We start from the raw sequence: 144179 nt of genomic DNA, 5'->3' as shown, positions 1-144179 counted from the left end.
CAATTAACTTGTCCCCCAAAAAGCTTTACAATGCTTATTTCATTAACCCAATATAGATCCAGCCATACACCCCCAATTCACCAAACTGGAAAAAGAATTCCTAGATTCTATGCTTCATAATCCATGTTTACAGTCTTATGGTTGTGTGCCTCTACTGTAATTTTAAATCGTACTCAGGGGGCGGTCCTAAGATGGTGGAGGAATAGGACGGGGAGACCACTTTCTCCCCCACAAATTCATCAAAAGAACATTTAAACGCTGAGTAAATTCCACAAAACAACTTCTGAATGCCAGCAGAGGACATCAGGCATCCAGAAAAGCAGCCCATTGTCTTCAAAAGGAGGTAGGAAAAAATATAAAAGACAAAAAAAAAGAGAAAAAAGAGGTATGGATGGAGCTCCATCCCGGGAAGGGAGTCTTAAAAAGAGAGAAGTTTCCAAACACCAGAAAACACTCTCACTGCCAAGTCTGTGGCGAGCCTTGCAAGCACAGAGGGCAACATAACAGGGAGGAAAAATAAATAAATAATTAAAACCCACAGATTACGAGCCCAAAGGTAACTCCCCCAGCGGAGAAGCAGTGCAGACGCTTGCACCCACCACTAGCAAGTGGAGGCTGGGCAGGGAGGCATGGGCTGCATTGCTTAGGGTAAGGACCGGGCCTGACTGCCCCGAGGGCAATCTGAGGGAGCTAACTTGGGCTAGCAAACCAGACTGCGGGATAGCTACCATGAGAAAAGCCCTAACCTAAGAAACCACCAGGTCTGCACACAGAACAAAGGACTAAACAGAACCAGCCGCTGCAGACCATCCCCTTCCTGTGACGCAGCCAGAGCCGGAAGGGGGCAATCGCAGCCCCAGAGAGACATTATCTACCAAACTGCAAGCAGGCTTCTTTGCTAACTAAGACTTCTTAGGGTTCTGGACAGTCAACATCTGCCTGAGAAGGTGCGCTGGTTGTACACCCAGAAAACCCAGTGGCAGGGATGGGGGAGGCGATAAGCCGCAGCGACTGTGCTCGCCAAACACCTCATCACCTGAGCTGCTTGGACCTGGGAAGGGCACAAAATGCAGGCGCAATCGAGTCAGCGCTTCTGAGGACTATCCAAGTGCCTGAACCTGAGCGGCTTAGACCTGGGAGGTGCATGCAGCCCAGGGCAGGCCTCCAACAGTTCCTGCAGGAGCAGCCTAGAGCCTGAGCAGTGTGGGCAGGGAAGCCGCACGCGCTGTGAGCAGGGGCAGGCCCAGTGTGGCTGAGACACTGAGAGCACCCGCCAGTGTTATTTGTTTGCAGCGTCCCTCCCTCCCCACAGCACATCTGAACAAGTGAGCCTAAAAAAAGTGTCCACCACCACCCCCCTTGTGTCAGGGCGGAAATCAGACACTGAAGAGACCATCAAACAGAAGAAGCTAAAACAGAGGGAACTGCCTTGGAAGTGACAGGTGCAATAGGTTAAAACCCTGTGGTTAGTACCGACTACATAGGAAGGGGCCTATAGATCTTGAGAAATATAAGTCAGAACAAGGAACTATCCGAAAATGAACTGACCCCACACTGCCCACAACAACACCAGAGAAAGTCCTAGATATATTTTTACTATTTTTATGATCATTCTTTTTTTTTTAATTTTTTAAAAATTTTAAGTCCTCTATTACTCCTTTAATTTTCATTTTTATAACCTACTATTACTTTGCAAAAAAAAAAAAAAAAAAGACCCTATTTTTCAAAGCAAACTTCATATTATATATTTTTAAATAATTTTTGTGACTTTTTTTTTCTTCTTCTTCTTTTCTTCAATATTGTATTTTTGAAAATCCAACCTCTACTCTGAATTTTTAATTTTCACTTTTTGGTAATTGTTATCAATTTTGTACCTTTAAGAATCCAATCTTCACTACCCACTTTTACTTGGGAGCGAGATTACTGGCTTGACTGCTCTCTCCCCCTTTGGACTCTCCTTTTTCTCCACCAGGTCGCCTCTGTCTCCTCCTCCCCCTTCTCTTCTCTACCCAACTCTGTGAATCTCTGTGTGTTCCAGACGGTGGAGAACACTTAGGGAACTGATTACTGGCTGGATCAGTTTCTTTCCTTTTGATTTCCCCCTTTTATCCTCCTGGCCACCTCTGTCTCCTTCCTCCCTCTTCTCTTCTCTGTATAACTCTGTAAACATCTCTGAGCAGTCCAGACTGTGGAGCAAACATAAGGAAGTGATAACTGTCTAGCTTGCTCTCTCCTCTTTTGATTCCACCTCATCTCATTCGGGTCACCTCTAACTCGCTCCTCCCTCTTCTCTTCTCCATGTAACGCTGTGAACCTCTCTGGGTGTCCCTCACTGTGGAGAAACTTCATCTTTAACCTAGATGTTTTATCAATGGTGCTGTATAGAAGGAGAAGTTTTGAAACTACTGTAAAAATAAGACCGATAACTGGAAGCAGGAGGCTTAAGTCCAAACCCTGACTCCAGGGAACTCCTGACTCCAAAGAACATTAATTGACAGGAGCTCATCAAACGCCTCCATACCTACACTAAAACCAAGCACCAACCAGGGGCCAACAAGTTCCAGAGCAAGACATAACACGCAAATTCTCCAGCAACACAGGAACACAGACTTGAGCTTCAAAATACAGGCTGCCCAAAGTTACTCCAAAACCATTGACATCTCATAACTCATTACTGGACACTTCATTGCACTCCAGAAAGAAGAAATCCAGCTCCACCCACCAGAACACTGACACAAGCTTCCCTAACCAAGAAACCTTGACAAGCCTCCTGTACAACCTCACCCACAGCGAGGAAACTCCACAATAAAGAAAACTCCACAAATTGCCAGAATACAGAAAGGCCACCCCAAACACAGCAATACAAACAAGATGAAGAGACAGAGGAATACCCATCAGGTAAAGGAACAGGATAAATGCCCACCAAACCAAACAAAAGAGGAAGAGATAGGGAATCTACCTGATAAAGAATTCCGAATAATGATAGTGAAAATGATCCAAAACCTTGAAATCAAAATGGAAACACAGATAAATAGCCTGGAGACAAGGATTGATAAGATGCAAGAATGGTTTAACAAGGCCCCAGAAGAAATAAAAAAGAGTCAATATATAATGAAAAATGCAATAAATGAGATCAAAAACACTCTGGGAGCAACAAATAGTAGAATAAGGGAGGCAGAAGATAGGATTAGTGAAGTAGAAGGTAGAATGGTAGAAATTAATGAATCAGAGAGGAAAAAAGAAAAACGAATTAAAAGAAATGAGGACAATCTCAGAGACCTCCAGGACAATATTAAACGCCACAACATTCAAACCATAGGAGTCCCAGAAGAAGAAGACAAAAAGAAAGACCATGAGAAAATACTTGAGGAGATAATAGTTGAAAACTTCCCTAAAATGGGGAAGGAAATAATCACCCAAGTCCAAGAAACCCAGAGAGTCCCAAACAGGATAAACCCAAGGCAAAACACCCCAAGACACATATTAATCAATTTAACAAAGATCAAACACAAGGAACAAATATTAAAAAGCAGCAAGGGAAAAACAACAAATAAAACACAAGGGGATTCTCATAAGGATAACAGCTCATCTTTCAATAGAAATGAAACATGTAAAATATCATGTATGAAACGAGATGCCAGCCCAGGTTCAATGCACGATACTGGATGCTTGGGGCTAGTGCACTGGGACGACCCAGATGGATGGTATGGGGAGGGAGGAGGGAGCAGGGTTCAGGATGCGGAGCACATGTATACCTGTGATGGATTCATTGTGATATTTGGCAAAACTAATACAATTATGTAAAGTTTAAAAATAAAATAAAATTTAAAAAAAAAAAAGAAAGAAAGAAACTCTTCAGGCCCAGAGGGAATGGCAAGACATACTTAAAGTGATGAAAGAAAATAACGTACAGCCCAGATTACTAACCCAGCAAGGACCTCATTCAAATATGAAGGAGAAATCAAAAGCTTTCAGATCAGATCAGATCAGTCGCTCATTCATGTCCGACTCTTTGCGACCCCATGAATCGCAGCACGCCAGGCCTCCCTGTCCATCAACGACTCCCGGAGTTCACCCAGACTCACGTCCATCAAGTCAGTGATGCCATCCAGCCATCTCATCCTCTGGCGTCCCCTTCTCCTCTGGTCCCCAGTCCCTCCCAGCATCAGAGTCTTTTCTAATGAGTCAACTCTTCGAATGAGGTGGCCAAAGTATTGGAGTTCCAGCTCTAGCATTATTCCTTCCAAAGAAATCCCAGGGCTGATCTCCTTCACAATGGACTGGTTGGATCTCCTTGCAGTCCAAGGGACTCTCAAGAGTCTTCTCCAACACCACACTTCAAAAGCATCAATTCTTCGGCGCTCAGCCATCTTCACAGTCCAACTCTCGCATCCATACATGACCACAGGAAAAACCATAGCCTTGACTAGACGAACCTTTGTTGGCAAAGTAATGTCTCTGCTTTTGAATATGTTATCTAGGTTGGTCATAACTTTCCTTCCAAGGAGTAAGTGTCTTTTAATTTCATGGCTGCAGTCACCATCTGTAGTGATTTTGGAGCCCAGAAAAATAAAGTCTGACACTGTTTCCACTGTTTCCCCATCTATTTCCCATGAAGTGGTGGGACCGGATGCCATTATCTTTGTTTTCTGAATGTTGAGCTTTAAGCCAACTTTTTCACTCTCCACTTTCATTTTCCTCAAGAGGCTTTTGACTTCCTCTTCACTTTCTGCCATAAGGGTGGTGTCATCTGCATATCTGAGGTTATTGATATTTCTCCCGGCAATCTTGATTCCAGCTTGTGTTTCTTCCAGTCCAGCGTTTCTCATGATGTACTTTGCATATAAGTTAAATAAACAGGGTGACACTATACAGCCTTGACTAACTCCTTTTCCTATTTAGAACCAGTCTGTTGTCCCATGTCCAGTTGTAATTGTTGCTTCCTGACCTACAGACAAATTTCTCAAGAGGCAGATCAGGTGTTCTGGTATTCCCATCTCTTTCAGAATTTTCCACAGTTTATTGTGATCCACACAGTCAAAGGCTTTGGCATAGTCAATAAAGCAGAAATAGATGTTTTTCTGGAACTCTCTTGCTTTTTCCGTGATCCAGTGGATGTTGGCAATTTGATCTCTGGTTTCTCTTCCTTTTCTAAAACCAGCTTGAACATCAGGAAGTTCACGGTTCACTATCGCTGAAGCCTGGCTTGGAGAATTTTGAGCATTACTTTACTAGCGTGTGAGATGAGTGCAATTGTGCAGTAGTTTGAGCATTCTTTGCCATTGCCTTTCTTTGGGATTGGAATGAAAACTGACCTTTTCCAGTCCTGTGGCCACTGCTGAGTGTTCCAAATTTGCTGGCATATTGAGTGCAGCACTTTCACAGCATCATCTTTCAGGATTTGGAATAGCTCAACTGGAATTTCATCGCCTCCACTAGCTTTGCTCGTAGTGCAGTTTTCTAAGGCCCACTTGACTTACAGACAAGCAAAAGCTGAGAGAATTCAGCACCACCAAACCAGCTCTCCAACAAATGTGAAAGGATCTTCTCCAGATAGGAAATACACAAAAAAAGGTGTATAAACTCGAATCCAAAACAATAAAGTAAATAGAAACGGGATCATCAGATCATATCAGATCAGTCGCTCAGTCGTGTCCGACTCTTTGCAATCCCATGAATCGCAGCACCCCAGGCCTCCCTGTCCAACACCAACTCCCGGAATTCACTGAGACTCACGTCCATCGAGTCAGTGATACCATCCAGCCATCTTATCCTCTGTCGTCCCCTTCTCCTCCTGCCCCCAATTCCTCCCAGCATCAGAGTCTTTTCCAATGAGTCAGCTCTCCACATGAGGTGGCCAAAGTACTGGAGTTTCACCTTAGCATCATTCCTTCCAAAGAAATCCCAGCGCTGATCTCCTTTTTATCAATAATTACCTTAAACATAAATGGGTTGAATGCCCCAACCAAAAGATAAAGACTGGCTGAATGGATACAAAAACAAGACCCCTATATATGTTGTCTACAAGAGACCACCTCAAAACAGGGGACACATACAGACTGAAAGTGAAGGGCTGGAAAAAGATATTCCATGCAAATAGATACCAAAAGAAAGCAGGAGTAGCAATACTCATATCAGATAAAATAGACTTTAAAACAAAGGCTGTGAAAAGAGACAAAGAAGCACACTACATAATGATCAAAGGATCAATCCAAGAAGTGATAACAATTATAAATATATATGCACCCAACATAGGAGCACCGCAATATGTAAGACAAATGCTAACAAGTATGAAAGGGGAAATTAACAATAACACAGTAATAGAGGGAGACTTTAATACCTGACTCATACCTATGGATAGACCAACTAAACAAAAAATTAACAAGGAAACACAAACTTTAAATTATACAATAGACCAGTTAGACCTAATTGATATCTATAGGACATTTCATCCCAAAACAATGAATTTCATCTTTTTCTCAAGTACACATGGAACCTTCTCCAGGATAGATCACATCCTGGGCCATAAAGCTAGCCCTGGTAAATTCAAAAAAATTGAAATAATTCCAAGCATCTTTTCTGACTACAATGTAGTAAGATTAGATCTCAATTACAGGAGAAAAACTATTAAAAACTCCAACATATGGAGGCTGAACAACACGCTGCTGAATAACCAACAAATCACAGAAGAAATAAAAAAAGAAATCAAAATTTGCATAGAAACGAATGAAAATGAAAACACAACAACCCAAAACCTGTGGGATACTATAAAAGCAGTGCTAAGGGGAAAGTTCATAGCAATACAGGCATACCTCAAGAAACAAGAAAAAAAGTCAAATAAATAACCTAACTCTACACCTAAAGCAACTAGAAAAGGAAGAAATGAAGAATCCCAGGTTTAGTAGAAGGAAAGAAATCTTAAAAATTAGGGCAGAAATAAATGCAAAAGAAACAAAAGAAACCATAGCAAAAATCAACAAAGCCAAAAGCTGGTTCTTTGAAAGGATAAATAAAATTGACAAACCACTAGCCAAACTCATCAAGAAACAAAGGGAGAAAAATCAAATCAATAAAATTAGAAATGAAAATGGAGAGATCACAACAGACAACACAGAAATACAAAGGATCTTAAGAGACTACTATCAGCAATTATGTGCCAATAAAATGGACAACATGGAAAAAATTGACAAATTCTTAGAAAAGTATAACTTTCCAAAACTGAACCTGGAAGAAATAGAAAATCTTAACAGACCCATCACAAGCATGGATATTGAAACTGTAATCAGAAATCTTCCAGCAAACAAAAGCCCAGGTCCAGATGGCTTCACAGCTGAATTCTACCAAAAATTTAGAGAAGAGCTAACATCTATCCTACTCAAACTCTTCCAGAAAATTGCAGAAGAAGGTAAACTTCCAAATTCATTCTATGAGGCCACCATCACCCTAATACCAAAACCTGACAAAGATCCCACAAAAAAAGAAAACTACAGGCCAATATTAACTGATGAACATAGATGCAAAAATCCTTAACAAAATTCTAGCAATCAAAATCCAACAACACATTAAAAAGATCATACACCATGACCAAGTGGGCTTTATCCCAGGGATGCAAGGATTCTTCAATATCCACAAATCAATCAATATAATATACCACATTAACAAATTGAAAAATAAATTTGATTTATTTTTCAATTAATGATTATTTATTTATTGAAAATAAATAAATATGATTTATTTATTACATGATTATCTCAATAGATGCAGAGAAAGCCTTTGACAAAATTCAACACCCATTTATTATAAAAACTCTCCAGAAAGCAGGAATAGAAAGAACATACCTCAACATAATAAAAGCCATATATGACAAACCCACAGCAAACATTATCCTCAATGGTGAAAAATTGAAAGCATTTCCCCTAATATCAGGAACAAGACAAGGGTGCCCACTTTCACCACTACTATTCAACATAGTTTTGGAAGTTTTGGCCACAGCAATCAGAGCAGAAAAAGAAATAAAAGGTATCCAAATTAGAAAAGAAGTAAAACCCTCACTGTTTGCAGATGACATGATCCTCTACATAGAAAACCCTAAAGATTCCACCAGAAAATTAGTAGAGCTAATCAATGAATATAGTAAAGTTGCAGGACATAAAATCAACACACAGAAATCCCTTGCATTCCTATACACTAATAATGAGAAAACAGAAAGAGAAATTAAGGAAACAATTCCATTCACCATTGCAACAAAAAGAATAAAATACTTAGGAATGTATCTACCTAAAGAAACTAAAGACCTATACATATAAAACTATAAGACACTGATGAAAGAAATCAAAGAGGACACTAATAGATGGAGAAATATACCATGTTCATGGATCGGAAGAATCAATATAGTGAAAATAAGGATACTACCCAAAGCAATCTATAGATTCAATGCAATTCCTTTCAAGCTACCAATGGTATTTTTCACAGAGCTAGAACAAATAATTTCACAATTTGTATGGAAATACAAAAAACCTCAAATAGCCAAAGCAATCTTGAGAAAGAAAAATGGAACTGGAGGAATCAAAGTGCCTGGCTTCAGGCTCTACTACAAAGCCACAGTCATCAAGACAGTATGGTACTGGCACAAAGACAGAAATATAGATCAATGGAAAAAAATAGAAAGCCCAGAGATAAATCCACGCACCTATGGACACCTTATCTTTGACAAAGGAGGCAAGAATATACAGTGGATTAAAGACAATCTCTTTAACAAGTGGTGCTGGGAAAACTGGTCAACCACTTGTAAAAGAATGAAACTAGAACAGTTTCTAACACCATTCACCAAAATACTCTCAAAATGGATTAAATATCTAAATGTAAGACCAGAAACTATAAAACTCCTAGAAGAGAACATAGGCAAAACACTCTTCTACATAAATCACAGCAGGATCCTCTATGACCCACCTCCCAGAATATTAGAAATAAAAGCAAAAATAAACAAATGGGACCTAATTAAACTTAAAAGCTTCTGCACAACAAAGGAAACTATAAGCAAGGTGAAAAGACAGCCTTCAGAATGGGAGAAAATAATAGCAAATTAAGCAACTGACAAACAACTAATCTCAAAAATATACAAGCAACTCCTACAGCTCAATTCCAGAAAAATAAACTACCCAATCAAAAAATAGGCCAAAGAACTAAACAGACATTTCTCCAAAGAAGACATACAGATGGCTAACACACACATGAAAAGATGCTCAACATCACTCATTATCAGAGAAATGCAAATCAAAACCACTATGAGGTACCATTTCACGCCAGTCACGATGGCTGCGATTCAAAAGTCTACAAGCAATAAATGCTGGAGAGGGAGTGGAGAAAAGGGAACCTTCTTACACCGTTGGTGGGAATGCAAACTAGTACAGCCACTATGGAGAACAGTGTGGAGATTCCTTAAAATACTGGAAATAGAACTGCTTTATGACCCAGCAATCCCACTGTTGGGCATACACACCAAGGAAACCAGAATGGAAAGAGACACATGTATATCGCAGCACTGTTTATAATAGCCAGGACATGGAAGCAACCTAGATGTGCATCAGCAGATGAATGGATAAGAAAGCTGTGGTACATATACACAATGGAGTATTACTCAGCCATTAAAAAGAATACATTTGAATCAGTTCTAATGAGGTGGATGAAACTGGAGCCTATTATACAGAGTGAAGTAAGCCAGAAAGAAAAACACCAATACATTATACTAACGCATACATATGGAATTTAGAAAGATGGTAATGATAGCCCTGCATGCGAGACAGCAAAAGAGACACAGACGTATAGAACAGTCTTTTGGACTCTGTGGGAAAGGGAGGTGGGGCATGATTTGGGAGAATGGCATTTAAACATGTATAATATCATACAAGAAACGAATCGCCAGTCCAGGTTTGATGCAGGATTACAGGATGCTTGGGGCTGGTGCACTGGGATGACCCAGAGGGATGGTACTGGGAGGGAGGTGGGAGCGGTGTTTAGGATGGGGAGCACGTGTACACCCATGGTGGATTCATGTTGATGTATGGCAAAACCAATACAATATTATAAAGTAATTAGCCTCCAATTAAAATAAATTTAAATAAAATAAATAAATCGTACTCGGCACTATGTACATATAAATTTAAATGTAAACAGAAAAGTTGGATCTTTGAGGTAGAGAACAAAAGGGAACATGAACAGTACCTTTTTCACAACCCATCCATTCAGTTCAGTTCAGTTCAGTCGCTCAGTCGTGTCTGACCCCATGAATCGTAGGACGCCAGGCCTCCCTGTTCATCACCAACTGCCAGAGTTCACTCAAACTCACATCCATCGAGTCGGTGATGCCATCCAGCCATCTCATCCTCTGTCGTCCCCTTCTCCTCCTGCCCCCAATCCCTCCCAGCATCAGAGTCTTTTCCAATGAGTCAACTCTTCACGTGAGGTGGCCAGAGTACTGGAGTTTCAGCTTTAGCATCATTCCTTCCAAAGAAATCCCAGGGCTGATCTCCTTTAGAATGGAGTGGTTGGATCTCCTTGCAGTCCAAGGGACTCTCAAGAGTCTTCTCCAACACCACACTTCAAAAGCATCAATTCTTTGGCGCTCAGCTTTCTTCACAGTCCAACTCTCACATCCATACATGACCACAGGAAAAACCATAGCCTTGACTAGATGGACCTTTGTTGGCAAAGTAATGTCTCTGCTTTTCAATATGCTATCTAAGTTGGTCATAATTTCCCTTCCAAGGAGTAAGCGTCTTTTAATTTCATGGCTGCAATCACCATCTGCAGTGATTTTGGAGCTCCCAAAAATAAAGTCTGACACTGTTTCCACTGTTTCCCCATCTATTTCCCATAAAGTGATAGGACCGGATGCCATTATCTTAGTTTTCTGAATGTTGAGCTTTAGGCCAATTTTTTCACTTTCCTCTTACACTTTCCTCAAGAGGCTTTTTAGTTCCTCTTCACTTTCTGCCATAAGGGTGGTGTCATCTGCATATCTGAGGTTATTGATATTTCTCCCGGCAATCTGGATTCCAGCTTGTGCTTCTTCCATCCCAGCATTTCTCATGATGTACTCTGCATAGAAGTTAAATAAGCAGGGTGACAATATACAGCCTTGACGTACTCCTTTTCCTATTTGGAACCAGTCTGTTGTTCCATGTCCAGTTCTAACTGTTGCTTCCTGACCTGCATATAGGTTTCTCAAGATGCAGGTCAGGTGGTCTGATATTCCCATCTCTTTCAGAATTTTCCAGTTTATTTTGACCCATCCATGGTTACCTCCAAAACTCTTCCATCCATAACCCCTGAGAAGAGGATTCATACACATAGAAGTGCTCATTCTAAAGTGATTTTGCCTGCTCAGAGGGGGGAAAAAATGTATAAAGAAAAAGGAAGAGAGATATTTACAATACTATTTTATATGCAACAAGCTTCACCAAAAGCCAAGAATAAAAAAATAAAGGGTACCTGGAGATAACTTCTTAGAAACCTATAATTAATTTACTGTGTTTATTCTCAAACTCCTACTTTCTCCCTAAAATATTTACATCTTTAAAATTGAATAGTCAAACATATATGTAGATTTTATCTAAAGTAAATTAAATTTAGATGAGTTTGCATTTGTTTATTAATCCACTTATGTATTGATTGTTTGGTCATCAAAACATTAGCTAATGATTTCCAAGGATTGGACTGCCCAAATAGGCTTTTTATGAATCCCTTGAAGTTTTCTGCTTTTTTTTTTTTTTTTTACTATCTTATTTGAATGTTACTCATTTCAATCAAATCACTTTAATTGCCAAATAAACCATTTTAAAGAAACAGCTGAAATATATTTAAAGGAAACCACAATAAACTTAAGAATTGTTCTCATTGGTCTTAATATGGAAACAATTTAAAGCTAATTAGGTGTTGGTTTAGATATCTTTCAATCAGCAGGATAAACTAAATTATTCAACAACAAATACCCTGAAAGTTTTCTGTGTAATTACCCAAGTTAAGCAATCAAGGCACACAGTCCAAGAGATCTATCCAATCTACACTAAGATTTGGTTTCAGAAAATCTGCTTCCTTTCACACTTTTTCTCTCAAAAGCCCATAACATATTTTTCAAGGATTTTCATTGCCAACTATCTGTCCTTATTCTTAAAGTACACTTCTTCACGGAGCACTTACTAGTATTTTTCCTGTTATCTTTCCCTATTTCAGGTTTACCTACACGGGTTTACTACCAGGTATCCTTCTTCCTAGACAAGAACAACAGAATCCTAACAGCTGTCCCAGTAGTCTCAAAAAAGCCCAAGATATTTGAAGCACTTTGTGCACTCAGTATAATATGAGTTTCAACTTTTGACTGTGATTCTACACTCTCTACACAGCACCAAATAAAAAGAGACAGGTAGAAAGTCTCTCTTTAAGCTAACCTTCTCTATGTAATTTCACTCAAATTATTTCAAATTGGATTTCTATTTTAGCATGCATCTACATACTTATTATTGGGCTCAGAAGTAAACTATTGCTAACTGCCTCTGAGCTCTCTTTATTCATCAGCAAGGAAAGAGTAAAATACAATTAGATTTTTACACAGATGAATTTATTTGTGCTTATTAAAGCATAACCTGAAATGGATGCAAAAGATTCCCCAAATTAGGAATCATATCTTGAGTATAAAGCCTAACTCCTGTTTACACATATGCACCATGTGCCAGTTTAACTCTCACTCAGCCTGTTCTGTTCCCAGCCTAACACGTGCACACCCTTGTCAGTAGTGTCCAAGACAGGAAATGCAATTGCCCCTCATTTTCTCTACTGTATTCATGGTAAAAGATGGGACATGGACACCCTGCAGGAGGCATGGTCCAAGAGATGTGCAGTGTCCAAGGAGACCAATGGATAAACCATATGAGACCATATTATAATAGTACCTACTGTGCCTTGAACTTAATGGAGATGCTCATTAATGCCAAATTATCAAGATAAGAAGTCAGGTAAAAGCAGAATCACTCATAAGCCCAGGTCAACTTTAAAAATGCCACGCTCAACACGGGTCTCACTCGGGCTGCCCTTGAGCTGCATCTTTCCTCTTGGGTCAAAGTACAGGCCTACCAGGAGCCTGTACCCATCCCCACACCTACCATGCTCTGGGAGTGGAAGACCTTAAAATTGCCTGCCTAAATAACTCTGAGCAAGTACATAAACCTGCCCTCCTAAAGGCTGACCAAACTGGTGTCAGTTCAGTTCAGTCGCTCAGTCATGTTCGACTCTTTGAGACCCCATGGACTGCAGAACGCCAGGCTTCCCTGTCCATCACCAGCTCCTGGAGCCTACTCAAACTCAATCGTGTCCGTGTTGCCATCCAAACATCTCATCCTCTGTTGTCCCCTTCTCCTCCTGCCTTCAATCTTTCCCAGCATCAGGGTCTTTTCCAATTAGTCAGTTCTTCGCCTCAGGTGGCCAAAGCATGAGTTTCAGCTTCACATCAGTCCTTCCAATGAATAGTCAGGACTGATTTCCTTAGGATTGACTGATTTGATCTTGAAGTCCAGGGACTCTCAAGAGTCTTCTCCAACACCATAGCTCAAAAGCATCAATTCTTCGGAGCTCAGCTTCTTTTGTAGTCCAACTATCACATGCATACATGACTACTGGAAAACCATAGCTTTGACTAGGTAGATCTTTGTAGGTAAAGTAATGTTTCTGCTTTTTAATATGCTATCTAGGATGGTCATAGTTTTTCTAAGGAGTAAGCATCTTTTAACTTCATGGCTGCAGTCACCATCTGCAGTGATTTTGGAGCCAATAAATAAATAAATAAAGTCTCTCACTGTTACCATTGTTTCCCCATCTATTTGCCATGAAGTGATGGGCCGGATCCCATGATCTTAGTTTTCTGAATGTTGAGCTTTAAGTCAACCTTTTCACTTTCCTCTTTCACTTTCATCAAGAGGCTCGTTAGTTCTTCTTCACTTTCTGCCATAGGGGAGGTGTCATCTGCATATCTGAGATTATTGATATTTCTCCTGGAAATCTTGATTCCAGCTTGTGCTTCATCCAGCCTGGCATTTCATGATGTACTCTGCATGTAAGTTAAATAAGCAGGGTGACAATATACAGCATTGATGTACTCTTTTCCCGATTTGGAACCATTCTGTTGTTCCATATCCAGTTCTAAGTGTTGCTTCTTGACCTGTATACAGATTTCTCAGGAGGCAGGTAAGATGGTCTGGTATTCCCATATCATTAAGAATTTTCCACAATTTTTTTGTGATTGACACAGACAAAAGCTTTGGCATAGTCAATAAAGCAAAAGAAGATGTTTTTCTGGGACTTTCTTGCTTTGTTGATAATCCAGCAGATGTTGGCAATTTGATCTCTGGTTCCTCTGCCTTTTCTAAATCCATCTTGAACATCTGGAAGTTCTTGGTTCATGTACTGTTGAAGCCTGGCTTGGAGATTTTTGAGCATTACTTTGCTAGTGTGTGAGATGAGTGCCATTGTGCGGTAGAAGGGGACAACAGAGGACAAGATGGTTGGATGGCATCACCCACTCAATGGACATGAGTTTGAGCAAGCCCCAGGAGATGGAGAAGGACAGGGAAGCCTGGTGTGCTGCAGTCCATGGGGTCGCAAAGAGTCAGACATGACTGAGTGACTGGACAACAACCACCAGTACCACCTTGCTAATTCATATATACTGGCTTAATTATCAAAATCTTGGCTCTCTGTGCCCTGGTAATGAACAGAAATATGGAAACAGAGTTATGGAGGAGAAGGAAAGAGTGGCTTAATTTCTTTGCCTGACAAAGGGGGAACATAGTAGGCTAGCACCTCAAGAACTGGGGAATAGAGAGAGTTTATTTGTTCAGGGGTATGCAATAAGGATCAAGGCAGTAACATTCTTTCATCTTTATTCAGCAAAGTTTCAAAAGGATGGTGTTCCTGGGAAGATGAGGGTGTGTGCAGGGTCTCAGGTGGTAGTCTCCTAATCTTGATAAGCTTCTCTGGTCCCTTTAATCTTGCTGCAGTTGGTTTCATGGCTGCTCTTCCATTGATTAGCGAATGTTTGAATCTGCTCTTTCAAACTCAGGGAAGGTCATGGAGATTGGAGTCTTGCCCACAAAAAATGAGGGACAAAAAGGCCTGGATGCCTAAGAGTCCCACAGGGCCCCACTCAGCAACAGCTTAAAAACTTCTGTTTTTGTATATAGGCATAATTGAGTAAGAAAGTGTGTTTATCTTTCTCTCCTCCCACTTCCTATACCCCATCTCCATTTATATACACAGTGGTTCTCAATCCTGCTCCTTAAACCTAGAATCACTTGGAAGCATTAAAAAGAAAACAAACAACAACCAAAAAAAAAAAAAAAAAAACCAGTGTCTAGGCCCCCACTTGTGAAAATTTGGATTAAACTGAGAATAGGGCCTGAGAACTGATACTTTTTTTTTTAACTGTTTCAGAATATTCTAAACTGTAATCTAGGATGGGAACTACTGAACCTCAGAGAGTATAGCTATTTGGTTCATTAACCTGATAACAGTATTCTCCACCTGGATGCAAAAGAAAAAAAAAAAAAATTCTGGAAAGGAGTGAAGATTCTCTGAGGCGATGATATGAAAAGTACCAATCCAAAGGGATGGCTATTATTACAACATAAGAGTTTTTGTTTCCAGTTATATCTTCTTGCCTTCATCATTGAAATAACTCATTCTGTGTTTGAATGACTCCCAAATTTTTCAAAATCACTGATTTGTATTTTAATTTTCAGAATAGTAACTATCCCTTAATATTTAGACTCGACTCAGTGTTTTAATGATATTCTCAATTCTCTGAGCCATATTCATAGTAAGTATGTTTAATAGATGTTGAATAATATCATTCTCTGCAGATTAAAAACTTTAATGAGCACAAGAATCTGGAGGGTGTTTGATAAAATTCACATTCTAAGCTCCACCCAGAGTTCCCACTCAGTAAATCTGCAAAGGGACTTAGTGATGTGCATTTTCAACAAGTTCTTCATATGATTATGCTATTGATGATTAGTAGGCAACCCTTTGTGCTTCCCTGGTGGTTCAGATGGTAAAGAAACTGCCTGCAATGCAGGAGACCTGGGTTTGACCCCTGGGTTGGGAAGATCTCCTGGAGGAGGGCATGGCAATCCACTCCAGTATTCTTGCCTGGAGAATCCCCATGGACAGAGGAGCCTGGCAGGCTACAGTCCATGGGGTTGCAAAGAGTCGGACACAGCTAAGCAACTTTCACCGACTTATTTAGGCAACCCTTTGGAGAAGTACTGCTCTAGGGACACCAGGGACAGTGGATAATTGCTAGATATGGAAGTTTTTGTTTTTTTTTTTTCTTACTTTCTATCACTCTCCAGCATTTTGTAAAACACTAGCAAAGACATTCCAGTTCTACCAGTCATAGGAAATGGATGACGAATAGTTCGAATTCCTTTATTCTTAACAATCAGGGAATACCACCTGTTTCAGAGTCTACGTTATATGAAAACCATCTCTTATGAAATCCTGGTAAACTTACTCAACTTTATGTGAAATCCTGGAGCTGATTCCTTACCTTATTTATTATCTTTTAATACAGGACACAATATAATTAATGACAATCACACATATGCCAAAAAGTTTTGAGCAGCTCAGCCTACAATATCTTGACAATCATGCAGAATTCTACTGTCAGTTCCTTATCTTTGGGTCTTTTCATTGATTATAGAAGGTAAATACCAAACCTAGTAAGACACCACTTGATCTTCCTAAAGCCACATGGGTTGCTTCCCCAACTCTTGGTTCTTGTAAATTGTTGGAATTAGTTGCTTAATGATTTTTTCCACTCCTTTCCCAGGTAGCAATGCAAACTGATTTATGCTTTCCATCTTGCAGAAACTGCCCTTCGTGATTTCACAAAAGCAGATCCAGTACAGATGATACATGACATCTGCAAGTGTTAAATATGTCTTAGGTTCAAACAGCACTTCATGATTTTTTTCATTTACTCTGTACAAGTCTTTAAGGTAGTTAATATCTCCATTTTACACGTATAGAGAGCAAGGTTCAGAGGTCTACTTTTCCCAAGATCACTTAATAAGTGAGTAGTTAAATTGAGAATAGAATCCAGGTGTTCTGAATCTTCATCCAATTCTCTTCCCACTGCATGACACTGCCAATCACTGGCCCTGCTAGTTCAACTGTACCCAGACGTTCCAGAGACTCGTCAATTACTTCTTTCCCAGGCCTAGTTGGCTGGCCAGCCTTCTCATACAGCTGAGAATCATGCCAGCCAAGTGTTCATATTTATATGAAAGGCAAAAACAAAGAATACATTAAAAGGTCCTGCCATTTCACTGTTCTCTATTATTACCTCTTCCTTTCCTAAAGGTGGTGTTTTCCTGGTCATCCTCTTTTGTGTTATAGTCATCATCTCAAAGTATTAGAATTGGCTAAAACTATGTTGTTGGCACCATGTTAGGTGGTCACACAACAAAATGACAGTCTCAGAGTGCCAAACTCACATTGGCAATGGCTGATAAACAGGAGGGAAAGTAGATGTGGGTAGAAGGAGTTGGGCCAAAATAAACTCAAATAAAAGTGTGCTTTGACAAGGACCAGGTGCAGAATGAATGACTAGGGGGGAGAGGGAGGGGATTCTGCTCTCCTAGTCCCCAGAGCCTAGCTGTTACTCTGTACCATTCCTCGGAGTAGAGACGGAGCCTCATAAATGTGATTACCACATGTGCAACAAATCAACAGACTAATGGCTGCTGAGATTGGTTCCCACTCTGGTTTCTTGGGGAAAGTCCTCTCTGGCTCACCTTGGATACCTTGGAATCAGTCTTCCCCTCATATCACCAGCTGTCTACCATGACATGTATTAATTTTAACCATTGTTGGACTGTAATCCGTGTCCAATTGTTCAAGTCATTTGTAGCAGTTCCTCAACATTTATTTATTTTTCATCAATAAATCATTATTTTTCATCAATAAAGAGTTATTATCATCCATGATATATGTGAAAGTCACTGTGCTCAGGGATAAAGGAACAGAGATAACAAGACACAGGTGATGCCTTCACTCACAGAGCTGCTATTCTAACCACTTCAGAATTCTAGTTATCTTATACAGAGAAGCTTTTGCATAATTATTTAATCAATTTCGCATCAGTGTATAGTTTGGGATCCTGTTTGGCAAAGTGGAATTTTTACTTGAATATTCCAGTGCCCACAAAGACAGAATTAACAGGTGTTGGGAGGAAGCCTGAGCACTGACATTATCTAAAAATTCCCCATATAACTGAGTGTTGCAGGAGTTGAGAACCAACTCTGCTCCAGTGTTTCCTACCTCTGCTGGGCCCTGATAATAATGTGGGGATATGATTAAACCTGGGCCCCAGACCCTGGGGGCTTCCCTGGTAGATAAGTTGGTAAAGAATTGGCATGCAATGCAGGAGACCCCAGTTTGATTCCTGGGTTGAGAAGATCTCCTGGAGAAGAGTATAGGCTACTCACTCCAGTGTTCTTGGGCTTCCCTCATGGCTCAGATGGTAAAGGATCTGCCTGCAATGCAGGAGACTTGGGTTCAATGACTGGGTTGGGAAGATCCCCTGGAGAAGGGAACAGCTACCCACTCCAATATTTTGGCCTGGAGAATTCCATGGACTGTACAGTCCATGGAGGCACAAACAACTGGACACAATGAAGTGACTTTCATTTTCACCAGACCCATTATATCCGAATAAAAGGGCAGGGAGTTTGTATTTTAACAAGCATTTCTGTACTATCTATAACTGGACCAACTTGGGAAATTTTTTTTTTTTTTTTTCAAAAATAAAATAACACCTGTCAATTGAACTGTGAATCAATCCATCATAATTCTAATTTTTAAGTTAAATTTTAACAACTTATAACAGCTTTTCACTATTAATGATCCAGGATTAGCCTTTATAATAAATATTCCATTGTTTTGGAAAATGTCAGAATGAATTGGAATTAAATATGACCCTATGCTGTTGCTGCAGAACAAGAAGCAACAGTTAGAACTGGACGAGCAACAACAGACTGCTTCCAGATGGGAAAGGAGTACGTCAAGGCTATATATTCTCATCTTGCTTATTTAATTTATATGCAGAGTACATCATGCAAAATTCCAGGCTGCATGAAGCACAAGCTGGAATCAAGATTGCCAGGAGAAACATCAATAACCTCAGACACGCAGAGGACACGACTCTTATGGCAGAAAGCGAAGAACAACTAAACAGCCTCTAATGAAAGTGAAAGAGGAAAGTGAAAAATATGGCTTAAAACTCAACATTCAGAAAACTAAGATCATGGCATCAGATCAGCCCATCAGATCAGATCAGATCATTGCTCAGTCATGTCCGACTCTTTGTGACCCCATGAATCGCAGCATGCCAGGCCTCCCTGTCCATCACCAACTCCCGGAGTTTGCTCAGACTCACGTCCATCGGGTCAGTGATGCCATCCAGCCATCTCATCCTCTGTCGTCCCCTTCTCCTCCTGCCCCCAATCCCTCCCAGCATCAGAGTCTTTTCCAATGAGTCAACTCTTCGCATGAGGTGGCCAAAGTACTGGACTTTCAGCTTTAGCATCATTCCTTCCAAAGAAATCCCAGGGCTGATCTCCTTCACAATAGACTGGTTGGATCTCCTTGCAGTCCAAGGGACTCTCAGAAGTCTATTCCAACACAGCAGTTCAAAACCATCAATTCTTTGGTGCTCAGCTTTCTTCACAGTCCAACTCTCACATCCATACATGACTATTGGAAAATCCATAGCCTTGACTAGACAGACTTTTGTTGGCAAAGTAATGTCTCTGCTTTTTAATATGCTATGTCATAACTTTCCTTGCAACTTCCAAAGCATGAGCATCTTTTAATTTCATGGCTGCTGCAGTCACCATCTGCAGTGATTTGGAGCCCCAAAAAAATAAAGTTTGACACTGTTTCCCCATCTATTTCCCATGAAGTGATGAGACCAGATGCCATGATCTTAGTTTTCTGAATGTTGAGTTTTGAGTCAACTTTTCCACTCTCCTCTTTCACTTTCATCAAGAGGCTTTTTAGTTCCTCTTCACTTTCTGCCATAATGGTGGTGTCATCTGCATATCTGAGGTTATTGATATTTCTCCTGGCAATCTTGATTCCAGCTTGTGCTTCTTCCAGCTCAGCGTTTCTCATGATGTACTCTGCATATAAGTTAAATAAGCAGGGTGACAATATACAGCCTTGATGTACTCCTTTTCCTATTTGGAACCAGTCTGTTGTTCCATGTCCCATTCTAACTGTTGCTTCCTGATCTGCATATAGGTTTCTCAAGAGGCAGGTCAGGTGGTCTGGTATTCCCATCTCTTTCAGAATTTTCCACAGTTTATTGTGATCCACACAGTCAAAGGCTTTGGCATAGTCAATAAAGCAGAAATAGATGTTTTTCTGGAACTCTCTTGCTTTTTCCCTGATCCAGAATATGTTGGCAATTTGATCTCTGGTTCCTCTGCCTTTTCTAAAACCAGCTTGAACATCTGGAAGTTCATGGTTCACGTATTGCTGAAGCCTGGCTTGGAGAATTTTGAACATTAATTTACTAGCATGTGAGATGAGTGCAATTGTGCGGTAGTTTGAGCATTCTTTGGCATTGCCTTTCTTTGGGATTGGAATGAAAAGTGACCTTTTCCAGTCCTGTGGCCACTGCTGAGTGTTCCAAATTTGCTGGCATATTGAGTGCGGCACTTTCACAGCATCATCTTTCAGGATTTGAAATAGCTCAACTGGAATTCCATCACCTCCACTAGCTTTGTTCGTAGTGATGCTGTCTAAGGCCCACTTGACTTCACATTCCAGGATGTCTGACTCTAGGTGAGTGACCACACCATTGTGAGTATCTTGGTCGTGAAGATCTTTTTTGTACAGTTCTTCTGTGTATTCTTGCCATCTCTTCTTAATATCTTCTGCTTCTGTTAGGCCCATACCATTTCTGTCCTTTATCGAGCCCATCTTTGCATGAAATGTTCCCTTGGTATCTCTAATTTTCTTGAAGAGATCTCTAGTCTTTCCCATTCTGTTGTTTTCCTCTATTTCTTTGCATTGATCGCTGAGGAAGGCTTTCTTCTCTCTCCGTGCTATTCTTTGGAACTCTGTATTTATAGACTTTTATCTTTCCTTTTCTCCTTTGCTTTTCACTTCTCTTCTTTTCACAGCTATTTGTAAGGCCTCCTCAGACAGCCATTTTGCGTTTTTGCATTTCTTTTCCACAGGGATGGTCTTGATCCCTGTCTCCTGTACAATGTCATGAACCTCATTCCATAGTTCATCAGGCACTCTATCTAACAGATCTAGTCCCTTAAATCTATTTCTCATTTCCACTGGATAATCATAAGGGATTGATTTAGGTCATACCTGAATGGTCTAATGGTTTTCCCTACTTTCTTCAATTTAAGTCTGAATTTGGTAATAAGCAGTTCATGATCTGAGCCACAGTAAGCTCCCAGTCTTGTTTTTGCTGAGTGTATAGAGCTTCTCCATCTTTGGCTGCAAAGAATATAATCAATCTGATTTTGGTGTTGACCATCTGGTGATGTCCATGTGTAGAGTCTTCTCTTGTGTTGTTGGAAGAGGGTGTTTGCTATGACCAGTGCATTCTCTTGGCAAAACTCTATTAGCCTTTGCCCTGCTTCATTCCGTATTCCAAGGCCAAATTTGCCTGTTACTCCAGGTGTTTCTTGACTTCCTACTTTTGCATTCCAGTCCCCTATAATGAAAAGGACATCTTTTTTGGGTGTTGGTTCTAAAAGGTCTTATAGGTCTTCATAGGACTGTACAACTTCAGCTTCTTCAGCATACTGGTTTGGACATAGACTTGGATTACTACGATATTGAATGATTTGCCTTGGAAATGAACAGAGATCATTCTGTCGTTTTTGAGATTGCATCCAAGTACTGCATTTCGGACTCTTTTGTTGACCATGATGGCTACTCCATTTCTTCTAAGGGATTCCTGCCCACAGTAGTAGATATAATGGTCATCTGAGTTAAATTCACCCATTGCAGTCCATTTTAGTTCGCTGATTCCTAGAATGTCGATGTTCACTCTTGCCATCCCCTGTGACCATTTCCAATTTACCTTGATTCATGGACCTAACATTCCAGGTTCTTATGCAATACTGCTCTTTGCAGCATCGGACCTTGCTTCTATCCCCATTCACATCCACAACTGGGTATTATTTTTGCTTTGGCTCCATCCCTTGCATTCTTTCTGGAGTTATTTGACCAACCTATACAGCATGTTAAAAAGCAGAAACACTACTTTACTAACAAAGGTCCATCTAGTCAAAGCTATGGTTTTTCCAGTAGTCATGTATGCATGTGAGAGTTGGACTGTAAAGAAAGCTGAGCGCCAAAGAATTGATGCTTTTAAGCTGTGGTGTTGGAGAAGACTCTTGAGAGTCCCTTGGAATGCAAGGAGATCCAACCAGTCTATCCTAAGGAAATCAGTCCTGAATATTCATTGAAAGGACTTATGCTGAAGCTGAAACTCCAATACTCTGGTCACCTGATGCGAAGAACCAACTCATTAGAAGAGACCCTGGTGCTGGGAAAGATTGAAGGCAGGAGGAGAAGGGGACAACAGAGGATGAGATGTTTAGATGACATCACTGATGCGATGGACTTGAATTTGAGTAGGTTCCAGGAGTTGGTGATGGACAGGGAAGCCTGGCATGCTGCAGTCCATGGGGTCGCAAAGAGTCAGACATGACTGAGCAACTGAACTGAACTGATGCTGTTGGCCTTTAAAGAGCCAAACAAAAAGTGGACTTTGTCCTGGCATTAACACAATTACAAATCAGTTTTTTAAAATATGTTTGGATTTAGAACATCTGATTTCTTGATCACAAACTAACCTAAACATTTCTTGTTAAATGAAATTTAGTCATGACTTGAAATATTTGAAGAAAAACACTCATCCAGAAAATTAAGGTCAACCAAAAACAGATGGCATCTATGAAATAGGGTGTTGAGTTCTCTGTTATGCCAAGTAAAAAAATAAAACAATCTGTCTTAGAATACAGTCCTTCTGAAATGTATGTCTTATCTGGGAATGCATACATATATATATATACATATATATATTTTTTTTTTTTTTTAATAGCCCAAACCTTTTAAAAAGTAGCAAGCCTTTCATGTTTCCTTCCAAGAGTTCTGTCATTTGAAAATAAAGTTCCAACAAGCACAGTTTTTGAGGAAATATATTTTCATGTCACAAATCAGCTAGGACTTCTTAGGGCCCATTACATATACTACAGTTCCATTATATCCATTAGAAAGAAAACATCTTTTTGTTTTCTTACTATAGCCTTCTAAAGAACTTTATTTTCAACCTAGGGCTACTTTTGGAGAAAAACTTTTCTCAGTTATGACACATAAGGCGGAAAAGCATGTTCTCAAGTCTCAGGTGACTAAGCCATCTAGACCCCCAGAAAAAGGTAGGGAGAATAAATGACTCTGGCAAGGAAACCAAATGGTTTGGTGATGACAAAAATAATAAATACTATTCTAGGGCAGCAAACACAATGAAGCAAATGGTTGCTGCTGTAGAGCTTTTTCATCATTCATTTCCACTACAACTTTCTATCTTTCAGATATAATGAGCAACCCAGAATTTTTCATTTATGAATGCAGAAAATCTCTTTCTAGGGCACTGGAATGTGAAAGGCATGAATAAAGATGAAGAAATGGGCATTTTCATTTTGACTGGAGCTAAGTAGTTTAAAAAATGATAATAGGATTAAAAATGTATTTAATAAAAAATTATGCTGTGAATAATAAATCAGGTATTGTAATTCTGACAGTAAATCATTTTCTAAAATATCTCACTTTTTCACTAGAATATGCATTCAAAACTAAGAACTAGAAAATACTTTAGACATTTTTCTATCCTGAATGACATTTTTTTTCTTCTTCGTAGAAAAAAATAAAAGACAAAACCATGCCCTAAATTGATATTTGTGGATAATATGTTGCATGGTTTTAAAATTAAATGCATTGTGAAATATTTTACAAATATTAAATCATTAATCATTGCTAAATCCCTTTGTAAATTATAGCAAAAGTGCTATTAAAAGAGGCCATACCCTATCCTGTCTTCCAAATGGCTTTTCCTGTACTGGGCTCTATAATGAAAGACTATGTATTTCATGATTATTCAAGTTCTTAGGAAGAATTTGGTATTTTCCTGACTAACGATACCATTTGTTCCAAACGTGATTTCCAAGTTACAGAATAAATGATTCACCGTGTGGATTTATTCCAACATAACTTGCTCTCAAAACACATTTGCTGACAACTCACTGAAGTCTAATGATGTGGAAAGTTACTCATGTTATATTATTAAATAAAATAGAAATTTATCAAATAACTACATGGTACCAGAACATAAAAATATATACCTACGGCTACAGCTGTCGATATATCTGAAAAGAATTATAGTTGCTTCATAGTTGTTTCCACAATGAATATGGCTTCCTAGTGTAATTTAAAGTATTTACAGCATATATATATATATATATATATATATATATGAGATATATATCTGGTGATATAAAAGCTAAAGAAGGAAGCAGTCAAGATTATCACACTTAATTGCATTTAAACAAATTCTTAAATAAACAAAATATCAAAACCACAAAACTGGAGTTAGATTTGTCATCAGAATTCCCAAGACCCTGATTAAGTCTTTTCCTCTTCACTCACTCAGCACCAAGGCTTCTTCATTGCACAACATTCCAGACCACCCAGGGCCCTCTGAATGTGTGCTAGTGTGCTGGACACCTGGGAATGCCCAAGGTTTACCACCTTTCCCACAACATGGGCAAAGCAAACTGGGATCCCAGCCTCAAGGGTTTAAGAAAAGAGAAGCCATGTTCACAAATAACAACTAGAAAAACAAAACAGGATAAGTTCTTTAAAGAGAAGAAAACCATGGTGGTTTGAAACCTTAACATCTTCTTCCTTTGATTCCACTGCTCACCCCATCCCCCTTGAATTATTTTCACTCTCTTCTTTCCATCTTCAGTCTCTATCAACTCCTGACCTCAACTGAGACACCCTCTCTAGTTATGTTTCACTTTTTCTCTCCTCTTTCACATCAACAAATATCTGTCTGTGCTTTCTCAAAATAAGCATGCATCGTCTTTTCCTCTTTTTTACACCTGGTGACTAGAATACTAACACAAGAACCAGATAATGCTGCCTGGGGATTGTTTTCTCTATAGGGTTTTACACTCACTCACTCCCACCAATATCTAACTACTCTGAGGGTAACTTCAGAAATATAACTCAATCATTGCTAAACCCAGGCTTCCCTTGTGGCTCAGCTAGTAAAGAACCACCTACAATGTGGCAGACCTGGGTTTGATCCCTGGGTTGGGAAGATCCCCAGGAGAAGGGAAAGGCTACCCACTCCAGTATTCTGGTCTGGAGAATTCCATGGACTTTATAGTCCATGAGGTCAAAAAGAGCCAGACAGGACTGAGTGACTTTCATCTTCACATTTAAACTGACCAGAATGTAGTCTTGTGATGTTTATATTCACAGACTCAAAATAATGAAAAACTCTGAGTCCTCTTTGCTGAGCAAGAGGTGAAGAAGAGAAATGTGAGAAATGTCTGAAGTAATGTTTTAAGAGAATAATATAAACTGACTACTGTAAAAATACTGAGCCATGAAACTTGTCTATTATTTAAGATTAATATGTAAGGTTCTATTTGTTTCTGTTTTTTACCATAAAAAACCTGTAAAGGAATGAGTTTTTAATGAACATGAGTTTGAGCAAGCTCCAGGAAACGGTGAAGGACAGGGAAGCCTGGCCTGCTGCAGTCCACCAGGTCACAGAGTCGGACACAACTGAGTGACTGAGCAACAAAAGGAATGATCAGTGTTTAGATGAAGGGTCACAGAAAGAAAAGCATTAGAAGTTGAGATATAAAGAAGGAAAAAAAAAAGAATCAACATAAAGTAATTAGAAAAATAAAGCATTGTAGCATTTCCACATTCATTTTTAATTAAAAAGAATCTTATTTTTATTTTGTTAAAGTTTCAGAAGGCAGCAGAGGAGGAGTCTTGCCCACTGGATGCCTTCTAGGTAATGTAAACAGAGGAGGGTTTATTATTTATAATTCATTATTATTTTGCTACAAAAATCACTGAAAAGGTCAGATACACAGCTCTTGACCAATTCTCTGAATAACAATGCTGAACTAGACCACTAATGTAGCTTCTGATTCTGTGATGTTTTGGCTGCAACAGAATTCAAGAGAGAGAAGACATACCTATATTTATGACTGATTCACGTTGTTGTACAGCAGAAACCAACACAACATTGTAAAGCAATTATCCTCCAATTAAAAATAAATGTTAAAATGGAAAAAAAAGAAAGAAATCCGTTTCCAGCAGGGCTTGGGTCTGCCCTCACAAATTAAGGCATCTCTACAGAGCAGTAGTCAACAGTATCCTCCTAGGCCGGGCCCCGTATCCCAGAGTCAAGCTAAGCCTCCTCCCTTTGAAGACTCAGGGCCCTGCCTCCTGAATAAACACCAGCTCTTCTCTTCTCTTTACCCCACAGAAATCGGGTCGGAGAAAGTGATGGCACCCCACTCCAGTACTCTTGCCTGGAGAATCCCAGGGACGGGGGAGCCTGGTGGGCTGCCGTCTATGGGGTCGCACAGAGTCGGACACAACGGAAGTGACTAAGCAGCAGCAGAAATCGCATATAGCAAAGTATACAAAACAGGAGATATTGAGTGGAAATTGGGAGGAAGTTACAGAGATAGGTAAGGTCGGTACCAGTATCTCCCATACAAGGTCTGAGTTCTAAATTCTTATTAGAATATGTCTATTTGACGGAGCTAAATGGACATGAGTTTGGGTAAACTCCGGGGGTTGGGGATGGACAGGGAGGCCTGGTGTGCAGTCCATGGGGTCACAAAGAGTCAGACATGACTGAGTGACTGAACTGAACTGAAATATATTGTGTTCACCACCTTTCTTGTTCTGCCAATTTCGGAAGATGACTTAATTGCTGCTTACTGCCAGGGCCTTCTTTATGCTGATATGGGGTACTTGTTGAAAAGAAAAAACCAAGAGGGTAGAGAGCTGCAGGCCAAGGAACTGAATCCATCTGGAAGGCTGAAGGAGACAGTACAGGAAGGGCAAAGGACCTGGCAACCTTGGAGAAGGTTGAGTTCTGACTATTTAGGAGAGTGAATAGAGAGTTGGGAGGGGGAGGTAATGCTGTAACCTGTGAATACTGGGAATGTTTGCCAGGTGCCCTACAACGTGGTTATTCCAGTTTGCTGTCTCTTCAAAATACTTCAGTAAATGCATCCAGGAACATTACGATTTATGTGGGTTTCTTTTAGATTTGACAGAAACAGAGCTAGATCTCATCCAGGTTCTGGTACATGTGCCATTTCAGGGTTAGTGAGGGATGTGAGGAGTGAGAGTAGGCAAAAGAAAAAGATAGAGAGAAACTAATGGTTTCAGTAAGACCCAACAGAATCCAGTCCTGTCATCTTCAAAGCTTTGAGAATACTCTATTTGGGAAATAGTCCCCTATATTTGCTAGACATTTATTGCTGCCAATTTTTCCCCACCAACAAGAAATGTTCTACAATGTCCCACTAATCTATTTAAAGACCAGAGAACCATGAAAATTCTGCACAGGAATCCCAAACCCATGACGAAACAAACAGAAATGCGTGTGCTACTGTATCTACATCCTTTAAAAGGTATCAATGTCTATTATAAAATATTAAATGACTCAGTAAATATTAGCACATATTCTATGTGGCTTTTTTTTTTTTTCCAGTGAAGTTAGGGACTAAAGAGGCAGCAGAAATTGTTTCACCACTATGAATGGCTCATTCTGTCCTAAGTACACACCTATATACGTTTAATATACTACTCTGTGTCATCTGTTTAGGGCAAAAAACTTTTAATAAACCACAAATCTAAATTCTAAAAATTAATGTATATTTTAAAAGTTATCATACTAAAAGAAATTCATTCTGGGATTAAGAAATTATTAAAATTGAAATAAACCCAAGAAAGAGAAACTGAGAGAGAAACAATTTTTTAAATAGATACCATGAATCTTGACTCATTTTACTCACCAGAGAATTTTGTCCTATTGAATTTTACCCTGATCAGAGGCAACTAGAGGTTGACTCAGGTGCAACTTACACTGTATCATCAGTCAGTAATAATACCCGGTGTTAGTAGGACGCATCATATATACATGCAGCTGAACTCTGCCTTTCTCTGATTCATTCAACTCATTTGTTACAAGATTTTAATTTCTCAAATCCAGAACTTTCAGTATCTCTTGCCAAAAGAATTCACATGGATCCCAATCTGTCCAGCATTTCCTCTGCAGGATACATCTGCATAATACCCTCTGTTCACTGGAAAGCTTTGTTCTTCTGGAAGTTGAAGATCTTCTGAATCATTATGAAGATATTTCTGCTGAACAACCTCTCCCTTAGGGATTTCTAGAAAAACTTCATAATGGCCCATCATTTCCAAAGGGGTGAGCCAAGGGAATATATACACACACACTGAGCTTCCTGAGGTTTTAACATTATAGTCCTAATCACTGCACCTAAATTCTGTCTATTCAACTGGCTTTGATTTCTCCAACAATCATCTCCATCAGTCTTTCACTATAATTTCTAATCCTCTACTAATCCTAGGAAATGGAGAAATATGGTCAGGCCATATGTTTCTTTACTGGAAAAAAATGTTTGATGAACTCAACCTATATTCATTCTACTTAGCACAGTTGGAAAAAAAATCATGATTGTATTATTTCTTTTATTTTCACATATCCTGTTTAGCCTCAAAAAGACAAAAATGAGAACTTCTTCCAAATTTTACCTATTCAGCCACTCACTTTCCAGGATCTTTCATCAGGAAATTGTAATGGGTAAAAGATTGGAATCAATGCTAGAAACAAGAAAAGGTAAAATGAGGGCCTAGATAAATAAACAGTCCTAAACAAGGTAATTAGGGAGCTAGAGAGGTGATTAGAGATGAAAAGGAGTTCAAAGCTAAAAAGTTTTGGGTACACAGAGACCATACCATGCTCCAAAGCCAGGTGAATGTGATATAACCCATTACGTTTCCTTCTTGCTTGGTTGTCCAGAAGCTGAGAATTATGTATTTATTGTTGACTCACCGTAAATACCTTTGTATACTCACCCTTCCCAGGTGGACAGGGTGTGTGGTGATAGCCATTGGTGGAAATTGTTGTGGGTCTGGGAGGCCTGAACTTATACTGGGATATGAAACTTCATGCTCATAATTGTAATTCAGGAATCAATGTCTAGGGTTGTGATCTGAGTACTAGAAACTGAAATGTGAATGTTAATAAATACGGAACTAAAAAGACCTCCTGTATTGAGCAGGGCACATCAGGCAGAAGAAATGTGAGTCCTCAAGAATTATATATGATGCCAGTAGCCTCTAGTATGAGCATTCATAGAAGCAAAGATGCTAATATGATAAAACCTCAGTTCTGAGATACTAATAATTTTCCCCTATCTTACATGGGATTTTTGATCATCTCTGCTGTGCTCTACTAGAAAGCAAGGGGAACTTCCATGCAACACCACTGAAAACTTCCATGCACACAGCTGGCAACTGGCAGCACCTGGCAGCTCCTGATGGCTCTTACATGGTGCTCCTGCAGATCTTTGCTCAGCTATTGTCGGAACAGTTCTTCCCTCCTAGTTAAGCTTCCTGAAAGTTCCAATATCTCCATTTTTCCTTTTATTTTTTTAAACATTATTCAAATTACTTAATTTTTTTTCTTTCAGGTTTCAGATATAATTAATGTACAACATTATATAAGTTTAAGGTATACAGTGCAATGTTTTGACTGACATACATCATGAAATGGTTGCCACAATGAGTTTAGTCAACATCCATCACCTCATGTATATACAAAATAAAAGAAAAATAAAAAAAAAAGTTTCTTGTGAAGAGAGCTCAGGATTTACTCTAACTTTCATATATAACATACAGCAGTATTAACAACCATTTTGTACATTATATCCAGTACTTATTTGTCTTATACCTGGAAGTGTGTACCTTTTGATCACCTTCCTGCCCAATTTCCCCTGCCCCTACTCTCTTGCCTCTTTCCATAACTTTTTAAAACTTTTGATTATGAATCTTACCTAAAAGTCAATATTTTCACATTAATAGTAGACTTGGCTCTCCCCAGATGTCTTAATTACTTTTAAGCTAAAGTCAGATGACTACTCTTGGGCTCTAGAATAAATCTTTACAGTTGATGAGGTTATGGGATGCTTCTAAATACAGAACTTGCAGACTATGAAGCCATGATCTGGGGAGCACTATTTTGGACTGAATAAGGTTATAAATTAATAATTCAATAATAATAGCAAATATCTGTATTATATTTTATATTTTATGAAATACTTTTATAATACTCAGTATGTCAAGTAAACCACAGAATTTACTAAAGTAGCAGAGCAGAAATTCTTGTTATTTCCTCTTTACAGATGGGGAAATTGAGACTCTGGGAGATTATGCGACTTGCTCAGGTAATTGTTTCAACAAGCTTTAATTGTCAGAGCAGTGACTCTGAACCAGGACATATGACTCCAAGTCAAGTATTCATTCCACCTTTATACATTGGTGGTCTTTTCCTGCCATGAGCCTACATCAGAATTAAAGTCACAAACAAAAGGGAACTATTTTCTAGCCTAACTGAGCAGCTGAATGTCACTGTTGGTGCTTTCAGTCTTACATCTTTATAGTTGTTTCACAACTACCTAGTCTTTACATCTCCTAAATGCTTTTCATATACAATAAATGTCAGAGACAGTGGTTGGTCATGGTCATTTCAGTTTTTAATGATTTGATGAAGAATGTATAAGTGGCCTGAGTATACTTGATTTAGAATTCAGCTTGACACAGTGAGTCACTACAAAAATAAGCATTTAGTCTTTATATTCATTCATTTTCGGCAAGGATGCTACTTTATCCTTTACCCTTTCTTCTTTGGAGCTGATAAAGTAATGGAAGACCCTTCTAACTACTAATCATCATGAAAGATGGAGATATTATTGCTTTTTACAGTAATCAGAGCTATGGTTATGTTGGCAGGAATGTGAATAAACTATCTACCCTAGATCCCCAAACAGGTCACCAGGACTGTCTCCTTTTATGTTTGTTTAAGTTAAGAATGATGTTGGGTCACCCTTTGAGAAGGGTAGAATGCAAATCCTTTGTTTTACATCAAGCTTGTATGCTAGGAGCTCATATTAACTCCAGCTTTTTCCAGAGCAAAACAAAATGGAATATACTAAGTATACACTGAATAGTCCTCCACTGGTTCCTCTCACTTTCATGCATGTCCTTCACTACTCCAGAACATCTTTTTTCCAGACTAGATGGGATATATTATCATTCTTTTAAAACATAATGACACCTTTTCAACATTAAAAATAAGTCCAGACTCAAATAAAATAATTTTAATTTTGTTATCTACTGAACAAGAAAATACAAAAGGTTTCAGTGAACTCAATAATAGGTTTAAAAAGAAAACTTTCTTTTATTTGCCATTATATTATGTATACATTTTTTAAAGTAGTATATATATATATGCAAGATATATATATGTGCAAGATATATATATATATATATATGTATATGCAAGACATTTATGTTTCATCACCACACATGCTCCCACTAATGCATCCCTTCCACAACTGACCTAGAATTTTTGTTTTTCAGGTTGTTCCATCATCTAAGCCATCTCCATAGCTCAACTTCTCCAGGTAGAGAGATCAATCTTTATGCAAGAGCAAGGAGCATCGGTGTGGATCACAACAAACTGTAGAATTCTTAAAGAGATGGGAATATCAGACCACCTTACCTGCCTCCTGAGAAATCTGTATGCAAGTCAAGAAGCAACAGTTAGAACCAGACATGGAACAATGGACTGATTCCAAATTGGGAAATGAGTATGTCAAGGTTGTATATTGTCACCCTGCTTATTTAACTTATATGCAGAGTACATCATGTGAAATGCCAGGCTGGATGAAGCACAAGCTGGAATCAAGATTGCTGGGAGAAATATCAATAACCTCAGATATGCAGATGACACCACCCTTATGGCAGAAAGTGAAGAAGAACTAAAGAGTCTCTTGATGAAAGTGAGAGAGTGAAAAAACTGGCTTAAAACTCAACATTCAAAAAACAAAGATCATGGCATCTGGTCCCATCACTTCATGGCAAAAAGATGGGGAAACAATGGAATCAGTGACATATGTCATTTTCTTGGGCTCCAGAATCACTGCAGATGGTGACTGCAGCCATGAAATCAAAAAGATGCTTGTTCCTTGGGAGAAAAGCTATGAGCAACGTAGACAGCATATTAAAAGGCAGAGACATTACTTTGCCAACAAAGGTCCATCTAGTCAAAGCTATAGTTTTTCCAGTAGTCATGTATACATGTGAGAGTTGGACCATAAATAAAGCTGACTGCCAAAGAACTGATGCTTTTGAACTGTGATGTTGGAGAAGAGTCTAGAGAGTCCCTTGGACTGCAAGGAGATCAAACCAGTCAATCTGAAAGGAAATCAGTCCTGACTATTCATTGGAATAGTGAGCTTCATGCTGAAGCTGAAACTCCAATACTTTGGCCACCTGATGTGAAGAACTGACTCACTGGAAAAGACCCTGATGCTTTGAAAGATTGAAGGTGGGAGGAGAAGGAGACAACAGAAGATGAGATGGTTGGATGGCATCACTGACTCGATGGACATGAGTTTGAGCAAGCTCCGGGAGTTGGTGATGGACAAGGAAGCCTGGCATGCTGCAGTCCAAGGGATCACAAAGAGTCAGACATGACTGGGTGACTGGAATTCATCCATCCCTGCAGCAAATACTTGAGTACCTCCTCTCTGAGTGCCATGCTAAAGCTAGGTTGGTGTAAATTCTGGGGACCTCCCAACCCACTGATATCTGAAATTGAGCTAGTTAGAACAGCATTCCTTTCCTTTCAAGGTTTGATTTCTCAGTATTCAACTTTTCTTGAGAAAGATAATATTTTTAAGTTGGTTGCTTCTCAATCCTAGCTACACAGTAAAACCACCTAAGAGACTTTTTTTTTTTTTTTTTTTAATTTAAACTGCCAATGTCTGGGTCCAACCCCAATCCAGTTAAATTAAATCATGTTGGGAGAAGAACCCAGACCCTGTTTTCTGTTGCATTTTTTGTTGTTGTTGTTAAGTTTCCAGATGATAGAATATATTGCCAGGTAAGAAATCCTGGTTTATTAATGTTCCTAAAACACCTAGAGGAAAAGAACAGCTACAGGGATGATGAAATGAAACATCTCTGAATGTGAACCTACTCTGGAGTCTGGATCAGCAGGCAGGGTAAACAAGGAACCAGTACTGATGACAAACTTCTTCCACCTCATAACTCTGCCCTCAACCTGTCTTGACCATTTCCGGTGGAAAAGGTCAGTTTTCATTCCAATCCCAAAGAAAGGCAATGCCAAAGGATGTTCAAACTACCACACGATTGCACTCAACTCACACGCTAGTAAAGTAATGCTCAAAATTCTCCAAGCCAGGCTTCAGCAATACGTGAACCATGAACTTCCAGATGTTCAAGCTGGTTTTAGAAAAGGCAGAGGAACCAGAGATCAAATTGTCAACACCTGCTAGATCATCGAAAAAGCAAGAGAGTTCTAGAAAAACATCTATTTCTTTACTGACTATGCCAAAACCTTTGACTGTGTGGATCACAATAAACTCTGGAAAATTGTGAAAGAGATGGGAATACCAGACCACCTGATCTGCCTCCTCAGAATCCTATATGCAGGTCAGGAAGCAACAGTTAGAACTGGATATGGAACAACAGACTGGTTCCAAATAGGAAAAGGAGTACGTCAAGGCTGCATCTTGTCACCCTGCTTATTTAACTTATATGCAGAGTACATCATGAGAAACGCTGGGCTGGAAGAAGCACAGGCTGGAATCAAGATTGCTGGGAGAAATATCAATAACCTCAGATATGCAGATGACACCACCCTTATGGCAGAAAGTGAAGAGGAACTCAAAAGCCTCTTGATGAAAGTGAAAGAGGAGAGTGAAAAAGTGGGCTTAAAACTCAACATTCAGAAAACTAAGATTCATGGCATCTGGTCCCATCACGTCATGGGAAATAGATGGGGAAACAGTGGAAACAGAGGCTGACTGTATTTTTTTGAGCTCCAAAATCACTGCAGATGGTGATTGCAGCCACGCACATATGGCCACCTTATCTTTGACAAAGGAGGCAAGAATATACAATGGAGAAAAGACAATCTCTTTAACAAGTGGTGCTGGGAAAACTGGTCAACCACTTGTAAAAGAATGAAACTAGAACACTTTCTAACACCATACACAAAAATTATATCTAAACATAAGACCAGAAACTATAAAACTCCTAGAGGAGAACATAGGCAAAACACTCTCCAACATACATCACAGCAGGATCCTCTATGACCCATCTCCCAGAATATTGGAAATAAAAGCAAAAATAAACAAATAGGACCTAATTAAACTTAAAAGCTTCTGCACATCAAAGGAAACTATAAGCAAGGTGAAAAGACAGCCTTCAGAATGGGAGAAATAATAGCAAATGAAGCAACAGACAAACAACTAATCTCAAAAACATACAAGCAACTCCTACAGCTCAATTCCAGAAAAATAAATGACCCAATCAAAAAATGGACCAAAGAACTAAATAGACATTTCTCCAAAGAAGACATACAGATGGCTAACAGACACATGAAAAGATGCTCAACATCACTCATTATCAGAGAAATGCAAATCAAAACCACTATGAGGTACCATTTCACCCCAGTCAGAATGGCTGCGATCCAAAAGTCTACAAGCAATAAATGCTGGAGAGGGTGTGGAGAAAAGGGAACCCTCTTACACCGTTGGTAGGAATGCAAACTAGTCCAGCCACTATGGAGAACAGTGTGGAGATTCCTTAAAAAACTGGAAATAGAACTGCCTTATGATCCAGCAATCCCACTGCTGGGCATACACACTGAGGAAACCAGAAGGGAAAGAGACACGTGTACCCCAATGTTCATCGCAGCACTGTTTATAATAGCCAGGACATGGGAGCAACCTCGATGTCCATCAGCAGATGAATGGATAAGAAAGCTGTGGTACATATACACAATGGAGTATTGCTCAGCCATTAAAAAGAATACATTTGAATCAGTTCTAATGAGGTGGATGAAACTGTAGCCTATTAAACAGAGTGAAGTAAGCCAGAAAGAAAAACACCAATACAGTATACTAACCCATATATATGGAATTTAGAAAGATGGTAACAATAACCCTGTATATGAGACAGCAAAAGAGACACAGACATATAGAACAGTCTTTTGGACTCTGTGGGAGAGGGAGAGGGTGGGATGATTTGGGACAGTGGCATTGAAATATGTACAATATCATATATGAAACGAGTCACCAGTCCAGGTTCGATGCATGATACTGGGTGCTTGGGGCTGGTGCACTGGGATGACCCAGAGGGATGGTATGGGGAGGGAGGAGGGAGGAGGGTTTTAATTTTTAACAGAAATTTAAAAAATTAAAAAACAAAAAAAACCCCTCAACATTCAGAAAACTAAGATCATGGCATCTGGTCCCATCACTTCATGGGAAATAGATGGGGAAACAGTGGAAACAGAGGCTGACTGTATTTTTGGGGGCTCCAAAATCACTGCAGATGGTGATTGCAGCCATGAAATTAAAAGATGCTTGCTCCTTGGAAGGAAAGTTATAACCGACCTAGACAGCATATTAAAAAGCAGAGACATTACTTTGCCAACAAAGGTCCAACCAGTCAAGGCTATGGTTTTTCCAGTGGTCATGTATGGATGTGAGAGTTGGACTATAAAGAAAGCTGAGCGCAGAAGAATTGATGCTTTTGAAGTGTGGTGTTGGAGAAGACTCTTGAGAGTCCCTTGGACTGCAAGGAGATCCAACCAGTCCATCCTAAAGGAGATCAGTCCTGGGTGTTCACTGGAAGGACTGATGCTGAGGCTGAAACTCCAATACTTTGGCCACCTGATGTGAAGAGCTGACTCATTTGAAAAGACCCTGATGCTGGGAAAGATTGAGGGCAGGAGGAGAAGGGGACGACAGAGGATGAGATGGCTGGATGGCATCACCAACTCAATGGACATGGGTTTGGGTGGACTCCAGGAGTTGGTGATGGACAGGGAGGCCTGGTGTGCTGCAATTCATGGGGTCGCAAAGAATGGGACACGACTGAGTGACTGAACTAAACTGTCTTGACCACTCTCTTATCCTGAGCATGTTACTTAGGATGTTTTCACTGAAGTCTTTTCCTTTGGCTGAGCCCTATATCTTCATTTTTTTTTAACATATACTAAGACTTATTGAGTACCTGGTGAGTGCCAGACACAAGGCAAAGTTCTACCCTCATAGAATTTACATTCTAACTGGGGAGAAAAATAGAGCAATGAATTTAGCATTCATTTTATACTTCTGGTTCCTATCTCTCTTCTTCTGTTTTCTGGTATCTTTCACGTACTTGATAATACTCTGATCAGATATAAATGGCTCTCATATTGGATTCTTTTGTATGTCATTATTCTCAGGTATCATGTGAGTATTTTAAAGAGTATTTATAATTATACTCCACTGGTCTGTGTCTGAGATGACTAACTTGCAATCCTACCCTTAGAAAATTAAAGTACTTTGGTTTTTAAATTTTTCTGTCTCCAGGTAAAATATGGAATTAGGGCAGGATTTAAAGTCAGGAGACCCTAATTCAAATTCTGAGTCTACCTTACTCACTGTGTGCCCTTAGGCCAGTTACTTAACCTCTTTAGGTCTCAATATTCTCATTCGTGAAGGATAATAATATGAAAATCAAATGGGAGATATATACCATATACAATTAACAGTTTGTTTAGTCACTAAGTCATGTCTGACTTTTACAACACTATGGACTATAGCCTGCCAGGCTCCTCTGTCCATGGGATTTCTGGGGCAAGAAAACTGGAGTGTGTTGCTATTTTCTTCTCCAGGGGATCTTTCTGGCCCAGGGATCAAAACTGCCTCTCCTAAACTGGCAGGAATTGGCAGGTGGATTCTATACTGCTGGGCCACCAAGGAATACAGTTAACAGGGATCCACAGAAAGTACTCACATTAGACCAGTGGCCAAGAGTGAACTGTCCCTGGGACCAAGATCACTTTTCATCAAAGGTGAAGATAGATCTCCAGAAACTCCCTCTTTCTTCACCACCAAACACGTGTTCTCACCACCATTATCTGTCTTCACAATGATCTCATTTTTTTTCATTTATCCTGATTTATGTCAGCCACCAAAAACCCTCCCAGACTCCCTCTTATCTCCACACTCTAATCCTTTTAAAACTCTACAGAAAGAGACTCACAGACTTAGAAAACAAATTCATGGTTGCCAGGGTGAAGGGATAGTTAAGGACTTTGGGAAGATCATGTACACACTGCTATATTTAAAATGGATAGCCAACAAAAACCTATTGTATAGCACATGGAATTCTGCTCAATGTTATGTGCTAGCCTGGGTGGGAGGGGGATTTGGGGAGAATGGATACATGTTTATGTATTTCTGAGTTCCTTCACTGTTCACCTGAAACTATCACAATGTTGTTAATTGGCTGTGAACGTGAAAGTTGTTCAGTCCTGTCCGACTCTTGGAGACCCCACGGTCTACACAGTCCATGGAATTCTCCAGGCCAGAATACTGGAGTGGGTAGCAGTTCCCTTCTCCAGGGGATCTTCCCAACCCAGGGTTCGAACCCAGGTCTGTGGTATTACAGGCAGATTCTTTACCAGCTGAGCCAACAGGGAAGCCCATACAAAATGTTTCTGGTGTTAAAAATACAAAATGTTTCTAGGGTTAAAAAATAAATAAAAATAGAATTAAAAAAAAATAAATAAAAAACTCTGCATATCCTATGCTTTCATCTCCTCTCTCCCTTCCACCAATCCTGAAACCTATCCACTGTGCTTTCTGAAATTCAGTACCACTATTTTCAAAATACCCTTATGTTAATTATCAGAAGATTTGCTGCATAGTAAATAACTTCAAAAATTAGTGACTTAAAATAAAAATAATCATTTACTATATAGCACAGTTTTTGCAGATTAAAAGTCAGGTGATGGCTTGGTTAGACACTTTCAGCTTGGCATCTCTCACAAGGCTGCAGTCATCTGAAAGTTTGACTGAAAGAATCTGCTTTTATCTGCTTTTAATGTAGCTCACTTGCATACTAGCAAGTTTGTGGTAGTTGTTGGGGGAAACTTCTCTTCCTCTCCATAAGGGCCTCTCGACAGGGCTTCCTGAGTGTCCTCATGGTCTGGTGGCTGGATTCACTAAGTACCAGGTATCTGAAAGAGCAAACAAAAGCTACAGTGTCTTTTATTACATGTCATCATTTCTGCAGTATTCTATGGTCACAGAGGTCAGCCGATTAAATAAGGGAAGGAACTAAAAAAAGGCTTAAATACCTGGCAGTAAGGATCACTGGGTATCATCTTGATGGCTGGATGCCACACCTCTATTTTCACAAACATGCTTTGAACACCCCCTTCACCTTCTTACTTTCATCAAAACCTGGCTTTCTTGAGAATACCCTATCAACCTTCCAACTGGAGACTGCTTTTCCTTTTGTAGCCTTCAGATCTTCAAGCCTGGAGAGGAGTAGGTGTCACCCTTGCTCCTCATGACTTTCAGACACTGCTCCCTCTCTCTCCCCTGGAAGTGCCAGCTTGAATCTAACATCATCATATATCACTCATTGGTTAATGACTCTGCTTTCTTTTCATTTCTCTTGACTCTAGATCCTGATTCATAGTTGTACCCTCCAGAGCTACTCCCGCCTTAATTCTTGAACCTATGAACACACAAGTAGATCATCATGCCCACACCCTGGCCTTTCAGTTCCTTGAACTTTTCTCTTCTCTTCTCCATTGATCATGTTAGCCATTCTACCACATCTACCACAGCCTCTAATCATGATCATTGCCTTAAGACCACATCATTACAAATAAATGCAACTCTTCCTAATGTCAAAGTCATGCATTCCACCCTCTGACCACCACCTCCAATCTTCCCAGATCACTCCTTGTACTATCCCATTCCCAATCATCATTCCAATTCACTGGGACCTCCAATCCACTGATCTACCACAATTCCACTACTGCTTATCATTATCCTACTTGCCAAGCTTAAATTCCAAGACCAAATTTTATAACTGGTCCCTTATGTATACCCTTGACTCTTTTGCCTTTTTTCAGATTTATCATACTTACTTGGACAACTAGAATCTTGGTTAAAATGCAACTCTCTGCCAATGCCAAACCTCCACCCTCCACTAACAGTGGCTGGAGAAAGATATAGAATTATGCTGAATGGTCTCACTTCAAGCTTATGAATGGTTCCTCAAATATGTTCTTAATACTACTTGCTTAGTTGCTCAGTTATGTCCAACTCTTTGAGACCATGGACTTGAGTCTGCCAGGGTCCTCAGTCCATGGGATTTTTCAGGTGAGAATACTAGACAGGGTTGCCATTTCCTCCTCCAGGGGAATCTTCCTGATCCAGGGATCAAATCCACATCTTCTGTGTCTCCTGCATTGCAGATGGATTATTTACCCTTAAGCCATAAGGGAAGCCCGTAACAACAGGTATATCACAACTTAGTTTCCCAAGATCATTCAGTTTCCCACTCTTCTAAACAATCATTTTCACTCTTCTCGAGTACTCAAACCTCCTTCCTATTTTCATTACCATTTGTCACTGAGAAAATCAAAGCAATCAGAAGAGAAATTCCACAGACTTCTATCTGCTGTATTTACCCACCTACCAGTACAGGTATCACATCTCTGTCTCTCTGCCTGCTACTATCCATAATCTTACCTAAAGTCAACACCTCTTTTTAGTCACTAAATCCCATCCTCTACAGCCCACTCAAAGATATCACTCTAGGACACACTGCTGGATCATTTACATTCAAATGCAAATAAGATACTGATGTCATTCCTGTCTTTAAAAAACATTTTAAAAAATAATAAAACAATCACTTCTCTGTATTCCACTTAACTCACTGGCTATTGGCTCATTTATTCCCTTTCTTTAAAAGAAAAACACCTCCAGGAAGTGACTTATTCCTACTGTCTGTTTTTATTTCTTGCCATTCTCCATGAAAACCAATTTAGTCAGATTTTTGCCTCCAATGAAACTTCTCTTAACTGTTCACTCTAAATGTGAACATCTACCATGCTGCTAAATCCAGCAGCCAAGTCCTTCACTTGCCTATCAGCAGCATTTGGCACGGTTGGTTACTCCCTTCTTTTTCATAACACTTTTTCACTTAGTTTGCCGGACACCACATTCTCTGTTTTTTCTTCTATCTCACTGGCTGCTCCTTCTTAATCTCCTTGGTTGGTTCTTCCTCTTTTTCTCAGATCCTTGAATGTTGCAATGCCCCAGGGCTCAGTCTTTTCTCTCACTACGTAACACTGATTCCCTTGGTGAAAAAAGCAGTATTATGGCTTTAAGTATCAGTGATATCCTGCTGACCTTCAAATGGATATCTCCAACTCAGACCACATTCATAGGCTCCAGATTTGTAAGTCCTTGGACATAAAATAAATATCTGAAACACAACATGCCCAAAATCTGATCTGATCTTACTTCCAAAAACCTGTTCTACCCTCAGCCTTCTCTCAGTTAATAGCAACCCCACCTTCCTTTTCAGCAGATGAAAAACCCTGGAGTCCACTTTGACTTCTCTTTCTCTCACAGTTCATATCCATTCCAACCACAAATCTTATTTGCTGTACTTTCAAAATATATTCAGAATCTGAATGCTTTTCTCCACCTTCTCGGCTACCACCTTCTCTAAGTCATCATCTCTCAACTAGCTGCTGCTATAGCCTCTTAACAGTTCACCCACTTGCATCCTTGTCCCTTTACAAGACTCCTTGGCATGGCAGCTAGTCATTCTTTTAAAATACTCTTGTATCAATCTACTGCTCAGAATCCCCAACTGTGCCCCGAACTGGCACAGAGGAAGACGATGGCTTATTAGATCTGACAGGATTGAAACCACTGTTAGGCTTGGTAACCACCATTACTCTTTCTTCATGCATTTCTCAAATGCCACCATACCATGGAGGTTTACCTTCACCATCTTACTACTGCAATGACACAACTGGACACACACACACTGCCACTTGCCACTAACCCTCTCCCATTTCTAAAATATTTTCTATGTCATTTGTCATTAAAGTGAAAGTCACTCAATTGTATCCAACTCTTTGTGACCCCTATGGACTAGAGCCTGCCAGGCTCCTCTGTCCATGGGATTTCCCAGGCCAGAACACTGGAGTCGGTTGCTGTTCACTTCTCCAGGGGAACTTCCCAACCCAGGGATGGAACCCAGGTCTCCCACATTGCAGGCGGATTCTTTACCATCTGAGCCACCAGGGAAGTCATTTATCATATTCTAAGGTATTTGGTTATTTATTTTCTTCCCACTGTGTTTCCCCTCTCTCTTCCTTTCCCTTCTACAATGTAAAATGAAAGCTCTTTGAGGGCAGAGATCTTTATAATAGTCACTAATCTATCCCAAACCTAGAACTTCATGTAACCCAGTCAATAAATCAATAAACAAGGTCTTCCTAGAATTTATGACCAAGAGGTTTTAGATATAGGTTCCACAGCTAATTAATAGAAGAGCTACAACTTGAACTCAGGCATTAAGAATACAAGTTCACTGACCTTTTCACTCTCTTGCTCTACCTTCCAGATGAGAACAACCCTCTCTTAAACGCTTGAAATACTAATATTATTTCATAAATTTTGACAACTTAATGAGAGTAAATAATACTATTTTAAGGAAGTAGTTGATTATTAGGACAAACATTTTTCATGCTTTTTGCTGAATTAATCAAACTGATGGTGTATTTGGCACAGCCAAAACTTCTGCTTTGTGCCCAAGAATGACTACTTTTTTAGACTTTTTTACTTTCTCTTTACTACTATCACAAACACTAGCAGATGATTTTCTTTTATAGCCGATTTTGCACAAAGAAGCTAAGTTTTTATCACTTTAGGAGAGTTAGTGTGCATGCTGATGAGAAAGAACACAGCCAAGACGAAATTCAGAGGCTGTGGTGGATGCCTCCCTGTTTTTGTGTCATTCCAGCACATCAGTATTGCAAAGTTTACAACCAAGATTCATTCCTCAGCAAAACTGCAAATCCCTACATGTTACGTGGCTTGAAAATAGTCAAAAGCACAAATTTTAAAAATTCAAATGCCAATGATGTACTGTAATTGGATTCAATCATTACAACAGACACTATGAAGTAAGGGATCACACACGGATAAGAAAGGAAAAAGGATGGGAATCTAAACAGCTCTGAGTATTTAGAGTTGGAAATTTTTCTGCTTTGGGCAACACTTTGCTCCTCCAGGTGGTGGCAGCAGGAAGGTAGCAAAAGCAACAACAAACTGTCAAAGTAAAAATGTCTTCGTGTTAACAACTCTGACTCATAAATATTAAGTAGGTCCAAATTTATATAACCCATTAATGGGGAAACCAGCAGGATGATAAAGCTGGTTCAAAGAGCATTTGGAGAACTGAGTAGTTACAGAAACAGAAGGAAGAATGTTGGAATTGATTGCTAGGTTCAATGCAAAACTGGTTGATATTCTACAAAGCAATAAAGTCATCATCTTAGGGTTATATTTTCTACTAGATAGAAATTATTTGTATGTCTACCAGATAAAACTTTAAAACTTCATTAAAAAGTAATATCACAGAAAATGAATCCTAATCAATAAAAAAAAGTAATATGTCTAGCAAAAGGATATTCCCCCAAAAGAATTAAGTAATTCTTGGATGGGCCTGTGAGACAATGTTATAATATAGTGCTGAAAAGGCACACAGCCATTCCTTTAGTTTCTAATTTTTTAATGATTTTAAAATAATTTCTCTATTTTTTAAACAATTTCTAATTTTTAAATAATTTTGAAAAACAGAACTGAAGTAGAAGAGCATTCTCTTGGAGAAACACTCTGTTCTACTACACTAGAAATGTGTCTGATCAGTTATACTCCAATACAAAACAAAATGTTTCCAGTTTGGGGAAGGAAAAAAAAATGTGTCTGGTCTGTTTTCAAAGAGAAATCCTTCCTGCTTCCAAACTCTAAAAAGATCCCTTCAGACCACAGCTTGTCTTAGTAATAGAGCATTTTGAATATAATGTATTTGAATATAATATAATGTATTTCTCTTCTAAACAAGACTATAAGCTATTAGCTAATGATTGGATGAATCCCATATTTCAGTTTGACTTGTAAGTGCTCTGTATTCAGAGAATTTCAATTGTATTTCAGAAATGGGTAGCACCTTAACGAAGAGTCTTAGAGTAAAATGATGTCCAGAAAGGTTAAGCAATTTGTGCAAGGTCACCCTGTAAATCAGGGACTTAGGTCATAGAGAAACTTAAAGCAGAAAAACACTTGGGGTTATAACAGCTGTAAAAATTCGAGCTACTGTGGTTGGTCTCTTGATAACCATGATCTTTAATCCTGAAGTCTTGCTGCTAGGCCAGAAAACAGGCTTCATAGCAAGGATCTCATGTTTAAGGACTGTGAGGACTTTTTGACTATTAGTAATTTTCTCCAGTAAGATACAGAGAAAGAAATAGGTTAATGCAACTGCAAAAAAAAAGAATAAAGCTTAGACACAGCATCATTTAAATTGGCTAATCACGTCATTTCATCTTTTATAACTTGATTTTCTTTTTCTATTTTTTTTTTTTCAGAGAGAAAACAGCCTCCTTGACAAACACTTTTGTTTTAGTAAATAAAGCCATATTGCTGAAATAATCAGGTTTTAGAAAGATAGAGTATATGATGAAACCAAAAAAGCAAGAGAATTTGACTAGTGAATAACCTTGATGGCAGATTGGAATGCACACTGTTTCTCATCTTCTTTTTAATTCTCCTTATCTACAAATTGAATTTCGAATACAGGATGTACTGTTAGTGTTGAGAGTGAGTTTTATTACTTACTTTCAAGTATTTATGTCAGTCATGATAATTAAGCTTGAGCAATAACAGTCTTTCATCATGAATTTGTGGAATACTGATTCTTCTCCTACCACAATTATTCACTTAGAATCAAGGATTAGGTATTCCAAGATGAAGCTCAATGAGTGCTCAGAATTAGTTGCTAATTGCTGCCTTGATTCTGTAATCCCTAATGCCTTTGAACAATAGACTTCATACAGTTTAAAGTTAATTCTAATCTACATTAGTTTAAAATACATGTGCATACCACATGGCACTTTAACATTTATGGAGACAGAGAAAACTAATTGGATAACCAAATAGGATAAGATAACCAAAATGGAATGTCAAAATTCCATAAAGTTTAAGAATAGTTGTAATATCAAAAATACACCTTTTTAGTTATATTTCAAGTTTAACTCCATATTATCTCATAATTATCTTAAATCCTAAGAGGAGAGTTAGTACTTACTACCCAACCTAGACTATTCAATATATATATCTTATTAAAATCCTCCAAATAAACTATCCAAATGACTGAATAAAAATCTTTTAAAATGGAATCTGATGATTCTTATTCAGCTCTCTCAAGTTGTTAGTAAACACTGGCCTTTTAAAATAAATGAATATATCCTAATATAGAACAGATGTTTCAAGAAAATGTGAACAGCTTAAGCTGCTCAAAGTAGAATTTCCTAATAATGTTCTTCGTACATTCAAATGATTTCATTGTCTCCTACTCAGACGAAAATGTATACTAAAAAGAGGGTTTCCCAGGTGGTGCAGTGGTAAAGAATCTGCCTGCCAATGCAAGAGATGAAGGAGATACAGATTCCAAACCTGGGTCAGGAAAATCCCCTGGAGGAGGAAATAGCAACCCATTCCAGTATTCTTGGCTGATAAATTCCATGGACAGAGGAGCCTGGTGGGCTACAGTCCAGTGAACAGTGAAGTTGCTCAGTCGTGTTCGACTCTTTGAGATCCCATGGGCTGTAGCCTACCAGGCTCCTCCATCCATGGAATTTTTCAGGCAAGAGTACTGGAGTGGGTTGCCATTTCCTTCTACAGGGGATCTTCCTGACCTGGGGATTGAATCCCACAATGCAGGTCTCCCGCATTGCAGGCAGATGCTTTACCGTCTGAGCTACCAGGGAATCCAAGGGTCTCAAAGAGTTAAACATGACTGACTGAGCACACACACACATTTACTAAAAAGAAGTGATATTAGTTTGTCACAAGTGAGTGACCAGAATGGGGAGTTCCGATGGCACCAACCCCATGGTCTGATGTGACAAACAGGAGCCCTCAAAGGGCAGACATCCTTTATGATTTAGAAATAAGCCCCTGAAGGCTGGGGAAACTTTAGCATCTCCATTCTGCCAGAAAAAAACAAGTTTCTAATTATTCTCTAAAATATGACATAAGGATAATAATTCTGGGGTATTGTTTTGGGGTTTCTTGTTTTGTTTGTTTTAGCATTTGAATTAAATGTATGTATGGATGCAAGAGTTGGACTGTGAAGAAAGCTGAGTGCTAAAGAGTTGATGCTTTTGAACTGTGGTGTTGTATGCAGGTCAAGAAGTAACAGTTAGAACTGGACATGAAACAACAGACTGGTTCCAAATCAGGAAAAGGAGCACATCAAGGCTGCATATTGTCACCCAGCTTATTTAACTTATATTCAGAGTACATCATGAGAAACGTTGGACTGGAAGAAGCATAAGCTGGAATCAAGATTGCTGGGAGAAATATCAATAACCTCAGATATGCAGATGACACCACCCTTATGGCAGAAAGTAAAGAAGAACTAAAGAGCCTCTTGATGAAAGTGAAAGAGGAAAGTGAAAAAGTTGGCTTAAAACTCAACATTCAGCAGGATCCTCTATGATCCACCTTCCAGAATATTGGAAATAAAAGCAAAAATAAACAAATGGGACCTAATTAACCTTAAAAGCTTCTGCACATCAAAGGAAACTATTAGCAAGGTGAAAAGGCAGCCTTCAGAATGGGAGAAAATAATAGCAAATGAAGCAACCGACAAACAACTAATCTCAAAAATATACAAGCAACACCTACAGCTCAACTCCAGAAAAATAAATGACCCAATCAAAAAATGGGCCAAAGAACTAAATAGACATTTCTCCAAAGAAGACATACAGATGGCTAACAAACACATGAAAAGATGCTCAACATCACTCATTATCAGAGAAATGCAAATCAAAACCACTATGAGGTACCATTTCACCCCAGTCAGAATGGCTGCAATCCATAAGTCTACAAGCAATAAATGCTGGAGAGGGTGTGGAGAAAAGGGAACTCTCTTACACTGTTGGTGGGAATGCAAACTAGTACAGCCACTATGGAGAACAGTGTGGAGAGTCCTTTAAAAACTGGAAATAGAACTGCCTTATGATCCAGCAATCCCACTGCTGGGCATACACACTGAGGAAACCAAAAGGGAAAGAGACACGTGTACCGCAATGTTCATCGCAGCACTGTTTATAATAGCCAGGACATGGGAGTAACCTAGATGTCCATCAGCAGATGAATGGATAAGAAAGCTGTGGTACATATACACAATGGAGTATTACTCAGCCATTAAAAAGAATACATTTGAATCAGTTCTAATGAGACGGATGAAACTGGAACCTATTATACAGAGTGAAGTAAGCCAGAAAGAAAAACACCAATACAGTATACTAACGCATATAAATGGAATTTAGAAAGATGGTAACAATAACCCTGTGTATGAGACAGCAAAAGAGACACCGATATATAGATCAGTCTTATGGACTCTGTGGGAGAGGAAGAGGGTGGGGAGATTTGGGAGAATGGCATTGAAACCTGTATAATATCATGTATGAAATGAGTCGCCAGTCCAGGTTCAATGCATGATACTGGATGCTTGGGGCTGGTGCACTGGGATGACCCAGAGGGAGGGTAGGGGAGGGAGGAGGGAGGAGGGTTCAGGATGGGAAACACAGGTATACCTGTGGTGGATTCATTTCGATATTTGGCAAAACTAATACAATATTGTAAAGTTTTAAAATAAAATTAAATTAAAAAAAAAAAAAAAACCAACATTCAGAAAACTAAGATCATGGCATCCAGCCCCATCACTTCATGGCAAATAGATGGAGAAACAATGGTAACATAGACTTTATTTTGGGGGGGCTCCAAAATCACTGCAGATGGTGACTGCAGCCATGAAATTAAAAGATGCTTACTCCTTGGAAGAAAAGCTATGACCAACGTAGACAGTATATTAAAAGGCAGAGACATTACTTTGCCAACAAAGTTCTGTCTAGTCAAAGCTATGGTTTTTTCAGTAGTCATGTATGCATGTGAGAGTTGGACCATAAAAGAAAGCTGAATGATGAAGTGTTGTTTTTGTTGGTTTTTTTTTACTTTACAATATTGTATTGGTTTTGCCATACATCAACATACATCCGCCATGGGTGTACACATGTTCCCCGTCCTGAACCCCTCTCCTACATCCCTCCCCATACCATGAAGTGTTTTTGAACTGTGATGTTGGAGAAGATTCTTGAGAGTCCCTTGGACTGCAAGGAGATCAAACCAGTCAATCTGAAAGGAAATCTGAATATTCATGGAAAGGACTGATGCTGAAGCTGAAAGCCCAAAACTTTGGCCACCTGATGTGAAGAACTGATTCACTGGAAAAAATCCTGATGCTGGGAAAGATTGAAAGCAGGAGGAGAATTGGACAACAGAAGATGAGATGTTTGGATGGCATCACCAATTCAATGGACATGAATTTGAGCAAGCTCCAGGAGCTGATGATGGACAGGGAAACCTGGGGAGTTGCAGCCCATGGAGTTGCAATGAATCGAACATGACTAAGCGACTGAACTGAACTGATGCTTTATAGAAGGAAATAGCAACCTATTCCAGTATTCTAGCCTGGAAAATCTCACAGACAGAGGAGCCTGATGGGCTACAGTCCATGAGGTTGCAAGGGTAAGATACAACTTAGCGACTAAACCCATAGGGGTATGCCCGGGGGAAAGAGGAAGCTGAAATTCCCAGGTCCTAAAATCTATAAACTTAAGTAAAAGTCAGATTCAAAAATGTCCTTTGATCATTGAATCATGTTTGTATTCCAGCTGACCTTCCCCCTCTCCCTTTAGACCTCCTTAAAGTCACTAGAAATGTATATCTTGAGGGATACATAGAATTTTAAAAATAAAGTTTCTTACTTGAACTCAGATACAAAGTCACTAAGGTCACAATTTTATTTATTCTAGGGAATTAATAAATGGGGATGATTTCAACATACTGCTTCTCTCTCATACTCCCTGAGTTTCCTACAGCAGGTGAGTATTCACACAGGTTGAAATGTGAAGGGAGTGGGAATTAACAATGATTTCTCTGCCTATGGCATGAAAGATGCTAGCAAAATGCTATCTTAAAAGGTTTTGTCCCATATGTAAAATATATAGCCAACGGGAATTTGCTCTATGGCTCAGGAAACTCAAACAGGGGCTCTGTATCAACCTAGAGGGCTGGGATGGGGAGGGAGATGGAGGAAGGTTCATAAGGGAGGGGATATATGTATATCTATGGCTGATTCATGTTGAGGTTTGACAGAAAACAGCAAAATTCTGTAAAGCAATTATCCTTCAATAAAAAAATAAATTTAAAAAAAGGTTTTGTTTGTCCACCAGCTTCACAGGTGATCCATAAAAGGGTTTAAAAAAAAAAAAAAGCTTTTGTTAGGTAAAGAGAAAAAGCCCCAAACTAGAATTGTCAACAATAATCTAAGCCAAAGGAGACATTCTAAAGTCCGTGGTGACATCATTGCTTCTCACCTGTCAACAGACACTGCATGTTTTTAAATGGAATTATTATGAAAGTATGCTTATGGAATTCTAAAAGAATGAAATATTGCTTTCTCAGGCGATAATATTTTCCCATGGTATAAGTGCCCTTAGGGATTTTAGATTAGAACAGAACAGAATACGTGCCTTATTTTAAGCAAGGTAAAAAAAAAAAAAAAAAAAATTGTGATTGAGCAAATGCACATGACATGCCCTAAAGTTATCATGTATAATGAAAACAGAAATAATCTGAAAATAAAGACTTTGAAGAAATAAGAGAAATAAATTCACAATCATATAGATGGTCAATGATGAAACTAGAAATTGAATTCATGAACATATTCTCTGCCCTCTTAGTAATAAGTTTCAGAAGTCCCTAGTTTCCATCTTTATGTTGTTGCTTTTAATTGTTGTTTTAATGAATGGAAACACTTTATATGTAAAAATAAATGAGTAAAAACTACTAGAACAATATTGGTAGCACATATACAAGATATATCCCTGGTAGCTCAGACGGTAAAGTGTCTGCCTACAATGCAGGAGACCCTGGTTCAATCCCTGGGTCGGGAAGATCCCCTAGAGAAGGAAATAGCAACCCACTCCAGTATTCTTGCCTGGAAAATCCCATGGACTGAGGAGCCTGGTAGGCTACAGTCCATGGGGTCACAAAGAGTCAGACACGACTGAGTGACTTCACTCATACAAGATATAAAATAAATCCTTTAAAACATAATTAGTCAAATCCTAGTTCTGAAAAAATGGGCTCACATCAAGGAAAGCACATAATCAAGCCAGGTATATGGAAATCAGTAGTAACTAGCCTTAACCAGCCATATGGATCTCCTTCTTCCCTTCCTAATCGCCCAGGCTCAGCAGGCCTATTGCTGTAGTATTCCCTGGGAAGGACTGATGTTTTCCTTTTTATAGTTCACAGGTAACAAGGTCAAGCTTGAATCCACTTGACTTTTTCTCTTTGTAAGCAGCAAGTCTCCTGTAACCAAGGCAACTGATATTAGCTCTGGTTACCTATTCCATACTGTTGTGCTGTTCAGGGTTATTTTTGTAGCCATAATGAATCTCTTTGATAATTTCAGAGCTCCAGGTAATATAGACAATCTTGGGAGGGCTGTTACTAAATGAGAGGAGATACTTGCATTCTCCTAGATACAGAGTCTACCCTTCACCCCATCATTAATATCTTATACTACCATAATACATTTGCCAAAGCTAAACAAAAACAAACACCTCAGTACATTAACCTCCTAGGTTTATTTGGATTTCCTCAGTTTTTCTATTAATATCCTTTTTCTACTCCAGGATCTAAGGGTACCACACCTCACTTACATGTCATACCTCCATAGTCTCCTCTAGTCTATCACAGTTTCCCAGTATTTCCTGGAACAACTTTGCAGTATTTTCTAGGTTTTTCTACTATAAAGCTATTTCTCTCTTCCTATAGACTTTTTCTTTTAAATTAAGTCACTAAGTCTAGCCCACCCTCAAGGTAGAGAGGGATTCACCTCCTGAAGAGAATTTCAAAATATGTGTGTGCTGTGCATGCTAAGTTGCTTTAGTTGTGTCCAGCTCTTTGCAATCCTATAGTCTGTAGCCTGTCAGGCTCCTCTGTCCTGGGATTCTCCAGGCAAGAATACTGGAGTGGGTTGCCATGACCTCCTCCAGGGGATATTCCCCACCCAGGGATCAAACCTGCGTCACATACATCTCCTGCATTGGCAGGTGGGTTCTTCACTACCAGCACCACCTGGAAAGCCCATATCAACATATGCAAAACAGAATTCTTTTGTAAGGAAGATTTGTATTATCTCCAAACTCCATATATGTCCTATCTCAGTATAGTGTAACTCAGAGAGTAACTCATGGTGTTGCTGTCTAAGTTTTTCTCCTAACAGTCTCCCTTCTATACACTCTGCTGTCTACACTGGCTTCTATGCTGTTTATCAACCCATCAGCCATGTCCCAGCCTTAGGGAGTTTGCACTTATTCTGCTTGAAATGCACTTATCATTCTGCCTGAAATGCTTTTTCCCCACTTATTCACGTAGCTCATTCCTTTACTCCCTTCAAGTCTTTTTTCAAAAGTTATACTCGTAGTAGGGACTTTCTTGGCAACACTATTCAAAGCTATAATCTCTCCTCTGAATCACTGCCCATACCTTCCCACTCAACACTACTTATTCCATCTCCCTGATTTAATCTTTTAGATAACACGTGGTCAAATAGGCTTTGTATTTCGTTTATCTTTTTGTTGTCTAGGCTCCCCCTTGAAAATGTCAGCTCCTAAAAGCAAAGTTGTTATCTCCTGTGGTGACCACTGTTTCCTCAGTCCCTGGAACTATCTCTGCCCCTTTGTAGAAACTCAAAAATGCATGCTGAATGAAGTCATTTTTTTTCAGGATCTTAGTCATTTCAAGCTTCCAGGCCACCCCGCTTTTCCCTGGGGGCTATATCTTTGTACTTGGGCATATGTAGAGTCATAGCAGAAGGGGGAATGCCGCTGGCCCATCATTGTTAAAGATGATAGTAAATAAGGCAAGCAGAAGTAAATGACATGAAATCTGCATATTCACCAAGATTTCCAATTGCCTGGTCCATGAATTCTGCATCCTCCTCACTCCCACTGTGATGTCCCTTCAGGTCCTCTCACCCTTCATCCTAAACTAAAACCTTCTCAGAGATCAGGAATGTTCTGCTGTCTGACAGCTATGAAGCTACCTGCAGCCCTTCTGTCTACGCCCACCTTACTACTGATTCACCATGCCAGCACCAAGCAAGCCAGTGGGTTCACGGAGAAGCTGACAGTCTCTTTGGGCTACATCCTTATTAAAATGAGTCACAGATCTTTTCCATCAGATCAGATCAGATCAGATCAGTTGCTCAGTTGTGTCCGACTCTTTGCAACCCCATGAATTGCAGCATGCCAGGCCTCCCTGTCCAGCATCACCAACTTCCGGAGTTCACTCAGACTCACGTCCATTGAGTCAGTAATGCCATCCAGCCATCTCATCCTCTGTCGTCCCCTTCTCCTCTTGCCCCCAATCCCTCCAAGCATCAGAGTCTTTTCCAATGAGTCAACTCTTCTCATGAGGTGGCCAAAGTACTGGAGTTTCAGCTTTAGCATCATTCCTTCCAAAGAAATCCCAGGGCTGATCTCCTTTAGAATGGACTGGTTGGATCTCCTTGCAGTCCAAGGGACTCTGAAGAGTCTTCTCCAACACCACAGTTCAAAAGCATCAATTCTTTGGCACTCAGCCTTCTTCACAGTCCAACTCTCACATCCATACATGACCACAGGAAAAACCATAGCCTTGACTAGACGAACCTTTGTTGGCAAAGTAATGTCTCTGCTTTTGAATATGCATCTAGGTTGGTCATAACTTTCCTTCCAAGGAGTAAGCGTCTTTTAATTTCATGGCTGCAGTCACCATCTGTAGTGATTTTGGAGCCCAGAAAAATAAAGTCTGACACTGTTTCCACTGTTTCCCCATCTATTTCCCATGAAGTGGTGGGACTGGATGCCATGATCTTCATTTTCTGAATGTTGAGCTTTAAGCCAACCTTTTCACTCTCCACTTTCACTTTCATCAAGAGGCTTTTGAGTTCCTCTTCACTTTCTGCCATAAGGGTGGTGTCATCTGCATATCTGAGGTTATTGATATTTCTCCCGGCAATCTTGATTCCAGTTTGTGTTTCTTCCAGTCCAGTGTTTCTCATGATGTACTCTGCATATAAGTTAAATAAACAGGGTGACAATACACAGCCTTGACGAACTCTTTTATGTGGGGTTGCAGTCACCCTCTCTATCTTGGTAGATGGGAGTGTTGAGGAAATAATTACCCCTTGAAAATTCTTATCTTCATCTTCAGTACAGAAAAGGTTTTAATATCTCTTCTCTGTATGTTGGAGGAGTAAGTAGAGGTGGTGGCAGAATTCTCTCACACTTAACAGTTAATGGATAAACTTTACATACAAATAAGTATTTGTTAAAAACCTTTGGCTCTGGTTTGCAGTAGTGGTCTCCAAAGAGAGGGAGTACAGTCCAAGAGTTTTATAAAAATTATTAGGACTATTATTTCTATTTTATCTAAAGAGAAATAATAAAGTACTTAAGCTTTCCTGTTATATATCAGTTGACTCTGGCACCTTGCCTAGTGCTATATGTTAAGTGGTCATGTGCATGTTAAATTCCTAAACTGTCTTGAGGCAAGAGTGGCAGTTTCATGAAGTTGACAGTGACACCCACTCTTGTGCATCTGCCTTCAAAATATTATATAATTATACAGTAGTTAACCTGGGCCTGGTAGAGCAGCCATACTTATCTGAAATTAAATTTGGTGATGTGGCTTTTCAATAAGGAAATTAGCCCCTGGAGTAATTCAGCATCACAAACAAGTTGTTAGAGAAAGCAAGTTAAAGTCTCAACAAACATAGACTCTAATATTTTACTAGACTAGCACTGTGACCACTTCCAGCTCTATTATATTGTTCTTGTTTTAGCTAAATGAACCTTCACATTTTGGGACAGTAACTTAAAGAAGCTACTATAATAAAGAAGTTGCTATAACATTTGTTGTTTAGTCACTAAGTCCTGTCAGACTCTTTTGTGACCCTATGGACTGTAGCCCACCAAGCGCATCTGTCCACAGGATTCTCCAGAAAAGAATACTGGAATGGGTTGCCATTTCCTTCTCCAGGGGTCTTCCCCACCCAGGGATTGAACCCGTTTCTCTTGCGTCTCCTGCACAGCAGACAGATTTTTTTTACCACTGAGCCACCTGGGAAGCCCAAAGGGTTGTTAAGAGGCCTAAATGACATCACACATGTCAAAGTTAGCACTCAGCTAAATGATCACATCTAACCACATGCTGCATCCAGACAAAAACAAGGAGAGTTTAATCCAGAGCCTCCCGAACATTCTCCGTTTCTAATGTCTTGATGTCTCAGTAGTTTTTTTTTCTTGGTACATGCATGGGTGTGTGCTAAGTTGCTTCAGTAGTGTCTGACTCTTTGCTACACCATGGACTGTACCCTGCCAGGCTCCTCTGTCCATGGGATTCTCCAGCCAAGAACACTGGAGTGGGTTGTCATGCCCTCCTCCAGGGGAATTTTTTGGCCCTGGGATTAAACCTGTGTCTCTTATGTCTCCTGCATTGCCAGGCTGGTTATTTACCACTAGCACCACCTACAAGCCCTAGATTTTTTTTTTTTAAGCTTAAAAATTCAATAATTTCAATTATTAAGTAGTTGTGTGTGTGCATGCTGTCGTGTCTGACTCTCTGTGACCCCATGCCCACCAGGCTCCTCTGTCCATGGCATTTTCCAGGCAAGAATACTGGTGGGTTGCCTTTTCCTACTCTGAGGCATCTTCCTGACCCAGTGACCGAACCCATGTCTCCAGAGTCTCCTATACTGGCAGGCAAATTCTTTACCATTGGGAATTATTAAGTAGTTAGGACCAAAGAATTTATTTATTTCCTAACAACTTAGTAGTCATTTGAAACAAAGTAATATACATAAATTGAAAAAAGAATTTATTTCATTATTTAACAGTGAAGATTACTAATAGGACTGATGCACCTGTTGGGGTCTGCACAGTCTCTCAAACCTTGGAATCAGATTGGACACACCAGGGGAGGAGCCAAGATGGCGGAGGAGTAGGACGGGGAGAACACTTTCTCCCCCACAAATTCATCAAAAGAGCATTTAAACGTCGAGTAAATTCCACAAAACAACTTCTGAATGCCGGCAGAGGACATCAGGCACCCAGAAAAGCAATCCAACTCTTCGAAAGGAGGTAGGAAAAAATATAAAAGACAAAAAAAGAGACAAAAGAGGGAGGGACGGAGTTCCGTCCCGGGAAGGGAGTCTTAAAAAGAGAGAAGTTTCCAAACACCAGGAAACCTTCTCACTGCCGAATCTGTGCCGAGCTTTGGAAGCACAGAGGGCAACATAACAGGAAGTAAAAATAAATAAACAATTAAAACTCGAAGATTGCGAGTCCTACGGTAACTCCCCCAGCGGAGAAGCAGCGCAGACGCCTGCACGCGCCATTAGCAAGCGGGGGCTGGGCAGGGAGGCGCAGCGCGGGCTGCATCGCTTAGAGTAAGAATCTGGCCTGAATACCCTGAGCACTATCTGAGCGAAATAATTTGGGCTAGCAAACCAGACTGTGGGATATCTACCACGCGAAAAGCCAGCCCTAACCTAAGACACCGCCAGGCCCGCACACGCAACAAAGAATTGAACAGAGATAGCCGGCTGCAGACCTTCCCCCTCCGGTGACAGGCAGCCAGAGCCGGAAGGGGGCAATCGCAGCCCCAGAGAGATATTATCTATAAAACTGTAAGCAGGCTTCTTTGCTAACTAAAACTTCTTGGGGGTCTGGACGGTTAACATCTGCCTGAGAAGGTGCACGGGTTTTACACCCAGATAACCGAGTGGCGGGGAGGCGATAAGTCGCAGCATTGGCGCTCGCCAAACACCTCATCACTTGAGCTGCTCGGACCTGGGAAGAGCACAAAACTCAGGCCCAACTGAGTCTGCGCCTCTAAGGACTACCCGAGTGCCTGAACCTGAGCGGCTTGGACCTGGGAGGTACATGCAAACCAGGGCCAGCCTCGGATTGTTCCCGGTGGAACAACCTAGAGCCCGAGCAGTGTGGGCAGGGAGGCTACACGCGCCGTGAGCGGGGGCAGACCCAGTGTGGCTGAGGCACTGCGAGCGCACGCCAGTGTTATTTGTTTGCAGCATCCCTCCCTCCCTCCCCACAGCGCGACTGAACAAAGAGAAGAAATACAACTCCACCCCACCAGAACACCGACACAAGCTTCCCTAACCAGGAAACCTTGACAAGCCACCTGTACAAACCCACACACAGCGAGGAAAAGCCACAATAAAGAGAACTCCACAAACTGCCAGAATACAGAAAGGACACCCCAAACTCAGCAATTTAAACAAGATGAAGAGACAGAGGAATACCCAGCAGATAAAGGAACAGGATAAATGCCCACCAAACCAAACAAAAGAGGAAGAGATAGGGAATCTACCTGATAAAGAATTCCGAATAATGATAGTGAAATTGATCCAAAATCTTGAAATTAAAATGGAATCACAGATAAATAGCTTGGAGACAAGGATTGAGAAGATGCAAGAAAGGTTTAACAAGGACCTAGAAGAAATAAAAAAGAGTCAATATATAATGAATAATGCAATAAATGAAATTAAAAACACTCTGGAGGCAACAAATAGTAGAATAACAGAGGCAGAAGATAGGATTAGTGAATTAGAAGATAGAATGGTAGAAATAAATGAATCAGAGAGAATAAAAGAAAAACGAATTAAAAGAAATGAGGACAATCTCAGAGACCTCCAGGACAATATTAAACGCTACAACATTCGAATCATAGGGGTTCCAGAAGAAGAAGACCAAAAGAAAGACCATGAGAAAATACTTGAGGAGATAATAGTTGAAAACTTCCCTAAAATGGGGAAGGAAATAATCACCCAAGTCCAAGAAACCCAGAGAATCCCAAACAGGATAAACCCAAGGCAAAACACCCCAAGACACATATTAATCAAATTAACAAAGATCAAACACAAAGAACAAATATTAAAAGCAGCAAGGGAAAAACAACAAATAACACACAAGGGAATTCCCATAAGGATAACAGCTGATCTTTCAATAGAAACTCTTCAAGCCAGGAGGGAATGGCAAGACATACTTAAAATGATGAAAGAAAATAACCTACAGCCCAGATTATTGTACCCAGCAAGGATTTCATTCAAGTATGAAGGAGAAATCAAAAGCTTCTCAGACAAGCAAAAGCTGAGAGAATTCAGCACCACCAAACCAGCTCTCCAACAAATACTAAAGGATATTCTCTAGACAGGAAACACAAAAATGGTGTATAAATTCGAACCCCAAACAATAAAGTAAATGGCAACGGGATCATACTTATCAGTAATTACCTTAAATGTAAATGGGTTGAATGCCCCAACCAAAAGACAAAGACTGGCTGAATGGATACAAAAACAAGACCCCTACATATGTTGTCTACAGGAGACCCACCTCAAAACAGGGGACACATACAGACTGAAAGTGAAGGGCTGGAAAAAGATTTTCCATGCAAATAGGGACCAAAAGAAAGCAGGAGTAGCAATACTCATATCAGATAAAATAGACTTTAAAACAAAGGCTGTGAAAAGAGACAAAGAAGGTCACTACATAATGATCAAAGGATCAATCCAAGAAGAAGATATAACAATTATAAATATATATGCACCCAACACGGGAGCACCGCAGTATGTAAGACAAATGCTAACAAGTATGAAAGGGGAAATTAACAATAACACAATAATAGTGGGAGACTTTAATACCCCACTCACACCTATGGATAGATCAACTAAACAGAAAATTAACAAGGAAACACAAACTTTAAACGATACAATAGACCAGTTAGACCTAATTGATATCTATAGGACATTTCATCGCAAAACAATGAATTACACCTTTTTCTCAAGTGCACATGGAACCTTCTCCAGGATAGATCACATCCTGGGCCATAAAGCTAGCCTTGGTAAATTCAAAAAAATAGAAATCATTCCAAGCATCTTTTCTGACCACAATGCAGTAAGATTAGATCTCAATTACAGGAGAAAAACTATTAAAAATTCCAACATATGGAGGCTGAACAACACGCTGCTGAATAACCAACAAATCACAGAAGAAATCAAAAAAGAAATCAAAATTTGCATAGAAACGAATGAAAACGAAAACACAACAACCCAAAACCTGTGGGACACGGTAAAAGCAGTCCTAAGGGGAAAGTTCATAGCAATACGGGCACACCTCAAGAAACAAGAAAAAAGTCAAATAAATAACCTAACTCTACACCTAAAGCAACTAGAAAAGGAAGAAATGAAGAACCCCAGGGTTAGTAGAAGGAAAGAAATCTTAAAAATTAGAGCAGAAATAAATGCAAAAGAAACAAAAGAGACCATAGCAAAAATCAACAAAGCCAAAAGCTGGTTCTTTGAAAGAATAAATAAAATTGACAAACCATTAGCCAGACTCATCAAAAAACAAAGGGAGAAAAATCAAATCAATAAAATTAGAAACGAAAATGGAGAGATCACAACAGACAACACAGAAATACAAAGGATCATAAGAGACTATTATCAACAATTATATGCCAATAAAATGGACAACGAGGAAGAAATGGACAAATTCTTAGAAAAGTACAACTTTCCAAAACTGGACCAGGAAGAAATAGAAAACCTTAACAGACCCATCACAAGCACGGAAATTGAAACTGTAATCAAAAATCTTCCAGCAAACAAAAGCCCAGGTCCAGACAGCTTCACAGCTGAATTCTACCAAAAATTTAGAGAAGAGCTAACACCTATCCTGCTCAAACTCTTCCAGAAAATTGCAGAGGAAGGTAAACTTCCAAACTCATTCTATGAGGCCACCATCACCCTAATACCAAAACCTGACAAAGATCCCACAAAAAAAGAAAACTACAGGCCAATATCACTGATGAACATAGATGCAAAAATCCTAAACAAAATTCTAGCAATCAGAATCCAACAACACATTAAAAAGATCATACACCATGACCAAGTGGGCTTTATCCCAGGGATGCAAGGATTCTTCAATATCCGCAAATCAATCAATGTAATACACCACATTAACAAATTGAAAAACAAAAACCATATGATTATCTCAATAGATGCAGAGAAAGCCTTTGACAAAATTCAACATCCATTTATGATAAAAACTCTCCAGAAAGCAGGAATAGAAGGAACATACCTCAACATAATGAAAGCTATATATGACAAATCCACAGCAAACATTATCCTCAATGGTGAAAAATTGAAAGCATTTCCTCTAAAGTCAGGAACAAGACAAAGGTGCCCACTTTCACCATTACTATTCAACATAGTTTTGGAAGTTTTGGCCACAGCAATCAGAGCAGAAAAAGAAATCAAAGGAATCCAAATTGGAAAAGAAGAAGTCAAACTCTCACTATTTGCAGATGACATGATCCTCTACATAGAAAACCCTAAAGACTCCACCAGAAAATTACTAGAACTAATCAATGATTATAGTAAAGTTGCAGGATATAAAATCAACACACAGAAATCCCTTGCATTCCTATACACTAATAATGAGAAAACAGAAAGAGAAATTAAGGAAACAATTCCATTCACCATTGCAACGAAAAGAATAAAATACTTAGGAATATATCTACCTAAAGAAACTAAAGACCTATATATAGGAAAGTATAAAACACTGGTGAAAGAAATCAAAGAGGACACTAATAGATGGAGAAATATACCATGTTCATGGATTGGAAGAATCAATATAGTGAAAATGAGTATACTACCCAAAGCAATTTATAGATTCAATGCAATCCCTATCAAGCTACCAACAGTATTCTTCACAGAGCTAGAACAAATAATTTCACAATTTGTATGGAAATACAAAAAACCTCGAATAGCCAAAGCGATCTTGAGAAAGAAAAATGGAACTGGAGGAATCAACCTACCTGACTTCAGGCTCTACTACAAAGCCACAGTTATCAAGACAGTATGGTACTGGCACAAAGACAGAAATATAGATCAATGGAACAAAATAGAAAGCCCAGAGATAAATCCACGCACATATGGACACCTTATCTTTGACAAAGGAGGCAAGAATATACAATGGATTAAAGACAATCTCTTTAACAAGTGGTGCTGGGAAATCTGGTCAACCACTTGTAAAAGAATGAAACTAGAACACTTTCTAACACCATACACAAAAATAAACTCAAAATGGATTAAAGATCTCAACGTAAGACCAGAAACTATAGAACTCCTAGAGGAGAACATAGGCAAAACACTCTCTGACATATATCACAGCAGGATCCTCTATGACCCACCTCCAAGAATATTGGAAATAAAAGCAAAAATAAACAAATGGGACCTAATTAAACTTAAAAGCTTCTGCACATCAAAGGAAACTATTAGCAAGGTGAAAAGACAGCCTTCAGAATGGGAGAAAATAATAGCAAATGAAGCAACCGACAAACAACTAATCTCAAAAACATACAAGCAACTCCTACAGCTCAACTCCAGAAAAATAAATGACCCAATCAAAAAATAGGCCAAAGAACTAAACAGACATTTCTCCAAAGAAGACATACAGATGGCTAACAAACACATGAAAAGATGCTCAACATCACTCATTATCAGAGAAATGCAAATCAAAACCACTATGAGGTACCATTTCACACCAGTCAGAATGGCTGCGATCCAAAAGTCTACAAATAATAAATGCTGGAGAGGGTGTGGAGAAAAGGGAACCCTCTTACACCGTTGGTGGGAATGCAAACTAGTACAGCCACTATGGAGAACAGTGTGGAGATTCCTTAAAAAACTGGAAATAGAACTGCCTTATGATCCAGCAATCCCACTGCTGGGCATACACACCGAGGAAACCAGAAGGGAAAGAGACACGTGTACCGCAATGTTCATCGCAGCACTGTTTATAATAGCCAGGACATGGAAGCAACCTAGATGTGCATCAGCAGATGAATGGATAAGAAAGCAGTGGTACATATACACAATGGAGTATTACTCAGCCATTAAAAAGAATACATTTGAATCAGTTCTAATGAGGTGGATGAAACTGGAGCCTATTAAACAGAGTGAAGTAAGCCCGAAGGAAAAACACCAATACAGTATACTAACGCATATATATGGAATTTAGAAAGATGGTAACGATAACCCTGTATACGAGACAGCAAAAGAGACACTGATGTATAGAACAGTCTTATGGACTCTGTGGGAGAGGGAGAGGGTGGGAAGATTTGGGAGAATGGCATTGAAACATGTGAAATGTCATGTATGAAACGAGATGCCAGTCCAGGTTCAATGCACGATGCTGGATGCTTGGGGCTGGTGCACTGGGACGACCCAGAGGGATGGTATGGGGAGGGAGGAGGGAGGAGGGTTCAGGATGGGGAACACATGTATACCTGTGGTGGATTCATTTTGATATTTGGCAAAACTAATACAATTATGTAAGGTTTAAAAATAAAATAAAATTAATTAAAAAAAAAAAAAAAGATTGGACACACCACTCTCATTTCCTGTTCCAAACTGATTTTCAGAGCTCCTTGCTTTATATTCCAGAAACCACCAAAACCCAGAACTGCAAATATAACATGCCATCATTGAAAATATTGCAGCACTACAAAATATTGAAAATGGAATCTTCCTTCTACTAGTAGTTCACATCCTATCCAACAGATGTTGATTTTTGCTAAGCTTAAAGTTTAAAATATTCTGGTACATCTCTATGCAAAACCTTTGGGGGAGAAAAGCCTGAGTTCAAGACTGAGGCAGAAGTACACAAGATAAGTCTAGAATATTTTCTCATATTCAGAAGGGGAAGGAAAATAAAACTCTTAAAAACTACTAGAGTTATTTCAGAAGGACTCTGGAGCCAGCTTAAAGAGGAATTCATTGGTCAAAGACAGGATAATTTAAGCATGTTAAGAATATCTTTAATAGATTGAAACATATCATTTTGTTTAAATCTGTTTTAATTAATAATGATAAAAAATCCTTGTAGATATATATTAAGTCATTATTTTGAAAACTGGTAAATAAACAGAAGTACTCTAGCATTTTTACTTTTTTTTTTTTTCACTTTATCTGATTACAATATTTTTAGTTGGTTTTTTTTTTTTTTGTAATTTATATACAGTATTGGGCTTCCCAGGTGGCTAGAGCTAAAGAAACTGCCTGCCAGTGCAGGAGATGTAAGAGATGCAGACTTGATCCCTGGGTTGGGATGATCCCCTGGAGGAGGACATGGCACCCATTCCAGTATTCTTGCCTGGAGAATCCCATGGACAAAAGAGCCTGACGGGCTATATAGTCCATGGGGTTGCAAGGAGTTGGACATGACAGAACCAACTCCCACAGCACAGCAGAAGCATATACAATGTTATATTGGTTTCAATGGTACAACATTGTGGTTCAATATTACACATTACTAATTGATCAGCGTAAGTCTAGTTACTATCTCCAAAGTTATTACAATATTATTGACAATATTCCTTATGCTGTACATTACACCCTTATGACATTTATTTTCTAACTGGAAGTCTGTACCTGTCAGTCTTCTGTACCTATTTCACCCAGCTCCCCCAGCCCTCTTTCTTCTGGCAACCACCAGTTTGCTCTCAGGATCTATGAATATGTTTGGGTTTTGCTTTATTTGATTGGCGATTTGTTTTTTAGATTCCACATTTAACTGAAATCACATTGTGTTTGTCTTTCTCTACATGACTTATTTCACTTAGCATAATACCCCCAGGTTCATCCATTTTGTCACAAACAGCAAGATTTCATCATTTTTATGGCTGAGTAATATTTCATTGTATAAATAAAATATACCACACCTTCTGTATTCATTCACTTGTCAATGGACACGAAGGTGTCTTCCATATCTTGACCACTGTGACTATGCTGCCATGAATATTGGGGTACATATGTCTTTTTGAATTAGTGTTTTCCTTTTTCAGTAATGGAACTACTGGATTGTATGGTAGTTCTATTTTCAATTTTTTGAGAAATCTTCATACTTTTTATCCTACTGGCTCTACCAATTTACATTCCTCTCAATGGATAAGAAGGCTCGCTTTTCTCCACATCCTCACCAACACTTGTTATTTGTTGTCTTTTTGATAATAGGCATTCTGAAAGGTCCAAAGTGATGTCTCGTGATATTTTTGATTTGCATTTCCCTGTTGATCAGTGATTTGAGCAATTTATCATGGTTTTTCTTTTTCCCCCATCTGTATGTCTTCCTTGGAGAAAGTTTATTCAGGTCTCTGCCTGTCTTTTTTAATCAAATTATTTTTTCTTTTGATATTGACTTGTGTGAGTTCTTTAAACATTTGGGATATTAACCCTTTATTGGACATACGATTTGCAAATATCTTCTCCCATTCAGTAGATTACCTTTCTGTTGTATTGATAATTTCCTTCACTGTGTAAAAACTTTTTACCTTGTTTTTTGTTGTTGTTGTTGTTTTTGCATTTCTTTACTTTTGCTTTTGTTACCCTTACCTAGGGAAATAGATTGAAAAAAACTATATTGCTACAACGTCAAAGAATGTAGTTTCAAGTTCTACATTTAAGTCTTTATTTTTACTTTATTTTTGCAAATGGTATAAGAAAGTGATGCAGTTTCATTCTTTTGCATGCAGCTGCCCAGTTTTCCCAAGACCATATATAGCAGAGACTGTCTTTCCCCCCACTATATATTCTGTCTTTCCTTCCAGTAGATTCATCAACCAATTAAGCATTGGTTTATTTCTGGCCTCTGTATTGAATTCCATTGATATGTGTGTCTGCTTCTGTGCCAGTACCATACTTTTTGATTACTATACATTTGTAATATAACTTAAAATCAGGAAGTGTGATATCTCCAACTTTGTTTTTCTTTCTCAAGTTTGTTCTGGCTATTTGGGATCTTCTTGGGCGCCATGCACATTTTAAGATTATTTGTTCTAGTTCAATAAAAAAAATACCATTGGTATTTTGATAGGGATTGCATTGAATCTATAGACTACTTTTGATAATATGGATATTGTAAAAATATTAATTTCCAACCTATGAACATGATATATCTTTCCATTTGTTTGTGTCATCTTCAATTTCTTTTATCAGTGCCTTACAGGTTTCAGAGTACCGGCCTTTTACTTCCTTGGTTAAATTTTTTCCTGGGTATTTTATTCTTTTTGACTCAATTATAAATTGTTTTCCTAATTTCTCTTTCTGATTTTCTTTTTCATTTCTGATTTTATTTAGTTGAACTTTCTTTTCTTCTTCATGAGTCTAGCTAAAGGCTTACAAACTTTACCTTTTCAAAGAACCAACTGTTGCTCTTTTCTATTGTTTTTCTGGTTTGCTTTTGTGTGTGTGTCTCTGTATCATTTATTTTCACTCTGAACTTTATTATATCCTTCTACTAACTTGAACTCTTTTCTTCTTCTTTTCCTAGTTCTTTCAGATGTAAGATTAGATTGTTTGAGATTTTTCTTGATTTCTCTCTTAACCAAATCACTGGGTAACCCAATAGTAGATGAAAGATGTTTCTCTTTTGCAGCTAGCTAGTAAATTAAAAAGGGATAAAACAGTAATAGAATATTACCATTTTGCAACATCTAATAAATTATAAAACCTAGAAATCAATTATAAATGGTTAGTGCCATCAGAGAAGAGTCGAGAGAAAGAGAATCCCACAGTAAGAAAAATTCCACACAGAGACTCTATTATTCTTGCTACAGGGGATCATGATTGCACAGGCCATCACTCAAGTAGTTTCTTGGACAAGAAGCCAAGAAACTAGACAAGAAGCCAACAGCCAGTATCAACTTGCCAATCAGGTGAGTGAGCCAACCTGATTGGAGCATCTTGATTGCTCCAAGATTGGAGCCAGCTGCATCTTCCAGCCTCAGTTAGGTCTTCATATGGTTGCTACCCAGTTAAAAACTGGCTCAACTTCATTAGAATCCCTGAGCCAGAACCATCCAGCCAAAACACTTCTGAATTCCTGACTGGCAAAAATAACAAATGTTCTGAGTGATAATAAATATCATTTAAAGCCACTAAGGTTTGGACTAATTTGTTATACATTAATGGATAAAGTGGCTCAGATGGTAAAGCATCTGCCTACAATGCGAGAGACCTGGGTTCGATGCTTGGGTCAGGAAGATCCCTTGGAGAAGGAAATGGCAACCCACTCCAGTATTCTTGTCTGGAAAATCCCATGGATGGAGAAGCCTGGTTGGCTACTGTCCATGGGGTCGCAAAGAGTCGGACACGACTGAGCGACTTCACTCACTATCACTAATGGATAAATAATAGACATATAAAGACATGTGAACATTATGATTCACTGGTAAATACAAATTCAGCTATAAATTTCTAGTTTGCACAATTCTCAAGAAAAAATAAATGTTCTGGAGTACACAACAGAGAAGTTCCTTTATAAAATCAGCAGTAGTCGTGATTAATATATGGACCAATTAACAGCAGATTAAGTGTTGGCTCAAAAAAAATTGTCATCTTGGGACATATTACCTACTTGTTTGAAACAAAATGTGTTTTTACAAAGTAAATATTTGATTAAAACCAATCTAATGTAAAGCACAAGATGTAATATAGATTGTCAGCAACAAACTGCTCCTCATGGCATGTGTAATTTGGGTTTGTGGTCAATTTCTTTTTTTCTCAAGTGATCTTAGTATTCTTGTTGGGACCATCTGGCTATACTATTTCCAAACATGCATTAGAAGTTCCAGTATGGAACTTTGCATGGAGCTATGCAAATAAGGTCAGGGATAGTTAGAGCTATAAACTATAATTGACAAAGACTTTGGTTGAACAGAAGGTCTTCTATTTGCCAAGCACTGTGTTAGATGCTTGAGACAGAAAATTGAGTCAAGTGTGAATTTTTAAAAACTCAGTCTGAGGACTCTTAAGTAATAAAGTTACTGATACAAGGGACTAATCAATTCAAACAGAAGAACCAAAATAAAAATCAGAGGCCACAAAGAACTAAGAAGACAGGGGTTTGTCAAGAGTTATGTGACTTCCTTGCTGAAGAGAGATTGGAGATTCAGTTAACACCATTATGCCTGTTTTAGATTTTTCTCTAATGTAATTACAATATTCGTTGTTGAGTAAACTCTACTTTCAATTAACTCTCATTCCATGGGGTGGGTTCTATTATTCTCAGTATTTCCAATAACTATAGAAATTGTAACTGTAAAACATTTATACAGAAATATGTATGTCACACTATTTTAGTTGCTTAGTTGTGTCCAACTCTACAGCCCCATGAACTGTAGCCTGCCAGGCTCCTCTGTCCACGAAATTCTCCAGGCAAGAATACTGGAGTGGTACCCATTCCCTTCTCCAGGGGATCTTCCCGACCCAGGGATTGAACATGGGTCTCCTACATTACAGGCAGATTCTTTACCATCTGAGCCACCAGGGAAGCCCACTATAGCTAATTTTTTAAACCTTTAGAACTGAAAAACAAAATTTTAAGAATTAATTTAGTAAATGTACATGCCCTAAACCTACTAATTTCTCTCCTAAGGAGATATCTTAAAGAAAAACTTTGCATGTATGCACAAGAAGAAAATATACTTGGCTGTGTTGTTTATAATAGGCAATACTCAAAAGTTTAATGGGGTATTAAAGCATAATTTCTTTCATTGCTTTTCATTTTAGGGTTTGTCTAGTTGTTCTCACTTGTTTATTTTTCAAATTATCTTTAGATTCAATTTGTTTAGCTCTAGGGGAAAAGTTCATTGGCATCTTTATTGGTTTTGCCTTAAACTTACATACTAACTTGAGAGAGCTGACATTTCTATGAGGTTAAGCTATTCCATCCAAGAGCAAAGAATATCTTTCCATTTGTTTAAGTTATCTAGGTTTTTTCTTTCATACAGTTTGCAGAGGCATCCCTCTCTTACTCTTAGATCATTGGCGTGGGTGGCATCAAGCCTAATCAGACTGAGGAGACAGAGTGGGCACATGGCTCAGGTTCTATCCACCAGAGCAAATGTTGGGTTCAGGACTAGATATACGACCTGACCTAGACCAATGAGTATCATCAACTGGAGAACTGTTTCTGTATCTGTAAGGAAAAAGAGACACTCTGCTAGGTTTGTTGAGGTGATAGAATGTAAAGCTCCAGTTGTTTGGAAAGAGCCTAAGAACAAAGTCAAAACCAAGGAAAAGACAAGACAAGGGATGGAATGAATCAGGCGTCTGACAACAGTCCTTGTACACCAGGATCCAGCCTTGCCTGATCATGTATCTTGGAGTCAATACATTTATTTTCCTTTAAGACAATTCAACTTTAATTTTTATTCCATGTAACTGAAAGAGACGTCATAACTAATACATTTAAAAAATTTATTTTGGAAGTAAACATAGAGCATGATTCCATTGTTATCAAACCATTTCTATTTTCTCCCTTCTTCACCCTCATTTAACTTTATCTGGATCAAAGTCTTGAGGTAGGGGAAAGACATAGTGGGAGATGACCAAGCCCCTTTCTCCTTAGAGAGAGCTCAGATGGGCCATCCACACACATCATTTTCTTTGCAAACTCTTTTGTCTCTACAGCTGAACAAGAAGGTCTCTGCTTAGATTGTGTGTGTGTTCAGGCACTCAATCATGTCTGACTCTTTGTGACCCCATGGACTGTAGCCCACCAGGGTCCTCTGCTCATAGAATTTTCTAGGCAAGAATACTGGAGTGGGTTGCCATCCCTCCTCCAGGGGATCTTCCTGACCCAGAGATTAAACCCATGTCTCCTGCACTGCAGGCAGATTCTTTAACACTGAGACACTGGGGAAGCCCCTCTTTGCTTAGAGATATGTGGTTAAACTTACAGTAAAGATTTCAGCTCTGGAAGAAATAACCTGGTCCTTTACAGCTAAGGGACACTGTCACACACATAAGACACCTGATAACAATGTCTGCCACATCTTTTTTTTCTGAACATAAAAATCAGTCTTCTGGTTATCATTTTACAAAGCAAAGATATGCTTTATATTAAACACATATAAAGGACAGAAGGCATGAACCTGGAGCTACTGTTTCTAAGTAGTTTAAATGCATGCAACCCAAAGCTACAAGAGATCTTTAATATACCTGTCCTCGTTTCACATATTCTGCTGCTTCTGACTTACACAATACAAAGAGCGCAGCAACATAAGAAATCCAGCAAATGTGCAGACAGCATTTCCCAGCAGGGGCCTCAGCCTCTCACAGCATGGGGCTCTGCCTCTCACTGATGTGGAAAGCCTGTCACGGACTAACTTTCCAGCTGATGCTGCAGCCTTCTTTCTGGATAAGCACTTTCTATACTCTTATTTTCTCACATGAATTTCACAAGTGGTTCATATGAATCTGACATAACCTGAAATTTCCAAAGAAATGATATTTCTATCTCTGGAAACAAGAAGTAAATGTGTAGATGTATTTCAGGATTTTGCCTTAAATATTATGCTACGTATTCTAGTTACATTGTATCTTGGCAATCATAACCTTGTTTCTCTTTATAAGTTCTAGATTATATAACATGTACTTTAAAAAATATTTAACTTATTTGCAGAGTACATGATGAGAAAGGCTGGGCTGGAAGAAGCACAAGCTGGAATCAAGATTGCTGGGAGAAATATCAATAACCTCAGATATGCAGATGACACCACCCTTATGGCAGAAAGTGAAAAGGAACTAAAAAGCCTCTTGATGAAAGTGAAAGAGGAGAGTGAAAGAGTTGGCTTAAAGCTCAACATTCAGAAAACGAAGATCATGGCATTTGGTCCCATCACTTCATAGGAAATAGATGGAGAAACAGTGGAAACAGTGTCAGACTTTATTTTTTGGGCTCCAAAATCACTGCAGATGGTGACTGCAGCCATGAAATTAAAAGACGCTTACTCCTTGGAAGGAAAGTTATAACCAACCTAGATAGCATATTCAAAAGCAGAGACATTACTTTGCCAACAAACATCAGTCTAGTCAAGGCTGTGGTTTTTCCAGTGGTCATGTATGGATGCAAGAGCTGGACTGTGAAGAAAGCTGAGCGCCAAAGCATTGATGCTTTTGAACTGTGGTGTTGGAGAAGACTCTCAAGAGTCCCTTGGACTGCAAGGAGATACAACCAGTCCATTCTGAAGGAGATCAGTCCTGGGTGTCCATTGGAAGGACTGATGCTAAAGCTGAAACTCCAATCCTTTGACCACCTCATGCAAAGAGTTGACTCATTGGAAAAGACTCTGATGCTGGGAGGGATTGGGGGCAGGAGGAGAAGGGGACGACAGAAGATGAGATGGTTGGATGGCATCAGCAACTCGATGGACATGAGTTTGAGTGAACTCCGGGAGTTGGTGATGGACAGGGAGGCCTGGCATGCTGCGATTCATGGGGTCGCAAAGAGTCGGACACAACTGAACTGAAATGAACTCTAAAAAACGTATCAGAATCACTAAAATTTACTTCCATCCATTCCTCCTATTTTAAATTATTAAGTATTTATAATGTACTCAATTTCTTAAATCTGCACTAGAACTAACTCTATTCCATTCTCCCTTTTTTTTTTTCCTCCCCTTTCATTTTCCTCCCTTTTTTATCCCCTCCGTCTAGTAGTCCTTCCTTCTCATTATGCAAGTTCCTTCACTAGGCCCTGGATTACTGTTCCATATATGTGAGTGAGTGTGTGTGTGTGTGTGTGTATATCTGTGTGTGTGTGTAGGTGATAGAGTTTAATCAATCTATCAAAGGTACATAATCTGTTTTATCAACCTACCCTAAGGTAGGTTTGCTTACTGAGAGATTTAGTGTGTCTTCATACACCTGGAGGGATTGTGGAATAGGTAAATCAGGAGTCTATTTGCAGCAGAAAAAAAAAAAGAATTTCTTTAGGAAAAAACTCATTCTAAGGGGAGAGTAGCAGTAGCAATGAAATCGCTCAGTCGTGTCCAACTCTTTGCGACCCCGTGGACTGTAGCCCGCCAGGCTCCTCTGTCCATGGGATTCTGCAGGCAAGAATACTGGAGTGGGTTGCCATTTTAGTGGTAGGGGTGAGGGTGGTGAGTCCTAAAAAATAAAGGCTACAAGAAAAGAGTGAGAAAGCAGGTGATGTCACCATCACAGTTGAGTAGGAGACCCCAGCTTCCACCCCCCTAACAAAGATCAACAATTAAACAACTATCTATTAACAAAAATAGCCCTGGGGGAGCTTGGAAGTCCACTGAAGAAACTCCAGCAACACACTGGGACAAAATATCTTCTGAGAATAACCACACACACAAGAGGAAGAAAGAATAGTTTCATTTTCCCTGTATCATCCCATTCTCTGGGCCTACGCTGCGGAGCACCAAGAGGGAACTCCCTGGCTCAAAAGAGTGCCTCCCACCAGGAAAGCAGGAACAAGGTGAATGACCGGCTTCTGCAGACTTCCCTCTCTTGTAAGAGGGTCTTGTAAGACCCTCTTAGGTCTCACTTCAGCTACAGCCTAACAAAGCTAAGATATCTAGAAAGTGAAAGTGAAAGTCACTCAGTCGTGTCTGACTCTTTGCAACCTCACTATATAGTTCGGGGAATTCTCCAGGCCAGAATACTGGAGTGGGTAGCCATTCCCTTCTCCAAGGGATCTTCCCAATCCAGGGATCAAACCCAGGTCTCCCACACTGCAGGCAGATTCTTTACCAGCTGAGCCACCAGGGAAGCCCAAGAATACTGGAGTGGGTAGCCTATCCCTTCTCCAGCGGATCTTCCCGACCCGGGAATCAAACCAGGGTCTCCTGCATTGCAGACGGATTCTTTACCAACTGAGCTACTAGGGAAGACTGAAACAGCTGGAGACAGCTAGAAATAAGGAAGAAGAGCAGAGGCTAAAAGAATCAGACATGCAGTGGGATCCATGAAGCAGAGGGCAACCATGCAGAGCAGGTTTCCAGCAGCCGGTTCTGCAGAAAACCCCAGCAGCTTTCACTGCTGAAGAAACCAGGGCCTTAAGACTGCACAGGACCCCCACATACATCATCACTGAGGTTCCCCAACAGGTTTTTCCACTTGCAGACACCAGCTCTCTCCCTGTTCTCTCTCCAGCCCTTCCCTCTCCCTTCCCCAACAGAGCTGGGCTCTGTACTGGTAGCCACACTGGTCTCTGCTGCTGTGTGAGTGTGAGACACCAGCCTAGACACCAGCCATTGCCCCCTACAACAGCATTGCTTTGGTACTACCCTCCCCCACCCCGCCACAAGCTGTGCACCTGCAAGACCTGGCCCAACTCCTGTCACCAGTCTCCAGTGCCACACACATGCCCATGGGAGACCCTGAAGCCACAGGAGTACACATTGACAGCCAGGGTCCCCAACTCTGATTGTGGGCCCAGACCTGGCCACAGTCTTCTGTTGCTGGCCTGCCCTGCTGGCTCACCTGTAGCTAACCCCTCTGGCTGTGTACCTGCATGCCCCGGCCCAACTCCCATCACAGGCCTTCACTACTGTATGCATACCCATGGGGATACCTACAGCCATATGAGAGCACACTGGCCACCATGGCCCCCACAGCTACTAGCATATGCACAGTTAGCACCAGCACTTACTACTGGCCCTGGCCCTGACTACTATGTATATGTCTGCATCCAGCCCCTACCACTATACGGGCTGAAGTGAGCCCCCATGGTCACATATATGCATACCACCAGTGCTGACCACCACTGATGCCCTGCCCTGATAACTGGAGGCCCTGCTAAAGACCCCAATGGGCCTTTCAGCCACTGTAGAACTCCACTGACCACCACTGACGCCCTGCCCTGATAACTGGAGGCCCTGCTAAAGACCCCAATGGGCCTTACAGCCACTGCAGAACTCCTGTAGTGCTTGCCAAGGACCACACAGTTGTCAATGCCATGGACCCCAGCATACTAAGCCAAGACATTACAGCTCCCACTGACCCAGAATCACCACAAGCACCCACATGTGGCGGTCTGTAGGCCCCAGTTTACAGCATGCTCCAGCATGCACCCACCCTGAGGTTAAGTTCTTTCCATACCAAAGTTAGTCTATAAAGTCCTAAAGATGTGACTGCTTCTTCAAATGTGCAAATACCTATGCAAGGCTATGGGGATCTTCAAGAACTAGGTAAACATGACACCACCACAGGAACCCAGTAAGCTTCTAGTAACTGACCCCTCCCCCAATGGAGATATATTAATTTTCTGACAAAAGATTTTTTTTAAAAATGGCTGTAAAGATACTCAGAGAGCTATAAATGAACAGAGGTAAACATTTAACAATTGTCCATTTGAAATTATCATTTGAAATTTACCAGTCAGATGAGGAAAGAGGAAAAAGAATGAAAAGAAATGAAAAAAGTCTATGGGACCTATGGAACACAATAATCTATGCATTACTGACATGTCAGTGGAAAAAGAGAGAGAAAGGACAGAAAGCTATTTTAAAAAATAATGGCTGAGAACTTCCCAAAACTGGGGCAAGATCTGGACATACAAGTTCTTAAAGCTCGTAAATTCTCCCAAAACGTAAACCCCAAATGATTTCCTCCAAGAAACATTATAATAAAACTGTCTAAAATAAAAGACAAAGAGAGAACTTTGAAACCAGCATGAGAAAAGAAACTTGTCACTTATAAGAGAACCCCCATAAGTCTATGAACAAATTTCTCAGCAGAAACTTACAGGTCAGGAAAGAGTGAAGTGATATATTTAAAGTGCTAGAAGAAAATAATTCCAACTAAGAACACCTTACCCAGAAAGCACTGTCCTTCAGAATGAGAGATAAAAGCTTCCAAACAAAAGCTGAGGGAGTTCATCACACTAGACTTGCCTTACAAGAAATGTTGAAAGGAGTTCTTCAAGTTGTAATGAAAGGATGCTAATTAGCAACATGAAAACATAGGAACATATAAAACACACTGGTAATGGTAAATATATAGAATACTTCAGTACTGTAATATGGTGGTATGCTAATCACTTAACTCTAATATAGAGGACAGAAGTATTAAAAATAGCTTTAATGACAATAATTTCTCAATAGGTACACAACATAAGAACACGTAAATTGTGACATCAAAAACATTAAACAGACTATTATACTTGTAAGATGTAAACCTCAGAGTAACCACAAAACAAAAACCTATAGTTGATACAAACAAGATAAAGAGAAGGGAACCATAGTATACAACTCTGGAAAATATTCAATTCACATTGGAAGACAGAAGGATAGGAAGAAAGGAACAAAGGAATTAAAAACGGTCAGAAAAAAATTAACAAGATGTCATAAGCAACTCCTCACTTATCAAAAATTTAAAAGTAAACTAAAGTATCTAATCAAAAGGCATAGTGTGGCTATATGAATTAAAAACAAACTGCTGCCTACAAGAGGCTCACTTCAGCACTTCAGCATTAAGGACACATACAGGCTCAAAGTAAAGGGATGGAAAAAGATATTCCATGCAAATAGAAACCAAAAGAGAGTGAATATAGCAAAAGCTATACTTAGATAAAACAGACTTTAAGTCAAAAACTGTAACAATAGAAAAGAGAGTTATAATATAATGATAAGGGGTTATTTCATCAAAATGTATTATAATAAACTATAGAAATGGTATGGACCTACAGGAGCAGAAGATATTAAGAAGAAGGGGCAAGAATACACAGAAGAACTGTACAAAAAAGATCTTCACGACCCAGATAATCACGATGGTATGATCACTCACCTAGAGCCAGAGATCCTGGAATGTGAAGTCAAGTGGGCCTTAGAAAGCATCACTACAAACAAAGCTAGTGGAGGTGATGGAATTCCAGTTGAGCTATTTCAAATCCTGAAAGATGATGGTGTGAAAGTGCTACACTTCAATATGCCAGCAAATTTGGAAAACTGAGCAGTGGCCACAGGACTGAAAAAGGTCACTTTTCATTCCAATCCCAAAGAAAGGCAATGCCAAAGAATGCTCAAACTACCGCATAATTGCACTCATCTCACACGCTAGTAAATTAATGTTCAAAATTCTCCAAGCCAGGCTTCAGCAATACGTGAACCATGAACTTCCAGATGTTCAAGCTGGTTTTAGAAAAGGCAGAGGAACCAGAGATCAAATTGCCAACATCCGCTGGATCATAGAAAAAGCAAGAGAGTTCCAGAAAAACATTTATTTCTGCTTTATTGACTATGCCAAAGCCTTTGACTGTGTGGATCACAATAAACTGTGGAAAATTCTGAAAGAGATGGGAATACCAGACCACCTGACTTGCCTCTTGAGAAATTTGTATGCAGGTCAGGAAGCAACAGTTAGAATGGGACATGGAACAACAGACTGGTTCCAAATAGAAAAAGGAGTACGTCAAGGCTGTATATTGTCATCCTGCTTATTTAATTTATATGCAGAGTACATCATGAGAAACACTGGGCTGGAAGAAGCACAAGCTGGAATCAAGATTGCTGGGAGAAATATCAATAACCTCAGGACACCACCCTTATGGCAGAAAGTGAAGAGGAACTAAAAAGCCTCTTGATGAAAGTGAAAGAGGAGAGTGAAAAAGTTGGCTTAAAGCTCAACATTCAGAAAACGAAGATCATGGCATTTGGTCCCATCACTTCATGGGAAACAGATGGGGAAACAGTGGAAACAGTTTTCAGGCTTTATTTTTTTGGGCTCCAAAATCACTGCAGATGGTGACTGCAGCCATGAAATTAAAAGACACTTACTCCTTGGAAGGAAAGTTACGACCAACCTAGATAGCATATTCAAAAGCAGAGACATTTCTTTGCCAACAAAGGTCCATCTAATCAAGGCTATGGTTTTTCCAGTGGTCATGTATGGATGTGAGAGTTGGACTGTGAAGAAAGCTCAGGGCTGAAGAATTGATGCTTTTGAACTGTGGTGTTGGAGAAGACTCTTTAGAGTCTCTTGGTCTGCAAGGAGATCCAACAAGTCCATTCTAAAGGAGATCAGTCCTGGGTGTTCTTTGGAAGGACTCTTGCTAAAGCTGAAACTCCCAATATTTTGGCCACCTCATGTGAAGAATTGACTCATTGGAAAAGCCTCTGATGCTGGGAGGGATTGGAGGCAGGAGGAGAAGGGGACAACAGAGGATGAGATGGTTGGATGGCATAACCGACTTGATGGACTTGAGTTTGAGTGAACTCCAGGAGTTGGTGATGGACAGGGAGGCCTGGCGTGCTGCAATTCATGGGGTAGCAAAGAGTCGGACACGACTAAGCGACTGAACTGAACTGAACTGATAGAAATATATATGGAACCAATGTCAGTTCAGTGAGTTCAGTCACTCAGTTGTGTCCAACTCTTTGCGACCCCATGAATTGCAGCATACCAGGCCTCCCTGTCCATGTCAGATTACCTAAATATATTGAATAAATATCTAAAATATCTAAAGGCAGTAATGGAAAACAATACAATAAGAGTAGGGGACTCCACTACCTCATTTTCAACTATGGATACATCATCCACACAGAAAATCAGTAAGAAAATATTGCACATGAACTATACTTTAAACCAAATGAACCTAACAGACAGGTACAGAACTTTCCACCCAATAGTACCAGAATACACACTCTTCTCAAGCACATACTGAACATTCTCCAGGACAGATCATATATTAGGACACTAAACAAACCTTAGCAAACTTACAAAGGCTATCCTCATGCTGAGTATATTTTCTGACCACAATGGTATGAAACTAAAAATCAGTAATAAAAGAAATACTGAAAAATTTCACAAATATGTGGAAATTAAACAGCATACTCCAACAACCAAGGTGTCAAAGAGGAAATTTAAAAAATCTTGAAACAAAAGAAAATGGAAACATAACATATCAAAACTTATGGGACTCAGCAAAAGCAGTTTTAGGTAGAACTCCTCGTCAGAAGCTAAGAAGGGCCAAATAGTGCCTGTAATACAAGTCATTATTATCCCAACATCCAACACAATACCTGACACATAGTAGGCATACATTGGACATTTATAGAATGAATGAGTGAATAAATGGATGAGAAATGAATGAATGAACAAACTAGAAAATATCAAAGTCACTGAATACACATTTTCAACTATGGAATAAACATCAAAGACTGTCTTTAAAAATGTATGAAGGGAATGTTTGTGAACACTTAAAATGCCAATCAAGGTGACAGAACAGTCTCAAGGAGGCAGAATTGGCATTTGATTGTAAGTAGAATCCTAATCAAGTATATCAGGCTCATGTTTGAAAGAAAACCACATGAATAGAAGTTGATCAACCACATGAGTGGGGGGTAGGGGGGGACAGGGTCCCAGAGGAAGAAACATAGAGGAAAAGGAATTCTGACTGAACACTACAATTCTGAATTTCTGGCAACATCATCCCCAGTGTACTTCAATCTGTTCCAGCTGTGGTACATTTCTTGAATCAAATCACTTCTAATATTTGCAGTCCTTGCTCATCAATCTTCTGCCAATCCAGGCATTTTTATTTCTTGACAGTTACAATGCTTCCTAAAATTTGACAAATTCATGCATAGGAGACAAGATTCTCAGAGCCAGGTTAATGGCACTGTCTCGGGGTACTGGCAAAATGAGATTTCTGAGCCCCAGGGTTGAGAAGTAGCAACACCCTGATGGTAGTGAAACCCACAGAGTGAATGCCACAAGCTGTGGAAAGTGGTTGGTGGCAGGCTAATCTTCTAGAAGTGTCTTCTCTTCCCTGCCAGTGCATTTGCCAATATCATCTGTCCCCTCAGAGAGCCAGAAGAGCACAAGAAGAAAATGGTGAACATTTAGCAACCAGTGGTTTGTAATAAACACACAAAAAACACCCTGGGGTCCCTTAGAAATGTAAAAAGAATTAAATCTCTGGATTTTTCTACAAAGAAAATAGAAGTAGAACCAAAGAAAATCCATTTGGTATCTATTCCTATGATGACTCTATACTTTGTTGGGCCTGTGTCTCTGGGAAACTTTGTTGGCACTATACTTAGCCCAAATCTAATAAAATTCAAAGTCACTTACTATTTGTTTCAGTGCATCTCACCAAGTCACCAATTACCTCCAAATCACCAAGGTCACCTTGCCCATTGATTATCTTGCTATCTCTGAAACATCTGACATTGTAGATCACCAGCTCTTAATGGAAATTTTTTTCTCATTAAGCACAATGATAGGACAACATGCTGTCTCTCTCCCTAGCTCTTCAGTGGCTCCTTCACTAATTCTAGTTTTTCCTCTTTCTGCTCAGTGGAATTTGAGTCTTCTGACCTCCACTCTATCTTTACTCCTGGTGAGTCCTGACCCATTCTGACTTACTCCACCACATTCAACCAATATTAAGTTATTGAGCAGTCCCTATGTGGCATGCTATCTTCCTCACTGTGACTCAAGCCTCACCCTGACTCATGTCTGAAACATCAGATGCATGCCCTTAACAGAATTTCTTGACATTTATGTGTCGATGGCCTACCTTCACCTCCAACAAGGCACAGTAGTGAATATGCAAATCAAAATAACTTAAATATAAATGAAAATCATTTATTCAAGCCCAGGTGTAGAGCGAATTTCAGGATTCTGGCTTCTCTTCTCTCTCCGCCTCAATTCTGGCTTGCTCCACAGGCTACATTAATACTCAAACAGGCTATTGGCCTTAGCACACTCTTCTTAGAAACCTCCACACCATGAGAGCCAAGTGGAAGAAGCAAATGTGCAGGCTGAAGCCCAAAGAGGGGGCGGGGAAGATGAGTCAGAGGTCCAAGTAAATCACTATCTTGTACACCCACTGGGACTTGAGTAGAAATATTGAAGACAGGAGGCTGGGCAAACTCGCACAAGTTGTGAGACTGCATGATATGGCCTGAATCTTACTTCAGTGCATCTAGAGCTTCCATGGCCATTCTGTTGTCAGCCACAGTGACAGCTCCACCTTGCTCATACCAAAACAGGCTGTCTTGGTCCTGTGACATTCTGCACCAGCCCTGTTCTCAGTTGTGGCTGAGTGTAACACATGTACAATAAATCATCCCTCTTGCTGGAAAATCCTCAGGTGGACTTTCTCATGGTAACAAATAGTTGCAGCAGTCCCAGGACTCAAGTGTACATCTCAGATTACAGGAGGAGATAACCTCTCTTCCACAGGCACTAAACAAAAGTAAGCAGCTTTATCCTGACTGATGAACAGGGTCAGCATCTACCTCTGAATGGTCACTGTGGCCAGAGAAATGCTTTGAGCTGTTGGTTAGGCCATAGCTCCAGGCTCCTTCCTGAATCAGTTACTGGGGCAAAGGGATGTGATTATCATGATTCTGTTCAGTTCAGTTAAGTCACTCAATCATGTCTGACTCTGTGACCCCATGGACTGCAGCACGCCAGGCTTCCCTGTCCATCACCAACTCCCGGAGCCTGCTCAAACTCATGTCCATCAAGTCAGTGATACCATCCAACCATCTCATCCTCTGTCGTCCCCTTCTCCTCCTGCCTTCAATCTTTACCAGCATCAGGGTTTTTTTCAATGATTATTATGATTAGCTTAGGCGAAGCACAGCCTTTCTCTGGAGCAAGCGGTAAGTCAGTCCCTCCAAGAGAGGTGGCTGCCAACAATGGGAGAAGGGTAGAATGGATGCCAGGGAGTCAGTCAAGAGTTTTAGCTACATCTTGTCTATTTGGAACCCATAGTAAAAGAAGAATTCTATGGGTATAGTCAAGTTTCCAGACAGCTACAGGTTTACTATACTCCTTATACATATTAACTGACTTGAATGACATAGTTAAAAAGTATATTCTTTATATCTGCTACTATTAACAGAAGTATACTGAACATCCAGGAGATGGTGATGGACAGGGAGGCCTGGCATGCTGCGATTCATGGGGTCGCAAAGAGTCGGACACGACTAAGCGACTGAACTGAACTGAACTGATACTGAACATAAATTAACCATTTAATGATGATTTGAGGTCATGATGTTGAAAATTTATTATTGTACCAATTACAATACAGGGACTGATCCCAGGAATTACTGAACTGTGCATTACAGTCCATGAAATGATCCAGAGCACTACACACTTGAACAAATTGTATCTACTTTTTACGACTTTTCTTTCTCCTCCATTTCTTTCAATTGCTGCTTCTAATCTATAGTGGAATTGGGAACCACATAAGGAAGGTTTTTAAATTGCATATAATTTAAAGTAAAAAGAAATCGCCTAGGTAGAACTATGCCAGAATGCAAACCATGGTTGTCTGTGGGTAGGGGCATTAATTTGTTTTATGCATCTTTGTTTCCTCATTTTTTCCATAATGATTAAGCATAACTTTTATGATCTCTCTCTCTCACACACATACACAAACACACTTACATGCCACATACACACCCCATACACACATACACATGCAAAGCTAAAAGTAAATAGGATATGGATGTTGCCTTAAAATTCCCCAAGTAGAAAAATGTCCCAGCTACTAATTCTTCCAGCCTGTGACAGATCACCTAGTAGATTTCAGGCCTTGTTGTTGATTTTCTGTTGCCTTGTGTGTTCTGGGTCAGGGAATATATACGCTTGAGAAGAGATTATAGAAATGTCAAAACATACCAAGGGGAAGGTCAGCTACCTCCCCACTGTGAGGCTTTGACCCAGCAGCTCACCACCAGGCAGAGACTGGCCCTCAGCCTCACAGATGGGGAAAACCAGTTTTCCCTGTGCCTCGGGGTTGCACAGTTCATGAGGGTGATGACTCAACACTGTGGAGACCCATAATTGACATGTGTGCTTCTTGCCCAGAATATCAATTTAATGACAGACAATGAAAAAAGATCTGCTACTCAAAAGGAATTTTTCTCCTGGCATAGAAACCATATGGGGAGCCAAAATATATTTAGAAAATTGATTTGGTGAGCATAAAATTAGAACAAATTATGAAGTGCCATAAGGTTAAAATAGGCTGGTACATCCATCCATCAACAGGCTGGGATCACAGCTGCCAATCTCACCAGACTGCCTTAGGCCTCAGACCATTCCAAACAATGCTTTTTGGACACTGCCAAACTTTGTCTTCATGGGTCACCATTTTATTTATTTTATTACCAAATAACCCCCTTTCTAATGAGCCATTCTTTCTTTAGATGAGCTAATAGAGTCACAAGCTATGGATAAAGATTATTGCTCTTAAAGTTACTTTTCATACTTCCCTCTAAACATCGGAGAAGGCAGTGGCACCCCACTCCAATGTTCTTGCCTGGAAAATCCCATGGATGGAGGAGCCTGGAAGGCTGCAGTCCATGGTGTCGCACAGAGTCGGACATGACTGAAGTGATTTAGCAGCAGCAGTAGCAGCATGACACAAAGAATGAAGTGCAAACGCTCTGGACTAGTGGTCAAAGTTCTCCAAGTTTGGTCTTTATGTTCTGTTTGGCTTTGCTTTCTGTAACCCCTCAAGAAGGGTCTCCATTTCAGCCTTTGTACACTCACTGTGGACAAATGAAAAAGTCAAATATAGACAGTGCTTATGTTTTGCAAGGCAAACCTATAGCAAAGAAGTCTTAGAAATAAACACCAATAGATACAGTTTGAAGATTTTCATTTTAACAACTTATTCAACTTTTAAAAAATATTTCCTGTGTTTACGTTCACAGACACATACACACTTTCATAGAACCATGGCAAGTTACCAGGTGATCAACAAGTATCCATAGCTACAGTCATGCTTTTCGGAGAAGGCAATGGCACCCCACTCCAGTACTCTTGCCTGGAAAATCCCATGGATGGAGGAGCCTGGTAGGCTGTAGTCCATGGGGTCGCTAAGAGTCGGACACGACTGAGTGACTTCCCTTTCACTTTTTTTTTTTTTATTCTTCCAATTTTATTTTATTTTTAAACTTTACATAATTGTATTAGTTTTGCCAAATATCAAAATGAATCCGCCACAGGTATACATGTGTTCCCCATCCCGAACCCTCCTCCCTCCTCCCTCCCCATACCATCCCTCTGGGCCGTCCCAGTGCACCAGCCCCAAGCATCCAGCATCATGCATCGAACCTGGACTGGCAACTCGTTTCCTACATGATATTTTACATGTTTCACTGCCATTCTCCCAAATCTTCCCACCCTCTCCCTCTCCCACAGAGTCCATAAGACTGTTCTATACATCAGTGTCTCTTTTGCTGGTCTCGTACACCGGGTTATTGTTACCATCTTTCTAAATTCCATATATATGTGTTAGTATACTGTATTTATGTTTTTCCTTCTGGCTTACTTCACTCTGTATAATAGGCTCCAGTTTCATCCACCTCATTAGAACTGATTCAAATGTATTCTTTTTAATGGCTGAGTAATACTCCATTGTGTATATGTACCACAGCTTTCTTATCCATTCATCTGCTGATGGACATCTAGGTTGCTTCCATGTCCTGGCTATTATAAACAGTGCTGCGATGAACATTGGGGTACACGTGTCTCTTTCCCTTCTGGTTTCCTCAGTGTGTATGCCCAGCAGTGGGGTTGCTGGATCATAAGGCAGTTCTATTTCCAGTTTTTTAAGGAATCTCCACACTGTTCTCCATAGTGGCTGTACTAGTTTGCATTCCCACCAACAGTGTAAGAGGGTTCCCTTTTCTCCACACCCTCTCCAGCATTTATTATTTGTAGACTTTTGGATCGCAGCCATTCTGACTGGTGTGAAATGGTACCTCATAGTGGTTTTGATTTGCATTTCTCTGATAATGAGTGATGTTGAGCATCTTTTCATGTGTTTGTTATGCGTTGGAAAAGGAAATGGCAACCCACTCCAGTGTTCTTGCCTGGAGAATCCCAGGGACAGGGAGCCTGATGGGCTTCCGTCTATGGGGTCGCACAGAGTTGGACACGACTGAAGCGACTTAGCAGCAGCAGCAGCAGTCATGCTTTAGAAGGAAACCTAAACTTGTCCAGTGTAGGCCTTAATCCAATGACAACTTCAAACAAGAACTGTGTTAACTCGTATTGACTTGTGACCTACCATCATTCAGAAATATCCTGGAATGTAACTATTTCAGACATTTTACATGATAGAAATTCTGCTTATTTCTAATGCAGATGTGAAATAGAATATTATGTTGAGGGACATAATACGATCTGTCAGGTTTGATCACCTTTCAATAAGAACCCAATACAAAGTAATTTGAGTAATAAAGGGGATATTTTGACTCGTGTAACTCAAAACATGGCAGGGTTATACCCAAGTATTCAAATATGAACACAGCTCAACTCCGCATTTCTTCATGCTCTATTCCCCAGCAGATCCTTTCCAGATAGAAGGAAAGATAGTCACCAGCAGCTCCAGCCTTAGCAACCCCAGCAAAAAAGATGGTGTCACTTTCCCAATAGTGTCAGTAAACATACTAGGGTGGATCCTTATCGGGCCAGCCTGTGCCCATTAATGAACCAGGCCCTGTGGCAGGCAGATACATTGTCTTGATTACCCAGGACTGTCTCCCACACTCCTGCTTCCTGCTGAAGACACAGGCTGGGGTCAAGCGCACTGAACTACATGGATTGAAAATGGAAGAAATGTGGTTCTCCCAAGGAAAATCAAGATGCTGTTGTCAGAAGAAGTGAGAACAGGTCTGAAACAAACAGGTGAATACTAGGAATAGATTCTTGCATTCATGGGCATGTCTATTATCTACTGCTATCATATATTCATTAATGAGTCCGGCAACCTTATAATCAAATTTTAAGATTAACTTTAGCAATTTGCATCAATATTTTTTAATATATATACCCTTAACCTGGCAATTCTATTTCTAGGAATAATAACTATGCTAGGAAGTGTTTTCCTACATGCCCTCCACTGGCCTGTGTATATTGCAAATGTTATTTTATTTATTAATACAGAACTCTAAGATGGAGTGGTATTATCTCTATCTTTGAGCTGAAGAAATTGGGCTGTTAAGGGACTTACACAAAGTTGCACAGCTAATAAGAGATAAAGCCAGAAGTCTGCCTTCAAATTCTTTACCACTATTAGTTATTTCTTAGCAGTCTCTGTGGCATATAGTCTCATGAATTTATTCTAAGCAAAAACATGACAGGTGAGAAAAGATGAATATATCCCAGGAGGTTATTTATAAATATTTGTCCACAGAACTCAAATGTGAAATAAAGTTTCAATAAATCATATCAACCTACATGTGTCCCCTCATTATCTGTAAATATATACTAAGTTTCTACTTTATAAAATGATAAAAGATTAATGACTTTAGGGGGGATGGCTGTGAAATGACAATTTTGTTCAAACCAGCTATCTAAGCCATGGAAGCACGCACAGTCAAGGTTAATCAAACACAATAAGGCCTTGTGCATTGTTCATATCTATCACTGTGTCAGTTTACTGTTTAGGAAGAAGTTGGATACTTAATCTCTACAACAACTCAAAATATATCTTTATATATTATAGCTTTCTACTGTCAGGCCACAGAGAGTTTTAGGCTAAATTATTTAACCTTGATGACATTCAACACTGGAACATTCCATCAGATGGGAAAGTGAGTGGCTTGGAAACCCACAGAGCTACTGGTTTTATCTCTTGCACCAAAGAATGAGAAGCTTCTGTTAGCAGTCAGAAATGTTCACTCTGCCCTAGTCCTCAAATCAGAGCAAAAGATAGGGCAGGACAGCAATGGCCCTGAAGCTCACAAAGAGACTAGACCACTCTAAGGATGGCTGGAAACGTAGCCATACTGGTCTAGGTTTCTGACAGCTGCCTGGACTAGCTGGCATGAGGGGGGAAACTCAATACTTAGAACTCCATAACACACAGAAATTTTTGATGATCAATTAGCTTATAATCCCCCCTCTTCTTTTTACCATGCCTCTATTTCTCATTATCCACAGGAATATATCCTCGGTAAATACAGCCCTAAAACACTCCTGAAAAGCACATGAAGGAGAAGCTCATTTGCACAAGAGTAATGATTTAGTCCTGTGAACTTTTAATTTGCATAATCCCCTTTCCTCCCCGCTTCCACCCTTTGTAAAGTTCTTTGATATTTTTTCCTCCAAATGACGTGGGTTGGGGAAAAGAATTAAGCAAGCATCAAAGTTCTCACTCCTGTGTTCCCAGCTATTACATTAATCTTTAAGATTTTTCTCTCTCATTTATTAAAAATCAGTGCCTCATCCAACTTTACACATAAATCCACATCAAAGTTAATTAGAATCTTGGTAAGGCTAATGTTTGTCTCTTCCTTTATTAATTCCTAGAAGCTTGAATCAAGGCTCTGCATGTGACTGTGGAAGAAAGGAAAAGAGAAGCCAGTGGAAGCAGACTGACCTGCCAGTGCTTCACAGGCAGTGTTCGCGTGGCTGAATTCAGAGTTGGGCCCAAGGTCACTTGCTGTGAAAGAGGACCAGGCCTCCACGTAGCCCAGCTGATGGTCAGGCCAGCCTCCTCTGGAACTGGGGTGAACTCTGACACTAATCTGAAAGAGGGAAGATGGCAGTAAGAATTAAACAACGGAGGATAGAGCGTTGCCTGCTGATGAATTTTTCTCTCCCTCCTCTGTGATCAGGAAAGGCAGCCAATCATTCTTGTACATTGACCTTCTCTTCTTCCTTCCTATAAAGTTCATGCAACTTTACAGAACTTCTACTGGAAGCATGGGGAATAATTGTAAGAGGTAGGAGGGGTACTAGATGGAAATTATTATATAGCAAGACATTTCCACATTTGGAAATGCATACCAAAAGCATTTCCATATCTGAAAACAGAATATAGAGAGAGTACATGAGCAGGACAGGGGACTCAACCTAACATACTTATTAGTGAGAAACTGAGAGTACCTGCTCTAGGATTTTTTTGCATATTGATTTTGCTTTTAGGTGGTTTGTATGAAAATCACATAAAACAAACTGAGAACACAAACTTTCTTCCCAAACCATTCTTGAAAATCTTCCAAAGTATTTTTTTTGTTTTCAAAACTTAGTTGCTTTATGTATTAACATTCCAAAGTCTAAAGAATATACAACAGGAAAGTTAAAATCTCATACTAGTGCCCTATAATAAGAGGCTTGAATCATCCACAGATAAGACAAGTTTTTGTTGTTGTTCAATCACTAAGTCATGTCCAACTCTGTGACCCTATGGACTGCAGCACACCAGGCTCCCCTGCCCTTCACTATCTTCTGGAGTTTTCCCAGACTCATGTCCATTGAGTTGGTGATGCTATCTAACCAACTTATCCTCCACCACTCCCTTCTCCTTTTGCCTCCAATCTTTCCCAACATCAGGGTTGTTGTTTTTTTTTTTTTCCCAGTGAGTCAGCTAAAGTTTAGAGCATAATAAACTTATTTCACATTAATACATTTGGAACTCCTCTTTATAAAGCTATATAATTCCATGCTATATGTAAAGAGATAATTTGAAGTCCTAGAAAAACTTAAAACCCAAGGAGTTAATATTGAGTTTAACCCACACTGGAGGGCTGATGCAGGCACTCCAGCTCCCACCTGAGAGTTCCAGCAAACCCCATCCCCAACCCAGGGGCCACCACTTCTCTGGGTGTGCACCTGCTCCCCCTCTAACCCCTGAGCCCATCAACGAACACCCTACCAGTTGGCAGCCCCCTGAATTTATTACTACTGAGGATAAAAAACTTCTCTGTCCTTTGGCCTGAGGACAGGCTAGAGGAATCTGTTTGACCCCTCACTAGAGGAACCTCAGCAATGCCTGGTGGTGATAACAATTTAGTGCAGCAGCACTTCCTCTTATCTCCTCAGCTCTCTCCTTCCCCAGGAACCTGCCAGCACTGAAGGACACCTTCTGAGAACAATCATGGCACTGTATTCAGAGCTTCCTACCTTAACCCTGATGACTAAGACTTTCTTCCAGGTCACATTCCACGTGCTCAGATTCTTTCCTCCCCGGAAGTTTCTGACCCTTTCCTTCTGACCTTGCTCTCCCCTTCACAACACAAGTGGCAGGCAGTCTCACCAGCTTGTCCAAAGCCGATGCTCCCGAGCCCCAGCTTAAGCTTACTTCCCAGGAGGCTCTTCTGCCTCCAATGAATAAGAAATCCAGGCAAGCTGAAACCCCAGAAGAACTGATAGTTCCAAGGAAGAGTCCAGAAAGAGGACAGAGAAGGTAAGAAGCAGAATCAAGAGCACTTTCAGTCCTACAGAGAGACAGCCACAATATTGCTTTGGATCAATGGGCGCTGGGAAAAATTGAAGGTGGGAGGAGAAGGGGGCGACAAGAGGATGAGATGGTTGGATGACATCACCGACTCAATGGACATGAGTTTGATTAGGCTCTGGGAGTTGGTGATGGACAGGGAAACCTGATGTGCTGCAGTCCATGGGGTCGCAAAGAGTCAGACACAACTGAGTGACTGAACTGAACTGAATGGGTGCTTCACTCCATTACACAGTATGGCTAAAATGTAGGGCTGGGGGTGGGCACAAATGGCTCACATATAAGAAGTTTGTAATATTCACATTGTCACATATGACAAGGTAAATCAGACTTGGGTTTGGAAATTTACATAGGCAAGTTCAAGGCCTTGTGGCAATTCTGCCACATCTCTACTCGTGACTGTTTAGTCTCTTTGAGATATGAAAATGTTTTCTAGCATCCCTTGGCCCTTCCTTCCCTAGATGCTACATTTAAACTTCCTCTTCACTTTCCAATGCTGAACCCACTTGTTCTTGAGGATCTACTGTTGTTTTATATGAAATAAAATGATAAACATTAAATTTTGACACACCCTCTGTGCAAAGCACCTACAAATGAGACATTTGTTGTGATTCAATATATGTAATAGAAATCATCGAGAGGAGCCAAGTTTTATACAGGGATAGGATCTAAACTCAGCATGTAAAATCAAACCATGTAGCAGCTAAATTTGTTAACCCCTTAATTTCAAATGCATAATGTTGTGTATACTTGCCCTACTTGGTAATATATATCACTTCCAAATGATTCCATTTAACGTAAGTGACATGAAGAACATAATTTTCAATATTGTTTGATTTTGTAAGAAAAGTGAGAAGTTGGTATTCTTCATTGAGTTCTGAATGAGGCAGCTGGTTTGCATTTAGAGTACATGTTCTATTAAAAAACAAACAAAAAACAAAACCATGTCTTTAAGGGCTAGAATCCCACAGAGCAGCAAGATGCTGCTCTCTGAGAATCACACAAGAGCTAAGACAGCACAGGGGAGCAGCAGTTGTTGGTGTCATGGTGGATGCACGATTAAAATGAATACTTTTGTCTTCAGCTCACTTTTATCTTGCTTTTACTGTTGTTGAGGCTGTTGGTTTGCTAAGCCAAGCACTTTTAGATAAATTCCAATAAATTAAATGTATATGTGTATGTATATGAAATGCAACCCCACTGTAGAGGAAAAAAACATATATCAGGTTGATTACCCAGTAGGGTTTACTTATTTGCCTATTTAATCGAAATATGAAGTTTGACTCCTTTTTACTGGGCAACTAAATCTCCTATTGCCACTGCTGCATGCAAAAAGATGTCCATATATACACACAAACACACGGCATAATGCCACCACTGAGGGGGCAGACTATGAAACATCTCCATCCAAAATCTCAAGTTTTCATCAACTTTGTCCCACTAGTCATCAAACGCCCTGGCATCTACCACCCTCATCCCACCCTTGCCATGTGGCCAGATGTCTCATCTACTTCCCTGAGTCCCTGAGAAACTTACATGGTACCCACAATGACCCTGTGTGCGCTGCACTCCTCTGGGGCCTCATCAGCAGCCTGCCTCGGTCCCTGGCCCTGCTCTGTGCCACAGTCGCTGCTGCCCTCGCCATGACCAGCACTTTGGCCATCATCACCTTTTGGCCCCCAGCACTGTGCTAGTCTCAACTGTTGCTCCATTTGCTGAGGTAACAGTTCTGCTGGCTGCCTCTCCCAACAAAAAGCAAGAAACAGAGGAAAACAAAACCATTCTTGGCTACCAGTCAGCTCTCTCCTTCAAGAGTTCAAAGTCTGAATTCCTGGGTTGTAAGGAATCAAAGACACCACCTTAGGAAGGAAGGAGGGACCTTGTCAGCAGAGGGCATATTTCAGGTTGGTTGATGATGAGAAAATCATTAACATGAGAAAATCATTGAGAAAAATCAATGAGAAAATCATTAACACAAACACGCACATAGTACTTAGAACACTCTAGGCATTAAGTGCTTGAAACACATGAACTCATTTCAAACAATTATTTTGGTCTCTTTCAATGCTAAGAACATGTTGGTACCTGTAATTTGGCCTCCTAGCCCCACCGTAAACTTTCCAATAGAAGGGAAAGCCCTGTCTCTGTAGTCATCAGCAAGAGTGACAGTTCTGTCTCCACAGTCAGGGAACAACCAGACTGCATAAGCTTGATAGCTGGCTTCTCCCAAATTCTGAACAGCACTAGCAGTCCTAGATGGCTAGATTACAAAATAAAGTGTAGACTTCCCAGGGACAGATCATATGTTCACATTCACCTTTTTAAATGTCTTTGATAATGAAAATGAGTAGGGAACATTTATACATACACACATACATGTATTTGCATTTATATGTCTGTCTCATATACATGAGATATACATGAGAAAACAAATGTATCATATATATATATCATATATATGAAAAAACATATATAAAAAGTAGAGAGACTTTTTATACAAATTTTTTTTCATATATATGTGTATATATAAAGCAGAAAACCATGCATAAAATGTATTATTGTTGTTCAGTTGCTCAGTCCTGTCCGACTCTTTATGAGCCCATGGGCTGCAGCATGCCAGGCCTCCCTGTCCCTTACCATCCTTGGGAGTTTGCCCAAGTTGATATAAAAAGTAAAATGAACTCTTATATAGACCAGATCAGATCAGATCAGTCGCTCAGTCGTGTCCAACTCTTTGCGACCCCATGAATCGCAGCACACCAGGCCTCCCTGTCCATCACTAACTCCCGGAGTTCACTGAGACTCACTCCATTGAGTCAGTGATGCCATCCAGCCATCTCATCCTCTGTCGTCCCCTTCTCCACCTACCCCCAATCCCTCCAAGATCAGAGTCTTTTCCAATGAGTCAACTCATCGCATGAGGTGGCCAAAGTATTGGAGTTTCAGCTTTACCATCATTCCTTCCAAAGAAATCCCAGGGCTGATCTCCTTCAGAATGGACTAGTTGGATCTCCTTGCAGTCCAAGGGACTCTCAAGAGTCTTCTCCAATACCACAGTTCAAAAGCATCAATTCTTCAGCACTCAGCCATCTTCACAGTCCAACTCTCACATCCATACATGACCACAGGAAAAACCATAGCCTTGAATAGACAAATCGTTGTTGGCAAAGTAATGTCTCTGCTTTTCAATATGCTATCTAGGTTGGTCATAACTTTCCTTCCAAGGAGCAAGTGTCTTTTAATTTCATGGCTGCAGTCACCATCTGCAGTGATTTTGGCGCCCAAAAAAATAAAGTCTGACACTGTTTCCACCGTTTCCCCATCTTTTTCCCATGAAGTAATGGGACCGGATGCCATGATCTTCGTTTTCTGAATGTTGAGCTTTAAGCCAACTTTTGCACTCTCCACTTTCACTTTCATCAAGAGGCTTTTTAGTTCCTCTTCACTTTCTGCCATAAGGGTGGTGTCATCTTCATATCTGAGGTTATTGATATTTCTCCTGGCAATCTTGATTCCAGCTTGTGGTCATAACACCCTCTTCCAACAACACAAGAGAAGACTCTACACATGGACATCACCAGATGGTCAATACCGAAATCAGATTGATTGTATCCTTTGCAGCCAAAGATGGAGAAGCTCTATACACTCAGCAAAAACAAGACCAGGAGCTGACTGTGGCTCAGACCGTGAACTCCTTATTGCCAAATTCAGACTTAAATTGAAGAAAGTAGGGAAAACCACTAGACCATACAGGTATGACCTAAATCAAATCCCTTATGATTATACAGTGGAAGTGAGAAATAGATTTAAGGGCCTAGATCTGATAGATAGAGTGCCTGATGAATTATGTAATGAGGTTTGTGACATTGTGCAACAGACAGGGATCAAGACCATCCCCAAGGAAAAGAAATGCAAAAAAGCAAAATGGCTGTCTGGGGAGGCCTTACAAATAGCTGTGAAAAGAAGAGAAGTGAAAAACAAAGGAGAAAAGGAAAGATATAAACATCTGAATGCAGAGTTCCAAAGAATAGCAAGAAGAGATAAGAAAGCCTTCCTCAGAGATCAATGCAAAGAAATAGAGGAAAACAACAGAATGGGAAAGACTAGAGATCTCTTCAAGAAAATCAGAGATACCAAAGGAACATTTCATGCAAAGATGGGCTTGATAAAGGACAGAAATGGTATGGACCTAACAGAAGCAGAAAATATTAAGAAGAGATGGCAAGAATACACAGAAGAACTGTACAAAAAAGATCTTCATGACCAAGATAATCACAATGGTGTGATCACTCACCTAGAGCCAGACGTCCTGGAATGTGGAGTCAAGTGGGCTTTAGAAAGCATCACTATGAACAAAGCTAGTGTGCCGGGAGCCGGCATATTGCATATTGAGTGCATATTGCATATTGAGTGCAGCACTTTTCAGGATCTGGAATAGCTCAACTGGAATTCTATCACTGCCGGTAGCCAGCGTGAGGAACTCCGCCCATGACAAAGGTCATGAGGAAGGAGGCTCGGCATACGCAAAGGCGGGATCGAGCTTCAGGAGTCCCCCTGGAAATTCTCAAGCGTATACCCCCAAAACCAGAGTCTGCCTACTTTCTGCTTTGTGCTTTCACCTACACCTCTGACTTTACGGGGGGCTGTCCCCCACTACCTCTCTGAAAAAAGAGTTAGCTTACAGCTCCAGTTAATAATTCCTGGGTGTGACAGTGTTTAACTTACAAACTCCTTTGGAAATCCTCTAGCCTGCCTGAATAGGTTTTTCCGGACTCATGTGATTGTTCAGAGCCTCCCAACTGTGAGAGGCAGGAGATGTTCTAAACTGTCTAAACACAGATTCTTTTGAGTAGTTAAAAGATTGATTAGAAATTGTATTGGTGAAGGGATTTTCACTTGTTGGGCCAATGTTTGCTGCTAAGTTTCCATATCCCTTACCTGCTGTGTCCCTGGCAGTGTATTGGTTAATATAATTGGTGTAAGTAGTAGCTTTAATGTTTGTAACCTGGGACCCTTGAGTTAATTCTTTTTCTTGTTATAGCCCACCACACCTTTGCTCTGTAGGAATGCAACTTTATCTAATGTTTTTGGAGGGTGGCTCCTGACCAATCACCTTTAGAGAAAAACAAGTTTTCTGAAGAAAAGGTCTTAAAATGTTAACAGGCCTCCGGGCCAGAAGATGATGCAAATCACCTAAGCTTTTGCATATGATAAGTTTGCAGGAAGAAAGCCTGGTTTGCTGCAAGACTCTACCCCTTCCCCCATTATCCTCTGTGCATAACTTAAGGTATAAAAACTACTTTGAAAAATAAAGTGCGGGCCTTGTTCACTGAAACTTGGTCTCACCATGTCGTTCTTTCTCTTACCTTCTGGCTGAATTATTCAGCCTCTTTTCTCCACTGAATTTCCTCACTGAGCTATCCTTATTTCAGCCTCTTTTCTTCACTGAATTTTCCTACTGAGCTATCCTCATTCTATTACTCTTTATATCCTTAATTAACATTTAATTAAGCAATTGTTTCCTGATCTTCGCCTACGCCGTCTCTCCTTCCAATACCCTGGATCAGCCGGGGCTGGTCCCCGGCACTAGTGGAGGTGATGGAATTCCAGTTAAGCTATTCCAAATCCTGAAAGATGATGCTGTGAAAGTGCTGCACTCAATATGCCAGCAAATTTGGAAAACTCAGCAGTGGCCACAGGACTGGAAAAGGTCACTTTTCATTCCAATCCCAAAGAAAGACAATGCCAAAGAATGTTCAAACTACCACACAAGTGCACTCATCTCACACGCTAGTAAAGTAATGCTCAAAATTCTCCAAGCCAGGCTTCAGCAATACATGAACCGTGAACTTCCAGATGTTCAAGCTGGTTTTAGAAAAGGCAGAGGAACCAGAGATCAAATTGCCAACATCCGCTGGATCATGGAAAAAGCAAGAGAGTTCCAGAAAAACATCTATTTCTGCTTTATTGACTATGCCAAAGCCTTTGACTGTGTGGATCACAATAAACTGTGGAAAATTCTGAAAGAGATGGACATACCAGACCACCTGACCTGCCTCTTGAGAAATTTGTATGCAGGTCAGGAAGCAACAGTTAGAATGGGACATGGAACAACAGACCAGTTCTAAATAGGAAAAGGAGTTCGTTAAGACTGTATATTGTCACCCTGTTTGTTTAACTTATATGCAGAGCACATCATGAGAAACGCTGGACTGGAAGAAACACAAGCTGGCACCCTTATATACTTGTCCTAACTTCAATAATTATCAACATGTGAATGATAATGTTTCATCTATACCTATAGGACTATTTTGAAGTGAATTGCAGACATCCTATTATATCATCTATAAATACTGCAGTATGTGCGCTAGTTATCAACTTAACACTGTGCAGCTCCAAACCCACCCTTCCTTGTTCCAGGGTGTAATCCTAAAGCTAGACTCTATAAATATTTCTCTTTTGGCAAGATGTTAAGCTTTGTCATTAGAGGACATCAGAGAGACACTGAAGAGGAAGGGTCATCTCTTCCAGCTTCTACTGTGCTCTCCACTGCTTGTCTGTGGTAGAGGGCAACCAAGCTCAGGAGCTTCACAGGGGCACTCACCTCCCATTGAGTTTCAGCAGCACCCGAATGGGTGGCTTCCTGATGAGTTCTTCCAGCATACTGGCCAACCTCCAGTGAGTCTCACAGGTGCCCAGCTGTGAGATCAAATATTCTCATGATTTCATGTGTATGTGTCTGTGTATATATTACGTATAAAACATTTCCATAATTCTAAAATTATAGTCACAAAATATATTAGTGAAGTCTCATTTGTGTCCCGTTCCTTTTTCTTCAAGAAGTAATTTTTTATTGTCAGTTCTTCCATTTAAAAAACTAAAAGCAAAAATATTCACATTCCCCTTCCTTTAAAAAGTAGCACATATATGGACTATTTTGTACTTTGCTTTTTTTCCCACTCAAAAACATATCCTAAAAGTCACTTCATAGAGACACTTCTATTGCAGTTGCTTAGTATTCCCTGAGTGAACGCACTGTACTGCATTCAACCATCCTTGAACTGGTGGACATCTGAATTGTCCCCAGTCTTTTTCTATTACAGGCAATGCTTCAGTGAACATGTCTTTTCGTTTGTCAGAGTATCTTTAGAATAGTATCAGTTAGCTTTTGCTATCTATAGCACAGTACCTCAAAACTTGGTAGTGTACAGCAACCACCTCATATATTAGCTCAGCATTCTGTAGGTCAGCGATTTTGGCAGAGTTCAACACGTGACTGACAGCTGACTTCAGTCACATGTTCTCACTCATGTGACTCAAGTCAGCTGTCATCTCAGTTGGAACTGGATAATCCAAGGTAGAGTCATTCATGTGTTAGCAGGTTGGTTGGCTGTCAACGAATATGCCATGAGTGGCCTCTCACCACCCAGGAGGCTAGCTAGCACTCATTTATGCGTTCTTGTGCCAATCTCAGGGTTCTACGCACATCAAGAGAAAGCAAGCCCCAGTGCACAAGTACTTCTCAATTTTCTGCTTGCATTAACTTTGCCACCATCCCAGGGTACTCAGACAAACCCACTGTTTGGGGAAGAGGGTGACCACCCAAAGATATGCGTACAGGCAGAGGTATTCTAGAAGTCATTTACAATCCACCACAAGGATAGATCCCCAGGGACTAGGATGTAGGGTCACAGGGCAAATTCCAATGTAAAACTTCCAATTCTCCCTACCTCTAACCCTAGGGATTAGACTATTTGTATTCCCTCCTACTAGCAAGTGCCTGTTTCTCAGTGTCACCAATAGAGTATATTTTCAAACTCTTATATTTTTGTTGATCTAAAAGCTAGTGATGGATCTCAGTGGCAATTTAATTTACATCTCCCAATATGAATGAGATTGAGCATTCTCCTCATATGCTTAAGAACCATTTGAATTTTTTTGTGAACTGCCTATATTTCTTGTCCATTTCTTTCATAGAAATTGATCTTCTCTACTTTTACAAGCTTTTTATATATTAGGACTTTTAGCCCTTTATCAGTGATATAAATTACAAATATTATTTCCAATTTGTCTTCATGGTTTTTTTTTTTTTTTTTTTAATCCATGTTTCTGGATTTTGAGCCCTTGTTGGAATAACTTTTCTCCATTTCCAAATAATGAGGGAATTCACCCATGTTGTTCTATATTTGTGTTGAGAGGAGGGGATCTAATTATTCATTTCCCTATCAAGATACCACCTTTGGTGTAAACTAAATTTCTTTAACTAATTGGGTGTGTATTCAGTTGACATTTAAAGTATGACTAATTCCAAGTGAAAATATGACTTAGTCAAATTCTGTATTCTTGTTCTCCATCTCTGTCTCTATCTATAGCTGAATTTACACTCCCTTTTAAAACTAACTCAAACCCTAACTCCTGTCCACACCGCCCAGTGAGTCAGCAGGAGCCTCCCAGTTTCCATATTACTGGGGCAGTTGAAAGTATAAATTCCTGATTGTGTGATCTCAGGCAAATTGTTCAACCCTCCTAAATCTTAGTCATTTTTATCATTAATCTGTGAGGATAAGAAAACCTTCTTCACAGGGTCATTTAATAGGATCAATGAGATAATGTAAGGAAGTCATAAGTACAGTGCTGGACCATATCAAGGGCTCAATAAATTATGCTGCTGCTGCTGCTAAGTCGCTTCATTCATGTCCGACTCTGTGCGACCCCATAGATGGCAGCCCACCAGGCTTCCCTGTCCCTGTGATTCTCCAGGCAAGAACACTGGAGTGGGTTGCCATTTCCTTCTCCAATGCATGAAAGTAAAAAGTGAAAGTGAAGTCCCTCAGTCGTGTCCGACTCTTAGCGACTTCATGGACTGCAGCCCACCAGGCTCCTCCGTCCATGAAATTTTCCAGGCAAGAGTACTGGAGTGGGGTGCCATTGCCTTCTCCACAATAAATTATGGGTACCCATTAAAGAAGTGGAGAGACCAAGTAATAAAAAAAAAGGCAAGTACCTAAGACTGAGAAATGTGGGCTTAATGCAGAAACAACTTTGTTGACAGTGATTAATATGTGTGTATACATGTGTACATAAATTGGGAAAGAACACACAATAGTGTTTTATTCAGTGTGTTTCATTTGGGGATACTTCCCTATAGATTCAGAGTGGCGGGCCTCTGCTTGGCAAGGAAGTTTCACACTCTTTGAGTATGCCAGCTTTGAAGCCAACTGATGGGTAGAAAAGGCAAAACCATAAGAAGTAGAAGACACTTCTGGTCAGCTCATGCCTTAAGAAATCAGTTTTAGACTCAAGACCTGCTAAACAGCTGAGCATTTGACCTGCACACACTGAAGTTCGTGTGTATCTTCTTGTCCTGGCACTCCATCCCAGAGGACTTCATATCATATCCTGCCAGAGGCTCCCCCTCTAATCCCTGACTCAGAGCTGCTCTTGGCAGTGGTGTGTTCCAGGTAACCAACTCCTTCCAGTCACATTCGTAGGACTGCAACTCCTATTGCTCAGCTGGTCTTCATTCCAGCAGTTTCTGCCCCAGGAGTCTAGGGTGTCAGATGTAAATCTTGAGGGGGAAAAAATAGATGTTAGTAAGGCCAGAGCTAAACTGAAACAAGGAGAGAGACTTAAAAATACCAAAGTCATGGAATTACACTTGTGAGGTGTGTGAGGGTGCTGGGCTTGGTTGTATTCTGGCATGGTGGAAACTGGAATTATGTAACTCAGTGAGGCAATCTAGAGCTGACCTTGGTACATGGGAAACTTTTAGCTTTAAGCTGAGTGGTTTTTAAAATATCAGAAAAGTGACTGCCACTGGTCTGTGGGGATAAGGAATTCACTTGGGAAGCTACATGAGAGAACATCCTGGAATGATGACAATGTTCCGTATCTCCACAGGGGTTGGGGTTACACAGGTGGCATAGGCATTCATTAAAGCTCACAAATGTACACCTGAGTTTTGTGCATTTCTTTGTAAATTTTACACTAAAAACCCACTTGAACTCCATTAATGAACAAGTATGCCAAATAGTGAAATATTCAGTTCACTGATGTCTGCAGTTTAGTTGAAATGTATTAAAAAGACTAATGAATAGAACAGGATGAATAGACGGATGGAATAAAAACAAGCAGAGTCAGATAGTAATGGCAATATCTCACTGGCGAGTACACGTGTCTACAATTCTTTCAACACGTTTGAAATTTTTCATAATAGAATCTTGGGGAAAGTTACCTAATGCTTTATCAGAAGCAAACCGGCAAACTCTGGGTACACAGCAACACTGAGGGTGTCACTGGAAATACAGAATCCCTTCCAGTACCCTCTGTTTTCCCCTTGGCCACTGACTTTCTCCCTGACACAAACCCTGGCCCACACATTCTTCTTCTTCCCCTGCACTTTCATAGTCATGCCTTCACCCTCTGGGAAAGGATGAATGGAAAAAAAAAGCAGTGCAAGGTACTCAGCTATTGGACAGATTTTGTGATGAAGACTCAATCCAACAACTGTCATGGTAAAATCTCAGCATAGTACTTTCCTGCATCCAAAAGACTCTAAAAGCTTTTTTTAAAAAAAGGAAGTTAATTTCAATTATATAAACTGCTTAATATTCCAGATTTTATAGAAAAGGTTGTCTCTTAATACTGGCATGGAGAAATGACCAGTATTTGCCTCTTATTTCCATTGCTCATGGGGAAAAAGACACAACACTTGTTGAGCTCTAGATATGGAACAGATGTTTTGCATACATTGGCTCACATAGTTCTCATCACTCTGCCAGTATACAGATAGCCCCCGATTCCTCTTTTTAAAATGAAGATCATGACCATAGAGCCAATAAATAGAATTAGTCTCAAACCAAGATCTCCTCAGCTCAAAATCATGTTCTTTTCACCAAAGCACATTGTCTCTGGCAATTAAAATAGGTTATGTTCTGCAAAGCTAACATAACTCCAAGAACAGCAGTCACTTGGCCAGGATTTGACAAAACACCACTAGTAAAGGAATAAAATTTGTAAGAGCAGTTTCGCGTTCTACTTCCAACTGTTTTTACCAAACCACCGCCCACCCAAAGGTATTTTTAACAATTTACACTTCCCACCAGCATTATTGAAATATATAACAAGAGTACAAAACTTGGCAACAATTCCCATATTTTCTGACCCTTCAAGGAGCTGTTCAGGGTTTATTTAATAAAGCTGCTTAACTGAAAGGAATCTACTTTTAATGTCAGTGTTGCTTGTTCATCAACTATAAACATATAGCTCCTTATTGATCTTTCACACATGATTAAACATCAAAAAAATCCCATCTGATGGAATAATGGCAATTTTCCCCCACATCAAGCCAGTCCTAATTTACTAAACGATTTCGTAACCATCCAGTAGAGGGCACTAATTATGCTGACTACAAGCAAAATGGCTATCTGGGGAGGCCTGACAAATAGCTGTGAAAAGAAGAGAAGCGAAAAGCAAAGGAGAAAAGGAAAGATATAAACATCTGAATGCAGACTTTCAAAGAATAGCGAGGAGAGATAAGAAAGCCTTCCTCAGCAATCAATGCAAAAGAAATACAGGAAAGCAACAGAATGGGAAAGACTAGAGATCTCGAGATCTCTAGAAAATTAGAGATACCAAGGGAACATTTCATGCAAAGATGGGCTCAATAAAGGACAGAAATGGTATGGACCTAACAGAAGCAGAAAATATTAAGAGGTGGCAAGAATACACAGAAGAACTGTACAAAAAAGATCTTCATGACCAAGATAATCATGATGGTGTGATCACTCACCTAGAGCCAGACATCCTGGAATGTGAAGTCAAGTGGGCTTTAGAAAGCATCACTACAAACAAAGCTAGTGGAGGTGATGGAATTCCAGTTAAGCTATTTCAAATCCTGAATGATGATTCTGTGAAAGTGCTGCACTTCAATATGCCAGCAAATTTGGAAAACTCAGCAGTGTCCACAGGACTGGAAAAGGTCAGTTTTCATTCCAATCCCAAAGAAAGGCAATGCCAAAGAATGCTCAAATTACCACACAAGTGCACTCATCTCACACGCTAGTAAAGTAATGCTCAAAATTCTCCAAGCCAGGCTTCAGCAATACATGAACCGTGAACTTCCAGATGTTCAAGCTGGTTTTAGAAAAGGCAGAGGAACCAGAGATCAAATTGCCAACATCCGCTGGATCCTCGAAAAAGCAGAGTTCCAGAAAAACATCTATTTCTGCTTTATTGACTATGCCAAAGTCTTTGACTGTGTGGATCACAATAAACTGTGGAAAATTCTGAAAGAGATGGACATACCAGACCACCTGACCTGCCTCTTGAGAAATTTGTATGCAGGTCAGGAAGCAACAGTTAGAACTGGACACGGAACAACAGACTAGTTACAAATAGGAAAAGGAGTCGTCAAGGCTGTATATTGTCACCCTGCTTATTTAACTTACATGCAGTGTACATCATAAGAAACGCTGGGCTGGAAGAAGCACAAGCTGGAATCAGACTGCCGGGAGAAATATCAATAACCTCAGATATGCAGATGACACCATCCTTATGGCAGAAAGTGAAGAGGAACGAAAGAGCCTCTTGATGAAAGTGAAAGAGAATGAAAAGTTGGCTTAAAGCTCAACATTCAGAAAACGAAGATCATGGCATCTGGTCCCATCACTTCATGGCAGATAGATGGGCAAACAGTGGATTTTGGGGGCTCCAAAATCACTGCAGATGGTGATTGCAGCCATGAAATTAAAAGACACTTACTTCTTGGAACAAAAGTTATGACCAACCTAGATAGCATATTCAAAAGCAGAGATATTTCTTTGCCAACAAAGGTCCATCTATTCAAGGCTATGGTTTTTCCAGTGGTCATGTATAGATGTGAAAGTTGGACTGTGAAGAAAGCTGATCGCCGAAGAATTGATGCTTTTGAACTATGGTGTTGGAGAAGACTCTTGAGAGGCCCTTGGACTGCAAGGAGATCCAACCAATCCATTCTAAAGGAGATCAGTCCTGGGTGTTCTTTGGAAGGAATGATGCTAAAGCTGAAACTCCAGTACTTTGGCCACCTCATGCGAAGAGTTGACTCATTGGAAAGACTCATGCTGGGAGGGATTGGGGGTAGGAGAAGGGGGCGACAGAGGAGGAGATGGCTGGATGGCATCACTGACTCAATGGACATGAGTTTGAGTAAACTCCGGGAGTTGGTAATGGACAGGGAAGCCTGGCGTGCTGCAATTCATGGGGTTGCAGAGTTGGACACGACTGAGCGACTGAACTGAACTGACCATTTTTACTAGTTTTCTTAGTCTTAGGTCAGAGGTCTTACTCAGCTTCCTATTAGGGTTATAACTATTTGAATCAAGACTAGCCCCACCTGGCAGTCAAGCTGTACCTTGCTTATTACCCATTTATGTAACATATTTATGATACCTGCCCCTGTGAAGAACAGGATCGAGGTCAATGAGGGTAGATTCTGGAGGTATTCTCAGCAATGTTTATATAGGCCTCCAACTTCACTACTTTTCTATTTGGCCAGCCTCTCTACACAATAAAGGGAATTGAGGAATGCTTTGGGAGATAGGAGAAAGGCAGACGCTGCTGCAAACAGGCTTGCTGAAATAAAGATAAAATCTATTTTTTTAACAGAAAACTAGTGTTTGAAAAGGCATATTTTCACTTTAATCAATATAGGTCCAGAGGAAGCCAGGCAATTCCACTATGGATAACCTGACCCTAAGATATTCTATTTGAACCTAGTTCAAAACTCAAGAGTGCTGACAGGCTGTACTCAAACTCTATCCTGCTTGGAATTACCCTGCTTTACCCATCAATTCTGACTTTTGGAGGTGCATATGTCTGAGTACTATTTTTTATAATCTAGACCTTGATACATTCCAACCTCACAAAAATAAACTGGTATGTGCGTGTGTACATTTATTTCAAGATAAAGTTATTTCTGTGTTAATATCAAGGGCAGGAGACAAAAATCTTCAGAGATTTTGTTTCAAGTGCAGCTCTCTCCAACCTACACTTACACATTCTTCTGGTGGAGCACAGAAATAATCCATACACCTAACAAGTTCCTGGGGAAAATCCTATAGGTTTATAAACCATTCTTTGAGAGTTTTATTCAGTATCAGTATGTGGACAAAGAAACTGGACTCTCTATGTCCAGAAGTATAAATTTTGTTGGCATGAAACAAAAATGTACTCAAATTTTGGTGTAAAATGGTTAAAGATCTGATTTTTAAAGACATGTATTACTTATCAAGGCCCTGAAAAAGACAAATGGAATGTCTACTAGTCAAAACTTGTTAAAATGCTGATTTTCTTTTCATCATACTTATTATCTCACTGGTAAACAGCTCTTAGGAATATCTTTGGACCTAATGTTCTTAATGAGGAAATACTACATGAATGGTTTGTCAGATGGCCTGGACTTGATTTTCTCATCTGTGATTTGTGCTTTAAGAAACATCATTATACACTTTTAGCTCAGAAACCTGGAGTACTGTGGTCACAGCACTGGAACAAATTCTGGTGGATCCCTAATGAAGTAAACCTGAAGAGATTTGGAAAAAACTTGAACACACCTGCAAAGTTTTTCTAGTTTCTCCCCCTCAGGTCCTAACAACGTACCATTCGGGATAGTGCTGTTTTCCCAAGGTCACAATTAGATTTCCTCAAAAGCATATCTCAACTGTTAGTCATTATGGCTACTTTGTGAAATGTGGGGTTGTTTACCCCAACATCTATTTAATAATTGGCTGGAACCTCAATACTCAGATTGTCACTATGGCCAAGTATATCTGCTTTTACTCATCATTAATCCTGTACCAGAGAACAACTGTGACTCTCTTCTACTAGAAATGTTCACTTCCATCGGATAGGGGACAAAACAAATTAACACAAGGAAAAGTAGATTAAAAAAAAAAAAGGCATCATAGCTGAGAACAAGTCTACTCCAAAAACAAGTCTAGAGGAATAAACGAACTTTGGTGTCAAAGTCTTATGTTAAAACTGCTTTTCATGTGGTTTTTTGTTTGTTGTTTCTAGAACCTTTGTGAATACATTAAATCTCTTTAATTAAGAGTCACGGCAGCCTACAATTGCTTGGAGCAATCTATCATTATGGTACATTATGATAATGGTATTATTAAGGTATAACAAAAAGGAAGGCATGTCAGTAACTAAATTGGAATGTCAGATCCATATAAACTAAGAATTGCTACTATGTCTTAAGACTGATGTAAAATACTCTCAAATTCGTACCTTCTGAGAAAACTTTCTAGGGCTGGTTAACCACTTTCTGATTACATGTTCTTTATAGATCACTGATTTTACTAACCTCGTATCTATTTGTTTTTAGTATCATTCCCTCGGCATTATTACTCAACCCAGCAAATTAACCATTCTCTTAAAATGTTAAAAAATAAAACTACAAGTGACAAATACTCGGTTCTCAGTGATACAATTATTTAGGGGAGCCTCAAGTTAAACTGTCCTCAAATTTAAAATGCAATTACTAAAACTACAGGAACCAAGCAAAAATGAGTTGGCATAAATGTCCATGGGAAAGCATACAGCAGGCTTCACTAATATGTAACATCACCTTGCTTTATGGGTTTCATGTTTCCAAGTCTGTATTGTAGTAACCCCCCCAAAGAACCTGCCCAGAGAGAAGGGGCCATCTGCCTAATGAGACTTCAATTCATTTCAATCCACTTCAGAACTGACTTAGAAAGATAAAGTGGGACCCAAACCCAGTAGTGTGTATTTCTATACCAAATGGCCTTTGTTTTCAGTAGATGTTTAAACTTATGAAGTTGTTAGCTGAAAGCGCCAGGAAGGGGGAAGGTGGGAATCTTTCTTCCTCTTAACTTCTTGATGAGTACTGTCCAAGCAGGCTGAGAAGGCAAATATTCAATATGAATTGTAACTCACTTTGCTTTGGTTTTGGAGGCTTCCCTTAAGAAAAAAGAAATTTGTTAATAAATGATTTTAAAAAAAACCCCACAGAACAGCAAGGTTAAATTATTGAGGCAAACATCAATCACAAAAGTAAAATGTAAGGTCTTTCTCTACTTAATCTCAACACATTAAAGGTAACAATACTCCACACCTAACTCCTGCATTTTTTTCTATTCTTGAGGTATGATTAGACAACAAACATTTGACTGCTTATTAGGAGCTAGAAATCATTCTAATCATTCACTTGGAAAAATCTTAAATAACTCTAAAGGGGTAATATCACTTACTTATTTTTACAGTAATGGAACCTAAGGCTTACAGAGGTTTTAAGTGAACAGCTTGTCCAATACCACAGGTGAAGAGAATCAGGCCAGGATTAGCATCTCAGCAAGCCATTACCTGATTATTTTTTTTTAAACTCTAAAATTCTTTCATTCAAAATCACCTTTAATACTAATCTTCCACAAATAACTCAGTCTTAGGGGCTCCTACCCTTAAAGATTTAAAAAAAAAAAAACTAATTTGCAATTTTTTTTTTACTTCAAACATCTGTAATTTTGTGAACATCTTGAAAAAATACTAGCCACAAAACCAAATGAACTATAATAATCAGTATGTGAAAACATTTCTATAACATATAATCCCCAGTTAAGTACCATAAAGAAACTTCTTGAGCTTATTCATTACTTCATTTACCCCTTAACACTACCGACACAGTGCCTGATACGTGGCACGCTGTTAGAAACTGGATTAAAGCAAATAAGTATCTGGCACAGATTTTTATATTCAAACGCCATGGCACTTTCAGGAAACAAAGCCTAATTAAACTATTTTGCTATTTGAGGTGAGAGAAAAAAGACAAATAAATACAGAGCTAAGGAGTCACACACAGGCTGAAGTCATGACTTCAGTTACAGTTAAAAAAAAAAGTACTGGCTCTCCACTGTAAATCATGAAAAGAGCAAAAATAAGGTAGGTCTGTTAACATTAATGCAAATTTTATTCAAGAGATAATTTTGAAGAAGACTTTAATTCTGACAAAGGAAAAATTTTCCAGTTATCCACCCTACAGTGAAAAGTGGAACTGGACACCATTTAACATCATATGAGTAAATTTAACCTTTATATTTCTAAATAAAGCTGTATTTGCTTCTTTGAGAGAGCCATTTCTTAACTTCTGCTTATAAGGCTTTGTGAATTGTGTTCAGAAATTTTGACAATAAACACACACACACACTCCCTTCAAATAAGTAAGTACCTAGGATTTTCACTCCAGGCCGATTTTCTGCAAGTACCCAGGACCCTATATAAGACTGAATATTTCTACATAAATTCAATTTGAATTGCCTTCACTATAATATTTATCTACCATAATTTGTAAAAGTTAGATCAATGTTTACTATCACTTTATAACTCCCTCAAATTAAATTTCAATATTTGACACGGTAGTTTCAAAAAATAAACATTCAAGGCCTCAGGTTTAAATTTCCATTCAGTGTAATGCACAAAGCTGATAAATATTAATAGGACTACCCTAAAATAAATTTAGATTCCTAAAAATTTTTCATAATGCAGATCACATTCTGTTCCATAATTCTGATAAAGAATATGCTTTTTGGTAATAAAATACGAGTTTAGGATGATTCAGTCCTTGGAAAATCTTAATGGCAGTCACTCAAGAAGTCAATCATTCCCTGGAGTCACACTCAAAAATTGCTGTTAACATTGACCAGACTTTTGTTTTTTTGGTGGTTATTGCTTCAGTTGGCAATATCTGTATTTAAGACAAAAGAACATCTCCCACTAAGCCTTATTTTAAATATTACAAAATTTATATAGAAGACAGACTCATAGAGGCTAAAATGCTGATGGCGTAAGTAACTCACCCATGAAATGGGTGCAGGTTTTTTTAGAGGATATCCAAAGATCTTTTTGCTCTAAAAATAAATGCCCCTATTCTTCAGAGTGTTCCCATTCTTCAATAGGAGACTCGAGCAGCTTAATAGTTCTTCTATAAAAAACAAACCACTCTTGTTAACAAACCAAAAACATAAAAAGAAACAGATAAAGGACAGTTTTCACAGTTAACAATAAATAAAAGTGCAATAAGTGTTCAAGTAGGGCATGTAGTTTAAAAACTACATGTGAGTATTTGGCATAGGTCATCTTTTAAAGGCTCTCCGAGGGTCCCTGCCATTACTTATTGTGGTCATGACTGTTTGATTATTAGCTGTTCCTGGTAGCTGTGGATTTATAGGTCCCCGGCCATTGCTTCTACCAGCATATGAAAATTGGCATCCCCTCGCTTCTGCGCCAGTCTGAACCCCATTTCCTAAGAAAGAATATAAAAAAAAAAATCACCATTTTCAGACAGAATTACATCTATTTGAAGTTCCAACACATGCTATTAATGCTTATAAGAATATTATGGAAAACAAACACCTTTACTTGTAAACTACTGGGAAAAAAATCAGTGTGAGTTCTACGTTTTTCCAAATGTGTATTTACTTCAAATGTATTAACTGATGCTTGTATCAATAAGGAGTAGGGGAAAAGAACAACTTGGGGAACTGAATGAGATAGTAACAAAGTAGGAAAAAAGCATAGATAATGTACTACCTGTATTGAGGGAAAAAGTAAAAGAAAAATAGTATATAAGTATTGGCATTTGGTTCAAATAAGGTTAGTAATATTTTAAGAGATATTTATATAATTCTAACTTTTTAAAGGAAAAAACAGCAAAGTTTCCCACAACATAACAATCATCAGAGCTGTGCCAAAACATGTAGCCAACAGGTCAAGTAAATTCCAGCCACACTGTGCTGTGTGCTCAGCTGTGTCCAACTCTGCATCCCTACAGACCTCAGTCCACCAGGCTCCTCTGTCCATGGGGATTCTCTAGGCAGGAAGAGTGGAATAGGTTGCTATGCCCTTTCTCCAGGGGATCTTCCCAACCCAGGGATTGAACCCAGGTCTCCTGCATTGCAGGTGGATTCTCTACAGTCTAAGCAGCCAGAGAAGCCCTCAGCCACCCTAATGAATTCCAATCACAACAGACTTTTCCCTAAGTCTTTAAGAATAAAGGCTTCAAAAGACCTTTAACAAGGATATAAGAGCCATTGACCTTTGAGGGTTTTTGAGGGGTAAAGGCCAGCTATTAGCATATGAAAAACTAAGGTGAGCTATTAATCTGAGGATAAACTGCTTTCAGTACACAAAAATAACCAGTTATTCTGAATCTACTATAAATAACTACTAGAAAGAAAGAAAGAAAGTGAAGTCGCTCCGTCGTGTCCGACTCTTTGCGACCCCAAGGACTGTAGCCCACCAGGCTCCTCCGTCCATGGGATTCTCCAGGCAAGAATATTGGAGTGGGTTGCCATTTCCTTCTCCAGGGGATCTTCCTGACCCAGGGATCTAACCCAGGTCTCCTGCATTGCAGGCAGATAGATGCTTTAACCTCTGAGCCACCAGGGGACTTCCTGGTAAATAATTACTAGAATTTCTATAAAAAAAATAATAATAATTACTATAGAAATTCTGTAAAAATCAACAAGAAATAACATAATGCATCATCAAAACTTAATTTCTTAATCACTGTTCCCAGTAACTGGTCCAAATGTTTAAATACAGAATGTGCACAATAAATTAGCTTAAGAGGGTATCAGTTTTTTCTAGAAAAATTAGTTATTTGAGAATTCCCTCTTTCAGAGTACTTTCCCTTTTAGTTCTAATTTTTGCCTAAAGACAATTTTTTTTGCATAAGAGAGTCCCTTAATTCTTATACCTGATTACAAATACGCCAAAAAAAAAAAATCTTACCCATTGGTCCAAATGTACCTGTACCCACATTGTTACTATTATTCATGGAATTATTCTTCTGTTCATTGTGTGCCTATAAAAAAAAAGTTTTAACTTAATCAAATGAAGATTTCAAAATAAACATATAACATGCATCCATTCTTTTTTTTTAATTTCAAGGCGTTTTAAAACAATTTTTAAATTTTATTTTTAATTGGAGGATAAATTTCTTTACAATGTTGTATTGATTTATGCTGTACAACTCAAATCTGACATAACTGTTGTATGTGTGTCTGTGTGTCCCCTCCCTTTTGAACCTCCCTCCCACCAGTCACCCAGTCCCACCCTCTAAGCGCCAGGCTGGGCTCCCTGTGTCATACAGCAGCTTTCCATTAACTGTTTTACACACGGTAATGTATATATCGCAATGCTACTTGCTCAATTCGTCCCACCCTCTCCTTCCCCCACTCTGTCCATCAGTCCATTTTCCACGTTTTTGTCTCCATTCCTTCCCTGCAAATAGGTTCATCAGCACCATTTCAGATCCTATACAGACTCACAAAACACATAAAATGAAAATAACCTTTAAAAGATTCTTCTTAAAACTGTCTCCATTATACTTAGGATATGAAAAGCTTGGAAACCTAGCCATAGAATTATATTACACAGTCAAAAGCCTAATCATAAAAACAGACAATACATTTGGATTAATTACCCCTTTGTTCTGTTGTCCTCGATAATCTGGGTTAGGTTCACTGAAATTTGGCAATTCTGAATAAACCATACAAAATCTGAAAGACAATAAAGCACAATTTGAATGATTTCTGAAATAATCAACCTTTATATAGTATGCATAACTGACAGGAATAAAGAACTTAGATGTCAATGAATTAACCAAACAGCAACATGCTAACTCTATTCATTTACAATAAAACTTCCTAAAAGCTTTGTTTCATTAGGAAAAAAAACCTCAAATACTTGATTGTCGACAATGTTAAAAACATTCTATTTTGTATTTTAGTTCTAATTCTGTACTGCAAAAATTAAATGTCAAAGATCAAGGACACAGAAACACATCTTTGTCCTATTTTTCCACACAGGCTGACTGATGCCTCTGAACCATGTATAGGGTTCCAGAGTGGTTTTTCCAGCAGTGGTGATGGATTTGCACTGATCCACTCACGCACTCTCATCCAGTCATAGTCATTCTTTGACCAATCACTGTGAATCTGCAAAGATAATCATTCAAGGTTAAAAGTGGATTTTACAGGCATTAATAAAAGACAACTGGCTATCAAGAAAACAGTTTATCCCAAGCCTTATCAACTGACTATGGTGTATATTAATTAACATTACACATAAGCATTTCTTAGCTCAACCCACAAATTAAAATCAGTTTTGGTAACTCCTATACTGACCCCAACACAAAGTCACTATGCATTGAGTGACCTCCAGTGGTTCTTCATGTAACTGACCTCCATTATTATAAATACTGTACATGTATGTGAAGGTTGAGTCAGAATCCGACATCTTTCTGTAATACTAACGCTAAGACCTCTCATAGCACATTGCTCTAGCATTACTCTAAATATGAACAGAAGTGAACTCTAATTTTCCTCCTAGCGGAAGCAGTGTTACCAGTTTATTATCTTTAAAAGCTTAAAAAAAAAAAAGCTCAAAGACTGCTTATTCTTCCCAAAGTATCTTATGCCTGCAGTATAGAAAACATTCTTCCTTTGTTTTCTGGTGCCATTTGTGGCTTCTCCCTTTAGATATCCTCTATTTTGATAGATATTAAGTAGGTGTCCTAGGCATAAACCAAGTAGAATGGACTTAATGGTCTGGTTCACTGCCTACACCATACTTCATGAGTACATCCCAAATGTCTAGGCCAGTGTGGAGACTGAACTACCTTTACACCCCTAGAGAGGATGGTTCCTCCAAGTCAAGGTGGAGATTACCAGGGTAGTAGTTTAGGAAGCTCACACTGTGGCAGCCTGTCCAGTACCTAGACTGGATAAATACAGGACTTCAATTGTCACTGCTTCAAGTCCCTTTACATATGGGTACATATTCACCCATAAACAGAGAAAGAGAAAAATTAAACTTACTGCCTAAAACTAATACTCAGCTTCTTAACTGAAAATTCACTAGATGACAGAGTTTACTTCAAATGGTACTTGTGACACCTGAAAGATAAACGTTCCCAAAGCCGACAGAAATGGTCCCACGGGGGATCATCTCAAGTTCAGCTTCTTAATGCTCTTTGCCAGGAAAAACTGACATTCTCAACCACAGGAAACAGTACTGCTAGCTGTTCACCTAGCACATACACAGAAAGTTAAGCTGCTGGAAGCATTCAGTCTACCAGTCAAAAAAGAGGTGCATACTTCATACCTACCAGTTATTCTGTTGATATTATCTGTAATTTATTCAATTATATGAAACATATTTTAATACTTACTCCCCAATTTTCTGAAGTTCTCCACCCCTTCCAGTATAAAGTGTCAGACATCCTTTCCACATGGATGCATACCTAGAAAGAAAAGAAACATCAGTTCTATGGAAATATCTGTTTCCTTCGACTTCAATAAATTTTTATACTGTGTTTTTTGTACTGGGGTGCAGGTAGGGCTCAAGCCCTGTCTCTGCCATTGATTAACTTGTTACTTACTAAATAATAATGTGAAGAAAAATCTACTGCCAAATTTTGATATAATTAAACAATAACTAACCCTAGAAAAAGAAGTCTTTTTCCAAAGGAAGCATTATTATACTCCAAAGATCACATCTTTAGTCAATTAACATAGGGAGAACTTTCAAACTACAGAGACTTAATCAGAAATTACTTTATTCAATCACAGGACATATAAAATCTACATCCCAGTGTTTAATTTTACACTTACATAATTGGTCTACCAGATATTGGTAAAATAGTTTTTCTTTTGCCTCCAAAAACAGGCTAGCATGTGTTATTCCTAAGTTACTAAAAATTCAGTATATTTAATCAAGGAAGGGGCTAAAAAACTAAGATCATAATCTTACACTGATTTGTTTTTCCAAATTCCCTATTTTTAGCAACAACAGCTGAACATGTAAACAATTTTGAATTCAAATAGTATCATTAGACAAAATAATCTTATACACAAATCTATGAAAAATGTTAATATTATAAAATAAGCCCAAGGCTTGTTTCTTTGTACAACTACTATTAAGTTTCATGATTTAGAAAGATACATTAAAACCAAGCATTACTTAACTAAGTACAGTGATGGTTTATCTTTTAATACAAGTTAATAAAATTCTTCTAGTCTCACATTATGTATTTCTTCTCATTTAGTAAATGTTATTTATTAAAGATTCCATTCATCACTTTGTTACACAAAAAACTGACTGAGGAGACAGTGCACTAATATCTTCCCTTATTAAGGTAAAAATTAACACCTACTTTGAGAGAAAATTTGAACTTACTGCAACTAAAACAGTTCAGTTCAGTCGCTCAGTCGTGTCCGACTCTTTGCAATCCCATGAATTACAGCACTAAAACATTTAACTTTCACTTATTTCAGGAATGAGATCAATGTTTGCAGGATTTTCTGATATGCATGTCAATATTCAAATTACTATTATTGAGATGTATACCTTTCTTCCAAAGCTTCTGTTGTTAGATTTAACAAGAATTTAAGGGCCTTACAAATAGGCCAGACTCCACTGGATATGTTACTTTAGTAAGTAAGGTATGCGTGCTAAGTTGCTTTAGTTGTGTCCAACTCTTCGTGACCCCACGGACTGTCGTAGTCTGCCAGGCTCCTCTGTTAATAGGATTCTCCGGGCAGGAATACTGGAGTGGGTTGCTATATCCTTCTCTAGCGGATCTTCCCAACCCAGGGACTGAACCCATGTCTCTTAATGTCTCCTGCACTGACAGACAGGTTCATTACCACTAGCGCCACCTGGGATTCCCATTTTACAGAAAAGTTGAGAAAACGTAGTAACTTCAAGATTAAACAGAAGTTAGAAAATAGTAGATTTCTTTGGGTTTGAACTTCCCTTTACACTGTACTCCTCGGTAACTATACTCCTTAAGATCCTACAGATACTACTTGGCTACTGACAGTTTTTCCACAGTTTTTCTGATGGACACATCTAAGTATTTAATGTGCAAATATGCGATAATCGAAATGAGAAGCTGTTTACAGTGTATAAAATAACTTCTAATCACTGGATGAGATACTTTGGCAGCCAAAAAACTTTAATGATGCTAATTTTCACCCTACCCTCCCTGGTAGAAATTCTCTTTTGTGCAAGTTAAAACTGTGGAAGTTTAAAAGACTTAACCAGTGTCATGAGTCACAGTGTATGAGAAAAAAATGTCTAAGTCCTGACTCTCACTTCCTTCTTTGATGATACTCTGCCTCACTTCCTGAAGGTGCTGTAAGACCTTTAAGATACTATTAAAGGGCTCTTAAGTTCCTACTTTCAGGGTGATCCAACACTTTTCTGAGATTCTATTCACTAAGCTAACATCAATCTCCACCCACTTTTCCTACAGTTATGACCAATGAATTATTATAATTCTGTAAACCAAAAAGCTTCCAAAATCTAAAGATCCTTCTCTAGCATTTTATCTAAGTTAAAAACTTGGTAAATCTTGGTAAACGCAGTCTAACTTATAACCTCCCCCACCACCCCTCCAAAAGAATGTACTAAATTATTTTTAAAAACCAATCTGCCAAGTAACTCTTTTGGACAGAGGTATCATATCTTTCTGTCAAACATTTTCTGCACAACATTCTGGTTTTTGGGCAACACTGACCTTACAACAGTGGGCAAAAGGAATCATTTTCAAGAATGTACCTTCCAGATATTGTAAACTTCCTTTCAATTTTTACATCCGTGTACAAATTTGACACACTACAAAACCGGCTAAATTCTCCAGCTACAATCTCAATTTAAGTACACACGGTCTAAATGTGTATACAAATAAAACATGGGTAGACTTCAAAAGTTATTAAAAGGGGGAAAGGTTGGGGAAATAAACTGACAACTACATTATATAGTTAATGAAAAAAGATGAAATATTAACTATGTCAGTTTTAATAGTCTACTAAAAAGACTGAATAATTCTAGAATGGTATTTAAAAACCTACCTAATTTGTAAACAAGGTGTGGCTAGATTCCCAGCTGAAACTGGGAAACTTTTAAAGGCAAAGGTGTTACATCCCAATGCCGTCCACCATCTCAGGTTAATATCAATGGGGCTCAAAAATCCTCGGAGTGGCCCACAGAAAACACTAAACTTTATCCAGAACTTGCCAAGGAGCCGGGCGTCAGCCAACTCGGATTCTGCAGACTCCTACTTTGGAGGCGCACTCATTCCCCAACCCTTTTAAGCACACCTACCCTCTGGTCAACCGAATAATATCCCCTGGCTGTATAAGACCTCCGATTTCATCCCACACGGAAATAGTGATGCTGCCAGTTTTATCTGCTACTTTGCATGATCTCACTTCATGGCCGTCTTTGGTTTTGGTCACGCGTCCTGTAAAAATTTAAAAATCAAAGGGGGAGGGGTGTATTAGATAATGAGGACTTCCAAAAAGCTAACTCCTCCTCCGGGATCAAAATGCACCTGAAAGGTGGTGGGTAGAGGCAGAGCCCCGGGTTCTCGCCGCAGGCGGGCTACCGAGCCGGTGGGGGCCAACGGGGCCACGTGGATGGGGGAGGGGAGAAGCGAGGGAGGAGAGGGGGAGGGGAGCCCCCGGCTCGCAGCGGCGGTGCCCTTCCCTCCTGTCCCGGGACGCACAGGGCGGCGGGGCGGGCTGCGGACCTCACTTACCTATCTCCAGGACAATAAAGACGACATTTAAGTTTTTCAGTCCGGGCTTAATATCTTTTATAAAAAGAGGGGGGTCCCTGACCCCGTTCATATTGAGGCAGGTGCGGCTACGCTGCGGAGACTCGGGTGGGGAGGGAGCCGGACAAAGCTTCCCACCCACCCCGGGCCAGGGGCGAGGGCGGAGGGGCGACCTTGGGCGGGGGTGGCGAGAGAAGGGGGAGAAAGCGGTTAGTCAGGGACCGAGGAAACCAGTCCAGACGGCACTGAGCCTAAAAAAGGGGGAGGGGGAAAAAAAAAAGCGCTCACAAGTTTAAAAGAAAAAAAGACGAACCACTCCGCACACCAACCCCGCTCCCAACGGGGCGACAGGAAGGCAAGCGTGAGAACTGCCCCCTTCTTTGGATAAAAGGAAGAAAAAAAGGCAGCGAGAGGACGCCTCTGTCCTGAGTCCCGCTGACACACAGACACGGGCGCGTGCCCTGTCCGTCCCGGACTCCGGGGAGGGTTGGGCTGTAACAGCGAACCCGGAGCAGAGACCGAGTCACCGAACACCCAGCGTCCCAAACACCGACTGCGGAACGCGCCCGCGCGCCCGCAGGACCCTCGGGTCGCCCCGCCCCTTGTGACGTCACCCGGCGTCGGCACGCCCGAAGACCCGCCCTCCAGGCTCCGGGGAAGGGAAGCCAGGGAGCAGAAACCAGCGAGAGACGCGCGCGCAGCATCCCTGGTTCCTCCCTCGTTCTTCCTAGCGCTGTGAGCGTAGGCCCCGCCTCCTCAGCCATCCAATCGGCTCTCGGCCTCACCCCACCCTCCTCCCGCTTCCGCCGTCGCTACGTAGCGTCAGTTTTACCCATCCGTATCTTCCTTCTTCAGATTACTGCCCGTGGCTGTGGAACTTCTGGGCTTACGTACATTTTTCCCCCCTCAGAGTTCAGTCTTCCACCCCCTCTGTTTAGTTTCGCCGTCACGGGGACCAGTTGCTGTGTTTTAAGATCCAGCGGGAACGTCAGAAAGTATGCAGTTGAGTAAGAACAAGGTTTAGGCGAGGGTGGTGGTTCTGGGTTGAAAGAGAAAGTAGGGATGGATCCTTAGGTATAAAGCTGTGATTTTAGGGCCGGAAAAGAAGTTAGAGATCATTTTAACCGGCACATTTTAAAGCATTTTCAAACGGAGATCCAGAAAGGTGAGGGCTTCCCCGTGGCTCATAGGTAAAGAATCCGCCTGCAGTGCAAGAGACCGGTTCAATCCCTGGGTCGGTAAGATCTCCTGGAGGAGGGCATGGCAACCCACTCCATTATTCTTGCCTGGAAAATCCCATGGACAGAGGGATCTGATGGGCTATAGTCCATAGGGTCGCAAAGAGTCAGACATGACTGAAGCGACTGAGCACGCCAGAAAGGAGGTAGGTTGCTGAAGGTCACCTAGTAACTTTGTGAGCAAGCAGGGCGTCAGCACAAGTTGTCCGACTTAGACTTCGTGTTTTGCACTCTATAGTGCTAGGCAGATAAATTATTTTGCAGATTTATTTTTCCTTACTCTTCTCTCAGGTTACACCGTTTCACCATTTTCTTTATGCTTGTTTTTTAGTAGACTTTTTTTTTTTTTTGGCACAGTTTTATGTTCACAGCAAAAGTTATGAAGGTACATAGATTTCCCTCACACTCTACACCTGCACGTGCATAACCTCTCCCCATTATCAGTATTCCCCCCCAGAGTGGTACCTTTGTTGCAGTTGATGAATCTAAATTAATACGTCACCCAAAGTCCATAATTTATCTTAGGGTCAGCTCTTGGTGTTGTGCATTGTATAAATGTATAATACATTTATAATATACATTGGATAAATGTATAATGTGTATTCACCATTATAGTATCATACTGAGTAGTTTCACCACCCTAAAAATATTGTGTGCCACCTATTCATCCTTCCCTCTCCCCTAATCCCTGACAACTACTGATATTTAAATGTCTTCATTTCCCAGTGTGTTATGTAGTTGAAATCATACAGTATGTAGTTTTTTCATATTCTCTTCTTTCAGTTTTTCCACATTTAAATTTCCTCCATGTCATGACCTATCAAGTCATGCATCTGTTTTCTACATGCAAAACAACTGTGTAATAGCAGTGGGAAACCCTGAAACATGATAACCTGGGGAGGGAAAAGAGTAAATTTTTCTTTATGTTATGTAGTGAAAGGGATGTATGCTTTAAAACAAACCTGAGCTTGAAATAGTTACCAGCTGTGTGACCTTTAGGACAATTGACTAAGCTTTCTGGTCATAATTGAATCATCCAAAAATAAAAGGATGCCTACTTCACAGAGCATCACATGGGCTCATAAATTATCCGATGTGTATGTGTACAAGCTAAGTCGCTTTAGTTGTGTCCGACTCTGTGACCCTATGGACTGTAGCCTGCCAGGCTCCTCCGTCCATTGGATTCTCCAGGCAAGAATACTGGTGTGGATTATCATGCCCTCCTGCAGGTAATCTGATCCAGAGATTAAACCTCCATCTCATGTCTCCTGCATAGACAGGTGAGTTCTTTACCACTCTGCCACCTGGGAAGCCCCAAATTGTCCAATAGTGCCTAACAAATAGTAGATACTCAAGGAATATTTTCCCCCTGGCTATCCTATAATTCTGTGATTGTTAATTTTTATCCCCATTTTACAGATGATGAAATTCACCTGAGACCACATAGCCAGGGAAGGCCAAAAAGAAAGAAAGAAAGTGAAGTCACTCAGTCATGTCCAACTCTTTGGGAGCCCATGGACTGTAGTCTACCAGTCTCCTCCGTTCATGGGATTCTCCAGGCAAGATTACTGGAGTGGGTTGCCATTTCCTTCTCCAGGGGATCTTCCCAACCCAGGGATTAAACCCAGGTCTCCCACATTGCAGACAGACGCTTTACCCTCTGAGCCACCAGGGAAGCCCAAGGCTAAACTGAGTTTTGAATCTAGGCAATCTTTACCCCAGAGCCTTCCAGCCTAAAGGTAATTTTTAGAGTTAAATTGCAATGGTGGAATTATGAGTCAAAAAGCAGAGTAAAGAAATGAAAGTATTAGCAGCAAGATAGTGCTTTAAAGAATCACTAACTATCTGAAATGGTAACATATGTTAAGAATATCAGAGAATTTAGTTGGCAGAAGACTTAATTTTTCCTTGAATCTTTCTGAATATTTTTATCTCAACCACACCATTTCCCAAACATCTACAAACAAGCAGCATAGATATATTACAGCACAAGAAATGAGTTTCAACAATAATAACAACAGTAGCAGGAGAGTCAAGACATTCTTAAGAAACTTTCAGTTCATGGACAAATAAGGTCCAATGTGCCAAAGACACTGATGTAATGCTGGAAAATGGTATAAAATAATATAAGCATGATTTCAATATCAAATAAATAATGAAACATGTTAATTAATGTTAGAACTACATCCAACATTAGGGCTCCCATAGACTACCAGTCTGGATCAGAAGCTCTCATTCTGTCATTATTATCTGATGTGACTTGATGCTTCAACTAGGTTTTTCTCAAGCTATATTCTTCAACACAGACCAAAAAAAAAAAAAATTCTCACAGAAGCAACGTTTAAATCAGACCCTCTTTTTTGTTTTCTGAAGGTTTGACCAAATCTTTAAAATATTTATGGATAAGAAACCAATTAAGAATGTTCCGCTGAGTTGTGGCCCTGAGTTTGGGCAAAGAAAGTTAGCCACTCCCTAAACCCGGGGTCATTTGTTTCCAGAAAAGGGATTAGGTAGGACTCCTCAAACCAATTTTACAGACATTTATAAATACGAACCAGCTACTTGGGAAGCCAGCCCCACAAAAGCAGAAGCTGGTGCTCAGAGGCACAGCCCAGCCCTGTGCTTCCCCCACAGGACAGAATTCTATTGAACATCTCTCACTTCCTTCTCTACTAACTCAGCAGTTCTCAGAAAGGAAATGGCAACAAGTGCTTTCTCATTCACCAAAACTAAAGGCAGTCTTAAGAAATAAACTGAAGTGGGCATTTCAGTAATTCTTCAACCTAGGTCAGTTTTAAATTATTGATCACTCCTCAAGGGTGGTGGTTAATTAAAAAAAAAAAAAGGTATCTGGAAGAGTGACTATTGCCACCCAGATAACCTTTCTTAATATTACCATTCAGTGAAATAAATAAAGATTCATCACTCTGCCCAGCCATTTAGATCATAAGGACTATATTGCTGATTCTTTACTATAGTTACAAGATTACTTCAAGGTGTTGCTTCTAAGACTAGTTTTCTGTAGGGTTTTCTCATTTTCATAGCCCAAACATAGACTTATTCTGAGATGATGATAAGTTTATGCCCAGAACCTCAACACCACTACTCTGCATAAAGAAGATATTGCTTAGTGAGATCCGGAACAATACAGAAGTGCATCCATTAAGATCCTGTGCATAAGTTTGGCCAGGACCCACTACCCATGCTCACTACTAGGTTCTGGTTTCTGGGACCCCAATGGTTATTTTCACTTTCTTTGTACTATCCATCTCTTTTAAACTATTACAACATCAAGAGAACACCTGGCCAAGGCCTGTTTGGTACTAGACATATTGTGTGGTGAAATTAACGATTAAAAAACTAACAAGAACTACAGTGTTCTCACACATCACAGAGATAATCCACTTTGTAGCATGATTGGCAAGGTCCAAAAAAAGGCCTTGTGTGCTCAGCTGTGTCTGACTCTTTGTGACCCCATGGATTGTGGCCCACCAGGCTCCTCTGTCCATGGGATTTTCCAGGCAACAATACTAGAATGGGCTGCCATTTCCTACTCCAAGGAATCTTATCAACCCAGGAACCAAACCTTTGTCTCTTGTGTCTCCTGTATTAGCAGACAGATTCTTTACCACTGTACAACCTGGGAAGCCCAGTAAGTGTGGTGACATTTTATCTGATCCCTAATGTCTAGTTGTGTGGGGGCAGTGAGGTTAGTTTGGGAGGAATAACTTTGTAGTTTCCCTTGGGAAGAAATGCATCCCTGAATGAGTTAATTCAACTCAGCTACATTATCTTTTTAATGACAGAGTGAATGACTTTCACTTCTGTGTTCTAAGCTTTCAAGTGTACCACACATGTAAATGTATGCCTGAATTTATTATTTATTCAGCTGAAAAAATATTTTTGGCAACTGATTGAACTAAAAACTAATACAATTATTTCTTTATTGGTAGAAGGTTTATCTGCTGCTGCTGCTAAGTCACATCTGTCGTGTCTGACTCCGTGCGACCCCATAGACGGCAGCCCACCAGGCTCCGCCGTCCTTGATATTCTCCAGGCAAGAACACTGGAGTGGGTTGCCATTTCCTTCTCCAATGCATGAAAGTGAAAAATGAAAGTGAAGTCACTCAGTCGTGTCTGACTCTTCTTGACCCCATGGACTGTAGACCACCAGGCTCCTCCATCCATGGGATTTTTCAGGCAAGAGTACTGGAGTGGGGTGCCATTGCCTTCTCCGAAGGTTTATCTAACTGGAGTATGTATCATACTCCTTATCCTTAAAAGGATGTTATAGAAAATGCTACAAATCATGCATACAAATCGAGCATAAGAAGGCTTCTGTAAAATCAAAAGTTCTTTTCATATTATATACCTAGACACTTTAGGAAGAATTACTTGTTGTTTGCTAATGTTTCTCAGCATCCCATGTTGCTGTAGACTTAATGTTTGTGTCCTTAGTGTTTGTGTGAAATCTAGTCACCAATGTTTTAGTATTTGGAGGTGAGATCTTTGAAAGATGCTTAGGTATAGAAGACAGAGCCCTTATAGGTATAATTAATCCTCCTATTAAAAAAAAGACACCAAGGAGCTTCCTTGCTCCTCTCACTATGTAAGGTCCAACAAAAAGACATGTCTGTGAGCCAGGAGGCAGTTTCTCACCAGATACCAAATCTGCCAATACCTTGATCGTGGACTTTCCAGCCAACAGAATTGTGAAATATTTATATTTCTCAATGACTATTCTTTAGAAATTAAGCCACCAGTCTATGGTATTCTGTTATAGCAGCCCCTACAGACTAAGACATTTATAAAAAATAATAAATGACAATTTTATTTTAAAAATTAAAAAAAAAAAAACAGCTCTCCTGGTTTCAGAGGCCTGTTTTTTGCTGTAGCTGGCCCTACAATAAGCATGTAACAGTTTGCCCTAACATCATGCCTGACACCTGTTGGGAGTGGAAGACTTGATGACTCTTTATGAAATTTTGACTTATTATCTCAGTTTCTCTATAATAAAAATAAATGTTTTCTTCTTTCCTAGCATTATGACCTTGCTACATGTGCTCTTCTTTCACACACGTGCACATACACACTAATAAACCAGTAGGAAGAGATGGAAAATATTCCTATAATCTAAATAAGAGATTTTCGTGCATAAACATAGAGTATTCCAGTTGCAAAGATGCTATAGATAATGTACTCTTAGCCCTTAATTTTGTTTGTGAAAAAATACAGGCCCACAGATTTTAACAGAATTACCATCACAGCCCCTAATGAATTAATGGATCTCAGTACTAATCATCAAAGGCTGCTAATATATAACAAGAGAGACAACTAATCCAAACCAATTAAATCAGAATCTCTGAAGGTGGGATTCAGGCATAAATATATTTCAAACCCCTCAGATAATTAATATGTTCTCAAACCAAGTTTGAAAACCAAAACAGGTTAAAAGATTTCTGTCACTGTTGTTCAGAATATTTCCTTTCTTTTTCATATACCTATTAAAAGTCTGGAACAGTACATATTTTCTTTATATCAGCTTGGAAAATCCAAGATAAACTGATAAATTTCTAGAAGTGAAGTTACTCACTGAGTAAGACTAACTATATGTATAGTTAGTCTTCCATATCTGCAGGTTCTGTATCTAGAGATTCAACCAACCTTGGAGGCACATAGATTATATAGAACAGTGAAGCCTGGTGCGCTGCAGTCCATAGGGTCGCAAAGAGTCCAATACAACTTAGTGACTGAACAACAACAAATGTGACAAAGACAGGAAGGGAAAAAAAGCTGCTGGGTAGGTGGGTTGATTGACTTGAACACATGAGAAATAAAGGAATAAAAAAAAAAAAAAATACTATGTAACGAAGAAAAACCAAGGAGAAACAAAAACAGGACAACAACTATGTGCCAGCAGTGGGACTGCATCTGTAAAACTAATACAAACAAAATCCCTGTCTTTGTAGAGCTTACATTCTAAGGTAAATAACAGGCAATAGACCAAATTATGCGTGCATGCATTGGAGAAGGAAATGGAAACCCACTCCAGTATTTGTGCCTGGAGAATCTCACGGACAGAGGAGCCTGGTGGGCTGCCATCCATGGGGTCGCACAGAGTCGGACACAACTGAAGTGACTTAGGAGCAGCAGCAGCAAACCAAATAAATCAGTAAAATTTTATTTGTGGTTCAGTTTCTCAGTCATGTCTGACTCTGCAATCACATGCACTGCAGCAAGCTAGGCTTCCCTGTCCTTCACCAACTCCCAGAGCTTGTTCAAACTCAAGTCCATTGAGTTGGTGATGCCATCCAACCATCTCATCCTCTGTGGTCCCCTTCTCCTCCTGCCTTCAGTCTTTCCCAGCATCAGGGTCTTTTCAAATGATTCAGTTCTTTGAATCAGGTGGCCAAAGTATTGGAGCTTCACCTTCAGCATCAGTCCTTCCAATGAATATTCAGGGTTGATTTCCTTTAGGATTGACTGGTTGGATCTCCTTGCAGTCCAAGGGACTCTCAAGAGCCTTCTCCAATATCACAGTTCAACAGCATCAATTCTCTGGCACTCAGCCTTCTTTGTGGTCCAACTCTCACATCCATACATAACTGCTGAAAAAACCATAGCTTTGACTATATGGACCTTTCTTGGAAAAGTGATGTCTCTGCTTTGTAATATGCTATCTAGGTTTGTCATAGCTTTTCTTCCAAGGAGCAAGTGTCTTTTAATCTCATTGCTACAGTCACCATCTGCAGTGATTTTGAAGCCCAAAAAAATAAAGTAGCTCACCTTTCCATTGTTTCCCAATCTATTTGCCATGAACTGATGGACTGGATGTCATGATTTCAGTTTTTTGAATGTTGAGTTTTAAGCTAGCCTTTTCACTCTCCTCTTTCACCTTCATTAAGAAGCTCTTTAGTTCCTTCTCACTTTCTGCCATAAGCGTGGTGTCATCTGCATATCTGAGGTTATTGATATTTCTCCCAACAATATTGATTCCAGCTTCTGCTTCATCCAGCCCACCATTTTTCATGATGTACTCTGCATATAAGTTAAATAAGCAGGGGGACGATATACAGCCTTGACGTACTCCTTTCCCAATTTGGAACCAGTCTGTTGATCCATGTCCAATTCTAACTGTTGCTTCTTGACCTGCATACGGGTTTCCCAGGAGACAGGTAAGGTGGTGTGGTATTCCCATATCTTGAAGAATTTTCCACAGTTTGTTGCGATCCACGCAGTCAAAGGCTTTAGCATAGTCAGTGAAGCAGATATAGATGTTTTTTCTGGAATTCTCTTGCTTTTTCTATGATCCAACAGATGTTGGTAATTTGATCTCTAGTTCCTCTGCCTTTACTGAATTCAGCTGAAATATCTGGAAGGTCTTGGTTCACATACTATTGAAGCCTAGCTTGGAGGATTTTTGAGCATTACTTTGCTAGCATGTGAAATGAGTGCAATTGTGTGGTGGTTTGAACATTCTTTGGCATTGCCCTTCTTTGGGATTGGAATGAAAACTGACTTTTCCAGTCCTGTGGCCACTGCTGAGTTTTCCAAATTTGCTGGCAGCACTTTCACAGCATCATCTTTCAAGATTTGAAACAGCTCAGTTGGAATTCCACCACCTCCACTATCTTTGTTCACAGTGATGCTTCCTAAGCCCCATTTCCCATTCCAGGATGTCTGGCTCTAGATGAGTGATCACATCACCATGGCTATCCAGGTCATTAAGATCTTTTTTGTATAGTTCTTCTGTGTATCCTTGCCACATCTTAATATATCCTGCTTCTGTTTATATAGTGCATTAGAAAGTAATGAGAACTGAGGTGAAAAATGAAACAAAGAAAGGGGTAGGGATTTATCAGAAATGGCTAAGGAGAATGAGTGAGGAAGAAGATATTTGAAAATACAAAGGAGGGAAGGGAGCCACTGAAAAGGCTCAAGCTGCCTGGCTTTTTTCCAGGAACAGTAAGCCATCTGCTGGGATTGAAGCAGAGTGAGCTAGGAGAGAGTGTAAAAGATGAGGATGAGAAGGGGGTGTTATCATACATGAAGACTTCAGGATGTGGTCAGCAAAAACCTGGCATTCTAATCTGACTTAACAGCATCACTCTGACTGCTGGGTGGAGAATAAGAGGAGCGAGTGTAGACACAGGGAAATCAGTTAGATTATGTGTTAATCCCTGGAGATGTGCCCTGGCTTGCACCAGAGTGGGAGCAGTGATGATGGTAAAATATAATCAGCACCTGGATATATTTTGAAGATAGAGCCAACAGGTTCAGTCTGGCTGGAAGTGGAATATGAGAAAATGAGAGAAATTAAATTTGACTTTCAAATTTATGGCCTGAGCACCTGGAAAGATAGAGTTGTTACTCACTGAAATGGACAAGACTACACTGGAAACAGCTTAGGGGGTTGTGGAAGATCAGGAGAGCCATTTAGACATGAAAAACAGGGAGACAGGAAGAACACAGCCAGGAGAGTGGTGTTCTGGATGCCAGATGAATCACATATTTCTGGGAAGGGGTGATTGTTGCGTCAAGCGCTGCTCATCACGTGAGAGAAAACTCAGGTGATCATTGGGTTCAGCAATAATGAAGGTCATTAGTGACGTGGACAAGAGCTGTTGCAGAGGAGTTTGTGGGGATGGAAACCTCAATGGATTACGTTCAAGAGAGAACAGAAGTTAAGGAATTGAAAATGTTAAATCAAGTGTATATAACTTCTTCTGGAGGGGTTGTTCCAAAGCAAAGAGAAATGGTACAATAACTTGAGGGAAAAGTGGGACAAGAGATCTTTTATTAAGATGTGAAAAAATATGTGGCTGGGGCTGAAGGGAGTGTTTCACTAGAGAAAAGGAGAAATGGGAATTTCTGGAGGTAGGTTCTTGTCCATGAATAGTTGAGAGGGGTGGGAATCAGTGCCCTTGTGAAGGTGTTAATGGGAGCACAGAAGATTCTTCTCCAACAGGAGAGATGCTACTCGGTGGGATGATATGGTGGTGTAAATGTAGTAAATCCTCTTCTGATTGCCGCTATAAGCAAGATCATCAAATTAGAGTGAAGATGGGGAGAAGATGCTGGATGAGAAGGTGCTACTAAACAGTTGTCAGGAAACATGGCAGAGTGATTGACCTAGGGAAATGTATTACAATTTTAGAACAGGACAAAAGTCTCCCTTGAAAGCAATTAACAGTAAACCAGTGCACACAGTTTTGTATTTCTCTGCAGGCACACTCATCTATAAAGGTTTAGGCATAAACTAGGCTAAGAATTGGATTTAACCAATTCTTTTGACAAGCAATGGCAACCCTGGTTTTTGCAAAAGTATATGTTGTACAAATATTTCCCGGTTTGGGATTTGCCTTTTCCTTTTATCTATGTATTTTTAGAACCACAGAAATTTTATATTTTTATATGGTAAAATCTATTATCTGTTCCTGTGGTTTCTTTCATTGCTTTCTGGCTTGAGGGAGTCCTTCCTCATAAAGGGATGATATAACATCTGAGTCACCAGGGAAGCCCATGAACCTCTATACCTACCCTAATTTTTTATGGTTGAATTTTTCTCTTTAATCTATCCATATGTATTCTGTAATGCAAAATTTTAATAAAGTAGTCATCAAAATGTTCCCTTTTCTCTACATTAGTTATTAAGAACACAGTTCCTTACCCTTAGATTTGTAATTTCTTTAAAATATGTTCTTATATTGTTTTCTATTTTATAAACTCTAATTCCACAGTATCACTACTGAGTCACTGATTTGACTATTCTCAGTACTTAACATGATTTAACTCTTATATATTTATAATTCTTCAGCATTTGATAAGGTAAATACCAACCTCTAGTGGCCTTTTGATAAACATTCTTTAACCAGTCTTATTTACTTATTTTTCTAGAAAAATTTGTCATGATTCAAAAATAGGCCCCTCTCAGGGTTTGTTTGGAATTGGAAGAAGCTTAAACATTAGTTTGAGAAATATAAATTTCTTTATAATATCCAAGTTCCCCATTCAGGAACCAGGCTATGATCTTCTACACTGGTCTGTTAAATTTTGCCAGATTAACCACTCATTCATGAGTTTATACATTTTAAGTCCCCCTGAGATATAGTTTTGTTTTGCTTTTGATTTTGCTAGAATGATTTCTCAAGTAAATTCCCCAGAAAGAGAAACAGTACTTTCAGTTCAATTCAGTTCAGTCGCTCAGTCGTGTCCGACTCTTTCTGACCCCATGTATCGCAGCACGCCAGGCCTCCCTGTCCATCACCAACTCCCGGAGTTCACTCAGACTCATGTCCATTGAGTCAGTGATGCCATCCAGCCATCTCATCCTCTGTCGTCCCCTTTTCCTCCTGCCCCCAATCCCTCCCAGCATTAGAGTCTTTGCCAATGACTCAACTCTTCGCATGAGGCGGCCAAAGTACTGAAGTTTCAGTTTTAGCATAATTTCTTCCAAAGAAATCTCAGGGCTGATCTCCTTCAGAATGGACTGGTTGGATCTCCTTGCAGTCCAAGGGACTCTTGAGAGTCTTCTCCAACACCACAGTTCAAAAGCATCAATTCTTCGGCACTCAATTTCTTCACAGTCCAACTCTCACATCCATACATGACAACTGGAAAAACCATAGCCTTGACTGACGGACCTTTGTTGGCAAAGTAATGTCTCTGCTTTTCAATATGCTATCTAGTTTGGTCATAACTTTCCTTCCAAGGAGTAAGCGTCTTTTAATTTCATGGCTGCAGTCACCATCTGCAGTGATTTTGGAGCTCAAAAAAATAAAGTCTGACACTCTTTCCACTGTTTCCCCATCTATTTCCCATGAGGTGATGGGACCAGATGCCATGATCTTCATTTTCTGAATGTTGAGCTTTAAGCCAACTTTTTCACTCTCCTCTTTCACTTTCATCAAGAGGCTTTTTAGTTCCTCTTCACTTTCTGCCATAAGTGTGGTGTCATCTGCATGTCTGAGGTTATTGATATTTCTCCCGGCAGTCTGATTCCAGCTTGTGTTTCTTCCAGTTCAGCATTTCTCATGATGTACTCTGCATAGAAGTTAAATAAGCAGGGTGACAATATACAGCCTTGACGTACTCCTTTTCCTATTTCGAACCAGTCTGTTGTTCCATGTCCACTTCTATTGCTTCCTGACCTGCATACAAATTTCTCAAGAGGCAAGTCAGGTGGTCTGGTATTCCCATCTCTTGAAGAATTTTCCACAGTTTATTGCGATCCACACAGTCAAAGGCTTTGGCATAGTCAATAAAGCAGAAATAGATGTTTTTCTGGAACTCTCTTGCTTTTTTGAGGATCCAGCGGATGTTGGCAATTTGATCTCTGGTTCCTCTGCCTTTTCTAAAACCAGCTTGAACATCTGGAAGTTCACGGTTCACATATTGCTGAAGCCTGGCTTGGAGAATTTTGAGCATTACTTTACTAGCATGTCAGATGAGTGCAATTGTGTGGTAGTTTGAGCATTCTTTGGCATTGCCTTTCTTTGGGATTGGAATGAAAACTGACCGTTTCCAGTCCTATGGCCACTGCCGAGTTTTCCAAATTTGCTGGCATGTTGAGTGCAGCACTTTCACAGCATCATCTTTCAGGATTTGAAAGAGCTCCACTGGAATTCCATCACCTCCACTAGCTTTGTTCGTAGTGATGCTTTCTAAGGCCCACTTGACTCCACATTTTGGGATGTCTGACTCTAGGTCAGTGATCACACCATCGTGATTATCTGGGTCACAAAGATCTTTTTTGTACAGTTCTTCTGTGTATTCTTGCCATCTCTTCTTAATATCTTCTGCTTCTGTTAGGTCCATATCATTTCTGTCCTTTATCGAGCCCATCTTTGCATGAAATGTTCCCTTGGTATCTCTAATTTTCTTGAAGAGATCTCTAGTCTTTCCCATTCTGTTGTTTTCCTCTATTTCTTTGCATTGATCTCTGAGGAAGGCTTTCTTATCTCTTCTTGCTATTCTTTGGAACTCTGCATTCAGCACGAACTTCATTCCATAGTTTATCAGGCACTCTATCAGATCTAGGCCCTTAAATCTATTTCTCACTTCCACTGTATAATCATAAGGGATTTGATTTAGGTCATACCTGTATGGTCTAGTGGTTTTCCCTACTTTCTTCAATTTAAGTCTGAATTAGGCAATAAGGAGTTCATGATCTGAGCCACAGTCAGCTCCTGGTCTTGTTTTTGCTGACTGTATAGAGCTTATCCATCTTTGGCTGCAAAGAATATAATCAATCTGATTTCGGTGTTGACCATCTGGTGATGTCCATGTGTAGAGTCTTCTCTTGTGTTGTTGGAAGAGGGTGTTTGTTACTTTACAGATCTAAAAATGTCTAATTTTTTTCTCATACACATATCTTCTGTGTGCATGCATGGTCAGTGATGTCTGACTCTTTCAGACGCCATTGCCAGGCTCCTCTCTGTCCATGGGATTTTCCCAGCAAGAATACTGGAGTGGGTTGCCATTTCCTCCTCTAGGGGATCTTCCCAACTCAGGAATTGAACCCACATCTTCTGCATCTCCTGCATTGGCTGGCAGATTCTTTACCAATGAGCCACCTATCATATCTTGGGCAAGTGTAGAATCTTGAGATTGTAATCCTTTTCTCAGTATTTGTCACTAACTCCAATGGATAGAATGTTCTTTGAAATTCTACTATTAGAAGGGGAAAAAATGGAAAACAACCTAAGTGTTCAAAGGGAAGAGATTTGGGCTTCCCTGGTAGATCAGTGGTAAAGAATCCACCTGTCAATGCAGGAGATATGGATTTGATCCCTGGTCCAGGAAGATCCCACATGCCATAGAGCAACTAAGCCCGTGTGCCAGAACTACTGAGCCTGTGCTCAAGAGCTGGGGAACTGAAACTACTGAGCCCATGCAGAGCAAATACTGAAGCCCATGGGCCTAGAGCCCATGCTCAGCAACAAGAGAAGGCACTGCAATAAGAAGCCTGTGCATCCCAGTGAAGAGTAGCCCCCACTCTTTGCAACTAGAGAAAAGTCCAAGCAGTAACAAAGACCCAGCACAACCAAAATTAAATAAAATTATAGTAAAAGGAGATGGCACCCCACTCCAGTACTCTTGCCTGGAAAATTCCGTGGACGGAGGAACCCAGTAGGCTGCAGTCCCTGGGGTCGCTCAGAGTCGGACAGGACTGAGCTACTTCACTTTCACTTTTCACCTTCATGCATTGGAGAGGGAAATGGCAACCCACTCCAGAATTCTTGCCTGGAGAATCCCGGGGACGGGGGAGCCTGGTGGGCTGCCGTCTATGGGGTCGCACAGAGTCGGACACGACTGAAGTGACTTAGCAGCAGCATAGTAAAAGGAAGACATTTATTAAGTGAGTTAGTGTATTCTTAGCAGAGAAGTCTGCTGCTGCTGCTGCTGCTGCTGCTAAGTCACTCCAGTCATGTCCGACTCTGTGCGACCCCACAGACGGCAGCCCACCAAGCTCCCCCGTCCCCGGGATTCTCCAGGCAAGAACACTGGAGTGGGTTGCCATTTCCTTCTCCAATGCATGAAAGTGAAGTCACTCAGTTGTGTCCGACTCTTCGCGACCTCATGGATTGCAGCCTACCGGGCTCCTCTGTCCATGGGATTTTCCAGGCAAGAGTACTGGAGTGGGGTGCCATTGCCTTCTCTGTAGTAGATAAGTCTATAAACTATTTTTAAGTTAGGGTATATATGCATGATAAGGAAATAAGTCCATATGGAAAAAAGGAGGCTGCATGACAATACGTATACTGTGATTAGATTTTTTGAAAAGTAAAATGGATACATTCATTACATGGATATATATTCATAAATCTATTTTCCTATCTATACACCTGGAAGAACATGAACTAAAAATTAACGAATCACTATGGGTATTAAAATTAGTATGTGTAGAAGTAAGAATTTTCCCTTTTTATTTCACATACTCTAAATTATTTGAAGTTTTAAAATGATGTCTTACTAACAGGGTAGAGATTTATGCAGCCAAAGTACCCATTTACTTGACCTTTTCTATGCCTTTATTTCACTTGGCACTGTTGACCACACTCCCTCCTGTACAAATGCTGAGTTAGGTGCGTCTTCTGAGTCTTCCCACGACACACTGTACTTATTCCAATTTTTTTTTTTTTTCCTTAGGGCAAGGAACAACAACTTTATTCAGAAAGGCAGCAGACTGAAAAGCGGGTGGACTAGTGTCCCAAAGAACCATCTTACTCAAGTTAGAATTCAGACTTCTTTTATACTAAAAGGGGAGACTTGTGGCTGGTTATTACAAACTTCTTGGTGCAGGAATCTTTTGTTCTTTTTTTTTTTAATTTTATTTTATTTTTAAACTTTACATAATTGTATTAGTTTTGCCAAACATCAAAATGAATCCACCACAGGTATACATGTGTTCCCCATCCTGAACCAAATTTTAGAACTTTGCATTTTAATTTATAATTGCCAACTTAGTTGTCTACTTTCTCCAAGTAGACTTAAAAGTCAAACACTTTCCCTGTTTCATCATTGTACACATTATAGAGTGCAGTTCAATGACTGTTTGTTCAAAGTGTCCTGTAATTTGTATTGTATTGAATGTGTATTATCTGGTTCTGTGGAAAGTAAAAGAGGCAGCGCTCAGAAGGTAAAAAGGGAAGTGATAGAGACAGGATGGAAAGTCCTGACAATGGGCTGTGTCCATTGGCTAAGCAGTTGAACTACCAGGTGAAAGGTTCCCTTCACTGCAGTGTAAGTAGATCAAAGGAACAAGGTAGAGATGTGTGGGAGAAACTATGCAAAAGGGGAAGGGAGGTAACTAGCCTTCTCCTTTGGGGGAATTCCAAACTTAGGTAGGAAACTCTTCTGCAGATGTCTGTCTCTGGTAACCTAGTAGTATTTGCATCTCATGTGGGTGGGATACATAGCAGCAGCATGGGGCTTCTGAAGGGGAAGTTGGAAGGCAAATATGACCATAAGAGCAAGAGAAAGCAGGACTTGCTTATTAGGATAAAGATTAAGCTGTCCCAAGAAAGAAACACCAAAAAGTATACATCTATATGCAGAGGCTTAAATAACTTGTTTTCTTATGTTATAATAAGTTGAACAGTCCAGCCTGTCAAGGAATCTCTACTCTACAGAGTCATTCAAGGACCAGATTCCTTTCATTTATTGCTTCATTGTCAAAGTTCATGTGGGCACATTCAGGGTTCCAGCCTATGGAAAGGGAAAAGAGGAACTCCAAGGTAAGTTACTTATAGAGATGGTCCAGAAATTACATATAACATCAGTTTGTATGTTACTTCCACTTACATTCCATCAACCAAAACTTAGCCACATAATCACATCTAACTGTGAAAAGAGGATGGAGGTATATAGTCTTTAGCTGAGTAGCCATGTACCCAGTGTAATCTCTTTCTATGGAAGAAGCCAAGTATGGATTTTGGAGAAAAACTTGTTTCTGCCATATGAAGAAATTAAATATTGTTTTCCTAACCTAACTAATAAAAGTTGCCTCGAAACCCTGGTGGCCAACAAATGCTCGTCTAATGCTACTAATGCATGTGCAGTGCAGAAACCAAGGACAAGGAAGAAACTTAGAGCTAAACGTGTTCAATGTAAGAGACTATTATGAGAAAATGTTAACATATCTTTAATGATATGCACAGCATTGAAATCCTTATCTGAGACCAATATGACAACCAAGCACAGAGGTTCAGCAGAAAGGCCAGTATTTAGGAGTGTGATCATCTCTATTTCTCCTTCGATACCGAAGGTAGCATCTCAACACAGGACGGGTTTCTTAAACTCTCCACTCTGGACCTGCCATCATCTCCCTCTTCACAGCCAGTCAGGTCCCCTTTCTCTGGACTCCAATAGTAGTCTTTATATGGTCCCACCACAGCATTTATCACGTTGCATTGTATCAAAAGTTACTGTCTCTCTCTAGCTTGAACATGGTCACCTCAAGAATCAGGACCATGTGCTCACTGAAGGTACTAGTTCTTTTTCAGGATGAAAATATCTGTATTTGGTAGGGCTGCTCTAACAAAATACTACAGATTGGGTGGGTTGATCAAGTTGTCAGCAGGACTGGTTTCTTCTGAGGCCTCTCTCCTTGGCTTCCAGATGGCCACCTTCTCACTGTGTCCTCACATGGTCCTTTCTCTGAGCACATGGATCCTTGGTGTCTATGCATCCAAATTTCCTCTTCTTAGAAGGACACTGGTCAGACTGGGTTACTATCGTTCTTTGTACCAGTCAGATTGGATTAGGACCCTAATGACCTCATTTTAACTTGTCCCTTTAAAGTCCCTATTTTCAAGAACAGTCACATTCTTAGTTACTGGAGGTTAGGACTTCAACATACCAATTTTAGGGGGCAAAATTCAGCCCATAATATGTTTATGATCTTTGTTGATTATAAAAGTAATCTTTTTTTTTTAAGTCAAATCATATAGAAATCAGAGAAGGTAATGGCAACCCACTCCAGTACTCTTGCCTGGAAAATCCCATGGACAGAGGAGCCTGGTGGGCTGCAGTTCATGGAGTCGCTAAGAGTCGGACACGACTGAGCGGCTTCACTTTCACTTTTCAGTTTCATGCATTGGAGAAGGAAATGGCAACCCACTGCAGTGTTCTTGCCTGGAGAATCCCAGGGACGGCAGAGCCTGGTGGGCTACCATCTATGGGGTCGCACAGAGTCGGACATGACTGAAGTGACTTAGCAGCAGCAGCAGCATATAGAAATGTGTAAATAAAAGTCAGTCTCCTATCATCTCACCTCTCATTACAGTGTCTCCTAACAGTTAAGGATAATAAGCATTTTTCTTAAATGAATGAGTGAGCAAGCAAGGGGCAGGCTTCATTTTGTTGCTTAGTTGTTCAGTCATGGCCTACTCTTTGCGACCCCATGGACTACAGCACACTTCATATTGAAAACAAATTATGCACCAAAAGGCTAAGCAGTTTTTTCTAGGTCATAAAGCTAGTTAATGAAAAGAGAATCATACCCAGTTCTACCAATTTCTCACCCAACATTCCTTCTACTATCTTATGCTACTCTTTTTTTTAATTTATAATTTTTTAAATAAAGATGTGTTCCTCATTTTTAATGTTAAAGTCAGTAAGCTGAAGATTTTATATTTCTCTTTAAAAGTTGCCAAACTTGGGAGTTCCCTGGCAGTCCGTTGGTTAGGATACGGAGCTTCACCACTGGGGCTCAGGTTTCAAATCCTCTTTGGGGAACTAAGATCCTACAAGCCATGTAGTACAGCCAAAAAAAAGAGAAAAGTGACCAAGCTTAAGTACCTTTCACTTATATTTGCCTTTGTCATAAGATCTTTCTGCAGCAAGAAATAGGTATTCACTTAGATTAATTTTCATGCTCCTATTGCTGAATAACAAACCTTGCCAAAATTTAGTGACTTAAAACAGCAGCCATTTCATTTTCATGATTCTGTTGACTGGCCATCTGAGAGTGACTTCTGATTGCCTGGCCTGCCATCATTTATGTGGCCTCATTCACATGTCTGCCAGGTGGTGCTGGCTCTGCAGTGGGGTGCTTCTGTTCCCATCCACAGGGTTTCACATCCTCTTATGAGCTACACCAGGCTTCAGAGCTTGGTGATCTCAGGATTCCAGATGGCAAAAGTGGAAGTTACAAGGTCTTTTAAGACTAGACTTTGGAACAGTCATTATGTTACTTTTGCCACATTCTGTTGGTCCAAGTCAGTCACAAGGCCAAGCCAGATGCAAGGGGGGTGGAGAGATAGGCTCCTTTTCTTGATGGAAGTTGCAAAACAGTATGTGGACTCAGGAAGGTGTGAATCACTGGGGGACATTAGTATAATGCTTTCCCACAGCTGCAATTTCCTACAGGATAACATTCCACTTGCTGGCCTTCCTATCATGCCCACAACTTCCCTTTAAACAAGTGAGGGAACAGTGTGTATGTTACCATGCTCTGTACTTTGTAACTCTCTACCTGGCTTCAAGAAGTCAAACTGGAGATTTGTGCTTGTATTATTAGGATTAGAGCCAATTTCAAGTGAGAGAAAACCATTCATGGCTTAAAGAAGATAAAAGTTTATTTCTGATTCTTGTCAAAGAGGTAGGTTCTTCAGAATTGGCATTTGATTCCACATTATTTGGTCTCTTCTTTCTTGTTTTGCTCCATTGACTGTACCTTCCATCACCAAGGTTGCTCATGATCCAAATGGCTGCCAAAACCCCAACTATTACAGTCTGTTTCACCCAGCAGGAAGAAAAAAGATAGAGAAAATAGAATCCACTCTTATAAGGATACTTCCTAGGTATTGTACATTCGACTTCCATTCATACCCCATTGGCCTGTGCTTACACTGCTACACCTATCAGCATAGGGGATTGGGTACTACACTCTTTATTTCTGATAGCTATGTGCCAAGCCAAAACTTAGGGGCCGCATTATTACAGAATAAGGAAAGAGTAGATATTGATGGATAATCAGCAGTCTCTGCCACAGTGCTCAGCCTAAAGGCAGACATCAGTACACTGTCCATGCGCATATAATGTGGCCTGATATGAGACATGTGCCCAACAGAGATGTGGTATCAATTATTCCTTCTGCAAACAGTATTTATTGAGTCTTTTCTATGTGCCAAGGACCTTTCTAGCTACTAAAAATAGAGCAGTGAACAAAACAAAGTCGCTCTCTTCATTTAGTTATACTCTAGTTTGGAAAGACAGGCAATAAACAAACAATATAAAGTTAAAAATTGATAATTGCTATGAAGAATTGATCTAGAGGAAGGAGTAGACAGTTAAGAAATATGAGTGGGAGGGGATAGCTATTTTAGGTAGGTAGGACATGAATGAACACAACCATGCAGATAGCTGGAAGAAAAGGCACAGGCAGAAGGAACAGTAAGTACAAAGGCCTTGGAGCAGGAGCATGCCTGGAATGTTTGAGAAGCAGCAGGGAATCTGGCATAACTAGAATAAGGGGTGAGGATGAAGAGATAGCCAGAGTCCAGATCATAATGAGGACCAAGTAGTAGATTGGGAATAAGATATTCTTTATTCAGGAGCCTGAAAGCCAAGTTGTGTCCAATTTCCTCAAAATTTCCCCCGTTTCAACAATTTGCCTGGAGGACTCACAAGCTAAGGACTTAGCTTATAATCATACTTAAGTCTATGATATTGACGGATACAGAGAAAAATCAGCAAAAGCAACAGGCATATAGGGCAAAGATTGGAGGAAGCAAGGTGCAAGCTTCCAAGAGTCCTCTTCCAGTAGACTCATACAGGAGATTTTAATCCCTCTAGCAACAGATTGTGAAAGCAGGTATGAAATGCTCTCTATCAGGGAGCTCATTAAAGACTCAGTGCCCAAAGTTTTTATTGAGAATTGGTCACATAGGTAACCCTCTTCCTAGCATATACCAATTTCTGACCGCCAGAAGGAAAGCAGATGCCTAGCATAAACCATATTGTTTATACAAACTGTTTAGGCACAGTGAACCATGCTTATCGTTTAGCAAATGGTCAGAACTCTGCAGAAACCTAAATTCTCAGATGCCAGTCAAGGACACCCTTGCAAACAGATCTTTCTAAGAACAGTAGTCTTGGACCTGTTATTAACTCTTTTCTACATAAAAGCACAGAGAGAGATCTCTCTGAAGCGATGCAGAATATGAGCCAGGAAACTAAACAGAGACTAAGCAGACTCTATGAGTTGGTTCAGTTCAGTCGCTCAGAAGCCATGAGATAAATAAACTGTGGAGTAGCCAGAAGGCAGAAACAACAGCAGGAGGAAGAACCAGAGAACAAAGAAGGCAGATCAAATGAATGGCAGGGAATCTTGTGCAGGAAGAATAAGCACCCTTACATGACGACCACCCCAGTATTCCTTTGCGGAAATGGGAATTACAAGGTGATAAACAGTGCTCTTCATGAGCCCTGATTGTTTTATCAAAAATGATCTCCCATATATTTGCTTCCTAGTTTCCTCTTGTGCATGCGTGTGTACTTAGCCGTGTTCGACTCTCTGTGACGCTATGGGCCATTGCTTGCCAAGCTCCTATAGTAAATGCCCGTCACCAAGACCAGCGTCATGTCTGTGCTCCTCATAACCGGAAAGTGCCTCACTAATACACCTGCTTTTTTAGCCATTCATAGGATATAAGTTAGAGAGAAAATCAATATAGTGATCAAGGGATCACTGGCCAACAGGTTGAAGGACTCAGATTTGTAATATAGCATGAACTACCCCACACCATCACAAAACTATGTTCCAGTTTTATTAAACTACAAAGGTGCTAAGTACACTTTTATCCTTTTAAAATTTTGATCAGGTACTTCACACTGTCCAGAATTCCTGTTTATTTCATCCTCAGAAAATATGTAGCCTGGATGCTGTTCATATCCTCTATGAAGTGTCTCTGACCACTTCTCTATCCACATTCTTGTCTGCCATCTTTTTAAAGAATTCTCCCCTTTGCACTACTCTTTTAGCTACGGCTGTATATTTCTGCAGTAACACTTGTAAAACATCCTATAATTAACTCTTTATGCATCTATCTCTGAAATGAATTAAGTTCCTAGTACCTAGTACTTTGGCCACCTGATGCAAAGAGCCAACTTATTGGAAAAGATCCTGATCCTGGGAAAGATTGAGGGCAGGAGGAGAATGAGGCGACAGAGAATGAGATGGTTGAATTGTGTCACTGACTCCATAGACATGAGTTTGAGCAAACTCTGGGAGATGGTGAAGGACAGGGAAGCCTGGCATGCTTCTGTCCATGGGGTCACACAGAGTCGGACACAACTTAGAGACCGACAACAACCTAGCATGCTGCTGCTGCTGCTAAGTCGCTTGTCATGTCCAACTCTGTGCGACCCCATAGATGGCAGCCCATCAGGCTCCACCGTCCCTGGGATTCTCCAGGCAAGAATACTGGAGTGGGTTGCTATTTCCCTCTCCAATGAATGAAGGTGAAAAGTGAAAGTGAAGTCGCTCAGTCGTTCCCGACTCTTAGCGACCCCATGGACTGCAACCTACTAGGCTCCTCCATCCATGGGATTTTCCAGGCAAGAGTACTGGAGTGGGGTGCCATTGCCTTCTCCACAACCTAGCATAGTGCTTCACAAATGGTAAATTTTTAAATAAATGTGCATTTGGTAAATGAATGAATGAATGAACTAAGAAACAGATGCATTGAGTCACTTATTGAAGAGTTCTGATTCCAGAAGTAATGGACAAGACTCCTTGACCAAGACACTCAGTTCTCAGTTCTCATGCTTGAAACAATAAATATCTATTGGGATGTTTTATTATTTTCCAAAATTATATTGCTTTTGTGGTACATTATTTCTTTGAAGATGTTATTGTTTTATTGATGTTAAATAGCCATTTTAACATAGATTCACATCATTTCCCTAGTGAGGAAGCTTTGAAGTTTTTTTTTTTTTTTAATTATGGGAGGACTTAAATATTTCCCAACTTAAAAAGCATGTGATAAATATACTCAATGTTGTAGTAACAGTATGTTTATACAAGTAAATAAACACACAGAACCGCTCTCCTGCTATGGAAGTACTTCCTATTACTAGTGCCTCATATATGCATGTATATTTTTAAATTAAACTTATCAAAGGGGGGTATTTTAAAGTAGTATTAAGTATCAAAGGGGAATGATTTCAAGCTGTTAAAATCCACCACTTATGGCACTGAGAGTGATTTCCCTAAGAAGTTTTACAATAAAATCAGTTCTAAAAAGCTGATTCATGGTCATAGCAAACATCAAATAGAATCTAAACTGTTACTCTTTTCTCAAAAACTCTTTTGAGTATTGGACTTTTAAAATCCAGTCATATGTTTTTATAGCTTTTCTTTACTTCCCTAGGAGTTAATCAGAATTATCAGAATTAAGGCCTTTGCTTGAATGCTTTGATGACATGTCCTGGCTGGCTGTTAACATGCAGGAGTTAGAGCTAAAAAAAAAAAGTGGATTCCAGAAAGTGAAAACAGATTTTTAAAAATAGCGTAATCTGAAATTAAAGGTAATTAGATTTAATTTTTAATTTCCAACATTAGCCCTCTAAGAGAGGGTTTGCAAAATATGTGTGAATAAGGTAGGGTATTGCCCAATTTGCATGTGTTTTTGTGGGGGTGGAGAGGAAACTAAAATGTTTTGATCATTTTCTTTGTGTCAGTTAACATACACTTTCATTTAATAATTACATACCCGTCTAAAATAGGACCCTGATCCACATTCCACAGATGGGAAAATAAAGCTAGGAGAGAGAAACTCCAGGCCACATAACCACTGCAGAGCAGAAATTTCAACCTAGTTTCTCTGACTCCAGAGTTTGTGTCTCTACCACCCAATATAGGAGGCCAGGTTATCAGATCACAAGATATAAATAGCTCTAATTAAATGTAGCCTATGCTGGATATCATCCCCCAAATGGAATTTTCTGCTTAGAAATTGAATTAAAAAAAAAAAAAATAGAACAGAGGTCAGCAAACTATGACCCCAAACTTGTTTTAGTAAATGACGATGTACTGGAATGGTGCCATACTCATTGCCAAAGGCTGCTTCTAAGCAAGGACAGAGTTGAGTAGTTGTGACAGAGACTACTCAGAGCCCAAAATATTTACTATCTGACCTTTTACAGAAAAACTGTAGCAACCTCTGGAATAGAACCTTTGTCAATCAATATCCCGCGCTGTGTCAGGGAGTGAGGTTCAATGTCCGACAGACACTTGGAAAGCTGTACTGCTAGGCAGGTGCTGGGGAATCTGTGGACTCTTCCCCATCTTGGAGGAAGCATTTTATAAAATGAGTCAATTCTTCTTGCCCTGACCTATTGTCCATCAAGGAATTTCATTACAAAGACTATTCTCTACGTAACATGATAGCTGAAAACATGTACGAAGAAAAACATTAAATAATATCGTTGCTATAAAAATATAACCTTACCAATAAATTAGTAGAATTGAAATAGAAAACTAATACATACAGAAAAACTTTTCAGGTTTGGTTTATGCTGCCCATTCCTGAACAAATTAAATATCTGTAAGGAAGATGACATTACAGTGATTGTTTTTTGTTTTGTTTTGTTTTTCAGCCATGTCAGGAAGGATCTTAGTTCCTCAACCTAGGACTGAACCTGTGCCCCCTGCATTGGGAGCAAATAGTCTTAACCACTGAACCATCAAGGAAGTCCCTGGTGATTGTTTTATACTAATCTTGGCCACCAGTGGCCACCCAACAATAGGACAACTAATCTTAAAGGTGGAATCAAATGGATGTTGACAGACATCACCATATTCACTATAATAAACACGATTTTGTAATGGAGGGTCTACTAAGATATAGCCAAAAAAAAAAAAAAATACAATCCTAATTAAGCATATTGGTTTGTCATTATTACTTGATTTAACTGATCATAAATGACCAGAAATGTTCATCATACAAGTTCAGTGTATTTGCTTGACATTTCTAAAGGGTATTTCTAAAAACTTATGAAATTTACAAAATTGAGAAAAACAGAAAAATTTCATGTATGTTTTTGGCTTCTGCCTGTTCCTCAGGTAGACATGTCATTTTCTATACACAAAATCACATCCTACAAATTACTGCCTTTTCTTTAATTCCATCTTTAATAAAAAATTTAATCTAGTTTATTTTTGAGACAATAACATGCTCACATGATTAAAAAATTTTAAGGTAAATTATCTCTAGTGAGATGTCTTTCCTATCTCTGTCCCCAATCACCCAGTTTCCCACTCCCCTCTACCGCCGAAGTTACCAATGTTTCTATGTCAATACAGAAATAACCTGTGCCTTTATAAGTAAATATGTATATATATTTTTTCCCTCCACCTCTTTTTTTTACAATATTCTACCCCTTGCTTTTTTTTCCTTTATAATATGGCTTGGTGATCTTTTTATCTGATACATAGCTTGCTTATTCTTTTATAGGTCTTAATAATATTCCATTGATGGATGTACTATAATTTATTTGATTAATCCCATGTTGATGGATATTTGATGGGCTTCCCTGGTGGCTCAGATGGTAAAAAAATTTGCCTGCAATGCAGGAGACCCAGGTTCAATCCCTAGGTCAGGAAGATCCCCTGGAGAAGGGAATGGCTACCCACTCCAGTATTCTTGCCTGGAGAATTTCATGGACAGAGGAGCCTGGTGGGCTACAGTCCATGGGATTGCAGAGTCAGATGGATATTTGAGTTATTTTTTCCAATTTTTAGATATTACAAACAATGCTGTAATGTGTAAGCTGAGACATGTCATTTGGGGAAGATATCTATTGAATAAGTTACTGCCTTTTCATTTCACCAAAATTTTATTTTCACCTGATGAACAATTTTTGCACTGGGAATACTCACTAAAACACTTTAATCTCTTGTTTGTTTGGTATAAAAGACTCATTCATGTCTGTCATAGACTGAAATTACTTCCAAATTATACATTCTACATATTCATCTTCACCCAAACTCTGCTGCCTAGCTAAGAACAATCATTTTCTTAGAACTTCACTTGCATTGCCAGAGCTAGCAATTGGGAGACACACAAAATAATAACGCCATTGACTGCCTGTGAAATGAGTTGAGAACAATACCAGAAAGTTGAGACACACATGCCAGGCAGTTTTCTGGCCTTGTTCATCAGCATAACAACTTATTTACTGGCCTCAGAAAACTCCTTTCAGTTCAAGTTGACATCTCAGCAAAGTCTCTTGGTTTGTGGCCCTTCTGGGGAAGTGTGTATATGTCCAAAACTTTGAAAGTTTTTCTTGTCAGAGTTTGTAAACTTATAAGCCCCTGGATTATAAGGAATCTCATTATCAAGGGTCAAGAAAACTAAATGCATTGCTTTCTAGTTACCAGCCCAAAAGCCAATAGACTCTGTGCAAGCCCCAGGCAGTTTATTTAAGGTGGATTATATCACCTTCTTATCAGTGAATGTTTAGTTGGTACCCTCAGGAGCTAAGTGATAGGATCCATAATGACAAAAATTACAATAAAAATACTAGCTAACATTTGCTAATTTTCCACAAAAACTGGAAAATTCTTAAAGAGATGGGAAGACCACACCACCTTACCTGCCTCCTTAGAAATATGCAGGATGGGGAACACATGTATACCTGTGGCGGATTCATTTTGATATATGGCAAAACCAATTAAAAAAAATAAAATAAATTTTTAAAAAATAAAAATAAAAAAAGAAAGAAATATGCATACAGGTCAAGAAGCAACAGTTAGAACTGGACATAGAACAACAGACTGGTTCCAAATTGGACAAGGAGTACATCAAGGCTGAACACTGTCACCCTATTTATTTAACTTATATGCAGAGTACATCATGCAAAATGCCAGGCTGGATAAAGCACAAGCCAGAATCAAGATTTCCAGAAGAAACATTAATAACCTCAGATATGCAGGTGACACTACCCTTACAGCAGAAAGCAAAGAGAAACTAAAGAGTCTCTTGATGAAAGTGAAAGAGTGAAAATGCTGGCTTAAAACTCAACATTCAAAAAAGAAAGATCATGGCATCCAGTCCCATCACTTCATGGCAAATAGATGGGGAAACAATGGAAACAGTGACAGACTTTATTTTCGTGGGCTCCAAAATCACTGTGGATAATGACTGCAGTCATGAAATTAAAAGACGCTTGCTCCTTGGAAGAAAAGCTATGACCAACCTAGATAGCATATTAAAAAGAGACATCACTTTGCCAACAAAGATCCATATAGTCTTACCAGTGGTCATGTATGGATGTGAGAGTTGGACTATAAAGAAGGCTGAGTGCTGAAGAATTGATGCTTTTGAACTGCGATATTGGAGAAGACTGTTGAAAGTCCCTTGGACTTCAAAGAGATCCAACCAGTCTATCCTAAAGGAAATAAGTCCTGAATATTCACTGGAAGGACTAATGCTGAAGCTGAAACTCCAATACTTTGGCCACCTGATGTGAAGAGCTGACTCATTGGAAAAGACCCTGATGCCAGGAAAGATTGAAGGCAGGAGGAGAAGGGGATGACAGATGATGAGATGGTTGGATGGCATCACTGACTCAATCGACATACGTTTGAGCAAGCTCCAGGAGTTGGTGATGGACAGGGAAGCCTAGCGTGCTGCAGTACATGGTATTACAAAGAGTTGGACATGACTGAGTGATTGAATGAAAACATTTATTGAGCATTCACTATGTGCCTACCACTATGCTAAGAGCTTTACAGCATTCTTGTTTTTGAGTTCAGTTCAGTCACTCAGCAGTGTCCAACTCTTTGCAACCCATGGACTGCAGCACGCCAGGCTTCCCTGTCCATCACCAACTCTCAGAGCTTGTTCACACTCTGTCCATGAGATTTCCCAGGAAAAAATACTGAGTTGGGTAGCCATTCCCTCCTGCAGGGGATCTTCCTAATCCAGGGATCAAACCTAGGTCTCCTCATTACAGGCAGATTCTTTACCATCTGAGCCACCAGGGAAGCTCTCTGAAAGAGGGAACACTGTAAATGGAACCAGGTTTTATAAATCATTTTGCTTGATGTTATCATATTCTTTACAGGACACCATTTTAATGGGGGAGCCCTTTGGATGCATTGTAAAGGTGGGGATAGACTGCCACCAACAAGAAAGCACTGACACACAGTAAAAGTTCAGTTTGCCTCAGAGTAGTCTCTGGAATATGATCACCACCATCACCCCTGTCCCAGTTTTATGCCCCAACCTGCCCACACACCGCCCCCCGCCCCGCCCCACCCCCCACCCCCAGCCTTACAAAGCATCCGAAAAGCAAAGGCCGGGATAGATTTTTTGACTCTGCATTGTTATAATAAATAACTTTACTTAGTGGTTCATTAATTATTGACATGCTCAAGGATCAGTAATTTCTAATCAATGCATCAGACCATCTTTAGTTGCTTATGGATTTTTATGAAGGGTGTTTAGTACTATGCCTTTATTCCCAATCAGCTCTAAAAACAAGTTTCATAGCAATTCCTTTTTCAAAAGAATCTTCTTAAGAGTTGATTGTGGGTCTTTAAGCATAGACTGATGGCTATCTCTCACAGAGGTATAAGTTATCAAGGCCTAAAACCACTCAGACTAAGGAAGACCCCTGAGTAATTGTTGTAAGGGGTGGGCAAGTGAAGTGGGCTGCCTAAAAGTGTGGGTCAAACAGTTAATTACACAGTTTAGCCAAGAGTTAAACAAAAAGCAATCTCACTCTCTTTGATCTGTATCCAGTTTGAAACTATCAATGGCATTAACTTGGTTTTTGTACCTTTGAGTTCCCACAGGGGACAGGGCTGGGCTGTATTATTTATGGCCTCTCCTAGCTCCAAGTGGAGCTTGCTGAGTGAAAGTCTGGGGCAGAGGGAGAAGAAAAGCCTGTGGGTGTTCCACTGCTTACAAGCCCTAGCTGAAAGCAGAAAACTGGGCAGCAATTACCTTGCCTTTGCCATTATTTCCAGAGAATTACCCAGGAACATTACTGTAAATGAGCTGTCTTGTCCAGTCAGCTCCCACTCTCTCAGGAAGGCTAGAGCACCGCGAATTTCACAAGCCTTGCAGCTTCTTGGGAAATGCATTATGAGTTTCCAAATCTCTTGCTCAGCCTTGATAAAATTCCCAAGTGATTGTGAATGTGAAAATAAAACCCAAAGCTATTTTGTGCCTTGGTATTTATGAATAAGACAGGGATTGAAAATTGCACGTAAGTAACTTAGACTTCACAATCATACAAATTTTTGGCACTTGGTAGAAACCACAGTCCCTATATGGAAGAAATAAACATGGTTAATGATACAGGCTAACTCTTGTGAGTCAGAAACTACTGAAATACCCCAGTAATTCATGGAATGTTAGGGCTAGTAGAAACTTAGAGGTTATCTACTTTATACCTTCATGTCATGAATTTGAGACCAGAGAGATTAAGTCATTTATTGATGGGCAGTCAGTTCATATGGCAGAAAGAATACTTAGCTTAGAATGAGAAAACATGAACTTGAATGTTCACCCTGCCCCTTTCTGGTGATTTTCAAACAAGCCAGAGAACACACACTAGAGTAATTTATGCCCCAAACAGGCTGTGAATATGGCTTTGGTGGGTAGGAACAATGAGGTGCCTGTAGGAACTTGGGAATAATTTGGCTCTCACAGAGTCAAACTAGTAAGATTCACACATAATAGATGAGAAAGACAGATGAAATTATAAATTTATGACAGAAAAGTTGTTTTTAAAATGTCTATTATTCCCCTGACTTTATAGAGGGGGAATGGGTCCATTGTACTGGGGGGGAAAAAGACAATAAAGGAGAAAATATGGATTGCTCATAACTCATGGTAAATGCATGCCAGATATTGTGGAAGAATTTCTCATGTACATGTAATCACACTGTATATGCTTTTGGCACTTAGCGAGATACTGGTATAATCATTCAATGTATTTGATAGCACTCAGAATTCCAAGTAAAATAAAGTGCGTTTAACATCTGGGAAGCCAATCTGATCTGAAATGTGATGGCAATATGATAATCCAAGGAAAAACTGAGTGAATAAAATAAAAATGATTGGCAAGAAGTAAAGCAAAAGGAACCCTCCAAATGCCAGAACATAGACCAGGCATGGTGCTAGATTAAGTTTTATAAACTTTATTCAATTTAATCATCTCAGCTGCCCTACAGAATAGGTACCATTGCTATTCCCATTTTTCATATAAAGAAACTGACAGGCAAAGAAATTAAATAACCTACCCAACACCATGCAATTAACATGTTAGGAATTGGACCCTTGGGCACTTCCAGGGTTTGATTTTTCTAATTCATATTTTATTTTTACTAAAGTTATACATACACATAATTTAAAGAATCAGAGTTCTTCGAGATTTATTTGAAAACAACAGTCCCTGGTCCTTACCTCCCTATCCTATTTCTCACAGTCTAGAGTCATTCCCTACCTAAACAGCTGATTCTTAAGGAATTTGCCTCCGTATTGCTAAATAACATATTTGAATTCTTACTTTGTGGGTTTTACATTTTAGACATTCTTTACTGTCATTCCACCCTAGAAAATGAGGATTTAGTCCTCTGTCTCCCACATCCCCCACTCCCATCGTGAGCTCTCTTCCCCTCTGCCCGTTCTGTGTAGTCCACTGTGGCCTGAATGTGGCTCTCCAAAATTCATTTGTTAAAATTTAATGCCCAATGTGATAATATTTGGAATTAGGCCCATTCCATGGTGGTTAGGTCTTGAGGGTAGAGCCCTCATGACTAGAATTAGTGCCCTTATAAAAGAGATCCCAGAAAGATTCCCTTGCCCCTTCTGCCATGTAAAGTGAAAGTGAAAATCACTCAGTCATGTCTCTTTGCCACCCTATGAACTATACAGCCCATGGTATTCTCCAGACCAGAATATTGGAGTGGATAGCCTTTCCCTTCTCCAGGGGATCTTCCCAACCCAGGGATCGAACCCAGGTCTCCCACATTGCAGGAAGATTCTTTACCAGCTGAGCCACAAGGGAAGCCCAAGAATACTGGAGTGGGTGGCCTATCCCTTCTCCAGCAGATCTTCCCAACCCAGGAATTGAACTGGGGTCTCCTACATTGCAGGCATATTTTTTACCAACTGAGCTATCAGGGAAGCCTTTCTGGCATGTAAGGTTAGAGCAATAAGGCATCATCTATGAACCAGGAAGTGGGCACTCACCAGATATCAAATCTCCCAGTGCCTTCATCATGGACTTTCCAGCCTCCAGAACAGTGAGATATAAATTTCTGTTATTTACACATCACCTAGTCTGTGGTATTTTGTTATGGTGGCCTGAACAGACTTAAGACAGTCATACTGTGATTTTCATTACATCTAATATTCTCTGTTAGATGTCCTTGTCCCTCTTGTTTTGGATTTTTTGTTTATTCCTAAGTACAAATTTATTGTGTTCCTTCTATGTGCTAGACACTATTATAGGTGCTATCCTATGTCAATGAAAATTTATCATGATATTTTCAGGTGGGCTTCTTTTTTACCTATTGTTATGGGTAGTTGGTGGGCTCTTCACCTTGGAAACTGGGATTGCAGGATATTTACATTAATATTTTTGTTATGATTTACTATCCTCTGTTCTTTTCAGTTCAGTTCAGTCACTCAGTTGTATCTGACTGTTTGCGACCCCATGGCCTGCAGCACACCAGGCTACCCTGTCCATCACCAACTCCCAGAACTAACTCAAACTCAGGTCTATCAAGTCAGTGATGCCACCCAACCATCTCATCCTCTGTGTCCCCTTCTCCTCCTGCCTTCAATCTTTCCCAGCATCAGGGTCTTTCAAATGACTCAGTTCTTTGCATCAGGTGGCCAAAGAATTGGAGTTTCAGCTTCAGCATCAGTCCTTCCAATGAATATTCAGAACTGATCTCCTTTAGGATGAACTGGTTGGATCGCCTTGCAGTCCAAGGGACTCTCAAGAGTCTTCCCCAACACCATAGTTCAAAAGCATCAATTCTTCGGCACTCAGCTTTCTTCACAGTCCAACTCTCGCATCCATACGTGACTACTAGAAAAACCACAGCTTTGATAGATGGACCTTTGTTGGCAAAGTAATGTCTTTGCTTTTTAATATGCTGTCTAGGTTGGTCATTGGAGAAGGCAATGACAACCCACTCCAGTACTCTTGCCTGGAAAACCCCATGGACGGAGGAGCCTGGTGGGCTACAGTCCCTGGGGTCGCTAGGAGTCGGACACGACTGAGTGACTTCACTTTCACTTTTCACTTTTATGCATTGGAGAAGGAAATGGCAACCCACTCCAGTGTTCTTGTCTGGAGAATCCCAGGGACAGGGAAGCCTGGTGCGCTGCCGTCTATGGGGTCGCACAGAGTCGGACACGACTAAAGCGACTTAGCAGCAGCAGGTTGGTCATAGCTTTCCTTCTAAGGAGCAAACATCTTTTAATTTCATGGCTGCAGTCACCACTTGCAGTATTTTGGAGCCCCCCAAAATAAAGTCTGTCACTGTTTCCATTGTTTCCCCATCTATTTGCCATGAAGTGATGGGACCTGATGCCATGAAGTGATGGGACCTGATGCCATGATCTTCGTTTTCTAAATGTGGAGTTTTAAGCCAACTTTTTCACTTTCCTCTTTCTCTTTCATCAAGAGGCTCTTTAGTTCTTCTTTACTTTCTGCCATAAGGGTGGTGTCATCTGCATATCTGAGGTTATTGATATTTCTCCCAGCAATCTTGATTCCAGCTTGTGCTTCATCCAGCCCAGTATTTTGCATGATGTACTCTGCATATAATTTAAATAAGCAGGGTGACAACATACAGCCTTGACGTACTCCTTTCCTGATTTGGAACCAGTCTGTTGTTCCATTTCCACTTCTAGCTGTTGCTTCTTGACCTGCATACAGATTTCTCAGGAGG

At 39.9% G+C, this 144179-nt stretch overlaps 1 protein-coding gene and 1 long non-coding RNA gene across 11 annotated transcripts; one reads left to right on the top strand and one right to left on the bottom strand.

Moving 5' to 3' along the window:
• Positions 1–79464: 79464 nt before the first annotated feature.
• NABP1 (nucleic acid binding protein 1) lies at positions 79465–113193 on the bottom strand. Of its 9 annotated transcripts, XR_009491124.1 has the most exons (13): positions 111795–112063; positions 111489–111679; positions 111053–111191; positions 108114–108185; positions 106365–106440; positions 105671–105743; positions 104049–104180; positions 103735–103859; positions 101663–101845; positions 95206–95444; positions 92481–92575; positions 84017–84164; positions 79465–80174 (listed from the first exon to the last, which is right to left on the bottom strand). XR_009491124.1 is itself a non-coding variant. In XM_059876447.1 (8 exons), exons 2-8 carry the CDS (start codon positions 111577–111579, stop codon positions 103786–103788), a joined length of 657 nt encoding a protein of 218 aa, XP_059732430.1. In that variant the 5' UTR covers positions 111580–111679; positions 111795–112063; the 3' UTR covers positions 102826–103785.
• On the top strand, positions 112160–129201 carry LOC132343173 (uncharacterized). Of its 2 annotated transcripts, XR_009491865.1 has the most exons (3): positions 112160–112241; positions 126896–126977; positions 127840–129201. It is a non-coding gene; the product is annotated as an uncharacterized lncRNA (long non-coding RNA). The 2 variants fall into 2 exon arrangements; XR_009491864.1 differs by lacking the exon at positions 127840–129201 and having other exon boundaries at positions 126896–127298.
• The last annotated feature ends 14978 nt before the right edge of the window (positions 129202–144179 follow it).

This window comes from Bos taurus, chromosome 2 (genome assembly GCF_002263795.3).
Source record: "Bos taurus isolate L1 Dominette 01449 registration number 42190680 breed Hereford chromosome 2, ARS-UCD2.0, whole genome shotgun sequence".
In the NCBI taxonomy this organism is placed as follows: Eukaryota; Metazoa; Chordata; class Mammalia; order Artiodactyla; family Bovidae; genus Bos; species Bos taurus.
Note: the sequence above shows the minus strand (reverse complement) of the source record. Positions and strands in the feature narration are given on the sequence as shown.

Bases quoted from the DNA above. Each gene is read 5' to 3' on its own strand.
- NABP1 (XM_059876447.1), bottom strand. From the start codon at position 111,579: ATGAACGGGGTCAGGGACCCCCCTCTTTTTATAAAAGATATTAAGCCC. The intron at 111,192-111,488 runs GTAAGTGAGGTC...AAATTTTTACAG, and splicing joins CTTTATTGTCCTGGAGATAG to GACGCGTGACCAAAACCAAA. The intron at 104,181-105,670 runs GTAAGATTTTTT...ATTCTTTCTTAG, and splicing joins AGGTACATTTGGACCAATGG to GAAATGGGGTTCAGACTGGC.